The following is a 144179-nucleotide window of genomic DNA, read 5'->3' as shown; positions in this document are numbered from 1 at the left end:
CAAGTCCATGAGTGCATAGAAAAAAAGCGTGAAAAGACATACATCAAAATTGTAACAGTAATTCTTTCAGAGTAAAATGTGGTACTGGGAGATTTTATTATACTGTATGAATTTTACACAATGAAAATGGGTTAAAAATTAAATGAGAGATCCAAAGTAAAAAAAAAGACAACTAGTAAATGGAGCAGCATAAAGGAAAGAGGTCCCTTTAGCCAATAGTTTTCAGAAAATGTTTCACAGATAAAGGGAGTATTTCAAATGAGGCTCCAATTTTGGGTGGTTGTTAGGTGGGCAGATAGATGGAGGAAAGGCATTCCTGGTTAGGATAACAGCAAGACAAAGACAGAGGTGGGACTGCCCAGACCAGCTTAAGAGACGGTGAAGACAGTAGTGTACTGGAAACACTATTTGAGTGGACAGTATAGGACACGAGATTAGGATACTAAACTGATGGTAGATAATGGACGAGGTTGAATATCGGGCTAAAATATTTAGAGTTTTAGTGCCCAAACTCACATATTCCAGGAACTTTATGAAACCTTCGGACTGTCTCCATTACAAAATTAATTCTGAATTCTAATCATATTTTAGATGGTTTCAGCTAAACCATCAGGACTAGTCGCCAAAAAGAAAAGCCCAGCCTGGGCATGTTGCCATTGTAATTCCATAGGCACTGGGGAGCCGTGGAAGGTTCTTGAGCAGTAGAAAAATGTGTTAGGAGTATCTCTCTATGGAAGTAAAGACAGTGCTTTCAAGGAGCATTGTTGTGAGATAAATACAGCTTTGTTTACAGTTTATTTTTCCCTCACACCTGCCACACTGTGAAGGAGGGTTTGGTGTCTCTTTTGTCTGACTCATCACCCACTGATTAGCTCGGGCATGAGGGAGGCAGCTGCAAGTGCTGGGGGAAAGGCACAGACTAGAGCGAGTTCCAGATCCAGTGTGACCTGGACCAACCCAGTCTGAGCTGTTTGATTTGCATTCAAAAGATGAAACAAGATTCTGTTGTTTTAAGATGACAAAACGTCACCAAGTATTCTAGATTCAATGTGAATAAGAAGATATATATATATCTTATAAGGTAGGTGCCCTTATTTTCCAAATTTTTAAAATGGGTAAACAGAAGCACAGAGTATCAAATAACATGCTGGGGGTCACAAAGACTACTTAGGGGCCAAATCCTCATTTGAACCCTGGCAGTCTGACTCCAGGTTCCATGGCCTTAGCCATCATGCTGTGGTGCTGTTTGAATTTTATGCAATGAGGATGTGTTTGTATTTTGAAATCCCCTTATCTTCACCCATATCTATTTTCTTTCCAGGCTAGCTTCTCTTCAGGTCGTGAATCCGGTTCTTTCCAGCTCCTTCAGTACTTTGTCAACTGCTTCTCAGTCTCTCTTTCCAGAGGCTCCTTCCCCTGATACTTGCCCAGATAATCTCCAATCTTAAGAAGCAAAATCATTTACGTGCACTCGAACTCTCCTCCTCTCTCTCCCCTTCTTTCACCATCAGGCTTCTCGGAAGATTAATCTGAATTATTCTTCCTGGACACCTGAGCATCTTGCAGAGTGGTTTCTATCTATTTCAAACCTCTACTGCAGCCACTTTCTTAGAAGCTACCTGAGGCTTTGTAACCACCACCATCCCATGACTTTTTTTGCCCCAGTTTTGCCAACGTCTCTGTTGCATTTTACCCTGTGGACCTTACTTTCCTTGGGATTCTCTGCTCTCTTGAGGGCCACGACATGGCAACCTCTTGCTCACGCTCGTTCCTGTATTCCCACTCTGCTAACCTTGCACTCTGGATCCTCCTGCCCATGAGTAGGTGTTCTCCCCAACAGCCTGTCCTTGGCTCTCTACTCCTCATCGCTGCGCCTGCTTCCCTTGATGATCTCGCCCACACCCACATCTTAAATCATTACCTCCCCTTGCGTCTCTGTTTCTAGTTCCAGCCCCCTCTGACATCTACAGTTGCATTCCCAACCTACTGCTGAACAACTCGATCTGGAGGATCAACATGTTGCAAAGAAAGCCCAGGTGTACCCCCTAGAACTCTCATTTCACATGGGAGGGCCTCACTGTCAGTTGAGGACCTGGGATGAACATCTCTAGGATTAGTGCAATTTTCATTCTGCTTGCAAGAACTATCACTTAAAATGGTGACTCATTGCTCATAGCTCAGTGAATGTAAAAAATTAACAGGGAATATGAAGTGTAAACATGAATCAGATGGAGGAAGAAAGAACAGTTCATATTTTATGTCGGCTGTTTAATGACTAATCAGGACACATTTTCATGTATTGCTGATGTATTCCTTTCCCTGTCAATGGTTTCAAAAGAGCCATCATAATTTACCCTATTCTGTAACTTCTACAATCTCTTAGAATGAAGGTCTCCTGGAATCTCTTCAGATGAAAATGTATTGGGCACCTCTCTTTCAAACAACACATTTGAGACTGTTTTCTCTTCTTTGATTAAGATCATGAAGAACCTTTACTCTGGTGACAAAATTAGAGTTTAGTAGCAAACCAGAAGTAACTAAAAACCTATATCCATTAGAATTGTCCCTTTTAGCACAACCAAAACTATAGAATAGAGAATGGGAAAGAACCCTTTAGGCAAAAGAAACTCATACAAAACAGACAGTAGATTGTTCTCTTTGTGAAGGTCTCCAAGAATGGACACTCCATGTTCTTCCTTGGTAACTCATTCCAGCAATTAAACAACTGTTATGAATCCTCGGAACTAAAAGTAAGAGGTTTAAATTACATGCAGAAATACTTAAATGAGTTTTGGTCTGATGTGCACAGGATCTGTTTCAGAACTATTGAGTCAAGCTGATCCTCTTGGTTTCTCCCTGATAAAGTTCTCATGGATGTGTTGTAAGGAAGCTCTGGGCCTCCTCTATCCCCCAACATTGACCAGGGAGGAAATCATCCTGAGGGCAGTGAGTTATAGGTCCTGCAACACAGTGAGTTCATTAAATGTGTGAGTGAGTGAGTGAGTACACACACAAAAGAGGAGCAGAGGGAAGGCAGAAAGGTGGAAGGAGGGGCTTCTAGAAGAATTCAGATTATCAAGGGCTTGACTGATGGGCATTGGGACGACAGGGATACCTAAGAGGTTAATAAGCAACTGGTTGGAGGCTGTAATCAGTAAACAGTCTGTCTTTCTCAATTGGGCAGGCTCTAATTAACCTTTCGATATTTCCATTCATGGTGTCATTCTTTTGTGGTACAAACCCTCAGAAACTCCTCTCCAGGCCTTCTAGGCCTTCTTCTGCAGTGGAGAGAACCAAAACCACATGTAGTCTGTCTCTTATCACTGCTTACCTAATTTGCATGTGGCTTTTCCCATAAGAAGGGGTCTTTGGCCAGGGAAACCAGGAATGGAGTCCACACAGTGCCTTGAACAAGAACTGTGTCTCTGTTTAGTCAGTGTCTGATCAAGTTCTTGGCTATCCTTGCTTTTGTGGTTAAAAGAGAGTAAATTATTCCACAGATCTGCCTGTTTCCTCTTAATATGTTTCCTCTTAATATGTGTTCAACTCTCTGTTTCTCCCGGTTAACTGTAATCTCTCTCCTGCTTTCTACAGATCCTACCTCTGAGTGAGACTGCCCGCTATGCAATTGCCTTGCCTGTAGTGCATACTTAGCAAGCATTTGTTAAACAAAAGAATGAATAAATGAATGAATGAGTGAAAATCCTAATCCTATCATCAGTCATGTCAGCACCTTCATCTTTTTTCTTAGTAAGAGTCAAATCAATCCTCGTGCTTTGCCAACTTTTCACAGAGAAGGCTTAGATTCGAAATCTCTGTAGACATAATAGATTTTCTGCTTTCTTTCCTTTCTCCATTTCAACATTCAGAAAACTCACACTGGAAGATAACAGGGCCCTTTCTGAGATTCTTCCTGTCTTCCAAAATCTTTTCCAGGGGAACAGAGCTGCACCAGCCTCGGGTGCCCAGAAGGTATCTGTCTTTCACTCCAAGAGGAAGGCAAAGCAGTTTGTTCATCTCAGCCTCCTCACCCCCCAGAGGCCTGGTTTGGCTCTGCATTCACAGACACGTGCCCTCTCTTCCTCAACACATCATGACCTGGAGCACAGGAGAAGGTCATGCAACATAGTCAACAGGTCTAGCCTCAGCTTCCCAATACCCACACACATAAAGTTAAAGGGAAAGCAATGAACAACACTGGTTGGGGGTGTCCTTGGAAACCAACGGCCTCCATGGCTGACCAACAGCCAAGGCTCCACTCGACCTCAGTGGAGGACCTGAACTCTGACCCTTAGCCTATTACTGAGCAGTGGTGTGATCTTGGATAAAAAACTGAACCTCTCTTGTTTCTTCTTCCATGAAATGGACATAAACAAAATTTTGCCACTAAGAACATACAATTTCTGTGAAAATCAAAATGATGTAAAATCATAGCCAGGAGTGAATGAAGTCACAGGGGAATATAGAAGAAAAATGATTTGCCCAAATTTCCAAAGCATTTTTTCAGAGTTGCATCCAAACTAACTCCAGGACTCAACTACTCCATTTGGAGGGTCTCAGACTCCCAACCTCCTCCATCTTTCCATATCTGTGGGTGAAAACTCTGCAAAAACTGTAATGTGCTAGATTTGATGCACTGTTATTATTATATTTATAATACATATAAAGACTGTTCTCAACTCTTGTCCTATAATATCATAGCTGGCTTATATGCTCTTACCTTTCTTCTTTAAAAATAAAAAGGATAAAATGTTATTCTTTTTTAAAAAAGCAAACTTTTATGCTTGTTTATTTTTTAGTAGCAGACCAATAAAATAGCAACAAAAGACCTTTTCTCTGTGGTCATGAAATATATTTCCCTTCTCTCTAGCTCTACCTGTGCACAGATACTATGGTTACAAGAAGACCCTTATCTATTGTAGAATAGAAATTACTGCCCACCTTCTTACCCTAGCCTCCCAAATCCTTCATGGACTTTGGCCAAAGTCCACTGAAAGATGGGCAAAGAGCAGAGATAGAATTCTGGGTGAAAGTTGTGCAGGGTGATCCAAAAGGGGGGAAAAAAGTCTGCCAGCAGTTATGCCTGGGTTTGCACAATTACTAGAATGAGAAAAAATGGAAAGAGGGACAAAACATCTGGGGATGATAAGGCGGAAACAAGCAAACTTGGGAGTTAATAAAAAATACCGTTTTCCAGAAAGGAGCATAGCACTTCAAAACAGATGTTTGGGCTTGAAATTTTCCAGAACAGAACAAATGAGAGGGAAGAAGCAAGACTAAGAACTGGGGCACAGTGGGACCTTCATAAAAGAACCACTGGCCCTCAAAGAGTTAACTGCATTTTGAACATGCTCAGGTCCTTCATCTCTCACTTCCAAATTCTATCCCTTCAAAACACACTTCTTTGCCCATACATCTCCAAATGCACACAGAAGTGTACTTAGTAGCTAACTCCTGAAAACATTCAAAAAAGGCACACCAATGGAAAACGCCAAGCTGAAGGCAAATCTCCTTTGCTCCTGGGTAGGGAGAAGAAGGGAAGAGCCAGGCAGAGCCAATGACATCCTCTGAGACTGAGGCTGAGTTACAAACACAACTGAGGTCCAAGTTAGAGATTCAATCTTAAGAAAAGTGGCTGCTTTTTTCCTGCTCATTTCTCTTATCTACCCTGGGAGTTAGGCGTATGTTGGAGTGTCCCTAGTATCTTCAGGGACACAGAGAGAAACGTGTCCCTGAAGATACTAGAAGGAACATTCAGAGTTTCAACATTAACCTACAGCTGAAGGAGACATTGTTCTTGGCCCTCTGTATCCGGTGTAGGAGGGTACACATTAAAGGGTTTTAGAAGCTCAGAAAAAGACTAAACAAGTCATAATTCACTTTAAGACAATCACAGCTATCGTAGATCTATATTTCTATTCAATTACGCCTTGCATTATGCAGCTGTTGGAAACGCTGTTGACCTGATCATATTTTCTTATATATTACAAGGCAATTCTTTCATGTTCCAATAAACAGGTGACTCTATACCACTGCTGTCCAAGAAATATAATGGAAACCACATGTGGAATTTAAACTTTTCTAGTAGCCACATTTTTAAAAAGGTAAAAAGGAAAAAATTGAAATTAATTTAACAATATGTTGTATGTAATATACTATATCCAAAGTGATTATCATTTCAAAATATAATCAACATAAAAATATTCTTGACATATTTCATTTTATTTTTGCATGAAGCCTTCAACATTTGGTATGCATTGTTCACGTGCAGCACATTTCAATTTGGATTAGTCACATTTCAAGTGCTCAATAGCTGATGTGACCAATGGCTACCATATTGGACAGCAGTCACTGGTTTGACATAGTGATTCTCCTTCTACCCTTTATTTTTGGCAAATTATATCTTAACCTTGTTGAAAGAACTGCCAACAATGTTTCATCAAACATATCATAAAACATAATATGTATCCTCAGTTGAAGGAAAAACAACTTTTACACCACAATTAAAATTTGGTGGAATTCCTGTGAAAGTATCAAAACTATCAGCATGTCCTAACTTACCTGGTGAGAATAACTGATAAGTGAGAGAAAGTGGGGCTGAGAAGGGAAAATATGTTTCTACAAAAAGATCCAACTAATAATTCTCAGAATGTCTCTTCCATAATAAATTGTCAAATCAAAGCACTTTGGAATATCTAGTCCAAACTTCTTAAGTAATAGAGATAAAGAGCCAGGTAAGTTAGTGTTTGATTCAAGGTTACCCAGAAACTAGTGCCAAGGTTTGCCTTAATGATACATATAGTTATATCATTAATTATTTAATATTTAGATATACTTATGTGTTAATTATATATAATTATGCATCTAATATATATTATAATTATATATACAATAGAATATGGTATATTATGTTTGAAATACAAATATATATGTTATATACATTTTAGCCTAATTTACGTAGTATAAAAACCAGCTACAGCTTTAAACGACCTTCATTTAAAATCATCTTATATTTGCATTATTGTGATATTGTAATGTTATTGTTTAGTACATTTGCTGCATAAACACTATTAAGTTTAAACTTTAGAAATGCCCCCATGTTGAAAAAACAACTAAATTAATCTAAATTAACTGTGGAGACAGGTTGAAGGAAAGAGCTTTTGCCTTCTGTCAAAATAACTCACATTTTTGAAGGACAGCCAAGACACTTAAAGAACATGCATTTGCATTCAGCATTTATTGTAACAAACAACAACAGAAAACATAATTTAGAGACACTTCCCTTTATTAATTTGCTTTTCTGAAGTCAGTTGTAAGTATGTTGATTCTCACCCACCCTTTGTTTCTTTCCCCTAGGATGGTGCCTAACCACAATGAGGCCATAATTGGAGAACATAGGAGGATTGACTTGAAAATGTCACAAATGTTGTTAATCAACTCCCATTGACATAAAAGACTCGTTAATTCACTCTGTAGGCAATCAAGTTCACCATGTCTAGGGCATAGTGTAAGGAATGAAACTAAATGGCTGAAAAGGCGAATAAAAGACATTTTTGAATATTTTAATTTTAAAGTGGAATAGCAAAGGATGTAAATCTCAGAGTTAAGAGTTGCCAAAATACACTAGGCCTTTATGTATACTGCATTTCAACTATGGCTCTGAAAAAAATTCTTTGACCACAGAAGAATTTTCATTGTCTAGTAATCTCAATTCCCTGCTAAATCTTCAGTTACGATTTAATCTGTGCAAGTTATAATGAATTTGTTTTAGTGATCCAAAAAAGGGAAATAAAACTGCATTTTCCTTCAATCACTCAGCCCATTTTAAAAGATTATTTTTATAAATGATGTTAAATTGACTTGATTTTCACAGTTGCTTTCAATTAAATCAAAATGACTCTTTCTGGAATGTGCAAAAAATAGAAACGTATAAAAGCAAATCCTTTGAAAAGTGGATAATGTGCTACCCACAACTTCATTAGAAATATTTTTTATTGAGTAATATTTATTAGAATAGCATATCCTTAGCCTTGATCATACATTACCTATAAGTCAAATTTGTGTTGAGAAATTTTTTTTTTTGCCATGGATTATTTCCTTGTATTTCATTTGTCAACTGAGAAAAATTTGAGTACCTCTGTGAGATACCACGTAGATTACCTCTCTATAAAATTTATACCTGGCTAAGGAAGTCATTATTGAATTATGGAAACTCCTTGTCAGAAACTGCTTCTTAAAATATAAAAAGAAAGACAAAATGGAATTTGAAAAGAAATAAGATAATTAAAAAATCTTTACATGGTCTAGAATCATTTGATTGAATGTGCTTTTATTCTCAATATCCTAGACAGTCAATTACCACTTATTGGAGAGCTATAGTTAACAGTTAATGAACATATGTCTTGAATGAGTGGGCTTGAGGAAGAAAGCACAGAAAGGGGGCCACATTTCACATCTGGACAGTTCAGAGCCTGGCTTAACTGAGAGAAGGGAAATACAATAGAAGGTGGGCCTTAAGTGGAAGTTAGAGACTCACAGAAAGAGGAACTTGGAGCCAGAGGCAGGGTAGAAATTCAAGCCCCAGGGATCTTGCATGAATCTGGAGAAGTCTGGGGTTGGAGGGGCTCTAGCTGAATTTTGGAAAGCAGGGGTCTAATGAAAACCCAGTTAGATCTCTTGAAGGTGACTGATTACCAAGTCTGTGTGTGGGTAGGGCTGAAAAGGGGAAGGCCTGTCAGTTTAGCTACAAGAAAAGTCTCTCTTGGCTTTACATTCGTAAAACAATATGGCAGCTCCAGTTTTATCCAAGCAGGGCTCACCTATAATGAATACCTATTAAGCACTTCTTGAATGCAATTGGGAGCCCAAATGAGCAAACCTAAGGGAGGTTGTCACGATTCTAGAGATGGTAATATTTCTAGAGCCACACAAGAACTGTTAAACAGTAACTAAGCAAGAATGTGCCAGTCAAAATCAGTAAAACAATGAACCTCACCCAAACCAGTCAAATCTGCTTATTGACTTGACTTGCTTTTCTTAACCAATTTGTCTTGGGAAGTAACTTTTTTTTTTTTCCCAATCAACCTAATCAGCAGGTATCCATTCACATTCTAATACATTGTATATTTAAAAGAAAGCTAAATCTGAATTGAATCAATAACACATTAATTACTGAAGAAGTCTGATTCTTTCCTCAAGATCTCTAGGAATAATTTTCAAATAAACCAACCACAAAACCCACCACTGCTTTGGTAGTAATTGGCTTCTGAGGATGATATTTTTACTTGACTAGATACCACTAATGAACAATTACAGTACGTTGGTCTTAATGACAGCCTTGACTTGTGGTTGCATTATTGAATGGTCCCAATGGCTGATGACTTTCTCTTGTAACCAGAAGTACCCAATTTCGCAGTCCTGTGACTTTTTAACCGATAATCCACCTTGGAAGAAGGAAGCCATCCTCATCATTGAGAGTTGAAACAAAAAATATTTTTCGTATTGCTATTTCAAGATTACATTGAAAGACAGCTCAGTAATTTGCCACCAAATGACATAACATACTCAATATGCACAATTTTATGGCTAGCTCTAACTTTTGAGGCAGGCTATCATTCAATGAATCTAAAGACAGCTGGTTGTTAAAGAATATGGGGAAGGATTTTATCCTCAACTCTCTATGGACAAAAATGAAATAATCAAGAATAAGGAAAAGATTCTATCTTTGTGATTGCAAAGGAAGAAATGCTAGCTACCAACCTATCTGTGGCATACAAATTATAGAGGGTTTGGGGGTGGTTCCCCAAATTAACAGATCTATTTAACAGCTCTAATTTACTTCATAATCTTCTGGAGTAGGTGATCACCTAGAATCCAGCCAGGCTTTTGAGAAACATTATCTGTAACAACCAAAGCTTGCCCAGGACTTGCCAATTACTGACATACAATTAATATACAATAGGAACATAAACAAAGTAAGGCAAACAAGAACATCAAGGACCTTGTTTTTAATACAAAACCAAATTAGTTTATCTTAATGAGCAATTTATCTCTCTCTCTCTTTCTGTCTCTCCCCCTCTCTCTCTCAAATGCAAGTTCACAGTAGAGTTCACAGAGGCCTTTGGGGTCAAACAGACCTGGGTTTGAATCCCAAATCTATCATTTTCTAGTGATATGTACCTGGGAAAGTTATTTAAATTTACTGAGCCTTAGTTTTTTCATTTAGAAAATTAAGGTAATTATCATCAGGATAATACTAATGGTATTTACTTCTCAAGGTTGTAAGGATTCACTGAGATTAAATGTGGAAGTCTGCTACAAAGAGGATACCCAGCAAGTGCCTTTTCTTCCTCCTTTAAAGACAAGTTAGAATTAACAGCACATTCCTCCTTAATTAGGAAGTCACCATCGAATACTTCCTCTACAAATCACCTAGAGGCAAGGGGAATATCATCTACCTAAGAAGACAAGAAAAACGTATTCATTTAATACATATTTACCTAAAATGTATGCAAAGCCTACATAGCTGCCCTGTCACTGGCAGTCTCTTTTGTCATCTTTATCAACCTTGAGGCCTAATTCAGCAAAATCTTAGCCCCAGATAGCAAACCATCCCAAAAGGACTTAGCAAGCAATGTAGATTTTATTTAAAAATTTGTGAGCAGATGACACAAAATTTTGTGGAGAGGGAAGAGGGTTTTAACTGCAAACTACATGCAAAAAAAAAAAACCTCGATAAAATCCTCTTTGAACCCTTTTATTTACTCTTGTAGCCTGTTTTAGATTCTAGCTACTGGCTGTCCCCTTCCCCAGCAGAACCCATTCTCCAAATCTCTGTTATTGTTCCAAACAATTCAGCTCTGACCCCAAAGTGGTGCACACTCCAAAATAAAGCAAAAAGCTAAGATAGTTTACCAGGCCAAAGCTCTCTGGAAGTCCCTTAAGCAACTATCTGTGGTTATCTCAACATGCCACTGGAAGTGAGGTTGTCACTCCAAATGTAAATGATTATCTAATTATTTACATAACAAAAGCAAACACTTCTAGCTTGGGGGTTGGGGGGAGAAATTCTCCACTAAGAAAAAAAAATTAGACTTTCTCTGTATCTTTACTTTTACCATACACAAGGCACCATAGCAAGCGCCATGGAAGATATGAGCTTGTACAAGAAATAGAATGTGGGAGATGTATTAATGATCTATTTATGATCTTCCCTATGATAGGAAAGCAGAAAGTTCTGGAATTCCTTACAGAATATTATTATGGGTAAGGGCCTTTGGAAAGAGATTAAAATATCAAAGTAAATATGTTTTGGGTTGGAATGTACTGATTTGACATTAGTGAATCAAATATTCACTAATCTTTGAACCAATCTTGGCGCTGGTTGATGAGAAGAGAACTGGCCATAAAAATGTTCCAAATTACTAGTATTTGCCTCCCTGACAATGTTAAGCAGTTGATCTGAAAATCTGGGTCCAACCCAATAGACCAGAGAGGTACAGCCTGTCTTCTAATAATCAGGAGGAGAGTGTACTAGAAAAGACTGAAGTAGCACCTGCCTCATGATTTCAGGAATCATATTATGAAATTCTTCCAACTCTGAGTTGAGGCCTTCTAGTTGGTGGCCAATTGGAAACCACTGGGAGCTAATAAAGAGGGAAGTGAAGTGATGCAATCGGATTTTTTGTGAAGATTACTTTGACATCTCTCCACAGAATAGCTTAGAAGTAGGAGAGAAAGAAAGCAGGTCAGCCAAATGTGAGGGTCTAGATTGAGTGGTGTGGGAGAAAGAATGGGTGCACAAATGGTGAGAACTGCTTCGAACAAGGTTTCAAAAAACTTCTGACTGATCAGCTATAAAAGGAGTGAAAAAGAGAAGAGTCAAATATGACTGATTTGATCTCAAGTTATTGAGATCATAGTAATACCATTAACAGAAATGGGGAATTTGAGAGGCCAATCTAATTTGGGGTTAGGCAAAATTAGTCAAGAAAGATTTAATGCACCCCAATCACTGGACAAGTTGCCAGGGATTCAGCAACAAGAAAACTCAACATGATTCCTATCCTCATGGATCTCACAGATGGGGGGAAAACCAATGTCATATAAATAACTACAAATAGTTAACATTAACAACAGGTGAAATAAATTTTGCAGAGTTGCCAAAAAATGGAACTTGTGTTATAGCATCGGATTTAGAAATGTCTAAGCTACCTTTTATTTTTAAATAACTACAGAGAGGAGAAAAAGGTACAGGCAGCTTTCAAACCTCAGAAACCATTTTATATTCATAGCAGCATTATTCATGAAAGCGAAAAAGTAGAAGTAACACAATGACATCAGCTGATGAATGGATAAATAAAATGTGGTACAGTGAAACATTATTCTATCATAAAAAATGAATGAAGAGGCCAGGTGCGGTGGCTCAGGCCTGTAATTCCAGCACTTTGGGAGGTCGAAGTGAGTGGATCACCTGAGGTCAGGAGTTCAAGACCAGGCTGGCCAACATAGTGAAACCCCTTCTCTACTAAAAATACAAAAAATTAGCTGGGTGTGGTGGTGTGCGCCTGTAATCCCAGCTACTCGGGTGGCTGAGGCAGGATAATTGCTTGAACCCAGGAGGTGGAGGTTGCAGTGAGCTGAGATTGTGCCACTGCACTTCAGCCTGGGCAACAGGAGCAAAACTCTATCTCAAAAAAAAAAAAAAGAATGAAGTACCAATTTATGATATAGCATGTATGAATCTTGAGAACATCATGTTATGTGAAAGAGATCAGTTATAGAGCACCACATACGGTATGATTCCATTTACATGAAACGCCCATAGTAAACAAGTCCATCAAGACAGAAAGCCAATTAGGGCTGGGTATGGGGAGATTTTGTGTTGGGGAGTGAGAGCTAAGAGATGTAGGGTTTCTTTTGTAGATAATGAAGATGTTCTAAAGTTGATTGTGGTGATGGGTGCACAACTCTGTGGATATACTCAAAGAGATTGAATTGTACACTTTAAATGATTGAATTGTACAGCATGTGAATTATATCACAATAGAATTTTTTTTAATCACTTGTGTGGCAGAATATAGAGGTAGGCTATGGAAGAGAAAATATTTTTAAAACCTAAGGGAGTTCGTTTTTTAAATTCAGTTACGGCTAAAGTGATTAACAACAAGTACAATTCATGAACAGTCATTCTCTTCTATACTAGCCATGATTTATGGCTTTCTACAGTTACCGCAGTTTAAATGTCAGATGGTTAAACACAAGTTCTAGCTCAAAGTTGTATAATAACTTTGGATGCTAGAGAGTAGAGCATATCACAGTTGGTCATACTCAGGACTTTTGCTTAATCACTGAGCCACCTAAACAAGGCTCTTGGTTTAGTTCACTAAGTTGTAATTCAGTTTCCCTATCAGCATTTTATAGCAAAATTTCTGAAATGCAAAATATTTTTAGTTCCGATTGATGTGCTTCATAATTTCCCTTTAATCAGAATTGATTTCCTTCTTATAGGGGTACTAATTTTTATGTCACATTTTTATTTCTCGAAAAGGGATTTTAATTTTTTTTTTCTTCCCACCAGGTGTTAAGAGATCCTACAATGGGAATCTAATCTAGTCAGGGTGGTCAGGGAGTGCTTCCATGAAGAAGGGACATATACAGTGGGATCTGTAGGCATCCGACAGGCAAAGAGAAGAGGAGGAAGAACCTCAGACAGAGGGAAGAGCATGTGCAAGGGCACTGGGACAGAAGAAGCCACAGCCATGTTCAAGGATGTAGATGTATTAGAGGGGATGAACTACCCAAGTAGCATTACCTGGAGGTTGGTTTTGGGTGCTATGATAGAGGTCAGGAGAAAGAAGACTCTTGAGTTGTCATCAAAATAGAAGTGCCCACAGAAGAAAGAGAGCAAGAAGTAAGAACTGAGACTGGGGAGATGCTTACAAGTAGAACAAAAGCTGGAGAAGAGGAGTTGATGCATAACCTCTTGGGCAGGTAGAAGGGAAACCAAGTGAGTACAAAGTTACAGCAGTAAAAGAGGAGAGATGGACAGAGTGATCAGCTGTGTTAAATGATAGAGATATTAATGAAGGGGAATGAAGATCAGAAAAGGATCAGAATTTGTCAATAAAAACTCAAGAGACTTCCAAGTTTTTAATAATTGTCTAACTCTCCCTCCCCACATGAAGACACTGGGAAAGTAGCTGAGAATCAAAAACACAACACTGGTCTCAGGTTGTCCTAAAGGGACCAGCAGGATCAAATTGTAATGAACTTGACATGTTTCCCCCATAAAGTGAGTTTTTATAGTGATATATGCTCTAGTGGATAGCAATGCAGGGGAAAATAAGTAAAAAGAAAATGTATCTTTTGCAGGCATATCCCAAAAAAGCTCAAAGAGTTATTTTGGAAGACTAAATCAGGTTTTCCTTTAGCATTTTTATTAGACTCAAATGAAAACAAAGGCTAATTTAGAAGCCAAGTATTGATTTTCCCATTTATTAATATTATGTCTTACAATGAGTTTTAACACTGAAACTCATCTAATATTAAACAGAAATGGTTGAATTACTTGTTGATTTTCAACACAGTTTTTCCCCTGTGTTCCTCCATGCATTTATTTGTCCTTGTATCAACAATTACTTGAGCTTTACCATATGTAAAGGGGAATGCTTTACTTCTCTTTGGAAACATAGCCCTCCCTGTTGCATACAGTATTTCCACAACACACAGTCTTCTGATTCAGAGGAAGTGACATGATGGCCTATATTTCAACAGTTCTTTTACAGTGAACTAACAACTTTGTAGATGACACCATAACATTAGGCTTTGAAACTTATGCGAGGGTGAGGATCAAGGAAAACGGAGATCTTTTCGAGATATTTATAATACTCTCAAAGGAGAGATCATTTGGATGTCATATTAGTTTCCTGTTGCTGCTGTTGTAAAGGCTGCCAATAAATTACCACAAAGTTAATAGCTTACAACAACACAATTCATTACCTTAACAGTTCAGGAGGCCGCAGTCCCAAATCAGTTCACTGGACTAAAATCAGGGTGGAGCCAGGGTTGGCAGAGCTGATTCCTTCTAAATCCTTTTGGGGAGAGCCCATTTCCTTGGCTTTTCTGGATTCTGGAGTCTGCCTGCATTCCTTGGCTTGTGAGACCGTCTTTTCATCACTCCAGCTTCCATCATCCCATTTCCTGTATGTTCCTTTGACCTTCTTGCCTCCCTTACATAAGGACCCTTGTGATTAAATTTAGTGCCCATCCAAGTAATGTAAGATAATCTCCCCATGTCAAGATCCTTATTCACATCTGCAAGTCCCTTTTGACATACAAGGTAACATTCACAGGTTCCAGAAATTAGGACATGGATGTCTTGGAGGTGGGGGGCAGTCAGCCTACCACAGGTGCCATCCTTGCCTGGGATCTCCCTTCTCTGAGAAGTAACTTTCCATCCACAAAAGGAATAGGAACCTGCTGCCATGTTTGTACCATACCTGTTGGCCAGAGTAAATCAGGGGTGAGCACTTCTCCAACAGATCTGTATTTAGGAAACAGATGCTAGCAAGACCCTGGTGGCATTGCCCAGATCCACCACAGAAAGACTCAAAGCTGGGCTGGGATTTCAGCTGTGCCTCATGGTGCCTTTTGAATGCAAGTGTTAACAAGCTGTCTACCACTAAGCTGTAAACACTAAAAAGGATGGAGCAGTTTAATCCATATTTCAATCTCAAGGCTTATTTGTCTTGTTTATAAAGTTTAAAGACAATTAGAAAAGTTTTGCCAACCATTAAAACTTGCCAATCATTTCTTCTTGTCACTCACCATATCATAAATGGTTATGAAGAAAACCCAATGAGGAAATTCAAAGTCAAGATTAATGTCCCATTTATTTGTATAAGTAAACTCAGTCATTCATTTATCAGCTCCCACTAAATTGCATTAACTGTGTCTCCAGATTATAAATCATTCTTATTAAACCAGAGGCATTTCAGTGGTGAAGCTGGGCACTCTAGGCAGGGAGATAACTCACCCCAAATGCTCCTAAATGGAAAGGCCTGCATCTCCTTGATTCTAAATCAAGGTTAAGATTCCTCATTGCTTCTCCTTCACCAAAAGTATTTCATTTTACATCAGTGAAGCCACAATGATAAGAATTACTAATTTCTTTATTTTAAATTCTTAAATGTATTTCTACTCCCCCACTGCCCTCCACCCCCCACCAGAAGTTTAACCAAAGACAAAAGTGCCCCCTTCTGAACCACAGTTAGATCTTTTTTGTTTTTTAAAGACCAAGAGTTTCTTGGCTCACTGAGGCTCTCATGATGTGTGGCATAGGACAAAAAGGTGCTGCGCTTTCTACAAAGATCTTAACTGTAATGGCTGAGCCCTAAAACCGCATTCTAAATTATCCATTGTCCTTTGTATGCAGCCACTGTGCCCCATCATATCAGATAACTGCAGCTAACATTCTGTGGGCAAACATGGCCCCTTTCATTCCATCCAGCAGTGAATAATTCATATAGCAAGTTTTACCCTGGGCAAAATACACTGACATCAGGAGGCATTAAACTAGAGTCATTCAAGGAACAAAATGGTTATTCATGCTTTCAATGTGAACCACTAAATCTTGCCAGTTAAGTTAATGAATGAATTAACTCAATTCATCAGACATATCACACAAGTCCATAAAAACACAGTTGCACGAGCAAGCTTCTTACTTGGAGTATTCTTACCTGACAGCGGAAATGCCAGTCATTGTGTCAAGCAAGTCTAAACTTGGTTGGGTGAAAGAGGGGTTGTAGGAGAATCACTGCTTCACTTGACAGCCCCCTTAAAAGAAAATGGTTTCCATTCAAGATTTTTGTTTCATCTTGTTCTTAAACCCCCCTCCTTCTCTTATTTAACCACCCACCCAAAGCCAAAAGAATGGCTCAAAGCAATTGGCTTCTCTCTATAGCAACTAATCTTTGCCTACTGATGATGGGCTTGAATATATTTGACATTTGTTGCCTAATGCTGGCTACACATTCGCTGTTTGCTTTTTAAAAGAAGGATACAAATAGTGGCTACACATGCCTTTTGGAAATTATTTTCCAAAATCAAATGAACAGCACGTTTGGAGACTCCTGAAATAGTGCTCTCCTTTGGACTCCAGTCTCAGCACTGGCTCTAGATAAGAAGGGTCTCCCACAGAACCCTTACTTAGCCAAAACCTTCCTCCCACATGGGTCTCCAAGGAGAGTCAAAAAATTCTCCAAAAGTTGGAGAAAGAAAAGGGAGGTTTCCAAACCACACAAACGTACACATTTTCCAACCAACTTCTTCCAAGCAGCTGACCCTGCCTTTCTCCTCAAGGAAGGAAAGAGACCCTGGGCTTCATTTTTTGAGCACCTGCAGTTGGACTTTCATTGTGAAAGCCATATTGTTGTATTTGAGGTTTCCAATCAGAATGGAGAAATCTGGGGAAAAGAGCGAAGATGACAAACCAAACACACGTAAGAGGGAAGCAATCAATACAATCCAGGCTGAAATGTCCAAACCGCCTTTATGAAGATGTTTTGTAGCATCACCGTATTCCTATTTCTGTGATTCCTTCTCCCAAATGTGTGGATCCCAGGTAAATGTTAAATTCTTGTGAGAAGTTGATTTTAGACTTTTAGCATTTAACAAATGAGAATATTTGAGGAGATGAGATATACACAAGTGGGAAGAGGAAGGACGAGCACTTTATACATGTTAGTTCATTGAAGCTCACCTCTCAGTCCACTTTCTTAAGATACATATTTTTTCAATGAGATCCAGAGAGTTTAAAGAACATGCTCAGCTAATAAGCAGTGAAGCTGAGATTTGATTCCTAGGACTTCAAAGTCTGTTCTCTTTCATCTGCCCTCCACTGCTGGAAGATTATGATGCAATAATTCTCTCTAGGAAAGAAGAAAAGAATTAAATCCTAAGCGATGTATTTAAGTATTCAAGGTTTGCGCCAAACCTACCTTTCCAAACACATCCCTTGCTCTTTTTGTTGATAAAAGCTTCTCTAGCCAGCCGGGTCTTTCACTGTGCTGTGAATCAGCCAGCTATCACTCAAAGGCACTTATAATCTAGTTAAGGAAATATATATGCACAGTGAGAATAAATAAAAGAAGGAGTGACCAAATTTCTTTTTTCAGAAAGTGCTGATTTTCACAATAAACCAGTTTTTTTCTCATTGTAAACCTCAAAGACTTTCAGTAAAACAATTAACATGCATGGAGGCATTTGTTCTTGTATGGCTCAATAGACATACCAAGGCCAAAATTTATTGCCTAATACTTTTCAGACAGCTTTCACTCCTCTCCTATCTGTCTCTTCCACGCATTTATCCAGTGCTGAAACAAGAGGACAGGGGAAATGGGATGCCCCATTTATTTCATTTTAGGTGGATAAATGATTTTTTTTTTTTTTTTTTTTTTTTAGATGGAGTCTCGCACTGTCACCCAGGCTGGAGTGCAACGGCACAATCTCGGCTCACTGCAACCTCCACCTCCCAGGTTCAAGACATTCTCCTGCCTTGGTCTCCCAAGTAGCTGGGATTACAGGTGCCCGCCACCATGCCCAACTAATTTTTTGTATTTTCAGTAAATACGGGGTTTCACAATGTTGGCCAGGCTGGTCTTGAACGCCTGACCTCGTGATCCACCCTCCTCGGCCTCCCAAATGATTTTAACATTGACTTAACCTTGCCCTCTATACAAAGTTAGTGAAGTTTAAGGGAAGAATAGTAGCTATAAAGATATTGAGAGACTTGGTAAAACTTCTTTATTGACTATGAATTACATGATGGTATTGTATCAAAGTTAAGTAGCTGATTTTGAGGATGATACTGTGGATAGATAAGAGAATGTCCTAATTCTTAGAAAATTCACCCTGAAGTATTGGAGTAAAAGGGGAATGATATCTCCAACTTAGTCTCAAGTGGTTCAGAGAAAAAGAATATGAGAGAGAAAAGGAGAAAGTGGCAGTGGGAGGGAGAAAGAAAGAGGGAGATGGAGGGAGAACCAGAAAGCAAATATGGCAAAATATACACAGTGGATGAATCAGAGGAAAGAAAATTCCTCATGTGTCCTTTTTCTAATGTTTCTCTAAATTTCAAGTTACATTAAAGTAAAAAGTTGCAAATAAAAGTGTTCACGGAATTAGTTTCAGGATCTCCTGGGGAAAATGTAACTGACAATTTGGGAGGGAAATAGCTTTAGAGAAATCCCAGGCAAACCCCTTCGGTTTAGAGATGGGGAAGCTGAGGCCCAGAGCTGGGTCAGTGCCTGGATGAAGAGCTGTCAGAGGCACAGAGCAGCAGCGTCAAGCTCACAGACTCCTGAGGGGTATCCTTCAACCGTGCTGCCTGTTTTTCTCATGCACTTTTTCTGGACTAGTTTAAATCCCCTTTGATTACCTTCTCTGACTTTCTCAACTTCCCTCAAATCATTTTTATACACTTCTCCAAAAGCGTATTCCCTGCATGGCACACTAATTCTGCAGGATTTTAATAGATTTAATAGATGTTATATAAAGAAGTCTGTGCCCAAATAAGCTTGGGAAATATAGGGTCAAACAAGGTAAAACATTTCTGTAGTGGAGGACTTCTCAGGGCCTTTACGATGCTAATGTGCACATTGCAGGAGAGGAGGGCGAGTGTAATATGCAGCATTTTCCAAATATATTTGGACAAGGGAGCCTCTTTTTTTGTGGAGTCTCAGGGGCTACACATTCCAACACATTTTAGAAAATGGGTAGAGCAGCCAATAAGTCATGACTAAATGCTCCATGACAGATGTCACATGTCGTTTCTTTCATTCAGCATCATGAAACTCCAATGTTTCCTGCACTGTTGCGACTTCTTACATGGTGCTGCTAAAACAGGGACAGTTTATAGGGCTAAGTCCTAATTCTTACTTTGAATTGACAAACTACATCTTTGAACAAATCAGCAAATCCCTTTGAGTCTGTTTCTTCATCTGTGAAAGAGAGGTGGTATCCAGGAACAGAAAACCAAACACCGCATGTTCTCACTCATCAGTGGGAGTTGAACAATGAAATCACATGGACACAGGGAGGGGAACATCACATACCGGGGCCTCTCAGGGGTTGGGGGCAAGGGGAGGGAGAGCATTAGGAAAATAGCTAATGCATGTGGAGCTTAAAACCTAGATGACGGGTTGATACATGCAGCAAACCACCATGGCACACATATACCTATGTAACAAACCTGCATGTTCTGCACATGTATCCCAGAACTTAAAATAAAACAAAAAAGAAAGAGAAGTGGTATCTGTATTACAGAGTGCTTTGTGGGTAATGAATGTGATTTGTGGAAGTTCTTCATACTCTATAAGTGGACCACTGCTTAAATGTAAATGTAGCATATGACTTGTAGCACTAAAGGTGGGGAGCTCACTGAAAAAAAAAATCAAGTAAAATACCATTGCAAACTGTGGAGGACTATAAAGAAGGTGGTTTACATAACAGTAATCTGGCAGAAGGGGTTTAGGGAGAATTATGTGTGCAATTCCAGACTTGGTAACAACTACGTTTGCAAGTCTATTTGAAAAGCAAAGAATGGGATAAGAATTGGCAGATGCTCTGAATTAAGATACAAATGGAGAATTACAAGTATTGAATTTGATTTATTATTCATTGACAAGAAGGACTGATGCAAGGCTTCTGTCAACATTTCAAATAATATATATATACACACACACACACACATATATATGTATATGTATATATATATATATATATATATATATATATATATATAGAAAGAGAGAGAGAGAGAGAGAGAGACACTTACTATTGCCCAGGCTGGAGTGCAGTGTCATGATCATGGCTCACTACATCTTCAACCTCCTTGGATTAAACAATCCCCCCACCTCAGCCTCCCAAGTAGCTGGGGCTAAGGCATGTGCCACCACACCAGGCTAATTTGTTGTTGTTGTTGTTTAGAAATGGGGTCTCCGTTTGTTGCCCAGTCTGGTCTCAAATTCCTGGGCTCAAGTGATCCTCCCATCTCACTTGAGCATTGGGATTACAAGTGTGAGCTCCTGCACCCAGCTTTGATGTTTTCACTAAAAAGCCTCAATTTCCTAAAAGGCAGCCAGCTCTTTACCTAGGGCAGAGGAGCTTTCCTTGCATTTAGCCCATATTGGAAGAATTGTAGTCACTTCAATTACCCAGCACATGTCCTCACCTGCATTAAGCCCCATATTCAGCCAAAGACACCACGGCAGTGTTTCCTAGGTCCCACCACAGCCATAATTTCTTATCAACATACCTCCCAATACATAAGCTAGTTCTGCTGTGGTTTTCTTAATGTTCCATGGTTGCAAAACATCTCACCAATCTCAAAATTATTTTACATAAATTATTAACGTATCCCTCTTCTCAACTGTACTTTGAGGTGGACTTGACTGATACTGCTATTCCCATTGTAGAGAGGAGGACACGAAGGCTTGGGATGGTAAGTGCAGTCTTTCCCTAAATGGAGGTCACAGTGCTGAGATGAGGCTCCTCTGACTCCTGGTCCCACACCCCTGCCTGCCTCTAACTCTGTGCCAGCGTTTTGCCCACAGGTCAGAGGCAGGATTGATAAGAGGGCTAGTCCCTCATTTTAGTGAAAAAGGTGGTGATTTCTCCAGTAGCCCTCAGTGTTTCCCTACATATCTCTCTACTTGGGCATTTCAATGCTAAAAACTGTACCATTGAAGACTCTTCCTGTCTGATTCCTTTCCTTGAAGTCCTATCTTACCTAGCAAAATCTTTTGGAAGGCCACACCTGAAACAGACCTACAAGAAGGTGAGAGGAGAAAGGCATTGGCAAAGACACTCTCGGTAGGGCCTAAGAACAAACCAGAACTCTGGGAGTGGAGGAAGAGAAAGCTAGGCTGAATAAGGAGGGAAGGGAGTGGCTTGGACCACTTCGGCCTTCTTCCCCGTGGTCAAAAAGAAGTCCATGCGAAGGCTCCCATGTGCGTGTGCACTGGATGAATTTGGCTGGAGCCACTTCTCTAAGGTGCTGCTGCTCCGGGGTCCAGGAAGTATCTGCTTGCACATGTGAATTCCAGAGAGAATGGGAGGCTTTCATGAAAGCTCAGAATCCTGCAGAACGCAGAAGGCCACAAGCCCAGTAAAGGAAGTGGTGGAAACAATTAAGAAATCTAAGCAGAAACGGTTGCTAGAGAGAGGGCCACAACTGTTCTTTCGACCACATCCGATATTTGCTTCAAATTGTTATGCAGGACAGTAATTGTCTCCTGGGAGGGCAAGAGGCAAACTAGGCTGGGCTGGCCTTTAATAGGTTTCAACAGCAAAGCACCCTCAGAAATAGTGCATATTGTGAAACCAGAATTTTCTCCTTTTCCAGTGGATCTCTCCCAACTCTCCTCCTTTAATTAAAGAAACGTGGCTTCCCAAGAAACAAATACCTCTTTTCACAAAGCATTAAGTATGGATTAAGGGGGAAGAAAAAAAAAAAGAGAATTCTGTGTTGAGGACGGCAGCGTTCAATAAACCATTCATGCAGAGGCTGTGATATGTAGATAATTCTGTGTTTATAATTGTCGATACTACTTGGTGATTCCTGGCATCAGCTGGCTGACATGACAAAATCATGCCCTTGCGGTCCATGGCTAGCCTGGAATTAGAATGCACTCACCTAGAGCCAGTCTGGAGAGAACCTTTGTTTTCCTGAGTCCTAGTTTCTCACCAATCCGGTTTGCTACCTGCACCAACCTGTGCAAGTTTGTTCACAATGCATTTTCTTCTGCCATCTGGTGGATTTCAAGTGAATTTGCAGCAGGAGCTAAAATACAGTCTCATTTGTTAATTTGTTTCATTTCAGAATTCACTGCAGAGTACCTTGATGACACCTCTAAAAGCTTATTTTCTTGCTCTTTTCTAATCGATTTTTCATACACCTATTTTAACTTTTTCAAAATTATTTGTATTTTTGAATCAGTAAATCAAGCATCTGGCATAAAATTCAAAAGGCACATAGGTTGAAAATAAGTCTGCCTAAGCTACCCACTTTCTGTTCTAAGAGGTAACCACCCTTTATTTACATTATTCCAGGAAAGTACATCACACATGTATGTCTTTAACAAATATTAGCATGTTCTACACATTGGTTTGTTTGGCTTTTTTGTTTTTCACTTAACATATCTTGGAGAACTTTCCATATCAGTGTATAACACTGCTTCATTGTTTTAGACAGCTGTGTAATGCTTACTTGCATGTTGTAATATATATTATTCAACCAGGCCCTTTTCTATAGGTGATTAGTTTTTAATCTCTTGCTATTCAAAATAGTTCTGCATACAAAAGGAGCAGGATTAAAAAACAAAAACAAACAACAACAACAAAATACTGCAATAAATACCCATATATATATAGTTACCACTCCAATGCAGGTATATCTGTAGGAAAAGTCCTGGAAGTGGAATTTCTAAATCAATGAGCATTAGAGGCCCTTTAATTGTAACTAGGCATTCTCAAATCACTCTTCCAAGAGGCAGTAACAGCTTATACTTCCATTGGCAAAGTATGAGCATGCCTGTTGTCCTAGATGCTAGCCAAAGGTGTTAGCAAACTTTTTGATCTTTTCCCATATGGTGAGTGAAAAACAATATTACATTATAGTTTTACAATTTTTTTTATTTGTAGCGAGACTGAGAATCAATTCATACATTTTAAAACATTTATATTTTCTTTTACCTGCTCATTTATTTTCTTTTGCCATTTTTTTATTGAGTTGTTGATTTGCTTATTTATTTGTAGGAGGTCTTGTATATTAATAAAGTTACTCCTCAGTTATATCAGTTGAAAATATTTCCCAATCTGTCATTTACATTTTCTCTTTCTTTAGAATATTTTCTGTTTCCATGAAGACATGTCTTTTTATTTGATTATCAAACTTGTCTATCCACTGAATATTAGAGTAAGTTTGTACAATTTAAATATATTTTAAAACTATTAGTATTTTTATTAGGATTGCAGTATGTGTCTAGATTAATGGATAATTATCATCTGTATAACGCGGAATCTTCTTGTTCAGGGATGCAGCATGTTTTCCACTTGTTAAGGTGGTCTTTTATGGCCTCTAATAGTGCTGTAAAGTTTTCCCTATGTAAGTTTTATACTTTTGTGTGTGCTATTTTTTTCCCAGGTATTTTATCTCTTTTATTGTTATTATAAAAGAGATCTTTTTGCCATTAAATGTTCCAATGAGGTTTCAGATATAAAAAGACTACTGATTTCTGTATATCAATATTGTGCCTAAAAACTTAACTGCATGCTCTTAGTGTTTTAAAATTTTTCAGATTGGGCATGGTGGCTCACACCTGTAATCCAACACTTTGGAAGGATCACTTGAGCCCAGGAATTTGCTTGAGCCCAAGAGTTTGAGACCAGCCTGGGCAACATGATAAGTACCCATCTCTACTGAAAAAATAAAATTAGCTTGCCATGGTGGTATACACCTGTAATCTCAGCTACTTGGGAGGCTCACTTCAGCCCAGGAGTTCCAGACTGCAGTGAGCTATGATTGCTTCACTGCATTCCAGCCTGGGCATTGGTTGATTGTCTTGGGTTTTTCAGGTAAACAATCATATTGTCTGCAAATAATAATGTTATGCTGGCTTTGGACTTATACTGATATAGACATTATAGATATATCTTACTATGTTAAGGAATTTTTCACTTACTTTTATTTTATTGTGGTGTTTAAAATCAGGAATTGATATGATCATCAACTATCAATTCTTAGCTTCAGCTTACTGGACCTATCAGCAGCACGTGGCACTGATATTCTGGAATATACTCTCCTCATTTGGTCTCCAGGTCACCACTTCCCTTGGTTTTCATCGTCTCTCATTAATCATCCCCTCTTAATTTCATATCCTAGCTCCCTCTTGTGTTCCTATGTCTCAGTGTTTAAGACTCTGGAGTTTATTCTTTAAAATTCTTATTTCTCTGATGATTTCATCCTAGTCTCAGGGGCCTTACATGACCATCACCAATGACTCGCACATTGAAATCCCACCCCAGACCTGCCTCCTGAACTCCAGATTCCTACATCCAGCACCACCACTTGATGTGTCATGGATATCTCAAAATGAACACACCCAAAACTGAGCTCTTGGTCTTGGCCTCCAGACCACCTGCAGCCCTTCCTGCCTCACTGATGCACTCTATTCTTTCAGGTGCCCAGGCCCTAAGCCCTGGAGATATCTTTGATTCCCTTTTTCTTCTAACATTGTTCAATACACTGGGAAATACTGTTGGTTTCACCTTCAAATATATCGCAGAATCTGACTGCTTCCCACCATCTCCTCTTCTACTGCCCTTGCCCAAACCTCTATCATCACTTCCCTGGATTGCTGCGACAGTTTCCCAGTGGGTCTTCCTTTTCCCACCCTTGGCCATTCAACAGCCTATTCTCAACACAGCAGCTAGAGATTCACTAAAACATAAGCAGGTCACATTGGCTCCTCTTCCCAGAGCTTTGCAGGGCTTCTGTATTCACTCAGAATAAAACCAAAGAACGCACAAGGGCCCATAAAGCCCTATGCAATCACCTCACTTTAATAGCCCCTTACCTTCCTGACCTCAGACTTCATCTCTTATTTCTCACCCCATGCTCACTCCACTCCAGCTGCTCTGGCCCCTTGCTGCACCTTGAACATGCCGTACATGCTCCCTTCTAGGGCACTCGCACTGACACTCTTTCTGCCTAGAAAAGACTGTTCAAAATACGGAAGTCTGAATCTCTTACCTCCTCCACATCTGCCCAGATCTTATCACCTCAACGAGGCCTGTTCTGAAGCCCTTTCTAAAAATTGTACCCTACATACCCACCTCACTCGAAAACTTCCAGTGCCCCTTCCTTGTCTCCGTTTTTCCATAATACTTGTCATACCCTATTCTATCATTCAATTATATATTATGCTTATCATTTTTATCTGTTTCTTCCAAATGGAATGTAAACTCCATGAGTACGAGGATCATGGCTTGTTTATTTACAAATTTTAATACTTAAAACAGTGCTTGACATAGAATAGGCACCTAGTATTTGTTGAATGAATAAATGTATGATCGGTAGGCTCTTCTTCATGGTTTATTTTGTCCAAGACATTATTCAAGATGTCTTGCATCCCTGACCCTGATGGTCTAGGTCATTCCCAGTGCAGCCTCTTTCCTTGCAGGGCCCTTGGAATACTGAGCCCCAGCCATGCCTTCTCAATCTTAGATTGCTCAAGCTCCACCCCCCACCAGGCCACTGTGTTCAACAGACTGTGGACACAGTCTCCCAGGGAAGCCCCTCTTGTCCAATTTGAGATAAGAGTGCCCATCTCGCTGTGCCCCAAATGATGGAGGCAGGAGAGCTTCATCTTCCAAAGCAATTCTTTCTCTAATTTCCAAGATCACTCTTGACATCTCCCTCTTCATTTAAAGACTAGAGTTGTGGCCAGGTGCTGTGGCTCACACCCGTAATCCTAGCACTTTGGGAGGCCAAGGTGGGTGGATCACCTGTAGGTCAGGAGTTTGAGGCCAGTGTGGCTAACATGGTGAAACCCCATCTCTACTAAGAATACAAAAAAAAAAAAAAAAAAATAGCTGGGTGTGATAGTGGGCACCTGTAATCCCAGCTACTCAGCAGGCTTAGGCAGGAGAATCGCTTGAACCCGGGAGGCAGAGGTTGCAGTGAGCCGAGATGGTGCCACTGCACTCCGGCCTGGGCAAGAGAATGAGATTCTGTCTCAAAAAAAATAAATAAATAAATAAAAAAGACTAGAGTTGTGGTCAGTTAGGAGCAATTAAGGAGTAAACTTCAGACCACACCTTTGTAAGTCCTGCAACACTAGCCTTGTATCTCTTTTAAAAATACAAGAGCACTTATGTCTCTTGACTTGGGATACCAGTATAAACTGCAACAGAAAGAGTCTTACGTTAACATCTTGTCACATATGGTTCCATAAACAACATAGAAAATTGTTTTGTATGTTTGTAACTTACAGTGAATAGTTTCACAGTATATGTTACACTCCACAGTTTGATTTTTCTAAATCAGCATTATGTCTTCAAATGCTATTCATATTGATACACAAAGATCTAGGTTGTTCATTTTAATTGTTGTCTAATATTCCATTGTATACCATAATCTACTTATCCAGTTAATGGATATTTGAGTTATTTTCAATTTTTTATTATTACCAACTACAGTAACATCCTTTTACCCATCCCCTTGGACACCAGTCAAGTAACATATTCAGGATATACACTTAGAATTGAATTTGTTGAGTATGCACACTTCCCATTTTAAGAGCTGTTGCAAAATTATTCTCCAATTTACACTCCCACAAGCAAATTACTAGAATTCCCTTTTCTTTGTTGAATATTCACATCTTTGCCAACAACGGCTATGATCACAATTCTTAATTTTTACCAAATTTCTGAGTGTAAAATAGCATCTCACTGTTTACGATTGAATTTTCCTGATTACCAGTAAGGCTAAGCATCATTTTGTATTTTTTAATTGAAATTTTAATTGAGATAATTATAGATTCATATGCAGTTATAAAAAATAATACAGCAAGAGCTCTTGTTCATTTTGCCTGGTTGCTGCATGGTAATAGTTTGCAAAACTATAATATAAAAATCCACATCCAGCATATTGACATTTATGCATCAACCAGTCATACTCAGATTTCTGCAGTTGTACCTATACTCACTCATTTGTGTGTGTGCTAGTTTTTTTAAATTTGATTATTAAAATTTCCTTTCCTAAGTATTGACTGCTTATATCTTTTGATGTTTTTCTTTTAGATTTCTTTGTCTTTTTAATTGACATATATATTCTACATGATAATCTTTAGTTTGGGTTTATATGTCACAAATACAGCATCTCTGTTCTTTTTATTGTCACTTATATTTGAATTTTGTTATTGTGATGTTTTAAAAATTGGAGTAATCAAATTTAATAATTTATTCTGTTTTGAAACAAGCTTTTGCTATCTTGTTCAAGAAAGCATTGTTTACTGTGAGATCACAGTGCTCTCTAATATTTTCTTCTAATGCTTTTTAGGGTTTTCTTACATTATAGTTTTACATTATGGTTTTCTTACACTATGGTTTTATAACATTTATGGTTATATATATATATAAATACCTGAGGACTGGACGCAGTGGCTTACGCCTGTAATCCCAGCACTTTGGGAGGCTGAGGAGGGCTGATCACTTGAGGTCAGGAGTTTGAGACCAGCCTGGCCAACATGGTGAAACCCCATCTCTACTAAAAAAAAGTACAAAAATGAGCCAGGTGTGGTGGCGGGCGCCTGTAATCCCAGCTACTCGGGAGGCTGAGGCAGGAGAATCCCTTGAACCTTGGAGGCAGAGGCAGTGAGCTGAGGTTGTACCACTGCACTCCATCCTAGGCGACAGAGTGAGACTCCACCCACCCTCCTGAGACTGGATAATTTATAAAGAAAAGAGGTTTAATTGGCTTGTTGTGGTTCTGCAGGTTCTACTACAAACCAATTAAATGCTGGTATCTGCTCAGCTCCTGGGGAAGCCTCAGGAAACTTCCTACCATAGTGGCAGGCAAAGGGGGAACAAGCATCTCACATGGTGGGAGCAGGAGCGAGACTGGGGTCAGGGAGGTGCTACACATTTTTAACCAGATCTCATGAGAACTCACTTGCTATCATGAGAATAGCACCAAGAGATGGTCCTATACCATTCATGAGAAACACTTCCATGATCCAATCACCTCCCACCAGGCCCCACCTCCAGAACTGGGGATTACAGTTCTACATGAGATTTGGGCAGGGACACAGATCCAAACCATATCACCATCCCTCAGATTTGACATTGACTCCTCTGTTATGCACCTAAAGCCCGTGTACACTTGATATCATTCCTAGGCTCTAGATTCTGATCCGATAATCTGTTTGTCAATCCCTGCACATTACCACCTTGCCTTTATTACTACTGTAGCTTCATAACTAATCTGGATATCACATAGTACAGGTCTTTAATCTTTATTCTCCTTTAAGAATAGTTTTAGCTATTGGCTATTCTTGATTATTTTCTGACTTCTTTATGAATTTTTAAAGTTTTTTAAATAATTTTTCTTTATAATTTTGAAAGTATCATGAAAACTCCATTGACTTCTTATTGACACAGAATTAATTTATAGGCTATAAATCTTCTACTGGGTTCTGCTTTTAGCTCATGTTTTGAAATGCAGTACTGTTTTCATTAGTACTGAATAGTTTTAATTTCCAAATATTTTCCTCCTTAACAATTAAGGGGTTTTTTGTTTGTTTGTTTTTGTTTGATTTTTGAGATGGAGTCTCACTCTGTTGCCCAGGCTGGTGCCATCTCACCTCATTGCAACATCCGCCTCCCGGGTTCAAGCAATTTTCCTGCCTCAGCCTCCTGAGTAGCTGGGATTACCGGCACGCAACACCACACCCGGCTAATTTTTGTATTTTTAGTAGAGAGGGGTTTCACCATGTTGGCCAGGCTGGTCTCAAACACCTGACCTCATGATCCACCCTCTTCAGCCTCCCAAAGTGCTGGGATTACAGGCATGAGCCACCGTGCCTGGCCCAACAATTAAGACTTTTAGACATATGCCCCATCGCCCCAAAGATATGACAGCAGTTATTGTTTTCAATTGTCTTTTTCTTGTAGTTTCTAATTTATTTCACTGTGATTAGATAAGATGGCTCATACAAATAGATCTTTGGAATTTGTTCTACCTCTTCTCCTGCCCTAGTGTGTGATCAGTTTTTATATGTGTTTAATTAGATCTTTAAAAGAATGCAATCTTGGACTCCTGACTACATGGTTCCATGCCTACATCAAGCTTTTAAGTTACGCTATGCAAATCTATACTTTAACTAGTTTATTTTGTCTACTTGATCTACCAGTTTCTGAGAGAAATAGATTAACATCTCTCACCATGATTCTGAATTAGTTTCTCTTTGTGATTCTTTCAAATTTTGTTTTATATATTTTGAGGTCACTAGGTGTATGGAGGCTTATGATTTATATCGTCATGGTAGATTGTCAAACTACTCCTTTGCTTTCAAAGATCCACAGATCCCAGAAAGCATCTGTTTGTTCATGAATCACATAAGTAACAAAATATTCCAAACTGCAGGTGTTAGTATGTGATATGGTTTGGCTCTGTGTCCCCACCCAAATCTCACTTTGAATTGTAATAATCCCCACATGGCATGGGAGGACCCAGTGGCAGGTAATTGAAACATGTGGGTGGGTTTTTCCCATGCTGTTCTCATGATACTGAATAAGTCTCACGAGATCTGATGGTTTTATAAAGGGGAGTTCCCCTGCACATGCTCTCTTGCCTGCCACCATGTAAGACGTGACTTTGCTCCTCTTTTGCCTTCTGTCATGATTGTGAAGCCTCCCCAACCATGTGGAACTGTGAGTCAATTACACCTCTTTCCTTTGTAAGTTACAAAGTCTCAGTTATGTCTTTATTAGCAGCGTGAGAACAGACTAATACAGTATGCAATTAAACTACTCACTTGAGCCATGCTGCATAGTACTGTATGCTCCAAGTTGAGTAGCAATAGAAATGTATTTATTTTTCCTGTACACAAATACAGTATAGAAAGAAGATAACTATATTGTAGATCTTTATCATAAAAATCATTAAAGAGTTCCAAACTTATTTTTTATTGCTTAGCTTAAACATTATTCATTTAACATCAATCATTCTACTGAAAAAAAATGCCAAAGAATACAGTTAATTTAAAGGAAAATATTGTCTTCCACTATCCCCAGCCCACTTTGATCTCATTAGACCCCTCACTGGCCTCCAAATGTCAAGAGCTTCTTGAAGGGTTTGCTTCTTCCTGTATCCAGGTCTTCCTCTATACCTGTATATCATCTGGCAAGACCTGTTTCAAGACCCATTTGTGCCTCAGTATTATCTATGGGAAAGAACTCTGACATCAACTAGTCTTGGAATAAAATTCAACTTCAACACCTAATTGCTACACAACTGTAGAGAGATAAAGAAATAGGGCTAGGTACTTTCTGTGTCTTGGTTTTTACACAGATAAAATGAGGATAAGACTTGCCCCAGAAACTTAATTGAATGATTACATTTTCAAAAATGGAATAGGATACTCCTAGAACTTAGTTATTTCCTCTTTCTTTTCCTTCTTTCAATCTGTTGCCTGGAGAATGTAGTGCACTGTGATTCTTTTCATCTCTGATCTCATATTAACTAGACCACAAAGTCTAGTCCACAACTGGTTTCCCTTTTTTCAAATAAGTGAGTTTTGTTTCCCTAGCTGGACTGAGAAAGCTCCATGAAGACAAGGAATATTTCCTGTGTCTTTTTCTACTTCCTATAGAGCTTAGAACAATATTCAGTGCATAGTAAGAGACTTGGAAAACAGTTGCTTGTTGATAGAAGAAGTAAAATAAAACCTGCCTGATTAATCTTTCTTCTTTTATTTAACTTTTGGTGGAGATTATAAATAACAGAGGAAACCACCAAAATAACAGCAAAGAAAGGAGCCTGGAATATTAGACCCTTTCCCACAGTCAGATTCCTGTACCCAAGTCTTACTAACAAGGAAAGCAATAAATAGGGGAAATATATGCCCATAGCTTCTGATATCGAGTTTTCTAGGAAAAAAGTCAAATTTCTTATTTACTGCTTGACCTTGCAGATAAAAATTTGAATGATTTTTAATGATTTCCTTTCTTCGGAAGGTTCCTGTTGTAACAGGTACAGGTTCTCCAAGTGTAAAAAGGCATTGCAAGCAGTTATCTATGTTTAGCTGTGAACCTCTCTGAATCATCTTTCTGTCCATAGAGATTTGCAGAGATCATGGAATTAGGGGACGCTTCCAGGGGATGTTTGCAAATGAATAATTGAGTGAATAAATTAGTTAGGCACAATTATAAGCCAGAAATCAGAGTTTACACCCATGCAGACTGGGATGTCTCCTTTCAGAGTTGCCTAGTCTAGGAATACGCAACTGAGGTAGGCAGTGGCCTAGCCCCAGGGGAGCTCTGGTAGAGAAAGGAGCTGCTCTAACGTACTTAACCTCTATAACAGAGCAACCTGGTTCCTGCAACAGCTATAACTGGGGTTGCTTTTGATGCTGAGCTGGGCCAAGATTGACCTGTGGCAAAAATGTGAGCAGCAAGAAATCATGTTGTTAGTATTCTACCACCTTCCCTTTTATGGTTCTTTGCCCTTTCTCCACTTCCTGCCTCAGGTTTCCAGCAACTAAGCCACACACCCATCTAAGAATCAGCATTCCATCTGTCCCCTCCAAAAGAAAAGAGAGTGGGCAATGTTAGTACATTAAAGGTAATGAAATAAGATAAGAGGTAGGGAAAGGGGTAGAAGAGAACAGGGAAGAAGAAATGTCATCAACATCTATTTTATCTGGAAAAATGTAGGAGATATTGTGCTGGGCATTTTTAAGACCTGATCTCATTTAAATCTCATTTAATTCCTCCAATAACACCATGGACTCAGTATCATTATGCCCAGAGAAGTTAAGTAAGTTGCAGAAGTCCATACAGTTAGGAACAAAACACAAACCTCAAAATCACGTGTTTAATTCCAAAGTCAAAGTATCTCCATGACATATGACAAGTAAATAGTTCAATTAATTTTCCAAATGATATTAGAGAACTGACGGATACTAGCTTAAAATACAGAGTGGCCATAAGATCTGGCGGCACAGATAAATCATTTCTTACAGATTGAACCTACTTGATTACTTCTTCTGGGGTATGCTAATGATGCAGGTTTCTTCATTGAAAATCAGAGACACAAATAAGGCAATATGTCACATACACATGTATGGAGAATGATGAAATACTGCATCAATGAAATGCATTACTTGCAATTCTGCACAGCACATTGAGCTATGTATTTTTACCAAGGGACAACACAATGAGTGTTATCATGTAATGTCATTGAACATATCATGTATTTTTTATATCAATTATCCATTTATCTTGTAAAATTACCTGTGTTTCTGGACTTCATGGCTATCTTGTATAATCCAGGAATCAAGAGGTAATAATACCTTGAGCTCAAAGGAATAATTGAACGATTTTCAAGCAATATGAGAGAGAAGTAGGAGAGATATTTTGGGGGTAGCAAGAACTTCTAAAATCACAGTACACAAGTGACCTGTTCTCCTCCATTTGGTTCTGGGCCACTTTTCACCTTGTGCTACTGAAATGGTCTGACTATATTGCCATGTCATGCTGAATCTCCAAAGTTATCTACAGGAAAAGGACCTTAGAAATCAATGAGTCCCTGGCTGAGCACAGTGGCTCATGCCTGTAATCCCAGCACTTTGAGAGGGCAAGGCAGTTCTATCACCTGAGGTCAGGAGTTCGAGACCAGCCTGGCCAACATGGTGAAACCCCCGTCTCTACTAAAAATACAAAACTTAGCAGGGCATGGTGGCACACGCCTGTGGTCCCTGCTACTTGGGGGGCTATGGCAGGAGAATCACTTGAACTCAGGAGTTGGAGGTGCAGTAAGCTGAGACCGCGCCACTGCACTCCAACCTGGGTGACAGAGTGAGACTGTGTCTCAAAAAACAAAAAATAAAAAAGAAAAGATATCAGTGAGTTCCTTATCCAAAGTCCCAAAATCCAAGCTCATCAAAGAATAATCAGCCCTGCACTCTTGTTATTGACCACTGTGGTACCTGAGGTACCGTACTTGGATCACACACCCCTCTCTCTGCCACCACTCCTTCAGCTTAATATTATATGAAATAGAAAATGGCAAAGACTGGCGAAAATGGGAATGAAGGTTTGTTCCTCTTTTCTTAATTAAGCTGTGGTCCTTAGCACAAGTCTATAACATCGATCTTATCGAATCTCAATAAATGCTTACAACTCATCACTACTAAGAATCTAATTAGACATTTATTGCTTATGTAATTCTGAATTAATGGCATAGTAACAAGATTTATATCTCATATATCTGTTACACCTCAGCACTCTCCATTTTAATAATCAATTGATATTTCATTAACATACATTAACTATCCTATTAAAACTAAATTAAATGCTATTCTGATTTTATTTTATTAAATAAATGCTGGCAACACTAATGAGGTGCAGGCCATTTAAATCATGACAGGACCGCCAAATTTGCACCCCTCTGTTAAGTGAAGTAATTTCACAGTGAAAAAAATGAGCAGATGTGTTTCTCAAGCTGACAATTTCATAAATACTTCAAATGAAGTCATGATGGATTTTCAACCAACATCTCAAAAGACTAAGAGAAACTCTCAGATTCATTTTGAATAAGGCTGTGCTAAATATGCCTTAAAGAAAAAAATACCTCACCCTCATCTCATATTGTAAGGTCACTAAATCTGAGAAGAGCAAGATAGGGTTGCTTCATGAAAGAATTTCAGTATTCTGGCAAAAATACTTCTGAAACAAACTAAACTGGACTTCCTCAAACAGTTGAGTGTTTTGCTTTCGGTGCAGTACCAGATTTTGTTTCACCAAGGGAATGGAACTTAATAAATAAATTACTCAATAACTATTTTTTATTTAACAACTGAATAGCTGCCATGTCCCAAGCCAAATAGAACATGATTCTATCTCATAGGGACAAATATTCTGAAGCCTCTTCCACTTGCTATGATGGGTTATATGAGAAACTCAAAGCATGAGGGGTCGGCTGTGCCCTTAGGAAGTCTGCAGTCTTGTTAGGGAGGACCTGGAGCTCATCCATCAGGAGTCTGAACACACTCCTGGTGAATAAAGTCACCAAGTAGCCCAAGTTTCTTGTAAAGTTCCTGGCGTGTAAAACATGCTTAATAAATATTTGTTGAATGAATGAAAGCTTCTCTGGCACAATTAACTTGTGATTCTCTTGATCCAAGTCCTCATCCAGAATCACATCATTCTAAGTTCATTTTTCCACAATCGCAGACTCCTAGTCATAAAAGCCAAAAGGAAAGTTAGTAGAGTTGCAGTGGTATCTAGGTGCCAGCAACAATAGTCAAAAAAAGAAGTGGTTTCAACCATTGGTCCTGGCAAACAACTGTACTGGCAACTCTTCACTTATGTGCTGCCAAATTATGATAGACATGAGGAGCGTCTTTTTCTACAACTGAGAAGTCACACCATTCCAACAATGTCTGTAATTGAGATCATGTGCTGAGTGGGCAGTTCAGGTAAGGAATTATACATCCTGATTTGAATAGAACAGTCTCTGTTTTTATCCATTTCCTGAAGTAATTATTAATAGCACCAACTCTCAAGAGCGTCCTGGTTCAGATGATAAGTTATATAATCACCATGAGTACAGAATAAAGCCTGATGAGCCAGAGGTATGGGGCAAGATTTCTATTTAAGAAAGTAGTTTACACACACCACTTTTTTATCTTCCTACCTTTGTCAGCTATGTTCATCTTTCCATATGGTTAATGTTTTTAGTGCTCCAATTCTACAGTATAACTGTAGTTGTCTTCTGTGCTTTTTCTATATGTTGACTCTAAAATTAAGAGTAATTATGACAGATTATGTTCCTAATTATAAAATGTTCTGGTTTTCTTCTATGTGGGAGGAATATGGATATGTCTTTGAACAACACCGTTCTACTAAAATTCAGCCTCATGGCAAGGATCAAATCAAGGAGTTTCTGCAGGCCATTTATTGGAACTTTTCAACCTAGTAAGACAGCATTCGGTAAATCCCTTTAATTGGACAGAATGATCAGGGAGAAGAGATTGAGGGTGTTGGTCTCCTTGGAAAGTCTGATAGATGCAAGGTACTAGCAATTAAACATGTCTAGAGAGGCATATTTCAAAACAGAATAGAAATTCTTTGACAAGAATCAAGTAGATATGAAGTTAAGTTTTTTAAAGCATTGTACTACCAATAGAACTACTAGCCGAAATTTTAAAACATTGTTTAAGACTTAAAAAATGACACTTGTGGCGGGGCATGGTGGCTCACGCCTGTAATCCCAGCACTTTGGGAAGCCGAGGCGGGCAGATCACGAGGTCAGGAGATCGAGACCATCCTGGCTAACACGGTGAAACCCTGTCTCTACTAAAAATACAAAAAAATTACCCGGGCATGGTGGCGGGTGCCTGTAGTCCCAGCCACTCGGGAGGCTGAGGCAGGAGAATGGGGTGAACTCAGGAGGCAGAGCTTGCAGTGAGTGGAGATAGTGCCACTGCACTCCAGCCTGGGTGACAGAGACTCCATCTCAAAAAAACAAACAAACAACAAACAAAAAAATGACACTTGCTTCTTCCCCATCCTTCCTGCTTGAGCTGAAGCAGGAGGAAAAAGTTCTCTAGACCCCAAGGAGATCATGTTCTTTTTTTTTTTTTTGAGAGGCAGAGTCTTGCTCTGTCGCCCAGGCTGGAGTGCAGTGACACGATCTCAGCTCACTGCAACCTCCGCCTCCTGGGTTCAAGCAATTCTCCTGCCTCAGCCTCCAGAGTAGCTGGGATTACAGGCGCCCACCACCATGCCCAGCTAATTTTTGTATTTTTAGTAGAGATGGGGTTTCACTGTGTTAGCCAGGATGGTCTTGATCTCCTGACGCCATGATCCGGCCACCTCAGCCCCCCAAAGTGCTGGGATTACAGGTGTGAGCCACCACGCCCAGCCAGATCATGTTCTATAATTCTTTCTTGAGGTGTAGCCAAAGATGACAATGTAAAAGTAAGACTTCCCATAGGATAGAGCAAAGGGCTAAGGAAAGAAAATGTCTGGGAGCTATGCCCAGGGAATAGAACCATGTCCTAATCAAGGAATCCTTCCCTCTCTGAGATAATATCCTCCTAGGGGGATTTCAGAATCAATAGAGACTGGTGGCAGTCGTGAGTCCCCTTTCACCTTTCCAAATGGGCATGTTTATTATGGTCATTGTCCCTGTGCCATCACTGTATATTGGGTATGTGAGAGGCAGATGGCTTCTCCTTTTCTTTCTGAAGATTCGGATCAAGAAAAGCTGTATCTACACCTGATAAAGAGACTATCTCCTATCACCTGAAGATACTGGCCTTTTCCTTAGCAGTAAAGGTGAAGTCCAAATTACTGTTTAGGACTTCTGGTTGTCTTTCTTGGAGAACGGGTGAGTGTGTTCAGCTTGTGGGAAAAGGAGGATGTGAATAGCTGAATACCAGAAAGGTGGACTGTGAGAGTTTGTATTACCGTTCACCAAATATTTTTGTTTCTATCTCTGTGGTTCCATCTGTTGTAAGATTATAAACACACACCCCACATTGAATTCAAGAGTAGCCATGTGACGTGCCTTGGCCAATGAAATGTGGGTGAAAGTGATGTTTGCTATTCCTGGACAGAAGTGTTAAGGGACATGGGTCACCATGTCTGTTTTCTCTGCCATGAGATTGACAACACTCAAGTGAAAGCCTGGGCCCCCAGATGAGGATAACATACATCTTGGCTTCAGCTGACCTGTAATGGGTATTTAGTGTGAGGAAGAAATCAACTTTTGATGTTGGAAGCCACTAAAACTTGAGGTCATATGCAGCATAACCTAGTTCATTCTGATGGTCACAGCAATAAACAGTGCTAATAATATTAAGATAATGTAAAGATGATTCACCATAATGCCAAATAATGTGCCTGGACTGATAAAGAAGGAGATATAATCCCACATATCTAAAGGATAAAGCACTAAACACTCAGTGACACAAAATCTTTATACATTTGTTTGCTTCATAGTTGAACTGATTTTCTTATCTAGCATTTAGTTTTTCCTGGGCTTTCTAGTTGCCTTTCTTTTTTTCCTCTGGAGAAGTTTAGGATTATTGTTTTATCTTCAGTGTTCCAAAATTTCACCAGGATACCTCTAAGATGTCAGTCTCTTTTCATTTATTTAAGTTAGTGTTCTCTTTCCCTACTGCTTCATCTCAAAAATCTACCCTAGCCTCATTCATTATTTAGCTCTCCCCACCTCATATACCTACTTGCAATTTTCTTAGAATTATATTCAGTCCTTTCTCTTCATTAGATTATGGGCCACTGTGCAGGGACTGAGTCTGGCTCCACTTTTTAATCCCCCCCCCATGCCAGGCATGGTACCTGGCACAGAAAATGAACTCAATAACAAGATGCTGAATTTTTTACTTCCTGTATGCTTCCTGGTGACAAAAATAATTAATCACAATATAGTAAATCTAATTTTAAGATACAACTATTTTTTATCTCTCAGTAATATATGATGGACATTGCCCACTAATAAGACAGAACAGGAAACATGAATGGGTTCCAGTGTAAAAATGCCCTAACAGCATGAAACAGTAAAATGGTATTTTTCTGCTTTCTGAAGTTCAAACAGTGATGAGAGACAGCATTCATGACACAGAACAAGGCTGCTTCGATTATAAAAACAATTCAGATCAAGCTCTTAGAACAGTTTGATGTCTAATTTGACTTCCTTAACCATTTGACTTATGCATTTCACCTTTTTCTCTAGAACTTCTATGGTAGAAGAATTAGAGAAACCTATCTTGAAGTTCCTAACACAAGCTCTTAGTCTTAACAGCTTCTTCGGCATCATGTGGCAGAACAATCTTTTCCTCTAGCTATATGTAACCTTAACTATGACCTTAGTTAGGACGTCACATAGTGAGCAATACATGTACGGTAAATTTCAGAGCTACACGGAAGTTTCTCATCCCTCCAAAATATCTAATTGTTGGCTGATATCCCAAATAAGCCTTCACTTCTTTAACTCAGAACTTTAAAAATAAAACTTTTTTTTTAATACCTGGGAGGAAAGATCAGTTAGAATCCCAACTGTGGCACACCTTTCCTCCCAAATCAGGCTCTGTAGAAACTCTGTCAAACTTAGATGGTTCTGAGGAACAGTTTGAAAACCACTGCAAAGCTCAAGTCTATATAACCCTAGAGATACTTGCATAAAAATAACTAAATTATTTGGAGGTCCTTTTCTAAGAGAAGATTTTTCTCCTGCATGAGGAAAAAGCACAGTAGGTGTAGGTCCCTGGGCCATAGAAACCCTTCCCCACCCCACTCCACCCCACAAAAAAATAGACATAGAACAGGAAAACCCAAGGTTTTTTAATATGTCTCTCCTAACTTCTCAGACAGTAAACCTTGACCTTGGCTCCCTCCAGAGTATCCTCATATGCAGGAGCTTCAATAAGATCCATCTGTGTTTTAAGAGGGGCTTCATAAATACAAATCAAATTGAAGTTTTAGGCAGCCAAGAGTCTGCTAACTTTCTAGAAAATTCCAGTCCAGCCCCCACACTACCCAGATGCCTGCACCTGATTGGCTTTTTAGATAATTGATCACAGCTGGTGGCTTAATTGGGCCTGCCTCAGAAAAACCAGCTTCTTCTCGAACCAAGGCTTCCTCCTGCCATGGTGCCCTCGGGGCCAGTGAAATCACTGGGAGGAAATGTGACTCCCACTTTTCCATTTGAAGAACTTGGGGCATTTCCTAGATGGGGCTCTATGCCAGGGATCTGGTTGCAGCTTGGTGAGCTTGAGAAAAGAGTGCAAGCCTCCTCTCTTCTACTCTGACCTGAGAGAGCCTTGTAGTCTCTCAAAGTTTTGTAATTTGCTTTCAAGGTAGCATGAGATGGTATGTCTTTCTTTAATTCCAGTTCATAGTGAACAGTCACAATTATACAGTATCTTTAAATGTCTTTTTAATTTTATTTTACTTAGAGACAGGGCCTCCCTGTGTTGCCCAGTGCAGTGTTCATTTGTAGGCACAATCATGATGCACTTCAGCCTTGAACTCCTGGGCTCAAACAATCCTCCCACCAGAGCACCCGAGTAGATGGGACTATAGGTGCATGCCACTGCAGACTTTAAAGTGTCTTTCTATTGTATTTGAGTCATCCCAATTACAAGGCTTCTGTCCCCCAGTCCCATTTGATAGACCACTTGTCCATTGTGAGGAATTAAGTGATAATGACAAACTTGTAACCCTCCATTGTTGAAATAGGGGAAAGGAGCTGGCCATGGCCTGAAGAAAGGCCATGTCTTGCCAGAGTGGCCATGGGAACCTCATGAGGGACAAGAGAGCAGGCTGGAGAGCTCCAACTGTGCCAAGATGCACTCTTTTCAGGACATAGCCCAAGAGGCATTGTCCAAAAGGAAACCGCTTACTTGAGGATAATAAAGTAAAGAAGTAGGGTTGGAAATTGAGACAGTTAATGGAAAAGTTGGTCAAATTAGCAGGGCAATATCCAGAGAAATTAAGCATGTCAGAAACATACAATCAGAGACAAGACCAGGTGAACTGGAGCTACTCCACTGTGAACTCCAGAAGGCCCCATTCTCCTTGATGGTTAGTTATGTCAACTTAGGAGAAAACGTTTAGTTTTGGACTTCTCTGTGATTCCTATAGGATGGGCAAATAAAGACTGCCATCAAGAAGCTGAATATGCATATCTGAAGCTCAGAAGAGATCTGAGGTGGACAATGAGATTGAAGAATCTTTGGCCTATTGGCTATAGTTGAGACCATGAACACTGACGAGATTACCTAGGAAGTGTGAACAGCTGGGTAAAGAAGATTGAATGGTGGTTTCTTCAGAGGAACTGGAGAGAAAAATAGGCTCTCACAAAAATAGTCTCTCTCTCTCTGTCATTCTTTCTAACACACACACACACACACACACACGAAATGGCAAAGAGTATTACTTTCCATGACAATTTATCTGAGGCCAGAGGTACACACTGAGGCAAAACAAAACAAAAATAATTTACCAGAATAAACAAGTAAAAAAATTTAAATTTTCAGCAACTCCATCCAGAAATCAAAAGGCAAACTAAGTGTGGTAGAGACACCTGTTGCCAACCTACTGCTGTTTTTCTAGGCTAGGAGAGTCCTGATTTTGTGTGCCTTGCTCTGGATGGCCATATCTTTCATGGAAGATGGCCCCAGCCATGATCATGGGGTTCTTATTGCACATCCAATAATTGGTTAAGCATGGACATGTGGTCTAATTCTAGCCAATGAAACATGAGAAAACTTCTGGCAATTTCTGGGAACACTCTACTTGTTCTTTCAAAGGGACTGGTGGTGGTGGGGGTACTCCCTTTTCTAACTCTCTCTCTCTCAATGTTAATATGTCTATGTGTGACTCCTGGAACAGTGACAGACATTCTTGACCCTGAGGAGAGAAGACTGAGGACAAAAGCCAACATGCTGAGGTGCCCATCCCTCAAACTTTGGTGTTCTAAAGAAAGAAGGAATCTTCATCCTTGGTGCTGTCAACCAGCCACTGAATTACCGACCCTGATACCAACCTCTGGAGTTCTTGTTACAGTAAATAATGAACATCTTTATTATTTGAGCTCCTCTTTGTTTGGTTTTCTTCAACTTGCTGCCAGAAAAGCATTCTAATTGATACACTAATAAACCCACAGTGGGACAATTTATAGGTGATTAGTAATACATCTAACACAGCATTTACTATGTGCCAGGCATGGTTCTAAGAGCTTTAGCCCACTTAATCCTTATAACAACTATAAAAAGAAGATACTATTTGTTTTCTTCATTTCCCAGATGAAGAACTTCATTATAGAGAGGTGGAAGTACTTGTTCAATATCATGTAACTAACTAGTAGTAGAACTAGTATTACAAACACAGGCAGTCTGGCCCCCAAATCGAAACTCATAATCAGGATACTAGACGCTTCTCAGATTAACAAACAGGAGCTAGGTTACTCCTATTCAAAGTCAATTAGTAGGCAACTATAAGAACAGCAAAGGAGAAGTCAGATCAACAAAGTTTTTACTTCCTGTCTGATGACTTTCTTTCCACTTCATCTCCTCAACTTTGCCCAGGTTCTTTACGGTCTCCTTGCCCTGCCCCCAAGAAAAATATTCTCTCAGGTTCCAATCGACCCACAAAGGTGTAAATGACTAAATAACAAGAGTGTTTGGATTTTACCAGGAATTGGAGCCTTAAACCTAGCTTGAATTTTATGCATCCATCATGATATGGCCATCCAGAGCAGGGCACACAAAATCAGGACTCTCCTAGCCTAGAAAAACAGCAGTAGGTCGGCAACAGGTGTCTCTACCACACTTAGTTTGCCTTTTGATTTCTGGATGGAGTTGCTGAAATTTAAGTTTTCTTACTTGTTTATAATCTACCCAGAAAACAGTTCTGTAAAGTCACATTTATGGAGAGCTGAGATTACACAGAATGAATGAATGGTCTCTTTCCCCAAGGGGCGTATGTCCGATGAAACGAAATAAAGACCTAAACTGGAGATGATCATGAAACTAAGAATATAAGATACAGGTCACAGTGGTTGAATCTTGGAAGGGAGCTTGGAGGGGTGGGGTAGAGTGCACTAGGGAACCAGCTGAGAAGACTCTGTTTTCACCCTAAGTCTGTTTTTGTGCTATTCTATACTTGGAATTTTCCCCATATCCATATTAGGATTCCCCATTCACCAACAATTAGGAAAGACTAAAGTTCAATAAAATGTGATAAATCTCTTCTAGAAATGTAGGCAGAATGCTTTGAGAGTACAAAAAAAGTAAAATAGGCAAGGAAAGTATATTAGCTTGCTAGGGCTGCCATCGTCACAAAGCACCATACACCAAATGGCTTAAACAACAGAAATGTATTGTCTCACAGTTCTTTAATCTAGAAGTCTAAGATTAAGGTGTCCACTGAGCCAAGATCACTCTAAAAGCACTAGGGAAGCCTCTGTCACGGGCCCTTCTCCTCACTCTGCAATCATCAGGTGTTCCTTGGCTTGTATATAATGACATCTCTTCACATTATCTTCCCTCTATGCGTTGCATGTGTTCAAATTTCCCCCTTTTTAAGAACAGCTGTGACATTGGGTTAAGGTCTACTCTAATGACCTCATTTTAAATGGATTAGCTCTGTAAAGACGCCATCTGCATACTCAGGGTTAGGACCTTGACATAGGAATTGGGAGTGGGTCACAATTCAACTGATTACAGAAAGATATGGAACGCTTTCTGGAGATTTATTCCATTGACACAGTATTGACAGGGGGCCATTGTGAGGCTTCTTTTCTTAGAACAACAAATTTTCTCAGGCACTTGTGATAAGCAACTCCTCGACATTTTAACACAGTGGGATGACACCACATGGACTCAGCTTGAAGGGCACAACTTGGAAAACGGTAAATGTAATCTATGACAGGTGCATGTTAAATCAGGGAGCCTGATAGCTAAGTAGCAGGCTGTGTATTGTGCTGTGCACCCCAGCTCTGGCTCACTTCTCCCATGTAACTACACCATCAGAAAAGGCAAATTGTTGAAGCTTGAACACTTACAGGCAATTTCCATTCTTATGCTACTGATCATTGCATTTGTGGAAACATAAGGAGTCCCTGATGGCTGATTCAACATGTAACAATTTTTAGAATTTTACTTTATAAACAAATAATGTATCCTGCTGAATAGAGTGCTGCCTCTTGCGGACAAGGTAATATAAAAATCATGTTCAAGTTATGTTTACAATAAAAATTCAAAATAATGTTTTCTTTCTAGATGACATTATGAGTGTGACTTGTAGGCTGGAATGTTAAAAAAATGCAGGAAATTAGGGAACAATCATGCAGATTTTTTTGTACGTCCATGCCAAGAATATAAGCAATGGTGGGTATACGGTATAGGTAGCCAGGATTTTGCAATAGTAAGCCATATAATCATAAATTAATATGAATATCAACAATTTAAAATTTTTAAAATAGCAGTTACTATCACATACTTCCTTTCGCTATTCCAAGTATGGATGCCAGAAAATATAAGAAATACAAGTCAATCAGTCAAGAAGTCCCTCAGTTTTTGTTTTCAATAGATTGATCCGTTTCATAAGAATTAAGTAAATGATGCCATTTCAAATCATTATGGGAAAGATAGAGTACCTTTTTTTTTTTTTTTTGGAGACAGAGTCTTGCTCTGTCACCCAGGCTGGAATGCAGTGGCACAATCTCAGCTCACTGTAAGCTCCGCCTCCCGGGTTCACACCATTCTTCTGCCTCAGCCTCCTGAGTAGCTGGGACTACAGGCGCCTACCACCACACCTGGCCAATTTTTTGTATTTTTAGTAGAGATGGGGTTTCACCAAGTTAGCCAGGATGATCTCGATCTCCAGATCTCGTGATCTGTCCACCTCAGCCTCCCAAAGTGCTGGGCTTACAGGAGTGAGCCACCGCGCCCGGCCTAGATTACCTATTTGATCCTTACCTCAAACTGTAAATTAAATACCAGACATATTTACCAGAGGTTTTAAACATTTTTAAAGTAAAAAAAAAAATGCATGAACAATCCAAGTTTATGAAGGAAACTGATGAAGGTATATAAGAGGTTAAAACTCTTACATGTTAATGAAATTATAAAAATTAAATGGCAAATAATGAACTAGGAAAAAGTTTTTTGCAACACATTAAAAAACAGTACATTAAAAGGATGAACACTCCAACAGAAAAAATAATCAAAATAAACGAAAGGCAACACACACACAAAAGCTAATTTTACTAATAAGTATATATTGATATTTTTAAAGTTTGACTCAACACTGAACAAGCAAATACAAAGTAAGATACATTTTTATACAAAATTAGTATCTAAACATAGCAAACCCCAGCACTGTCATAGCACGGAAAGTCTGTATAAACTGCTAACAACCTTTCTGTGGGTCAATTTGGCAATCAAAAGTTATTATATCTGAGATTTGTATCTAACCTAAATTTATCCAGAAAGAAAGCATCAAGGACATAGGCTGTAGCAGATGTTATCAGTGTCCCTCCTTATCCTGTGTATGCATGCAATGTAGTTTCCAACTGCCAGCACTGGCAACTTCTGCCGGGGATCCTTTCTGGATAAGGAAGTGTGTTAAATCACAAATTAGGCTGGCTGGAAGTCAAAGGGTTAACAGCCCTGGAAGCAGTCCTCAACCAATGATAGAAGCTAAGGATTCCTCACCCTCAATGGGGACAACTGTGAGTTCAGAACAGACTCCCAGGGGTGATAGTGGAATGAGGCCTCAATTGCCCATGGTGGCATTAAGAAATCCTTGCTCATCAACAAATCCTCCACAGACTTCCTTCCTTTCTCTTTCTTACTTACCTTACTGATGTTTCCTGGATCACTCCCAAATAAGCTATTCAAATCCTTCTATCTAGGTCAATATTCAGAAGAAACTAACCAAAGTTATAGGCAAACATTTATCTAAAAGGATGTTCATCACACTGTTATTTGTACTACTAGAAATTGGAACTATCATATATTAATAATAGCAATTGTTTCATCAATATTATGATACAATATCTACACTTTAAAAGACAATAGAAGAATATTTAACGTCTTGAGAAGGCAAGTGATATTACATAATGGTTAAGAGACAGGTTTTGAAATGTGATATCATTTCAAGTTCTGGATTCACCAGTTGCTACCTCTATGATTTCCGACAGTTAATTAGCCTCACTAAGTGTCAGTTTCCTCACATGTAAAATGAGGGTGACAATAGTATCTCACAGGGTTACTGTAAATATTAAGTGAGATAGTTCCTATAAAGTGCTTAGCCTAGTTCCTGGCACATAGTAATAATATTTATCATCACCATTATTATTAATATTATATAATAAAGTACAAGTTTACAAAACAATATGTAGTATCATTTTAACACACACACATACATGTATAATGAGACTTCAAAAAGTTCACGGAAAAAGGGAATTAAAAGATAAATTAAAAATATAAACTTTATTGCTCAATACCAGCTCCATCAAGTTCAAGGCACTTTTGTAAGTCATGGTACCAGCCATTCAGTCCATCGCTAAAAAACTGAGGATATTTAACTGTGTCAATGCAGTCTTTTTTTACATTACTAACTGAAGTAAAATGGGTGCCCTTTACAGATTTTTTAAGATTATTAAAGAATAACAATTCAGAAGAAGCCAAATGAGGACTGTAAGGTGAATACATTGTGATTTCTCATCAAAATTCTCACAAAATTGCCTTGTTTGATGAGAGGAATGAGTAGAAACATTGTCATGGTGGAGAGGGACTCTGGTGAAGCTTTCCTAGGCATTTTTCTGCTAAAGCTTTGTTTGACTAAAGTGCTCAAAACAGTCTATAATAAGCAGATGTTATCATTTTTGGCTCTCCCGAAAGTCAACAGCAAAATGCCTTGAGCATCCCACAAAACTGTTGCCATGACCTCTGCTCTTGACTGGTCCACTTTTGCTGTGAATGGGTCCCTTCCACCTCTTGGTAGCCATTGCTTTGATTGTGCTTTGTCTTCAGAATCATACTGGTAAGGCTATGTTTCATCTTCTTTTATAATTCTTCAAAGAAGTGTTTCAGGATCTTGATCCCACTTGTTTACAATTCCCATTGAAAGGTCTGCCCTTTCTACAGTTGATCTGAGCACAATGGTTTTGGCACCCATTAAGTGGAAAGTGTTCTCAACTTTAATTTTTTCAGTCAGAATGTGTAAGCTGAACTGAGATGTCTATGGTGTTGGCTATTGTTTCTGCTGTTAATCATCAGTCCTCTTCAATTAGGGCACAAACAAGATAAATTTTTTCCTCACAAATTGATGTGGATGGTCTGCCACTGAAGGCTTCATCTTCAACATCATCTCATCCTTCTTAAAATAAGTTATCCATTTGTAAACTGCTAATCGGGGGGGGCGGGCATTGTCCTCATAAACTTTTCATAAAGCATCAATGATTTCACCATTCTTCAACCCCAGCTTCACCCTAAATTTGATGTTTGTTCTTGTTTCAATTTTAGCAGAATTCATGTTGCTCTGATAGGGGCTCCTTACAAACTTATGTCTAAGCTTTCTCAGTGCCTCAAACTAGATCCTGTTTCAGCCATGTTATAACAAGTTAGTATGAGTTTATTTTGGTGCAAAAAATTGAAATTCGTGCATAGTTTTTTCATAATATGCATTTTCCATGAACATTTTGATGTCCCTTCATATATATTCATAATACATACATACATATATAAACTCTCACACATGTATATTTATGGAAGTATAGAAACATAGGAAATATGTGCAAAGTTATTATAGTATATGACTGTATACTAAGGTGGTGGATATTTTTTCTTTGTGCTTTTTTATATTTTCCTAATTTTTAGAATAATTACTTTTGTAGTCATATGACAAAAGCTATTTTTAACGAATTTTATAAATAATCTTAAAGCGACTCATAAAGGTACATTACCTGAATTTCTTCACATAAAGATGTGCAACTTTTGGCCCAGGGCTAGCCAATTCTTGTTGATGAAGTCAAGGAAAATATCACTATTTAGCAAAATTCATCTTTTTGAGAATAATGGGTATATTCTGCTCCTGAGCTTATGTTGTTGATGATGGGTCTCAGTGTGAATTAAATAGAACATTTTGTCACAGAGCCATGCAAATGCAAACACTGCCCAAAAATTGAGCAGCTGAGTGCCACAGTTACAATAGATACTTGATCATTCAGGAACTTTCCTTATTTAAGCATCAAAAGCAAGCAAAGAGGCTTGAAGCATGATTCATAGCATCCAAATGAGTGAATTGCCTCTGAAAGGGTGACTTCATTGTTTCAGACAGTTCTGCACTTCTTCAAAGTTTCTGATTCCATTAAGTCCAGGCCAGGTCACAATGGAATATAAATCCAACTTGGATTTGTCATCATCCTTCAACCCATATGTGTACTATGAATATTATATACCTGTACACTCTTGAACAAATGAGCAATGCTCTCATTCAGTGTGCTCAGATGAATATGTGTCTGCCAAAAAAGACAGTCTTGCATCTCTGAGGGGTCTAACAGATTGTTTCTCTCAAGATGCTCATTAATTCCCAGAAGTCTTTGATCTGAATTTGATAAAGACCTCCAACAACTTTCTGCTACTCAGCCCTCTAACTGGATAAAATAATCAAATCTTCTCAGCCAGTTTTCACTTCTTCCAAATTATCTATAAACTGTCAAAGATCAAGGGTATCAGAACAAAAAAAATCTACAATTTTGACCACTTTTAGCATTGAATCATGCAGGGAACTAATCTGAAAGCTTTACAGTATGAATTCTGACAAATCACGCAACAAAAGAAGAAAACACCTAATATCTCTTTGGATTTTTTAAAAAATTAAAAATTTAACATTTTATTCCAGTTGCCTTGCCTAATGGCAAATGAAATCTGCCCTTTTTTCAGGTTTAAAGCAAATTTCTTAGGTTATTTTACTTGCAAATGGTTAATGTATGCTGAATTTTGTTAAGAAATGTTTTTCTCATTAAAGGTCTCAGCCAGACAAAACTCCATCTCTACAAAAAATACAAAAATTAGCCAGGTGTGGTGGCATGCACCTGTGGCCCCAGCTACTCAGGGGGCTGAGACAAGAGAATCACTTGAGCCTGGCATGTCGAAGTTATAGTGAGCCATGATCATACCACTACACTCCAGCCTGGGCAACAGAGTGAGACCCTGTCCCAAAAAATAAAAACAGTCTCAGCCAGGTCAGACCCTTATAAGGTTAGCCTTTCAGGTAACCTGTTGAGTGCTCTGGTTAGGCAAAAGTTTTAGCAAATGTTGGTGATTAAGAAAAAAAAAGTAAACTATAGTATATACTGAGTGTAATACAAAGGCTAGAGCGATAGATGAAGAAGAAGAAGCTAGAGACCTTGTGCCAAATGCACCATTGTCACAGAATGCTTAGGGTGTCATTCCACCAGCCAGGAACCTCTATGGCCGGCAGTGCCTCTGCTTGGGTTTTGCTCACTCCTGCTGGGCTTGTCTCACCCACACAGCCCAACAGGCTGTGCTCGGCCCATGCTACCGGCCCAGATCCCACACTTGCTAAGGGCAAGCCAGGCGCAGAGTGGCAGGGGGTGTGTGAATGCGTGAGCAGGGGCAGGGTCTGGCTGCTGTGCACAGCCAAGCACACCAGCTGCTGTAGCAGGGTGGGCAGCTCCAGATGCCAGCACAGGCACTGGCTTCATGGGAGGCTGTATGCCCCAAGTGACTGCCACTGCAGGCACCAGGGTCTGGACGGACAAGGGGAATGCAGTGGCACCTGAAAGCTTGGAGATGCCAGGAACTACAGAACCCCAAAGAGGGTGTTACAGTATGTCACAGCTCAGGCTCAGGAAGCCCCAAGTTCTGGGCTTCCAGAAGGGCTACAACTCTTCTCTCCTTCTTGTCGCCCACAGTGCAGCGAGTGGGGTGTGCACAGAGTAGGGGACATGTTTCAGCCTATTTGTGTTACAGCTGTGTTAGTCCCACTGCCCTACTCAGGCCCACAGCTCTTGGACTGGCCTGTCCCCACTGCTTCTTCCCATCCCATGGGGCAGCTGCTGGGTGTAAGTGAAGCATGGGAGGGCTGTAGTGTTACAACAGCTCTGGCTCAGGGAATCCTGGGGTCTGGGCCCCAAGAAGGGTTGCAATGCTTCACTTCCACAGTCTGGGAGTGTGTCACTGCCTGCAGCTCAGTGAGCCCAGCCAGGAACATGTTACAGCTCCTTTCACTCCCATCGTTCAGTGGGTCCTGAGTTCTCATCCCACATCCAGGAAGAATGAGGTTATGTGGATAACTGGAGGGTGAGCAAGGCAGAGAGGAGCTTTACTGAGCTGCAGAACAGCTCTCAGGAGACCCAAAGTGGGTAGCCTCTATCCACAGGCAGGTTGTCCCAGTGAGTGTCTGAGTCTGGCTGAGTCTGGGGTTTTTATGGGCTCAAAATGGAGGAAGTGCATGCTGATTGGTCCATGGGAAGCCATGGGTGGGCCTGAAAAAAGCACCATGAGTTATCACTCTGGCTCATGGACTCCACCTGGAACTAGCAGCCCAGCCTCCGGAGCATTCCTGGTTTGAAGGTAGGTTTTCACTAGCGACACACCCCTTCCCACCTAGGAACCTGTCTGCCCCCCACCACCATGAAAATGCCATCCACAGAGCCCAGGCTGTCCACACTAAGGGGCACCTGCAGGCCTGCACCAAGCCACGCTAAGTACCCCAGCCTCCCTCTCACACTTGTCAGTGCCCAAAGTCTGGAGGAAGCTGAGGCAGTTGGGGGAGAGGGGACTGGTATATCAGTGCTGCTCCAAGCATGCGTAACCTGACCAGGTTGTGACAGCACCCAGGCTCAGCTACAACTTTGCTCTGCACTGAAGTGGGCTCCGGGAGCAGGACAAGGCCAGGGAACAGGAGCAGGCACTTCCAAGCCTGCAGGGGTAGGGGGCTTCCTGGGATGCTGAGAGCAAAGGGATGCCTGGGGCTGGAGCTGGAGCTGGGTGGCTGGGCAGCTGCATCTGCACCTGGGAGCACAGGCTCCCATCCCACCAACTTGGTAGGGTGCAGGGCTCCTGTTGGCATCACTTGCTCCCGGCCCCTGCCAGCGCTGTAGAGTGCACAGCCCTGGCTGCACCTCCCTCGCTACAGCTGGCATCCTTGTAGTGGCCACTCCAGATGGGCCACTGCCACCATCACCATCACATAGATTATATGACGCTGACAATTAACAATTTCTCTTATGACTTCAACTATTGTGTCCCTAACACGAGGATCCATAAAGTGATAATCCTCCTATACCCCCAGCTCTGAAATTATTATTCTTTGCCAGGAAATAAAAAATCTGGAGTTTGTAGAAGAAAATGGGGAAAGGAATACATCTGTCAAACACCAGTGAAAGAAAGGAGGAATAAAGCTAAAATGGATTGATGTGACTGCTTCTATGTGCAGATTCTGTTAAAGGCATTGCCTCACAATCCTTACACCAACCTCAACAGACAGAGCAACCATCCATTCATTCAACAACTATTTACTGAACATCTGCTATGAGTAAGGCTGTGTACAAGGAGCTTGGGATACCACAGTAAGCAAAAGAAACACTCCTTGTCCCTCAAACTTAAATTCCAACAATAGAGTCAAATTACAGAGAAAATGATTTAGTTACAATTCTCTCACGTGTTGTGAAGAAATAGGATGGGGTGTTTTGAGAGGAAGACCATGCAGTGGAGGGCTAACATATATGGGAGATCATAGCAGGAAAATTTTTGGAGAAAAATCATATTTACAATGAGCTAGTAAGCATGAATAAGAATTAGCAAGGCAGGAAGAATGAATTGCACAGGAACTTGACACAGAAAAGAATATGGTGAGTCCCAAAGTCATTATAATTCTCACCCCACAGGCAAAGCTTACACATACATTTATCTTTTAAGTTATTTACTCATCCAGGCTCTCATTGCTCAAGACTGGGTGGTGAGGCTCAATATTAGGCCTATTGGAGTTGAAAGACTTTTTTTTTAATTGATAATATCTACCTAGCTCCATTTTGATGACTACACCTACACCCTGCTTGTGTCAGTGTTTTAAAGTGATCCCAAAATGCACACAGTTTGAGTCTCTCATCCGTTGGAAGGTGACCTGTTGGTTGGTAGTAGATCATTGGATGCAACCTTGAAAAAGCTACCCAGAGTTGAGCAAGTCCTTCTACTAGAAATCCCACAGCAGGAAGGGCTAGAGAAGAGCTGGAAAAGGGGCTTTCTCTTCTTTATTCCTAGAAAGATGGATTGAGCAAGTGTTCCTGCATTTTGCAAAGCCCAAAGGGATACTGGCCATTATGATTACACTGTGGAAAATATCACCATTATGACTTATTTACCATCTTTAAAGTTTCTAGTTACTGTGTAACAACACTTCTAACCAACTCTCAAGGCACTGAGTTGATTATAGTTATTATTAAGCTGAAAGTTAAGAAATTGCTCACAAGAAATCTGCATCCTGTCATGTACCAAAGCTGCACATATTTGTCCCGGCTCTTTTTCTGAGTGCAGATAAACGTGTCCCATGTCAGGGAGCTTTTCAACATTTCAATGGCTTAGTGGGGTGCTGTTTTGAGCCCAGAGGGCAATTACTAAAACTTAAGGTAAGTGGGGAGGGGAACAGAAAACGTGATTGCCAGCCCAAACAAGTGAGGTCCAGGGGACGGCTTAAGTTGTGCATTAAGTATAATCTTTTGGCTTTGACAAGAAGGTGAGGTGACCAGTAATTAGCCATTCAACTTGAACCCTAAGCACCACTACTTGGATGGGAAGTAGGCGGCTGCCCCGCCCACAGTTTCTAGCAGTTGAGAGCTTTGCACGCAGGAGCTCATCTTGAGCCTAATAAAGTGATTTTTAAGAGTGAAGCGGTTTGTTGGTTTGTTTTTCAATGTGTGCACTTTGATGTTTGTTTTGTTTAACCCTCAAAAGTATTGGCAAGGATAGATCAGGGCACTAGCTAAAAGACCCACAACAAGGCCTTGGAAAAACAGACACCGAACTACTGGTATAGTTCAACCTTTACGGCTTCCCACTGCTGACATGAGCTCACCTTTCAGAAATGTACTGTCATGGGACATAGCCATCCCAAGCTGGCAGAGATAGATCTCTTGTAGCTGTCAGCAAATCCTTCCCATTAGCAAGGCATTCAACATTTGAAATAGGTGTAAATCTCAGTCTATAAATTCATGTGTTCAAGAAAGAGATAAAATTTTTACATTTCCTTACATCAAATTAAATTTGGATTCTGAGTAACCAGCCCACCAAGCTGGCAGGAAATTTAATCCAGCCATGCTTGGGCTGCTCTCACACCCCCACGCACCAGGATTCTGCAAAAGTCTGGGTCTTACAGAGTACAGGGTCTTATGCAATGTTGAGGGAAGACTACTCCAGTATTTTGTCATCTGTCTACACTGGTTAGTGCCGAAATAGCAATTGTCGCAGTCTACATGGCCCACTTAGATCTCATCTCTGCTATTTCAGGCCACATGTGGGATGCCAGGGATCTCTAGGAGGTGAGAAAACCCACCCTTAGGGTCTAGCCTCCCTTGGAGTACACACAGCCTCCTCCCTTCTGAGGGGTACACTTATGGAGTGATTCCTGGGTCCCACAGCTCACAGGAGCAACAGAGCAGTCTCTTCTTCTCCAGCCTAGAGAAGCTTTCTCTAGGCTTTCTCCTTTCTTGCCTTAAGCAAGGAAGAATAAGTCTGACGACTTATTTGATATGAAGAGAAAGTGTAAAACATAAGGAGAGCAAACACAATTGAGTTCACCACAGTCAGCCTCCTCTGTGTGTGTGTGTGTGTGTGTGAGGGGAGGTAGTGGCTGAAACATCTAATTGGTTATCAGGTGAGAATCTCATGTACTCAAAACTACCCCTGTATACATGGTTGGGTGGTGGAGGTCCAGCCCTGTACAAAGTACTCCGATGCACGCCCGAGTCTGAGAATCACTGAGTTAAACCAAAGGAAGGAACAATAACCAAAAAAAACTATTTGCAAACGTCTAAAATCCCTAGTAGTAAAAAAAGGATGGGGAGAGAATTCCAAAGTATTCCTGTTTGCCCACAGAATTTACAACATTCTGATTTAATATAAAGCCTCTATATTTTTAATATAAGTTGATAGGTTTGCTTATTGTCGAAAGGATTAAAGGAGAGAATGCAGATATTTTAGGCAGGGATTAAATTCTAATTTAATTTTTTTGTAAGATTTTTTTCCCTTTTGTGTTCTTTAGCTTCACTATGTATGAATTTATTATTTTCTCTTTAATCCTATTTGCTACTTGTGGAGCACATTGAAGTCCGCGATTGTCATTCTTCAATTCTGGAAAATTCTACAGCAAGCTGTGAATTTAATCAGGACTGATGTGACCTTACTAAGTTGTCCTTATTGAGCAGCTACATCCAAGGTCTTGTATTTATTGGAATGGGAGGGGGATGGATGGATACACTGTGTGCCAAAAGGGAAAAGCACTGTGTGGAACACTGTCAGGAAAGCCCAGGCAGGGCATCCACCCAAGCCCCCATCTGAAGAGCAGGGATGGAGTTTCCCCATCTGTGTCATAACTATGCTCACAGGCCTTTCCCTGTTCAGACAAGATTTTACTCAGGAGCTCAACCTGTGAAACAGCTGCTCTGGTTGAAGCTCTCCTCCTCCCCCTCCAACTGGGGGCAGTCCTGGAAAAATCACAGGAGACTCAGCCAGCTCTACCAGCTCCTCCAGCGCTAGGCTCTTGGCCCACGTGTGATAGAACGCCCTGCGAAAGCTGATTAAACTGCCCTTTAAAGAATCCCGTCTCCCACAGTGGAGATGTGTACTTGTCTTTAAGGCCTGCTCACTCATATTTCTGGGAGGATCAGCCCTAGAAGATTCTGTCAGTTATGGAAATATGATTGTGCGTTTGAGAGGAAGCCTGGGTCTCTCTCTGGGGTGGAGAAGTTGAGTCTGAATGTAGAGGCAGAGGCAAGCCTTTGTAGGACGGAGAAGATCTACAGACAACAACATGAATTGTTTGAATTTTTAATATGAAATTGAAGATCTTTCTGCGGGGGCACACCCCTCCTCTCACAGGTTCCAACACTCCCGATTGCTTCACACCTGGACAGATTCACATATATATGGGGCTTGTCTGGCCCCTATGGGCATCTGAGTTTGTGGACCCCTGGCCTATATGTAAAGCCAATGCTGCCCCAGAATTTAGCCAAACCAATGAAGTGAAGAATCCTCCCCATACATTTCCACATTGTCGTTTCAACTCTTGTGTTCCGATATGTACTCCTGTCTCCCAACACCACATCAGAACTAACCTCTATTGTTCCCATTAGCCTGATTGGTATCTCTCTTAGGGCTTAGAGCAATCTGTCTTATATTACCATTTTGTATACAGTAGTCCCCACTTATCTGAGGTTTTGCTTTTCTAGGTTTCAGTTACCCATGGTCAACCATGGCCCAAAAATAGATGAATACAGTACAATAAGGTATTTTAAGAGAGAGAGAGAGACCACGCTGACATAACTTTTATTACACTATATTGTTGTAATTGTTCTATTTTATTATTAGCCATTGTTGTTAATCTCTTTCTGTGCCTAATTTATAAACTAAACTTTATCACAGATATGTATTTATAAGAAAAAACATGTAAGAGTTCAGTACTATCCACAGCTTCAGGCATCCACTGCGGGTCTTGAATGTATCCCTAGCACATAAAAGAGGGACTGAAGTATTACTCATTAAAATATATCTCTGCAGGGTCTTGGACAAGTACTCAACAATTATTTTTTGACTTATTCTCAGTTTGGATCAGCTCTGACTGCCACAATGTACAGAAGAACCGTAACCATCGTTACAGCCTCCATGCCATCACCACCTACCTCCCAGTGATATGGCCCCTCTCAAGAGCTGTTTGGAGGTAGAGAAGAGAATAAGACCAGTGGCAAATCACTCAAATCTGGTACTATTCAGTTAAAAGGAACATCATATATAGGGAGAAAAGCTACAGAATATAATGGATCCTCATTTTAAAGGAAGAAATAGACTTTCCTCCTTGCTAATGATGGCTTGGGAGGAGGAGAATGTGAAAATGTATGTTTTCATACAGAAACCAATGGCCTGCTGCACCCCTTCCAGTCTCTCTCATATGGACTCAGATGGGCTGCTGGTTATTGTAACCAGGCCCAACCCACCCACCCAGGTGGTGGCTTTACCTCCAATTCCAGGTCATTTTGGCACACCAGGCGAGCTTCGCCAGCACCTTTCCAGCTCTGAAAGGAAAAGAAGGGTACTGCCATCATGAGTGGAGCTAGTGTGTAGACTGAATAAGTCACAGCAAGACTACAAGCAGCACCATGTTCCATTTATTTAAATAAAGAGAGCTGACATATTTTCCCAGGCTAGAAACAGAAATTGCATTAATGTGCTAATTGCAATCAGGACTATATCACTTTGCCTTTTTATTCCATTCAAATTTTTGTTACCCTATATTAAAAATCATACACCACTCTTCATTTCCCTAAATATTTTAATTGGTATATTTTAGTCTGGATGTGTGTACATTCTCTGTTCCCTCCCATCTGGGTGTAATTTTCCATCGTCTCCCCCTGATGATCTGCATTTTCTCCTTCAAGTCCCTCCTGTAAACCCACTTCTGTGGATCTTGCTTTCACATTATGCCATTAAAAGATCCAGCTGGAAGGAAGTGCCTCTGAATGGAGTCCAAGAGAAGAAACAAAGAAGATGGAAACCAGATGCCATTGCAGTCATCCCCATGTGAGTCATGGTTTTCTCCTGGAAAGTGTCTATCTCAATGCTGTGCATCTTTTCAATTTGAAGCCCACTAGACAGAAGCTCTCCCTCCATCTATGTGTGTTTTAGCCATCCTCAGTAGAACCATATATTTTGAATACTATTGGCATACAGTAAATGTATACATAGTACTAACAGTAACAAATAAATATTTACTAGTTAGGTTTTAGGTCCAACATAAGATAGTCATTTCTTTCATGGGTCATTTACTCACTCTTATTCCAGGCCCGTTCTTCACCAGCTACTCTCAGAATTTGAAGTGAATGCTCTAGTTTGATAAGGGTGTATGGTTTAGGATTGTTCAGTATTAAAAACAAATAACAACAAAAAACCAAAACATAGATAAAGCCAGTGCTGACCTCCAGAGGTTAGAATCAACATACCTTTTCTTGTTTTTAAGTACAACTTAAACTGTTTTCTGTGTAACAGATCGTAACATCTCTGAAGTTTATTCATTCAGGTAGGAAAAAAAAAGGCCAAAAACTCAGCTAATATTATTAAAAAATAATAATAAAGTGAGAGGAAGATCCCTGTTCTCCCCAAGTGGTTTTAAGAAACAGCTTTCAAAACTCTTCTAGATGGGTATTCAATTAAGCCAGTAGCAAAAATGTAACTGGCAAAATCTAATGTTGTTTAAAAAAAAACGCATGTGCATGCACCCACATACACACACATTTATATACCCACACAATATTATATATATATGTGTGTGTGTGTGTGTGTGTGTGTGTGTGTGTGTGTGTGTTCAAGATGGTGGACTGGATGCTTGCATTTATCTACACTCCTTTTCAAAATTCTGCTGAAGAGTCAGTTAAGGAAATAAATTCATAACCATGCTGAAGACAAAAAAGGAAACCATCAGCAGACATTTTGGTACTTTTCTGGAAGAAGGAAACCATCAGCAGACATTTTGATACTTTTCTGGAAGATGGAAATACAGTGAATAGTATGGATAGATGAAAGACAGCAGAAAAAGCAGCACCCCAGATATACTCAGGAGGAGGCTGCAGAAAGGGTGGAACGTTCTTTCCAAAGAAGCCTTGGGGAATCTTCACGCTGGACATGAGCAGATTCAGAACTCAGGGATGGAAGGAGGAGCAAAAACTAAGTGATTAACGGAAGGTTGTCCAGAGAATGGCTGCACCATTTGACTTTTGTCATCTTTCTCCTTTTTTCCCATGCATACAGATGGAGCAGTGAGAGGGGATTCAGAAACCTTCGTCCCCTCCCCAAGATCTGATCTATTAAGAAAGTAAGATGTCTCCCCAGGAGAGCTAAGGCTTGTTGTATGGGATTTGGCATTCCACAGTGAAGCCCTCTGTTTCTGGTGTTTTGAGGTGAAAAAGAAAGTCATTTGCATGATTCTCTGTACTTGTATCCTAAAGGGAAGCTTGTGGTTAACACATCCCACCCATGTACACAGCCAGCCACCAACCTCAGACGTGCTTACTGAGGAGACACACCTACTCAGTGGCAGGGAGCTGCACCTGACACCCAGCCACCATTGTTAATTACCTAGTCCTTCATTCATAAATATAAACAAATAGCATGAATGATCAAGCTGACAGAGTGGAAATGAGGAATGAAAGAGAACTGTTATGCATGTGGTGTCAAAAGATACTATCTAACACCAAAGATTCACGAAATAAAAGTGTAAGTCTGTTGTTTAAAGTTATAATTGTCACTGTGGTTTGCCATCTCACATCCATTTCCCCTATATGTAGCTAGCAGAACCCTGACCTTCATTTGAAGTAAGCCTTCCTTCTCCACTCTTAGCTCACATGCTTTGGCAAATGTGAATGTAATTCTACACCCATGATGGAATACGGGACCTAGGTCTAGGCTAAAGTGTACAACCTATGCCCTTGGCCACATCACTTGTTTTGAAATGAGCAAGCCAACCCTATCTGCTTAAGTGGTATAGAAAATTATTGTTCAGAAATATTCTCTGCCTCCTTCTCACTCCCATGGGAGGAGAGTACTTCTCCATTCGGTTGATTTGGGGTACAGTCATGTGACTGTCTTTGGCTAATGAGATGTTAGCAGACATGACACAGCATAGGTTACACATGTTTGTGCAGCTGGTCTTGCACTCTTGTGCCTCTGTTATCACCATAAGAATATTCTTGGGATGGGTCACTGATCCCAGGAAAGAAGATAAGAGACATATGGAACAGGGCTGAGCTACACTAGCCCAGAAGCGTAAGCAAGATCAGCAGAGCTGTCCATAAAAGCCCAGCCTAAATTAGCTGACCCCCAGCTGACCTCAGAAGTGTGAGCAGCTCCTACCAAGATCAGCAGAACCCCCAACAAGCCCAATCTAGATCATCTGACCTCAGTCAACCCACACATACACGTTAAGTAAATGCTTATTGTTGTAATCACTGAGTTTGTGTGTGTGTGTGTGTGTGTGCGTGTGTGCGTGTGCGTGCGCATATATGTTTTAACTGAGCATCATTGTGGCCACAGCTAAATAGCATTACAAGAAAGACAGATGCTTACTTTCCTGCTAGTCTAGAATCTAAGAGGATATGAAACCAGAGCTACAGCTGTGGTCACCACATAGACCTTGAAGATGAAGCGTGCAGACTGAGGACAGCAGAGCTGAAATCAAGTCCCGCTCACATTGAGCTCTCAATTTAGCCTGGTCTAATGCAAGTTCTGCCTCTGATCTTGTTTATAGGAGCCAGTAAATTCCTTTTGTATTGCTGAAATCAGATGGATTTGGCTTTTTCTATCCCACTTGCAATCAGAAAAATCTTAACTAATACCAAAGTATATAGGTAACCAATGGTAGAAATAAATTCATAAAAATGAGAAGAGAGGGGTGTGGGAGTGGTGTACACAAAATAATTCCTCATCTTACATGGCATGGACAACATAATGTTCAATTCAGTAAATCAAGAAATATAAATATAGGCATGTTTTACAGAGATGATCATGGGAAAGGACTGAAATAAGAAATAAAGGTGGTTTTACTGGGACAGAGAATATGACCAAGGGATGAGGTGTTCATTTTTTTTTTTATCTTATGGAGATCTGTGCTGTCCCATGGGTGGCCACTAGCAGCAGTTGGTCATTTAAATTTAAATTAATTAAAATTTAAAATGCAATCTCTTGTTCACAGTAGCAGCATTAGTTGTGCTCAACAGCTAGCTACATGTGGCTAGTGGCTACTGTACTAGATTGAACAGATATTGAATCCGTCCATCACCATCACCGCAGCAAGTTTAGTTGGACAACGCTGTAGTGGAGTGTCAGGAGTCACTGTGTAAAGTCAATGAATCAAACAACAGAAGTTTAAATACATCATTCAAAATTGCCCCATCACGATTTCATGGTACAGGCCCTGGAGAAAAACAGCTTAGTTTCATTTCAAATCCCAGCTCTGATACTTACGAGTTACTGAACCTTGGGTAAGTCACATTGATCTTTCTGTACTTCAATTCACTTATCGGTAAAATAGCAGAATACATGCAGACCTTTCTCACAAGGTTGCTGTGAGAATTAAATAACCAAATATATGTAAGTTCTTATATTTTATGCCTAGCATGTGGTAAACATTCAATATTTATTTTTTATTTTCTATCCTTCTCTAAGTTAATTTTATTTTACCATATGCACATAGTTTAAATCTCATGTATATATGAGATTTATAAATCAGTATTTAAATATAATATTTAATTTTTACCTCTCATATACCATATATGTACATATACATATATCTCAGCTCCAGTTCATGGGATTATAGATGCTTTCATTTTCTTCTTTGTACATTTCTATAGTTTCCAAATTTCTGTATTGAGCACGTATTATCTTTATTATCAGAAAAAAAGTTTTTACTTTTAAAGATACCAACATATTTTGAGATCAACAATGTTCTACATCTGGATCATTTGCTTTTGCTGATTTAGTCCACAGGGGCCCATTACATAATGTGTTGTTAGCCAACTGGGGCTTCATGACCTCTTTCTTGGGCTATTACAAAATCCTCCTGGCTGGTCCCCTTCCCTGTCCAGCTCTCTCCCGGCCTCCTTGTGCTGTCCCCACAGTGCTGCCAGAGTGATCCTTCCACAGCACAACATTTATAACACTCCCCTGCTTAAAACCTGTCAGTGTTTTTCTGTCCTTTACAAGTTAACTGCCCAGTCCAAGGCATGCCCCACCAAAGCCTTCCTATTCTAACCTTGCCTGCCTTTCCAGTCTTTTAACCTCCCACCAAATGTATCCAAGTCTCCACCCACAAGCCACAAGGAAGAACATTCTTCTACCCCTTCTCCATTTCCAGTTGGAAGTCCTGTTTATCCCACAAGATGTGCCTAACTTTGCACTAATCTCCAAAAGCAGAGCTCAGAGCTCCCACTCCAATCAGTACCACTGTCTCATAGCCTGTTCTACTGAACAGCAATTATTTGTTTACATTCCAGACTCACCCTCAAGTATGTGCTCCTTGAGGGTGTGGCATCTTTGCCTTCCTGTGTCCAGCCCAGAGATTGACACCAAATAGTGCTTAATAAATGGTTGTTGCACAGATTCAGGAAGAAATCGTTTTAATTAAAACAATAAATGTTCACTGAAGAAAATTAGAAAGTCTAGATAAATCAGAAGCAAAAAAAAAAAAAAAATGTGAAGCACATGTAACCCCACCTCTCAGTAACATCAACATCTTGGTATATGTCCACAAGCTAGATTAGAGGTTCTCAAGCTTTCTCAGTTCATGGCACTCTCACTGTTTCAGTAAATTTGTCTAGCATTTTAGACCAAAATAAATTATGCTTATTATGTAGTTTAGTCCAAACACCTTAATGGTAGTATGTAGTTCCCGGTGTCCAAAGGTGTCACTGTGTTTCCCTAGAAATTTTAGAATATACTGGGATGGGTGTTGCTGTGAATTCACCACAGTGCCCCAGGATGCCTTGGCACACAGGTTGGGAATTACTGGTCTAGACCTTCTAAAAGGATCTTCTAAAATACAATACATTGTCATATTGTACAGACTTTTGTTAACCTATGATTTCTATTTAATAAGAAGTAATATATGACTTTCCTGCTTGGTAACTGCTTATCTACCAATAGCTAATATTTGATGAGTACCTGGTAAGTTCCCTATGAGGAAGGTGTAATGCTACATCATTATCTTCATGAAGGAGCTGAGACACTGAGTTGTACATGAACAGCAAGGTATACGTTTAAAAGGGAAAAAATGAAAAAAGAAACTGAGGCACCGACAATTTAATAAACTTTACCAGCATCTAACAAGTAGTAAGTTCAAGTTCACAATCAGGCTGCAAACCCAAGAAATCAAGTCTTAGAATCCATACTCTTTTAACCTTCACAGCATCATTTAAGTGGGGTGTGAGGCTACAATAGTGTTCTATGGTAAAGATGTATTATAACTTAAACCGTATCCCAAATATTAGACATTTAAATTGTTTCCAGATTTTCACTATTTTCAACAATCTTGAAATGAATATCTTTATGGCTACATACTTTCATGTTTATTTCCTTGGAGAAAAAAAATCTATAGATTTTCTTTGTCAAAGAGTACAGTTTCTCAAAGAACTAAGAACAGAACTACCATTTGATCCAGCAATCCCACCACTGGGTATCTACCCAAAGGAAAAGAAATCAACATATTAAAAAAGATACCTACACCCACATATTTATTGCAGCACTATTCACAATAGCAAAGATATGGAATTAATCTAAGTGTCCATCCATCAACAGATGATTAGATAAGGAAAATGTGGTACATATGCACAATGAAATACCATGCAGCAATTAAAAAGAATGAAATCACTCTTTTGCAGCAGCATGAATGGAACTGGAGGCCATTATCTTAAGTGAAACAACTCAGAAACAGAAAGACAAATACGGCCTGTTCTCTCTTATAAGTGGGAACTAAATAATGTGTCCACGTGGACATAGAGTGGGGAATGATAGGCACTGGAGACTCATAAGGGTGAGAGAGTGAAAGGGATGTGGATGGTGAGAAATTACTTAATGGGCACAATGTGCGTTATTTGGTGATGGATACCCTAAAAGCCCTGACTTCACCACTACAAAATCTATCGATGTAATAAAATTAAATTTGTACCTCATCGATTTATTTAAAATTTTTTTTAAAGATGTACAAACTCCAAGCTTTTTAGTACGTGTCTTCCAGCTATTCTACCAAATAGGTTGGATAAATTTCTATTTCATTATTTGTTTTTTCTAATTCAGTGTTTCACAAACACTGAATATTTTTATTATTTAAAAAAATGTTACCAATAAATCTCCCTAAGTCGGGAAGATACACTTACATTTTACAAACCTTTCCACAGCAAAGAATATATTTATGGAACAGTGAAGGTGGCAGTAGGAAGGATTCAAGGGACCTTGGGCCTGCCCAGTCCTTCTGTGACTATAGGAGAATAATTTAATATCTTCATTTCTACTTGTCTACTAACATGACCAGTGCCTTTCAAACTTTTTACAGAAATAGCCCGAAGATACAAGAGAATAAAAACTTATTCCTAGAGTTAGGACCCTGGGATGTATTGATCCAAAGAGACTCATTGCAGGCATGCAGTTTTTCCTCCTCTCAGATTCAGGCCAAAACTGCCTTCTTCTCCATAAGATGTTTGTGTTTTTAATATAGTAACATGAGTTTTGTTTTTTCATTTTTATCAAATAGAATTGTTGCTCCAGGGAGATAGATGTGCAATAACTTAATATGTAGCTTCAAGGACCCCAAGAGACTGCTGTGTACTCCACTTTGAGAAACAAGGAATTCTCTTCAAGATTCTTTCAACCTTGGTCAGTGTAAGATTCTAGAGAACACGATCTGTTCTCCAGTTAACCATAAAATGTGCGGTCATTATTCTGGGGGTGATTAATTTTCCTAGAGGGGTCAGCATTTTTCTTTCCCATCAATTTCCTTGATTCCTGATACAGAAATGGCCTTTCCTCTCTGTTCTGACCATGCCTGGCCATCACTGGAGAGGCTGACAATTTAGATCCACATCCTAGAGTCACTAATAATAATAGTATTTCCATCTTCATCCTGAAATCAACACCCAGCTTTCTTAATTAACTTCCTTCTGCTCTAAATTTGTTTCATGGCACAGGTAATGTGATGCAGCAATGAAGAAACACTGTTCTTGGCATAGAAAGACCTAAGTTAAACTCCTAGATAGACCTTCAGGAATCACAACTTCCCCGAAATTCAGTTTCTGCACTGGTAATATAGGAATAGTAATGGTTCTTATCCTGTTTCTCTGACAAGTATGTGGTGAAGATCCTACAAACAAACCTTGGGGGTTATGGGTAAGTATTATTTTTATTATTTAATATCCATCCTCAATTCAGAAGCAGGAAAAAATTCCTTGTCACATTGCCCATGACAATCCTCCAGTTCGGAATGTCAGCGGTTGGGAAGCATGCTCCGGCTCTGAGGAGGCTGTGGCGTCAGCTGGGTGCTGCTGTGGAGCTGCCTGTACAGGTCTGCACCAGACACAGGGGAAGCCCTTTTGGAAACAATGATGGACATTGTTGAGCTGGGTGGGGCCAGAGAGTGAATGTTGGGTAACCACCAGTGAACTGTAGCCAAGCCCCTGCATGGCAAGAAAAGCTCTTTCTCCTGGGATTTGACTTTCTGATGAAGAAGTCACAACTAAGCTAAAATATTTTAAACTTTCAAGGCATCTAAGTCCCAAAGCTCTCCAGAGGCAGGTGGTGAATGCCTCAATGGGTCTTGAATAGGAACTGGAACCTCTGCACCAGTTTCTGCTTTTTTGCTGCCAGCAGCCCTAACCCTCACCCTCCACAGAACAAGTCACACCAGGGAAGAGTGAGAGCCAAGCTTTTTCTCGCTGCCAAGCCATGAAGACCCTTGAGGCCACGTCAGAGAAGCCATGAAGGAGCAGCTCAAATTGAGCAACTTGAACAACGAAACAAGCACAGGCAGGCACCACAAGCAAAACAAGGGCAAAGATTACAGAAGGATGGAAAATGGAGCTCCCAAAGCAGTCACAGAAAAAAGGAGCATCAAGATTCATATCAGAAAAAGTGGGAAATAAAAGGACCACAGGCAAAAGAAGTGACCAAACTCCTCCCTACATCTCACACGCACGAGTTTGCTCACAACTCAGCCTTCCTCATTCTGTAGCCATTGTTTTTCTGCTGTTTCCTGCACGTAGTTTCGTTTGGGCCATGTGTGGATGAATTTATAGGTCTAAACGCCAGGCAGTGAGAAGATATTCCCAGTTGCAAAAAACAACAAGCAAATATACAGATTGTGCTCTTGTTCAAAAACGGTTGGTTTCAGAAAAGATAACTCTTGTCTTAACTATATGTGATGAATATAGAAAAAATAAACTTTATGTCAGGGGAATAGGTTCATTTCTTAAAGGAGAGGAAGTCTCAGATATTAATTTCATTTACCAAACACAATATCCAGGATGTGTTAATCTAAGCACAAAACACACACTTTTAAATTATTCTTCACAGATTGGTTTCTTGCTGTCTTTACTTACATGCATATGCCATATCAGCTGGTCACCTGTTTCTAGTTTTTTCGTTGTTATTCAGTTGTTTGTTTGGGGTGTTTTTGTCTGTCTTGGTTGTTTTGTTTCTCTGCTTTTTCCCTCTCCTAACTTTATTTGGAGAAGAATAAAGCAGCAGAAAGGAATAGGGGTTAGCGGCACGCCTCTGGAGTTTCTGGCCCTGTTCTACTTCACAGTGCATAACTTGCTGAGCTCAGTGTAAAATGAAAATACAGGGCTCCTTGTTCAAAAATTATTAAGAATCTCAAGACAATGATCTCAGAGCATTAAACCAGGTACAGGACCTTCTTTGACAGTTCAGTTCACACAGTAACTGTGTGACTTGGAAAAATCATCCTGAGAAGCCTCAGGCTTCTTATCTTTAAATTTGGGACAATAATAGTACTTATCTCGCAGACTTATGGAATGATTAAATGAAATGACGTTTGTAAAGTGCTTTGCACAGTACTTGGCGCACAGCAAGCACTTAAACATTATTAGCTATTGTTACAAATTACCTGCTTATACGTAATACCAAGAAACTCAAAATCTAAACAAAATGAGGAATTAGGCAATAATTAGGTCATACAAGACAATCACCACTATAGTCTTAAATTATTTTTAATAGAGATGGGGATCTTGCTGTGTTGCCCAGGCTGGTCTTGAGCTCCTGGCTCAAGCAATCCTTCCACCTCAGCCTCCCAAAGTGCTGAGATTGCAGGTGTGAGTTACTGCACCCAGCCTACACTCTTTTCTGTGCTTACATTTGAATTATCTGAACTGGAAATCTTTAACATAAATTACCCAAATAATTACATTAGTCACCTTATTCACTTTGGCAATGAGTAGATCTGGTCAGTCAAGATTTATTGTTCAAATATATAGTACAGTTCAAATGTTCTACAAAAAAAAAAAAAAATGAACCAGGCTAAGACTCGTGCAAAAAAGTTGACCAACTGGGAAGATTTGGAGATTGAGGGACTAATTTGAGGGGAAGGTGCAAAAGAAAAAGATGATTGTGATAATTTTGAGATGATTGTCATTTACTGCCAGTGTGGACAGATCTCAGAATGACAGCCTATATAAAATGCCCATCCTTTACAGAGAAGCTAGAGCTTACGGAAGAATTTTTTTAATTCAAATATTATATTGTAAAATGTTCCAATGATACAGAAAAATATACTCATAACATACCCACCCCATAGCTTTATCAAATCGTAACGATCTTTACATATTTGCTCCAGATTTTAAGATTTGTATTGTAAAATATAAAATACAAACATAGAACCCCAGCAAAATAAGTGCATAGCTTAATATAAGGTGAACACTCTTGTAACCACCATTAGGTCAAGAAACAGAACTTGGACACCCACACTGGAACCCCTCCATGAGCCCATTCTAATCACAAGCCTTTCCCTTGCCCCCAAAACAACCTCTATTCTGACTTCTATAGAAATCACCAAAGAGAGACTTTTATTTTGGTTTGAGACAAAGAGACAAAAGGAAATCAATATTGGCCATACAATACCAAAATAACACAACTGATAAATGGTATCATAAGCAAGAACCAAAAATCTAACAGTAGAAATTTCTCTTGGGCAATAAAGACTTCCTTTACTCCCCCTCAGATAATTGAAAGCTTTCCTCTCTTTTCCCTTCTCTCACACATGGATTCCACATTTTCCACACTGGATCCATTTTGGCATTTTGCAACCTATTTCACCACTAACAGTGAAAACACACTGCCTCTGTTTCTGTAATTATTTAGCTAAAGCCACAAAAACTGGATAATGTTCAAAGTTGGAAATAATAATTAATAAGTCCATTAGGGTCCTGCTTCTAATATTAATGACTATACTTTTAATATTGAGGTTATTCTGTCATATTTTTGCTTTTGCTTTTATTTAAGTTGGAGATTATGCTTTGAGTAAAGTTGCTAGTATCTGTGCAAAATTGTTTATTTCATATATATGATGGATCCATAGCTAGGACCTAGGTAAGACCAATGCTTTCATCTTACCAGATCCATAGTCTCCTGGATTTGAAAGGAATCTTAGACTTTTGTAAGCCCTCTCCACTTGGTAGATACCTATAATAGACACCGTATCTGCAATAGACACATAATGCATTAATTAGAATTAAAGGGGACAGTTTATGTGTTAGGATTCTGGGTGCAAGTAAAAAAAAAAACTCCAAATCATTTCAGCAAATATGGGAATTTACAGGCACATTTAACAAACTGAAAAATAAAGGGCCAAAGTGACTGCAATACTTTCAACATTATTTTTATCTCTCAGCTCTTCCTCCACATTGGTATGTCAGCTCTCTTATCCCTAGCTGGCTTTCAGAATCTGAAGGCTGGAGTCATAGCTGTCCCCCACTCTAGGCTCACATTTTTGAGCCTCACATTCCTGGTGGGAAAGGGACTGTCTCCACCCCTGATGAAAATAAATCCTGAGTGTGTACAACTGCCAAAACTCTGCAAATATACCCTTAAGATATGTGCATTTCATTGTATGTAATTTTTATAGCAAAAAGAAAGCCCACTGTAAACAAATACTGAATCCTACTTAATGAACACAAGCTGAAACATTTATGGAGATGTGTATAATATTTGCAATCCACTTTTAAATGCAACAAAAAGAAATTGAATTAATAGCTGGTGAGATGGATAGATATGAGATAAAGCAAATGTAATAAAATGTTAATGGCTACTGGTAGAGTTTGGGTGGCGGGTGTTCACGATACAGTTCTTTCAACTTTGTGATGTTTGAAAATTTTCATAATAAAGGGTTGGGGGCAGGAATTAATCCCAAGGAAAGATTGTACTTTAACTAGCTTGGGTCCCTTACCCAGTGCTGAACCAATGTGAGGGTTAAGACACTGACTGCTCAGCTTCCATCAGTTGCCTGCCATGAAACCATCCACCATGGCCTGCAAGGTATTGTCACATAGCTCTTGTTCAGGACACATGTTAGAGGAGGGAGCAGAAAGAAAAGAGCTTCCAGGGAAGCGTGATTCCCCCCAAAGAAAGGGGTAAAGCACAGACAAGTACTGGAGCCCACCATCAGGAGGTGGGCAGCCACCCCACGTGACTCTTTGACCGTCTTCAGAACAACAGGGTGAATGGTAGGTTCTAACTGAGTCCTGCACTATGACGAGGTCCCTCCTTGCCATTCTCAAATCAAAATTAGCAATGGAATCCGAATTTTCTCAGCCAGTGACTTTTAAATACATTCCACAAGGGGTTGGAGGAAATAACAGAATATGCCAGAGTGTGAGTGACCAATATTTCAGAGTGAAGACATACTTCTTTACAGATGGGCTAGCTTTCGACCATTTGCTAGATCCTGGCTTAAGAGTGAAGCAGTTTATGTCACTTAGCATCTCACTCCTGTGAAGCCCAGATTCCACAATAAAAAACAAACAAACAATATATACATATTTTTTAGTTTAGTAGATTAGGTAGCTCGTATGTAACGGGGAGGTTAATCTCTTCCTCCCTGCCAAGAGAGGACTTAAGCACTTGTTCTTCAGTACAATTATGTATTAATGTATGTATTTTTGTACTCAATTATTAAAAGGGCCAAATTTCTTTCTCTCTGACTCTCTCTTGCTATCCAACTTTTGGATATTGGCTTTTATCAGGAATTTTAATAGTCAGCATTAGGAGATAATACACCCTTGCCTACAAAATTCAAAACACATTTGCATAGTTTTTAATTGACAGGAACATGAGGTCAGGTTTGCTAAATGAAGCCGGGTGTCCTCAAATTGGCTGAGAAAGGGTGTACGTCAGCCAAGGCCATCTCAGCCTTTTGTCTTTTCCCACTTGATTTAGGAGCATCCTAGATGCTCCTGCATTCTTTCCTCCACTACCGCCTCCCACACATCAAAACTAGTAACTCAAGCCACTCCTGACAGTCCCAAGCCAGAGCAGGGAAAGAGCAGTTTCAGGACCAGCCAGCCGTTTCACCCAGGGTGGCAAAATCCCAGAATTCTACAAAACGACCAGCAACTACAGAGTCAACCACACAGGCTTTTTTGAATGGATTTTTTTCCCCCAAAATTTTATAGCCATTCATTTCTTCAATATCTGCAGCAGTAGTTTTCAAATTATATTATGATAATGAAAAAAATTCCTGGAAGCTCTGTATCTGAAACTGTTGCTGTTTCCTTGTGCCTAGCTCTCCAAAGTTATAAATATAAATGTAAGGAGCAATAATGATAACATCAGCTAGCATGTATCCAGAACTTATGATACACCACACACAATGCTATTCCCCTTACATACAGTAGCTCATTTAATATTCTCAACTACTTAATGATGCGGTTTCTATTAATATTTCCATTTTACACATGAACAAATTGGGGCACACAGAAGTTGAACAATCTGCCCCAAGTCACACGGTTAGGAAGTGGCAGAACTCCGGTTCAAAGTCAGAGATGGTGCTTTCACTACTATGCTATGAAATTGAAGAAATTCTAAAGGGAATTGTCTTCCCAAGATCACACAGGAGCAGGGACTGGAAACCTGAATTCGCTGCTTGGAACTCTGGGTCCTTTTCTGGCACAGTACAAATAGAACTGTAGGACTCCTGAGAACTTTCTCATAAAGAAGGGAAGGAGAGCCATCCCAGAGTGCAGTGACTTGGGTTTTCCAACCTTACACTTACAGAATTTGGCTAAAGGTCACAAATTGTGTCTATGTGAGTGGGAACTGCTCAAAAAAGACCAGTAGATTTGGCCAAATCAGCTCAACCCAATCTATAAAGGTATCCGATGAGACAAGACCAGAGTTCCTGGGTTTATGGTGCCTAAGACTACAGTCAATAGAAGATGCTGGATCTCTACCTTGTTCCAATTGTTTACACATATGGGGACCCTACCATGGTCTGACTGAGGCCATTGAAGAAAAAGAACAATAAGATGAGCAAAACGAATATCAGATTTCCATTTTGCATCAGTGGTTCTCAACTTAGAATCTCAATATGATTCTTTTTTGTAGTGAAAACTTTCAAACATACACAAAAATAGAGACAATGGTGTAACAAATCCCACGTAACCAGCACCTAACTTGAACAATGATCACCACCTTGCCCTCTTGCTCAGATCTTTTTAAAAATAGAAACTGTAAAACCTCACTCTAGAAAAGTGCCATTCAATAGGTGGGGTCTCAGAATCTGCATCTTTTTCAAAGCTCTGCATGCAAGTCTGATGAGCGACCTGGTTGGGGCTGCCTCACCCCATTCTTAGAACTGGGACTGCATCTGCCTGAAAGAGGTAAAAAGACTTCCCTGGAGTTGATGGCATGGCATTACATGATTTACAAGAAGAGATTCAAACATTCAGAGGTTTAACTGCCAGGGCCCATGCAGGAAAGAATTCATTCCAGGTGATTTGAATGAAGAAGACGTAAGGACAGAGGAGAGGGCAGGTTAAGGAAAAGTTAGGGTGGTTGATGCATCCAGAGACTAGCAACAATAGGAGGCTATTACCAGCCTCCTAGGGCCATTACCAGCCCTGGGGCCCAGGGCCCAGGGCCAAGACAGTTGCTACAGTCTACTGAAAACTAGAACCATAGATAAGGGGCTAATTGGCAGAAGCTGTAATTTGAAGTATTTGAGTGCAGCTACTTCTAGAGACACTACAGAAGCAGAGGGCTCAGAAGTTATACACTGACCTCTCTTCCCACTCTCCTGTCTCCTACCAGGGCCTCTCAATGGCCAAACTCAACTGGAAACCAGCCAGCACACCAGGAGATGTATCTGCAGGGATCAGCCTCCCAGGGCACAGAGAAGAGAATCTGGGGAGCAGAACAAGATGGGAAATGGGGGCAGAAAATAATCAGCAGGGGAATAAGTCAGTACTTCCTGCCCCTGGAGTGAGAGGAAATGGCTGATGTTTCCTGGAGTCAGTCTGACACTTCTCAGCCCTAGAAGATGCCAAGTCTAAGAGCAGAGGGATTGCCTAATCTTTGACAATATCAGTCCAAAACCCTTGTCATGGATGGCATTGAGAATGCTTTGGTGGAACAGATGAATGTACCCCTTTCCTCACAGTCAAGCTGTACTCCATGGGGGCAAAAGTTCAAGACTGTAATCATTGCCTATTTAAGTTGTCACAGTGGAGAGGCCCGGCTTAATTTTTTTTTAAGTTAACATTATTTACTGGTCACAGGGACATTAGTTCTCAGTGAAACGCAGTTAAAGGCGATTACCTCCTCATTGCCACTTATTCTCAATTTACCAACTAAAAGGACAATGTAGGGGTTCTGATCACAGAAGTTTTATGGAGCCCATTTTCCCCTTGAAATCTTGAACTCTATTATTTGCCAGTTGTTTAAAAGCTAGCATTTCAGTTTCAAAGCTACAATCACATTTATTTTCTGGTTAAAAAGCAGGAGAAGAAAAACAACTCCCCAGGTTGAAGTTAATGTTTTTAACTCCTTCTCCCCAAGAGACATATACATATGCAAGCTTGCACCTCTAGGCTCTGGAAACATGATAAGCCACGTAACTGCGTGGAATCAGGGAACTGTAATGACTAGAGCATCTAAACACAAGGCAGAGGAGCCCAAAAAGGAAGGTAAAATTCTAAGCAGTCTCCTTTGAAAGGGTCACTGACCAACTGGGGCATACACAAAAGAAGGAGTGATCAGAGTGACAACAGACATTGAGGGTCTCTATTTGTCTCCAATTTTCTGAAGGAATGGAATAACTAATTCTACGCTTTCAAAGGGCAGAACTAGAACCAATCATTACAGGAAAATCCCTTTAACCCCAGAAGGAAGAAGCTGATAACTGATTTATTCACTGCTTCAGTGCTGTACTCTGTGCTTGACTTATAAAGGGCACTCAATGTTTGCCAAATGAAAGGTCATCACGGGCACTGGTCAGTGGTGAAAACTGCCACTATAGCTAGAGAGCTATGTGTCACTAAACAGAATGTCCGGCGATTCAGAATTTGAAGCCCGGTTGAGCCCTTGCAGGGAGAACTGTCGAGTGCATCCCTGTATGCGATGGACAATTGAATCTGTGCTGTTTCTGGGGTTGATCAATTCTAAATCTAATGGTGCTTAAGTGGACCAGAACTTGGTCAGGAGTGGAGGATAAGGAAGTTATCAGGGCAAGTCCGTCCTCATTCCTGGGGACAATCAGAAGTGGAAGGTAAATCTCAGAAATTCCCCCCATGTTGGGGATAAAGCCAGCCTCTCAGATTAGAAAAATAAAAAGCCAATGTGAGGACTCCCTGAGAAGACATCTGAATATTTTCCCTTGTTGGAAAAGAGGAACCAGGAGTTGAGTCCACCATAGCCTGTGTGGAGGAGTAGGATTTCAAGAGACAGGGCGAAAGGTGTTTCTGCTAGGTGCAGGCACAGGAAGAAGGCCAGAAGGATTATTTAGAAGTTGACCTTTAAGCAGCCAAATGACATCCATCCCTCCAAACTTCTAAAGGTAACAAGCAAGAAAATGAAGCCATCGTTTCAGCACCAGCAATTGTAACGTAAGCCTGTGAGTATCTCCCTCCACCCCACCCACCACCAAGTGAACACCTTTAAATATCCTCGATTTTGCATACAGTTAATTAAAGAATGTAGTTTGATTGCTCATCTCATCTGTTCTATAGTTGTGAGTCAATGTATGGAATTTACACTCTGGCTTTGATTCATCTCTGAGCATTCAATTTAGCAGGGAAATTTTCCTTCTCTCTTTCGACTTGGGCTCCTGGCTCTTTAAATTCTATCCTTATTGCCAGGCTGTTGTCATGGAGAAAAATAAGTAGCTCTTCGGAAAGCTTTGAGTTGCTGTTCCTTGCTATTTAAAGATCCCCCAGTAAAACGAAAAGTACACTCTGTTTCCATATAAGGCTCTGCCACTCCAAGGCAAGAGTGTCACTGGGGTTTGGTTCCGCGTGCTTATGGCAGTGTAAGACATGTCCCAGGCATCTGGGGATCACGTTTGCTAAGCATGTCTACCCAGCTTGGGAAGGCAAAAGAAAATCAGAAATCAAGACTCTGCAATCTGAAATCTTTGATTGACGGGGCTCCGGAATCATTATGAGCTGAGGCAAACGAGACAAGCCAAATCTTATAATCACCATCTAGTCTGCCTCCCACCTGAAGTATTTGCTGTTATGTGGCCTTACTAAATTGCTATAATCCATTTCCCTGCCACCTCCTAGTGAAATATCCAGTATCTCAAACTTTCTTCGATTCAATTCACAAGCATATATTAGACATGTAAAATAGGTCCAGTTATCTGCTGGACATTGTAGGGATTCCCAAAATATAGAGCAAGCTTCCAATTAAAGTAAGGTTGGAGAGATAAGACAACACAGATGAAATGCCAAGTGATATAGAATATGTGATTCCCAACTTTTGCTGATGACTGCACACAGCCACGGAGCTATATTACCAGGCCCTTGCATCTGATTTACTCACCCAGAGACTCTAGAAGCGGGGGCCCCAAGAATCAGTAAGGTTCTGCCCTGTGTGGACGACTGAGGTCTGTATGACTTCTAATAAGGACATGTCTCTGAGCCTCAATTTTCTTATCTGTGAAATAAAGAAAATGGTCTAGATGGCCTCTGGGTTCTTCTTTCTCTAGCATTCTAGGATTTTGCTATTTAAAGAACTAATATGTATGGTATAGATAAAATCAATGCAAAAAGTCAAAGAAGGCTTCATGAACAATGTGGGACCTGGGAGCAAAAAGAAACTGCCAATGGGCGTAGAATGGTTCTAAGTATGGACTTTAGAATCAGACATCCTTAGATTTGACTCTCAAGCTCTGCAACATATTGGCTGTATGACCTTAGCCAAGCAATTTAACCTCACAGGTTATTCATTTCTTATCTATAAAATGGGGATAATAATAATATCTGCTTCTTGGACTTTTTATGAGGATTCAACCAAACAACGTAGATAAAGCACAAAGAATATTCATAATAATCATCAATTATGCATAAGTGAATATTTAAATAATTGGTCTTCTTAGTTATCAAGGAAAATATTTTGCCCACTTGAAGATGGCCTTTTCTCCTTTGTGAAGGAAATATTTGCCTCATCACATAAAAACATCAGATTTTAAAGGAATGACTTTAGAGATCAGATCATGTATTCATTCTGTTATTTACTAAATATCTAATATGTAGGAAGGACTTTGCCAGGCACTGAGGCAGTAATTCACAAGTGATTCCTGGGTGTACTTTCAGACATTTTGTTTCTGTAGTTTTCAGGTAGGGACCAGGAATCGGATTTCAGCAAAGCTCCAGTTGATTCTGAATAATGAGATGACACTTTTACAAACACTACTATAGAGATACACAATTAATAAGGCAGTATTTTCATTTCAAGGAACTTATAATTCTCTATCTCTTATCTGTCAATTTGCTAAATGCATTTTGCTGCTTCTTTCTTCCCTTCTCTCTCCCCCTACTTATTCACCCATTGTCTGTAAAACTCTGTAGAAGGCACAGTGCTGGTAGACATAAAGATGGAAGAAAAACCTCTGCCCTCTAAAAGTATATTTTTATGCAAAGAAGGAAACAACAGACATTGCAGTCTGCTTGAGGGTGGAGGTTGGGAGGAGGGAGAGGAGCAGAAAAGATAACTATTAGGTACTAGGCTTAATACCTGGGTGATAAAAATAATATGTAGAACAACCCCCATCCCGTGACCCAGTGACACGTTTACCTATGTAACAAACCTTCACATGTACCCCTGAACCTAAAATAAAAGTTTAAAAAAAAGAGAAAGAAATAAGAAGAAGAGATACAAAAATAAATAAGTAAATAAAAGTATGCGTTCATAAAGCTCATAATTATTAGCATTTGCACGGCAAAGTGAGCCTAAGGTATCCTCTGACATACGTGCATTTTGTATAACAGACTCCACAGGCAAAGTTCCTTATTCCAATTAAGCAGTCTCTTAGATAAGCATATGAGACTAATTTCAAGAAGTCCATTTTGTGCGGGAGAAAGTCCGGAGAGGACAAAGGAAAAACATGCAGATTGCACATGTTTATTTAGCCACCACTCTGTCTCAAGCACTGGGCCAGGTTCTAAGAAGTATCAAAATTAAAAGTGAGATGATATTTTTGAGGGATTTTAATATTTAGATTGTATCAGTTAGGATATGTTTGGCTCTCAGTAACAGTATACCAAATTAATAGTGGCATAAACAATAAAGACATTAAATTAAATAATAGAAGATATAAGAAGCTGGAGGATGGTCATTTCAGAGCTGATTTACCAGCTCCACGTTGTCAAGGTCACTGGATTGACATCTTCAAGAGTCCCTTGGGTTTCCCATTTTGTTCACAAGATAATTTTGCAGATCCAGACATTAAATCCTTTATAACCTCATGCAAAGTCAGGGCAAAGGAAGAGCCGCAGCTATTAGAGGGCTTGCACATATGCTTTCCCCTCTTTGTTATAAAGAATATGTCTTTCTCAGAAGATACCAGTGTATTTCCCCTATGCTTCATTGGCTAAACCGAGCTACACGTCCCATCCCTAGCTGCAAGGGAATCTGGGAAAGGGAGGCATCGTTAGGTAGTGAGTCAACATTTTTTTTTTGCTAGAGTTGAAATAATCATAAAATTCTAAGTAAAGATTAATCAATTGCTCAATCACGTGAGTGCTTCTGGAATAAACACAATGAAGGAATACACATGGCATGAGGAAAATGTAAAGAGAGAGAGGAAGACAGAGAGAGATTGAGAAGAGAAAGAAAAGACCCATTATTAGTTGAAAGATGAGAAGAATTTAAATTGGTAAAGATGAAGGAACTTTCAAATAAGGGAGAAAAACTAAGAAAGCAGGAAATGGAATTAAAATATCTATAATGACCAGAAACCATAAGTGTAGTATCAACAGCAGCAAGGTGATAGTCTTACCAATATTTATATCATCATTACAATAATTTTATTTTCCATGCTAAATGACCTTAAATGAGCACTATTTTCTATTTGAAATGTGTTTGTGTGTGTGCATGTGGGTGTATTTCTCAAGAAGCACTCTAGCTAATTAGACAAAATGCTTGCAAGTTAGTGAGGCTGTAATGCAGAAAGAATAGAGACCAGGCAAATTCTTTCTGTTTGATGCCTACCTTAATAAAGCTTTCTAAGTACCTGTGAGAAGCATACTGAGGAAGGATACTGGTGCTAGATACCATTCATCAGCTATTCCAAGCTTCAAAGGCACCAAAATGCTGAGTTATGAGGATTTTGCCAGAATCTATTCAAGTGGAAATCACCCGGAGTAAGGCACAGTGTGCCTCTGAATCTTCTGCTTACATAAGAGAATAGCAAAGGCCTTAGATAAGGGAGTGACTTGATCTAATGTTATATTTCTTCCTTAATGCCAGTTATTCTGTATCTGCCCCTCATATTTTTTTCCTTTATCTATCTTGTTAACACTCAAAATTACTTTATGTATGTGTCTGTTTACCTGGTTTTTGTAATCTTTCCCCTTTCAATAAAAACTCCATGTGGCTGGGCGTGGGAGCTCATTCCTGTAATCCCAGCACTTTGGGAGGCCGAGGCGGGTGTATCACTTGAGGCCAGGAGTTTGAGACCAGCCTGGGCAACATGGCCAAACCTCGTCTCTACTAAAAATACAAAAATTAGCCTGGCATGGTGGCTGCGCCTGTAATCCCAGCTACCAGGGAGGCTGAGGCATGATAATCGCTTGAGCCTGGGAGGCGGAGGTTGCAGTGAGCTGAGATCAAGCCATTGCACTCCAGCCTGGGTGATGGAGTGAGACTCTGTCTCAAAAACAAAAACAAAAACAAAACCAAGACAATCCTGTATGAGAACAGATATCATATTCTTGTTCTCCATTGTATCTTCAGTCCTTGTCACAGGACCTGTGGTCTCTCAATATTTATGAAATGAATGCATGAGTGAATAAATGCTCCTATCTGTTAACTAATTTCCCACACACAGTTACTTGAAATCTACAAAGCTGTCCAGCACCAACTGTTATTCCAACAGGCTCATGCTATGCATCACGACAGAAAAATGATGTTGGATGTAGAGCATATTCAGCAAATAAAACTCATCAAACCAAATCTCACCAGGCGACCAATAAAAGAAAGATTAATACATACATAATCAAACCTGTGGTTTGTCTTACTTTAAAGTATGTGGATACATTATCAGCTGTCACCCCCTAGTGGTAGAGAATATAATTATCAGGGCTGCTTGTTTCTGGTCAAAGGAAGGAAAGAAGCCAGGGTATTTGCAGAAAAGTGCATTTGCTACCAATCTCACAACCTTTAAATTGCATATACTACTCACACACACACGTACGTATATGTGTGAATTTAGAAGGAAAAAGCTTTATGAGTTACACCTTACTCTGATGATCTGGCTGTTTGTTAACTGCCTGGAAAACATAACATGAGATGTAAATAACTTGCTAAAAACTCGCTTTAAACTTTGTCTGCTTCCGTCATTACAATTCCTTATGAAATCCCTTCCTGAGAAAGAATTAAAATAGCTGTTTATTCTCAAAGCCTCTTAGAGAAGAATATTGATTTCCTATTTAAAATTTGACATTTACTCTCTGACGTGCGTAGAATTTCCAGAAAGCAAGGAAACCATGACGAAGTTACCCTAAAGCTTGATATAGATCAACTTTTTTAGATAAATTTCAGAAAACTACATTTTTTAAAGACAAAAAAAGTTAAATTCAGCCAAACTGCTACTTACAAATCATTAGTTGCAAAACAGCCAGTTGCTTAACTGAATTCAACCACATACATTTCCCTGCCTCCACCCAATCCTATTTTCCAAAACACCCACGGACACATATATTTGTATCTATGGGTATAGATTGTGGAAGACTTTAAAATAAACCATCCAAAATGATCTCTGATTCTGAAATCACTGGAAACAGAGAATACATTTCTCATACATACATTTAAATGTGGTATTTGACTCTCCCTCTTAGCTAGAGAGAGTTTATGTGGAGTTTATAAGAAAGTTTATAGTCAGAAGTCCATCTGCTTATAGGTCTTGTTTGAAATGCTTGGTGTGTGTGTGCTAGCAACATATTTTGGAGCACTCGTTGTTTACTGTGCATTGAGCTAGGCATTTAACCCTCCTAACCAACTTACGGTATAAACAGTGCTATCATAACCATCTTACAGACGAGCCTGCTCAGGCATATTAAATTCCTGGCACAAGGTTACCAGCTACGGGACTAGATCTTACTAGATCCCAATTGGTTGTCCTTCCAGCATTGGCTTTTTCAGTTAATTGGGTCTGCTCAACAAGAAGCAGGAACTTAGTAAGTGCAATGACGTTGGTCATGAAGGGTGCTGGCAAGATTCAAAAGGCTTCAGGAAATATTTATTTCTTAGTGAATAAAAATTTCTTGGTGAAAATCTTCCTGCCTTAATGAAATAATGAACCTAATTAACAACTAAGGTCTTGTAAAGCATCAAAATTATCCTTTTTAGCATTATATTTTTATGCGCTAGTACAGAAAATCTGGATATGTTCTATAATTTTCTTGTGTAACTAAATCTCAATTGTTATTTATTTTTTTTGCCAGTGGCTTTTTTTCTCCTAAATATAAAGAATTATTCCCTGTACCTTCTTTTAACTTCCCCAAAATAATCACTTAGTTTAATTAAGGGTTTTAGTTACTTTAGTACCAGTTAACCAACTTTTTACCCTATTTAATTTATATGGCTGTTGGAACTTTCCTATTGGCTAGAAGAAAATTCCCATGGTGTGGAAAATTGCTTGCTTGCCTGATGGGATTGCCAGTTACACGCTAATTATAGTATCTTCTATAATACATTAGGTGGTGGTGGCTCCTTTATATATATATAAGTGAACCTCACAAAGGTGTTCAGACCAGTGCATCAGTAAGGCTGAATAAGAAAGAAAAGTAACAGTCTTAGAGTATTACGGTATTACAAAAAAAACCAAATACCCATGAAGTAAAAATTTTGAAGAGTCTCAGGTGTGAAATCCTACATTCCAAGCATTAAGTAAAAAAGACAAAATATCACAGAACTGTCAGAATGGGTAGCCTTCTTTTGCACCAATGCTGAAATATCATTTTTTATACAACTAGTCTTTTGCTAGATATTTCAGATAATGACATCAAATTTGAGTAGGCTATTTATCCACTTTGCCTATGGGGAACAGACTGGTTTTTAAAAGAAATGAGTTTGTTTTCTTGTTATGGAAGAATTTAGGCATTGCCAGAAGTCTGGATGGAAACGTAGCTGTAAATATCCATGGTAAAAATAATATGCATGGTAGCTAAAAGAATGGATGGGAATTGGGATTGATTTTTCATTTCTGATTATCAAGCCATTATAGATCTCCCTTGATTGGGAACAAGCCATTTTTCCATAGTCTTTCTCAGATGATATTAAAAGTCTATGGTATCTTGCTATTATTGGCCAAGTGTTATCCTTTAATCTCCTGAAAATGGGCTACTAACATTCTGCAGCATTTAGGGTGGAGAGTTCCAGATCTCTAACCTTTTTCATCACTTATACCAGAGCTAGTGCTGAATACAAAATGACTCAGATAAATACAGCTCAGGCATGTGTGAGGCAAAAAATGAAACCTTCTTCTTGGGAGTATTATTCAGAAGGTTAAGTTGATCAGAAAAAAATTGACCTCCAAATGCTAGACCTGGGCGCTGGTCTTGCCATTTCCTTGGTCAGTCCTTTATCCTCCCTGGACCTCAATTATTTCACCCACCAATGCAGAGACACATGCTCATCTGTGAGTGAAAAAGATCACGTCTAAATAGTCCTTCCCAAATCTCAGCAAGACCTATAAACTAAGATCTTTCTTAGTATGTCATTAGCCAATCATTCTTTAAGTTGGTTTCTCTGTTTAGTTTCCATAATACCCCTTTCCACCCTCTGAAATGGTCTTATTTATTTGTCGGATTTTATTGTCTATCTCTGCTTCTGGAATTCAAGCTCCACGGATTCAGGAACCCATCTTGTTCATTGCTGTATCCAGAGGGTCTGAAACAGCGTCTGATGCACGGGAGGATTCAAGAAGTAATGTTGACGACATGAATAAATAAGTTTCCTCAATAAATAATACTGAATACTAAAAGAAGAAATGTATGATTGATGAGTTTTCACTCTTCTGAATAAGGTTATTCTAATGTCCCTTGTTAGCAGATGACTTTGTGAGAAGAGATTAAAACAGCTTAAGGAGGCTGCCCAGAGCTTGTACTCTGCAATGACAACACTAATTTTGTTCTGATTTCCAGTATACTTCCTTGCTTAGGGGAGAAATGTCCTATTTCACTGTCCTTCCGAGGCAGGCTTTCCTACTTCAAGTGGGGCCGGTTCCGTGCAGTCTTCCGAGTAGGTATAGTCATTGACTGCTTTCAGTTGCTTTCCCTGCTAGTCTCAGTCCCACCAACTTCTAATTATATTAATATGCCAGAGAGAAAATGCAAGAAGGCTCTTCATTCTAGGATGAATGAATTGTTCAGACCCTTTCTAAGGGGAAGTATCAATTTAGAGCAGGGACAACACACAGCCCTTGAGCACCTGAGGTTAAGTATACCCACAAACGTTCATAAGCATTGTGATTGAGTTGCACATTAGCCCCACCAATACCTCTCCACCCATCAGTTGATTTGTTTTTCATTGGATTCTTGTTTCTCCAATTTACAGGGAGAAAAAAAAAATAAGGTTTGGTGTGTTGAAGCATCATTGAGCAATCTTAGACCTGAAACATATCTTACTGATTATCTAATTCAATGTTTCCCAAACTTGTCTGAACAAAAAAATCACCCAAGGTGCTGGTTAAAATATCAATTCTCAGGCGTCACCCTGCTGATTCGGATTCAACAGGTTTGGGTGAGGCCAAGTGCATTCGGATTTTTTTAACAAGTGCCCCAGGTGATCCTTGTGTTCAAGCAGGTTTAGGAAACACCAACACACACATTTTCATTTACCAGCGGAAGAAACTAAGTCTGAGAAAGCCCTGAAAGTACATCTGGGTCACACAGCTCACTAAGAATCTTCAGTTCCTGGACCTGGATTCTTTCCCTTGTACCAGCCTGCCTCCACTAAATCTCCATCCCACTAAAAAACTATAAAAATACACACGAGGAAACTAAGCACCCCCAAAACGCCTTAACTTCCTCTGTATTTCCAAGTGAAAATGTTAGCTGACTTATTTCAATATTTCCTTGTTGTGAAAACTTTTTTTTAACTCCAATCATAATGTGTGTTTGGCCTGGATTGGTGTCCAGGCTTTAAAGGCAAGCGCTACAGATGCCATCTCAGGATGCTCTCTCGACCTGACTTGGAGCTCTGTGGAGTTGACCTTCTGCTTCTTAAATCCAAATCTGGATCGTCATCAAGTATCACTTGGTTTATCTGGTGAGTAAAGAATCCAGCGAGGTAGGTGTTCAGAGCTGCCTTTTCATCATCAGGAACTAAAAGCAATTACTAATCTGTTTTCACTAATGCAGTCCATCTGTGCATGAGCAATTTGTGTGGTTTTCCTAAGAAGGACATCATATTCTCTGTTTTTTTAAATGCTTAATACTTGCAATCAGAGAGACAGAAATATCCAGCCAGCCCCAATTCTTATAAAACAGAGCTGAAAGCAGGTGATTCAGCTGACTTTAGATGACTCAGCCCGCCTTGATGGCCAAAGTTGGTGAGTCATTTGTCTACTGTCTGAGAGAATTCATTTCAGGAACCCAAATTTCAGGGGCCTCCAAAAGCTCATTAAACTGTTTAGTAACTCATTAGTTCTATTGGAGTTATTGTAGTAGCCTTTCCTTTACCTCAGTTTTTATTCCTGTTCAAACAAATCCAAGTCAAACTTCATATCAAGCAGTAGGTTCTACAAGGAACAGTCCACGAACTAGGATGAATTTGAAGTTGCTTTTGGTTTGATTTCCCTGATAATCTGAGTTTTTAGGGAAAACCCAAAGTGTGGAGTGGTTTTGCTGTGGACAAATCCTTAAGTTTGTTAAATCTCTGATAAATGAAAAGTGAGGAGGAGTTCATGTCTAATTTGGGTTTACTGGGAAAGATCTCCATGTACATTTTAGGGCTTACAAGAGAATATTCTGGGGACTGAAACTTTTCCATATTATTTGAGATAAAGAAGTGGTCTTCTATCCTGATTTTCATCAATCTTACCGGCATATTTGGAAATCTTTTAGGGCCTGATACTTATCGTAATTGGCTCTTGCAAAATTACCCATCTTCTGTCATTATAATAATGGTAATACTTGCTATCATTTGTTGTGCATTTACATTTTACCCAGCATTAGGCTAAACTGAAAATATGGAGGTATTAGTATACTCACAATGGTCTTAAAAGGCAGTGGTCTTTTAAAAGATTTCAAGGTATTGTTTAAGTAAGGGGCTTAGAAAAAGAACCCAGGAAATGTCAATGGTCAATCCATCTGTGCTAGGTTTGTAAATACTAAGGTACCCATTTCAGTGAAATTCTTCCTGGAAATCAGACTCCAAGACAGAAAAACAGAAGTCCCTCAAACTATAGGAGCAGCCCTGACCTGCTGTCATTCCTAAGGTTGCTTCCTGCTATGGAAGATTGAATTCAGGGTTGAATTAACGAAGTATTGGCTCAAATTACTTCTGAAGCACATGAGTAAAATGTCTGGGACCGGCCGGGTGCGGTGGCTCACGCTTGTAATCCCAGCACTTTGGGAGGCCGAGGCGGGCGGATCACGAGGTCAGGAGATCGAGACCACGGTGAAACCCCGTCTCTACTAAAAATACAAAAAATTAGCCGGGCGTGGTGGCGGGTGCCTGTAGTCCCAGCTAGTCAGAGAGGCTGAGGCAGGAGAATGGCGTGAACCCGGGAGGCAGAGCTTGCAGTGAGCCGAGATTGCACCACTGCACTCCAGCCTGGGCGACAGAGCGAGACTCCGTCTCAAAAAAAAAAAAAAAAATGTCTGGGACCAAATGATGGAGACAATATGGGAAACATGAAACTGCTCTCCTAAAACATCTTATTTGCCCCTCAGCTCCCAGCAATGCTAATCTGGACAAAGGCTGTACCCCTCACCTCCAGAGCCCATGTTCACAGGGCCATGGCTTGCAGGTTTAACCTGCATCCACTCATGAACAATACTGCTGGAAGTCTCAAGTGGCAGACAAATCACAGTAAACCAGACTAAAAAATAGCTTAAACATCTTCCAACACTTTATTTTTACAGATGTGAAAGCTGGGATCCCAAAAAGTGATTTGCCCACGCTCACAGTATGTTTTTGTGACCAGCTATAAGTTACCTCAGGTCTCTCATTCTTCTTTCAATACCAAACCCTGCCTTTGTCAGTTTTGGATCTCAGTATCACTATTGGAGTTTCTGTTTGCATTGGGTACTTTAAAAAAAAAAGGCAAACAAACAAACAAACAAACAAAAAACCCCAAATGCTGTTTAAACCTTTCTAGCAAAAATGGCAGACTGGAGAACTTATCAGATGGCTCTTTTTAGGAAATCCTTCTTAAAATAATACCCATTCTTATCCCATTCTTATATCCAGAAGCTCATCCTCTGTCTTGCTTTGTCTTTATCAACGAAAGATTATTTTGTTGTGCAAACCCTTTTGCCTACAGGCTCATCATAAACATTCACTCCCATAAATATACTGAGATCTGCATCGTGGTATTGGCTTGAACCATCAAAAATAGGGTAGACCCATCAGTAGGAGACTGGTCAAAAAAGATGCATTAGACTATGCATTAGACTATTAATAGCATTAGACTATTAACAGCATAGACTATGCTGCTGTTAAAAAAATAAGGGGAAAGATCTCTACTTATTGATATAAGCACACGTTCAGGATATGATGTGAAGCGAAACAAGAACAGGATGCATGTATGTAGGATGACTCTGTGTGAGTTTGTTAAATGTTTATATATATATACACATATCTTCGTTTCTGCATAGACAATTCTGGAAGGACTCTCAAGAGAAGTACTGTTTTTACTATTAGCATTATTACTTGATAAGAATTTCTTAAGTAGGAAGAAAGAGCAGCGGGGAGAAAGCCACTGTGTTTCTCTACTTCTAGGGCTGTTGGCCAAAATTAATAGATTTGACCTATTTGTAAAAAGAAGTTAGTCCTCCCAGGCAGGGCTGCTGGAACTACAACCAGGGAAATGTGATAGAGACAGATGGTGAAGCATTTGACTTTTACCAACTGCTTTGGTTTTCCCCTTTGGCTAAACACATTAAGAGCCATTTGAAAGGGAAACACTATAATTATACCATGCATGACAGACAAAAACAGCCGCAATATGATAGTATTAAATTCTTAATCCTTATTACAACCTCCTTGAAGACGGGTGTGACGGCCACTCATTCAGGAATACACCTAAAGACACACCTTATTTGTCATATTTACATCTTGTTTGTCAGGTACCTTATGTTTGGTGTTCAGCAGAAAGAAAAATAACAAAAGAAATTCCACCCAGCAAGTTATCCAGGTTAGCTAAGCATTTGCATGGGCCGGAAACATAGCCAACGTCTCTTTCGTCTCTTTCTCCTTCCTGTTTTGGCAGCTTGCATTTTGATGATGGGTGCGGAATGATTGTTTATAAAAGTTGTCACCAAAATACCATTTCCTGTTTTCTCCAGGGTTGGACTTTTACGGCAGATTAAGTTTAAAACCTCACAAGGGTCCATTTCATTCTATTTTTATTATGTTATTAAACTTCAGATAAGGAAGGCTTTCACCCTCCTCTTTTTAGGAAGATGGGAATCTCATAGAAATTCAATGTGATAGAACCTTTTCCAAAAGCAATTTTAGGTCTATAAAATAAGAACCTTTAAAAATGTCTTTACTTTTTGATCTAACAACTTTGTATCTGTAATTACATCCTAAGCAAATAACCAAAGAGTTAGATTTAGGTACAAGGATGTTCTTCAAATTCTTATTATTATAGTGAAATCATGCTTATGTTAAATTATTAATTGGATCAATTATAGTACATTCATATGACAGACCAGTACAATGTTATTAACAATGTTAATGACAAGATTCATATAAACCCTGCATATAGAATATCATTCTAATTTTATTATTTATATGTTAACTGTCACTGTTTCTGGTATTTGGGATAATTTTATGCTAGGATTGAATCTGAATACGTTTCTTTGGTGAGTAACGCTAGTGCAAGAAGATCTGAGCTTTAACTTTTCACCACTTCCAATTGTGACTCCTAGTGGTAGGCAAAACATCTAGCTTCAGTCTGTCTTAGTTTCTGATGGGCAAAGGAAAGATAATAACCCAATACCTATCAGGAGGAAAAAAGCTAATTTCTCCCCTTATTAAATAATACGTTTCAATTACTGAAATTGCCCAAGAAGTTAGAATAAATAATGTTGGATGGTACTATGTTCCCAATAAATTGAACTGTGGAAAACTAAGATAAGTAAGGATATCCATCCCCAACAACAACAACAACAACAACAACAACACACACACACACACACCATCTCTCTCAACAATTGGAAACGCAGTCTACTCCTCCTGCCCCCAATCCCACATAACAGTTAAGTACGTTTATTCATCTTCTAGTCTATGTTCAAGGTCAAAATCTAGTTCTGCTTAGAGTTAAGCATTGTGTAAAGGTTTTCGCAATTCTGAAGGAAGTTTATTGCAAACAACCTCTTTAAATGGCAGCTATACTTATAATAATTCTGTTTCTTAATATAACTAAAACCACTTTGAGATCCTCAAGGCCAGGTGCTAAACAGCAATCAGTGACTACTTAGTCAACACCAACAATATGTGAAACAGAACATCTCTGAGAGGTCAAGGCTGAGATTAGGACACACACTATTAGACATGCATAAGATGCAACAATGACAACCATTCCCACTTCTTTCTCTGTGCATCCCTGGTTTAAATGGAGGCTGGGAAGCTCGCTTGCAGAACTAAAACCCTGTCCATAACTAAGGTTGGCACACATTGGCTTATCTAGTTGGAGGTAGAAGCCAAAGGCACAAGGAGATGAAGAACTCAGAGGTGTGCTAGAGCCAGCTCCCATCAACTAGCAAGGGCCTACTGAGTGCCTCTCATCCCAACTCTGTTCAGTGACTGCACACTGATAGCCTGAAATTGACCACAGTGTAAGCATTTATCCCAAGAAAAGCAGTAAATGCTATAAATCAGGCTACATCACCCCCAACTTCTCCCCACTCCCAAGCCAGCTGTTAAATATTTACTAGCATACCACTGGGAGAGTCCCTGAAAGAGAACATGTCTAGGGAAGGAGTCTAGAGTGACGAGCCACGTTCAGTGCCAAGGGAGAATTTTACTCAGTATGGGGTTGCTACTTGAATGAGTTTCACCCCCACCAACCCTAGATGCCCCCCTCCAACCCTAGATGCCACAGTGTGCCCTAGAAGGAGCTCCTCTATGGACCTGTATTAGTCCATTCTCATGCTGCTGTAAAGAACTGCCTGAGACTGGGTAATTTTTAAAGAAAAGAGGTTTAATTGACTCACAGTTCCACAGGGCTAGGGAGGCCTCAGGAAACTTACAATCATGGCTGAAGGGGAAGCAAACACATCCTTCTTCACATGGCAGCAGGACAGAGAAGAATGAGAGCCAAGTGAAGGGGGAGGCCCCTTATAAAACCATCAGATCTTGTGAGAGCTCACTGACTGTCACAAGAATAGCATGGGGGAAATGACCCCTGTGATTCAATTTCATCCCACCAGGTCCCTCCCACAACATGTGGAGATTATGGGAACTACAATTCAAGATGAGATTTGGGTGGAGACACAGCCAAACTATATCAAGGCCTCTCTAATGTTGGGCTGGAAAGATAGGGCATGAGGTCCAGCATGTGTTTTGAGTACACATCTACATCCCAGAAGTCTTTTAAAAATCTAATATTTCCAACCTCACAATAGTACTCTAAGGTAAATATCATAATATTTGTGTCCTGACAAGCAGGGAATTAATCACATAGGATCAACACCATAGCAGGCAAGGTGAAAAATGATATAATGACTGGTTCTCTAACTAAACCTGCGGTTGAGGCTACAAAGTTCCTACGCCACTCTTGGTTTTCCATCATATTGGCTTCTGTGTTGTTCAAATAAAGTGAATATGGAATTTTCCTCTGTGTCCAAGTTTCCCATGGCTAATTTCTTGGCGACTCAGAACACTTCTGCAAGAGGCAAGCAGTTGTGATCTATAGCACTGGCACTTACTGCAACAACAGAAACAAAGAAGATCCCCAGTGCAGGAGTTGCCTTCTAGCACCTACAAGCGTGATAACACAGAGGCATAGCAGCCATTTCCCTCCTCATTTCATAGACCCAAGACATTAGCAACATAGGAGGTGATTAGCAGGCCAACATTCCTCCAGGATAACACGGTGAAGCAATGCAAGTACACAAAGTACCAAGCAGATGTAAAAGAGAAATGACCAAGTGTTAAGGGATATGTTTGGCAAAAGATTTTCTTTCTAGAACAGCATACACAGAACTACCGTATTGCTTATATTTTTCCTTTCTGCATAAGTCACGCATCCCTAAACAACAGGGATACATTCCAAGAAATGCATCTTTAGGGGATTTTGTTGTTGTGCTAACAAAACAGAGTGTACTCACACACACCTAGCTGGCATAGCCTGCTACATTCCTAGGGTATGTGATATAGCCTATTGCTCCTATGCTACAAGCCTGTACAGCATGTTACTGTACTGGATACTGTAGGTGACTGTAACACAATGCTAAGTATTTATGTGTCTAAACATACAAAAGGTACAGTAAAAATATGGTATCATAATCTCATGGGACCGCCATCATAGGTGAGGTCCACTGTTGACCAAAATATCATGTGTCATGTGACTGTAGAAGGAGTACACTTTAAAACAACGATAAATAGTATAGAAAAAGCATAAGCCAGTAACATAGTCATTTATTCACTATCACCACAAACATGTGAGTAATGTGTTGTGCTAGGATGTTAGGACAGCTACAACTTCACTAAGCGATAGGAATTTTTATATTCCCTTATAACCTTATGGGACAATTTTCATATATGTGGTCCATTATTGACAGAAAGGTCATGACTGTTATTATGATGTTTTGACATTTTACAAACATTGCTGGCTGGAGAGAAGACTCTGCCCCTCCCAGGGCTAGCCCATTCTTAGAGCTGGCAAAGTGCTCTCAGTGGGTTGCTCACCATTGATGTGCAAACTAATCATCTAGAGCCACACTTCTATCTGGCCAGTACACCCCAGAAGGTGACATTCCTCTACCTTAATCATCCCAGGGCCAGGTATCAGGCAACAAAGGACCATCCCTATAGCTTAAAGCCCCATGAAATGATTCAAACTCGCCAATCCTAAACTGTTTGTCCTGCCCAGCCTTGCCTTTCTCGCAGAAACCCCAGTAAAAGCTCTAGCCTTGCTTCCTCTTGCTCCTGTCTTCTACTTCTTGACCAGAACCTGGTGTTCCTCAAATGACTTTGAGTGATGTGGCGTGCCTCCTATTTTGAAGGCCTGTGAGTATAATAAACTTTGTTTCCAGAGCCTCTCCTGTAGCTGCACCATCATATTAAGGAAACAGAACAACTATAAAGGAACAAAGCTCCGCGTATATTTAGGATTCTGGAACTTGGGCTATGCATATCTAGCAGGGTAGCCTGCAGGGAGGTTTGACTGGATCATGGAAGACCTAGACAACTTTGGTGAGGGACAGACCACAGAGGCTTCTGGACAGGGGAGTGGCAGGTGCAGAGCTATGATTCAGATTAGTTTCAGCTATGTTTCAGATTAGCATGGCACTGATCAAAGCTGTAGGTAGGGGAACCAAAGAAGTTATTTCAGTCATCCAGATGAGTCAACCGAAAGGAAGAAAGAGGAGTCAAGGATTAGAAAGACAGTGACATCATCAGTCTAGTAGGCGAACCACACAATCAGGTGTGGGGACAAAGATGAAGAGTTTGGTTCTGGAGTTCTAAAAATAAAACCGCTAGTATAGGCTTTAACATATAGGGAGGGATTAAAACATTTTGACTGATTATTGACAAGTTTGTCAATCATTACTAAGTCAAAATGGTTGTTTGGACTTGCATTTCTTTAATTATGATCAACTTGAGCATCTTATTATTTATTCATTTATTCATTCAGCAAATATTTATCAAATTCCTACTATATGCCAGGTATGAGTCTAAGTGTGAAGGCTATAGCAGTCAGCACCATATTCCCTGCCTTCATAGACCTTGTCTTCTAATGGTGATAAATGAACAATAACCAGATAAATAAGAAAATATATGGTACATCCGACGGTGATACGTTCTATGAAGAAAAGTAAAGCAAGGAAAGGAAATGGGGAATGCTGAGTGTGCAGTGTGAACTAGGGAAGGCCTCCTGAGAAAGTGACATTGACCCAAAGGCTTCACAGGTCAGCCTGAGAGCCAAAAGAAAATCTGGGGAAGGGACAGTTTAGGCAGAGGGAATGGTAATCACACAGGTCCTTGGCTGGACCATATCTGGCCCCCTCTTTTCAAGTAATTATTGGGAATCTGTAGTTGTTACTCTGTGAACTGTTTGTTCATATGCACATTTGCTCTTAGCTTGCATGTCATTTCTTATTGATTAGGAATCCTTCACATGTTGAAGAAATCATCCCTTGCCTAGCATATATATTACAAATGTTTTCCTCAGCTTACCATTGTGTTTTTATTTTGTTTATATTGAGATTATGTATTTTTATATATGTCATATATTTAATCATAATTGCTATACAGAAGCATTACATTTTAGGTAATAAAATTTATCAACCTTTTCTTAATGGCTTCTAGACTCTGTGTCTCATCTAGGAAGGTTATCCCCACTCCATGAATGAAGAAAATTTATTCTTTTTTTCTTCTTTTAATTTTATGAACTTAAACATAACATTTAAAATGTTAATACATCTGGAGTTTATTTTGGTGTAATCAACAAAGTCAGTTTACTGTTTGAAAAACAAGGTACTCTTGAAATGAAAAACTTCTAAGACCCAAAAGATGGGTTTCTAAAGGTGACAGAGCAGGGAGGTTGTGTGGAAATTGGCTGAAGAAGACCCTGCTGAAGCCTGCATTCTCAGATGCCACCAGCCATTCTCTAGCCTCATTTCCCAAAGTGCTTCTGCGGCACTCTGGTTCCACAAGATGATTACAGGTATCCAGCAAAAACGTTTTCCATCTTGAAATAAGTTTCAGAAACCTGGGATAACCGTGTAGTAACTCTAGGACGATTGAGATTCTTTAATACGTCAATGGCATTCTAAGTCCCCAACTGGGCTGCTGCAGGCCATGTAACATTTGTCTCATAAAGCATCTTGGCTACCAGTATTCTATATTTGGAGCAGTAGTTCCAAGACTTTGGTTATATCAGAAATATCTAGAGAGATTTTTATAACACATACTGCTGAATCCCATTCCTGATCAATGGAATCCAAATCAGTGAAGACGGCATGCAAGAATTTTTAAAACTCTCATTGACAGGTGTTTTGTGATCATTGGTCCAAAATAGCCTCTGTTTAAAATGTTTCCACCAGAGAACTAGGCCTATAGAAAATTATCAAATGACTATTTTCTCGATTATCCCAAGGATGAGACATAGCTAGTATCACTCCAGATGCATAGGAGGGAAGTTAATTCATTGCATATAATAGATTCCTGAGAGCATCATGCTTCAATTCTCTCCTAAAACCCTGGTTGAGAAGAGCTGGACATGGTGCTGATGCCTGCAAAAAGGTGTAGTTTCCTGGACCTTACCACCTCTTCATCTCCTATCACTTACAAAAAGAACATTAAGTGTTAAATTTGATAGCAAGGGGGCAGTAATGGGATCAAAATCAAACTAAGCTTCATTGGACAAGCATACTCACTCATGGGCTTCTCAAATTAATAGAGTTCTCAGAAATTTGGTCTGATCAATCATTTTTTGTTCTTTCCGCAGATAATATTTGCTATAATCTGTTATAAAAGTTCATTAACAACACAGTTATCTCTAATAAGATCTAATTTTTTTCTTTATCCTAACCTCGTGCCCTTATCTTGTTTACAATTATTTCCTTCCATCAGTGTCTCAAAAGAAAGTATAATATACTTCAGACTCCATAAACTTCATTGTGTTGTGCAAAACTATGTACATTCAGTTTTGAAAATAGGATTGATTTTAATAATCTGAATAATCTAATATGTAATCATAGTGCCAAATATCATGCTTATTATTATAATTATTTCTCTCTCTAAATCAATTCATTTGTAAGCTCAAAGCATGCATTTTATTATGTCCTAATTGGATTCAGAGAGCTGTGATCTCCTTGTAACCCTAATCCCTATTATAAAATGGAAAAATCATCATTAAATTTTATTTGCATGCTCCTTTTGGGTAGTGTCACCTACGCTACCCTCATGGCAAGGATTTTCTATTAAAATATCTTTTTGAACTAAGAATTCTAGTCAGTTAGAACAGCCAAGATGAGCACATCTCACATCCTAGAGTTAGTATAAAAATTTAACACTTTCCTTCCTGACTATCAAAACTAATATTCTGAAAAAACTGGAATGATTGAAAGTACCCAAATCATTCCTGGTTATCAGAACTAATATTCTGTCCAAGTCTGAATTGCTGAAATTCCCAAGGTATATTCTGAAAAGCACTAATCCTGTGAAATACTCTATGAAGTAGGAGTCTTGGAGTCAAATAAGCTTGAGAAATGCTGAAATTCAAAATATATCTTAGTATACTAACTCCTTTAGAACTCCTGGAGTTGTTTTTTTTTTTAAGTTTCTATTAAAAATGTTGTATAGACCAGGAATTCTTTTCAAGTATCTTATTTAGTGACATGCTACAGAACACAGTTTGGAAATTGTTAAGAAAGACTAACATTTATGGAGTATCTATTATATAAGTTAGTTGCCACTATAAATTCATTTAACATTATAGTAAGTCTCCCCCTAGCTGGTGCCAACACATTGTGTGAAACCATCCATGAAAGAGGCCCAAATATTTCCTTCCTCAGACAACTCATTAGGGATATTCCTTAGGAGACCAGAGGTGTGAGTTGAGAACAAGTTGGCAAGACAGCAAAAGTAGGTGCCAAGGGAGTCTGTGCCAGGTACTCACACAACTTAGTTTCATCTTCAACATCAACTTCCTTTTGATCTCATATGCAGTTTTCTTTTCTTGTGGTCATGGATTACTCTACAAACACCCAATTGTAAGGTTTGGTGGATGAGATAACACCTAACTCATGATGGGCTACTTAGGTGGTACGGCATTCAGTCTCTACTAGGGCCCAGTAGAGAATTAAGAACTATTTCCAAACTGAAGAAATGATTATTTTCGGAATAGAGCATGGCCGCGCTCTAAAGTCCTAGGCATCTGCACTGTTTCTCCTACTGGGGTTTCTCACAGCTCCATTTGTACAGCACCTCTAGCTGCCATAGACATGTCGAGCAACATTGGGTCTGCTTGGTCATTAGGCCTAAATAGTAGAGTGGTTTTCACAGCAGTCCAGACCAGCTGCAGTGCCTCTTTTAGTCTAGGTCCGTTCAAAACTGGCAAATTTACTGGTTATCATCTGGTAAATGAGTCAGAGCAGTACACTCCAATGTGGGGTATGTTGCCTTTAACAACCAAAGAAGTTCACAAAATATTGTGCCTTCTTAATGATGAGGGTGTAAGGTATAGCAACTTATATTCTCTTTCTTATGAGATATCACATTTCCCAGTCTACCCAACCCTAGAAGTTTCATCAAGGTGAACAAGATGACATGCCTTGAATTTTCATGGGGTGTTTCTCTCACCTCTGGCATGCATGCAGTTATGAAGGCATCTAAAATACTAGTTCCTTCCTACTCACATAGCCCACTCAGCATGAGTCATCCATATCATGGACCAACATGCTGCCCTGTAGAATGGTGATACTTGGTTTCTCTGGACTAGATTATTGCTGAAGACCAGAATACTAACATAACTCTGAACTAAGACAATGAAGGTATACGGCAGTACCTTGCAGATAAAAGGAAACTGCTTCTGATATTTTTTTGCTATTCAGAATAGAAGGGTAAAACATTATCCAAATCAATAGCTGAGTATCAGCTATTGATCCAGCAAAGAGTTCACATCTGTAACAACTATAGTTGTAATAATCTACTGTCATTATTCCAGATTCATCTGTATTCCGCATAGAGCAAACAGATGAGTTAATGTTGACCTGAAAGAAATCAATGGCTCTACAGCTTTCAAGATTTTGATGGTGACACTGATCTTTGCAATTACTTCAGGGATGTAGTATTAATTATTGTTTACTATTTGGAGAAAGAAATCCCAAGGACTTCTTGCATATCTCTATCATTAAAGTCTTTACTTCAACAGTGAGCATGCCAATGTCGGGAGGCTGTCAGTACATAATTAAATCTATTTCAACCATGCTTTCAGGGATTAGCACAGTGTGGTTTTGCAGAGTTCCTGGCTTTACATGATATGGACTTGGGTTAACATTTCATTTTATCACCCAAATTCTAAAGCCCCCACTCTAACTAATGGAGTATCGAGGATTTATGGTCCTGAGGAATTTGCATCAGCTCAAGGCTGATGAGAAGTAATCTCTAAAAAGATTGGGTATTTTACTTTATCAACTGTGGATTCACCCTTGTAAATAGCCCCAGATTCTTCTGGTAAAGGCCAGTAACAGATTTGCAGTACATAATTGTGCCAGTGTTGTAATATCTTTCATCAAGTTGACTAGACTCTCCTACATTCACAAGACCTGTTTAATTTGTGAACTAGCTCAGTTCAGAAAATTGGTGATGACAATAAGATTTTGATGACTTAGACATTAACAATCAAATCAAAATAGACAAATACATATTTTTTCCAATATAAGCAATGAGCTACAACTATCAGTTGCCAATGTCTCTAAACCCAAGTAGGCCACATTTCTAACTTTCGAAGTCTGTTTTCCAGACTTCTTCTGGTACAAAATGCTTTATCAGTCAGTGTTCACTTAAAAAAAAAAAAAAACCATCTCTACAAAAATATAAAAAACTAGCCGAGTGTGGTGGCAGGTGCCTCTGGTCTCAGCTACTCAAGAGGCTGAGGTAGGAGGATCACTTGAGCCAGGGAGGTGGAGGTTGCAGTGAGCTGGCATGGTGCCACTGCACTCCAGCCCAGGTGACAGAGTGACAGAGCCTGTCTCAAAAAAAAAAAAGCCTGAAAACAAGAAAAACAGAAACCATTCTAGAAGCGATTAGGTGCATACAAAACCAATGGTCATCCCTTTATTTTCAAAGGTCATCCCTTTATTTTCAAGGTCACTGCCAACTTGCAATCAATCAAAGTATTTCTTCTGTAGTCCAGGCCAAGAACTTAGAGCCTGCCAGAGACAGTAAAGCTTGCTAAGTATTCTATTTACTTTCCTTTATTTCTTAGCTTCTTCGCAGTTATGTGGGCCAATTAAAATGTGAAAAAATATGTGAATCATTTCTGAGTTAAGACAGAGAAAATCCTATATGCAATTCTCTTGTCTCTTTCTGTGACATAGTTATCTACAAGAATACAAACTTAAATTTAAGCTTAAGTCTGGGTGTTACAAAGATGGTGGAAGCTCCATCAAACTGAACAATAACAAAAAAAATTGAATCACTGGTTCAAAGAAAACAAAGTCCTAAATGTTTTTACAAGCATGTTCTAACAAATATTTATTACGAGTTAATTTCAAATTTGCACAAACTGTTTCAGAAATAGTAAATTCTAGTCTAACTTTGATATCCAAATAAGACAATGTCAATACAAAAAAGGAAAATTGTAGGCCAATTAATTTCAACCTAAATGCAATAATGTATATAAAAGTAATATGTAATGACCAAGTATGATTTATTCCAAGAACTCAGGTTTATTTAATGTTATAAAATAAATTAACATAATCTACTACATTAAGATTTTAAAGGAGAAATATAAAACAAAATCTCATTCAATAAAGGAGAAAACATCTCTTAAAATTTATATATTTTTGTGATATATCTTAGCAAACCAGGAATTGATAGGAACTATAATAACCTAAAAAGTGTACACACCAAAAACTTACAGTAATGATCATACTCAATGATAAAACATTAATTAATATATGAGGATATTTCCATGACCTTGGGTAGGGAATAAAACAAAAAAGCACTAAGCATAAAGGAAAAAACTATTGATGAACTTGACTACCTTAACATTCTGACCTTTTGTTCATCCAAAAACAACAATAAATAATACAAGAAAAACCCTACTCCCCACTTTGATCCATGTATTCAACTTTCAAAACTGTTTGCTATTGCTACAAATAGCTATAAATTAACTGAACAATGTCACATCAGACACTAAAATCCACGCTCAATAGCTTAACAATGTGCACCCAATCATTAATCAGTGTTATCTCTGTTAACCCATGAGAATTCCTGACAAACGACTTTGTATAAGCCCACCCCGTCTTTTTTTTTTTTTTCTTTTAAAAACCTGCTTGTAACAAAAGCCAAATGGAGCTCATATTCAAGGTTACTTGGATCTAAGTCTTCCAGATAGCTGTCCTCACTTTGGCTCAAATAAACTCTTTAAATTATATGTTTTGCCTCAGCCTCCCTCTTCCTTTTAGATTGATAAATATCATTATGTGCAGTTTTTACATATGCAAATAGCTCAGAGAAGTTAAATAACTTGTCTAAGTTTGGAAACATAGTAAAATTAATCCAACTGTATAGCCTCCAAATCAAAGCCAGTACATAGTACCATCTTTAAGAGTACCATGGTCTGGAGATTGGCCATGTAACATATGTTACACTATCTTCAGGAGTAGACTGTATCAAAGCAGAATGCACACATTTACTTTCAGATTTCCTTTCATTAGATATATTGACCACATTGTTTGAGGAAAGCAACCTTGAATTCAATGTTGATATTGGCAATAAATTTCCAGAGTATAATGTTCTTCAGACGTGTATAATATTAGTAAAATTGTTGGCTATTTGCTTAAGGTTGTTTCTATTGCCTGTCTGAGCTTGTGCTGAAAGAGTTCGGAATAAGTCATCACAAAATTATACCACATTGGCATAAGGATTATTTTGAGCTAAAGGCAATTGAGACTCGACAGATGCAGGAAGAGCTCTCTACTCTTCTAGGCTTTATCTGCCTAAAAGCAAGGTGTGGATTGCCCTTTGAGGAAGATGCCCCTTTATACTAGGGAGAGAAGAGCTACTATTCTTACTGAAGACAGAGCCAATACCAAGATGAATATGCTTAAACAGACTTTAATAAAAATAGCCCTTATCTTCCATTACTTCGCCCACATGTTTTCATACTGCCTAATCACTTGAAGCCTGATTTTTTTATTATGGAAAATTTATTATAAACATCTAATTGACTTTTTCTAGAATCATTTCAAAGTTAATTTCCCTAAAGCTATAACAGAGAGGAGACATCGTTATGCTGTCTCAGGCACCCCTTCTGATTGGTTGCTGCACTTCACTTCTTTTTTTGAAAAGAAGTCATTTTAAAGATAGATTATGTGGCACCTGGCTCCAGAAACTCCATTCTGGTTTGGTCGTTTCACACAATGGCCTCCTATAAACTTTGTTTAAAAACTCCAAACCTGTTTTTATCCATTAGAAGGGTAAATAAGTCCCTGCGTCTAACTTACTCAATTCTAACCAGCCTATTTTTTGTGAACCCCAAACCATATAAATATTGACAAAATATATGTGCTTTTTCCTGTCAAAAAAAGAAACATTGACCAGAGTTGAGATTTTCGTTTTGATGTTCAAATATCAATACTATAAGATAGACCACTTAAAATTATTCCTGATAGCAAATATATTAGATTCTATTTTTTAGTCCTTTAGTTGTTTGTGCATTTTTGTCATTATTTTTCTATATTTTCAATTTTTATACATTTAAATCGTTTATTACATCCAAAATGAAAATCATAAAACAAGGTAATTCAAAGTCTTAGTTCCATTATTGTCCCCTCCTTCCTGTTCTCTCACTCTCTTTAGAATTAACTATTTTTATTAGGTTTTAGTTTATCACTTCATTGCTTCCTTATGTAAACAAATATGTATTTATTTTTTCATATATATCCCTTTCCTTTTCACACAAAAAGTCAGTCTTTTTAAGAAAAGCAAATCTGTTACTTGCTGTCAAGGAGCTTGAAGTTTGAGAAAATTAAGAGACTCAGGCTGTATTCCGTGCTACTCTCTAGGTGATTCCTGGAATGTCACTCTATTAAACATGTTTTAGTTTCCCCAAGTATTAAAAAAAAGACAGGAGATTAAAGATCTCTAAGTTCTGTTCATTTCTAAGGCAAAAATAAAACACCACAATTTGAGCTGTGGATGTTGAATCACATCTAGCTTAAGGTGGAGAAAGAGATCGGAGGAATATTAGCAAGTGTCCCAATGTTTTTATTTAGATGAGCTGATTTTCATTTCTTCTCATTTTCTATGCCAACCCTTTAGAGGTAAAGCCTGCAGGACTGAACTGTAGCTGAACCAAACATGGCATTAGCAAATTGATGAGAATGGACATTTTGTTCATTTTTATAGCAGGCTCTATTTATGAAAGACTATTAAAGGTTTTATCCGCTGGGATCATTACCGGTATTTTAACAAATGACTGCTAGGGCACAAAGTACTAAAGTAGACTACTCCAAACACTTCAGACAAGATGCACAGTAATAATCAGCATTAGGCTGATGCAGGAGCAAACGTTATAATGACGCAAAATAAGGAGAAAGAATCACATGTTTAGTTCAAGTACATTCAAGTCGTTGAGGACAAATGTTGGAAATTTTTAGGAACAACACAAGTGGTCATTGGTAAACAAAGTAAGTACACTTCCTGAGGTTATTTCTCTTGAAAAGGAATATATATTTTAATATTATTTCCAGTAAGTCTTACGCTAACAAAATAGCTCTATTAGACCTCAAATAATCTGAAATTCTCTGGGTTACTGAATTACTGAGAAACATGTCTTCAAGGGCCCTTTAATTAGTTTGGAGAAGTACATTAAATTATAGTAATACAGGTTGAGCATCCCAAATCCAAAACACTAAAATCTGAAATACTCCAAAATCTAAAACTTCTTGAGTGCCAACATGACACTCAAATGAAATGCTCACCGGAGTATTTTGGATTTCAAATTTTCTGACTAGGGATGCCCAACTAATAAGTATAATGCAAATATTCCAAAATGTAAAAACAAACAAAAACAAACAAACAAACAAAAAACAACAAAATACAAAACACTTCTAGTCCCAAGCATTTCTGAAAAGGGAGGCTCAACCTGTAACTTCATGTGCTACAATTATGTGTCTGCTCAACTCTCTCCGCCCCAGTAAGATTCAACATGAATAGAAAAAGTTATTTTGAGCTGCAAAGGATCCATGACCTTTCAAACATCTTTAATCCATCCATTTTTTTCTCATTTTCTGTCATCAAGACATTCAAAAAATAGGCTATCCATTCGAGATATCAGACATTTGGTTTTGAGATTCAGTATTAGGAAAACATAGGAACATTTCATATGAAAAGCGTTCTTCAGAGAATGAATACCTAGAGAAAGTACTTCCCTTTCTTTTGTTAGGAGAACATTAACTTGGGTACAAATCACTCTTTTACCAGGTTATTTCTTGCATTTGGCTTTCTTTGTGTTCAGCTTATGCTGAGTTTTAGTTTCATAGTTGGTTTTTTTTTCTGGTAATATTTTATTTGACCAGGTAGAAGCCTAAGACATTTGACCTGTGTAACGACCTGTGCTGAGGGAGGAATCAAGAGATTTGCACAGCTCAGAGCTGAGGGCAATCTAAGAAATAGAATGCAAGGTGAAATCAAAATGAAAAACCAGGGAAATTATGTGATTGAAGTGTCAATCCAAGAAGCAAGATAGGAACATCCAGTTCTGAGTAGAAGGGGAATAATTTGTGGCTGACCAATGCCTCCTTCAAGAAAACTATAAACACTGAATAAAATATAGATTAACTCTCAAAAACATCAGATAGCTATTGAACCAAAGAGGACAAGAATGGCTAATTTTCTAAACAGGAGAGAACCTCAGAAAGGTGAGTCGGTAATAGGCAGTCACTTTTTCCTAAGGGCATTTGCAAATTTTAACAAATTGGCAATTTAAGACTTTCCCAGACTGCTGTTGAAACTAAATACCAGCAAAGATTTTAGTGGTCTTGAGGGTCTGTAGAGAATTGAAGACGAGGAGCCTCAAACACACAACCCCTCAAGACCTTTGCCAATTTCAGAAGATGTGAGGGCAGGAGATTGAAAAGTTAAACAGAAAACATATGAAACACAAAGTAGCATGCTTTTCATGTACTTATGGTACTAGAGAAATAAGAGTAAATTTTAGAACTTACAAGCTAAGCCCAAAACCTGAAAATCAGAAGAGTTTTTTACTGTTTCATAATGCTAATGAGATCAAGATTAGATTCTTCCAGAGAGAGAGAGCCCAATGAACACACCAAGCATTCAGCTGAAAACCCTAAGAAACAATATCTTAATAACAGAACCAAATCAGAGGTAGACTGAGTCTTACCAAAACTAAACATCAGCCTCAACTCAGTTCAAACCCTCATTACTTTAAATAATCAGTCTTAATTTTGTTTGCCCAGTAGTGGAAAGGGTGAACACACTGGGGAGAAAGAAAAAGTCATTTGGAGCCTATATAATTTTATTTTTTTTTGAGATGGAGTCTTGCTCTGTCGCCCAGGCTGGAGTGCAGTGGCGCAATCTCGGCTCACTGCAAGCTCCGCCTCCCAGGTTCACGCCATTCTCCTGCCTCAGCCTCTCCGAGTAGCTGGGACTACAGGCGCCCGCCACCACGCCCGGCTAATTTTTTGTATTTTTTTAGTGGAGACGGGGTTTCACTGTGGTCTCGATCTCCTGACCTCATGATCCGCCCGCCTCGGCCTCCCAAAGTGCTGGGATTACAAGCGTGAGCCACCGCGCCCGGCCTGGAGCCTATATAATTTTTACCTGCAGTGATCAGCATTTGGTTAAACAAAAAATGCTAGACATGCTGAGAGTCAGGACTATGTTACTGAAAACCAAGAGAAAAAAAAGCATGCAATAGAAATAGAGCCACAGGTAACCTAGATATTGGGATTAGCAAAGACTTTTACTGTAATTAATATGTTCAAAAAAATAAGGAAAGTACTTTTTAAAATGAGGAATTTCTCAGAGAACCGTAATCTCTAAAAACAAATCAGATGAAAATTTTAGATTTTAAAAATGTAACATCTGAAATTATGAGTTTGACAGGGATTAGACACAGAAGACAGGATTAATGAACCAGAAGAATGGTCAATAGAAAATATTCAAACTGAAGCGCAGAAAGAATAGGAACGGAAAATATAGAAAAAGCACCAGAAACGTGGAACACAGTGAAAAGGCATAGCATACATATAGTCTGTATCCCAAAAGGACAGGAAAGAATGAGGCAGAAGAAATATTTGAAACTATAATAGCCACAGATTCAAGAAGCAACCATAAGCAATATGAATACAAATAAAATCACACTTAAACACATCATAATAAAATGACTGAAAGCCAAAGGCAAGACAAGGAGGAGAATTTGGGTGTGTAGCAAAAGGTTAGAAACTAGGGAAATGCCATATGAACAGAAAAAAAGAAGATGCATTAACCGGATGATCCACCAGGTAGTACAATTGGCAGAGTATTTCAGAAATGGAGCTGAAAACTTGTAAGAATAAAGCTCCAGATAGATGGCCAGACACAGTGGCTCACACTTGCCAGCACTTTGGGAGGCCAAAGTGGGAAGATTGCTAAAGCCTAAGAGTTTGAGACCAGTCTGGGCAACATAGTGTCTCTATAAAAATTAAAACAAAATTAAAAAAAAAAACGAATTAGTCAGATGTGGTGGTATGCCTGTGGTCCTAGCTACATGGGAGGCTGAGGTGGGAGGATCCTCTGAGCCCAGGAGGTTGAGGCTGCAGTGAGCTCTGATTGCACCACTGCATTCCAGCCTGAGTGACAGAAAGAGATTCTGTTTAAGAAAAAAAAAAAGAACTAGATAGGATAATTTTGAGCTTCATTTACAGTTCACTTGTGCTAAGAAGCCTAAAAACAATGATTAAAATGCTAAGCAATTTTTGCACTAATTAGAGTCACAAAGCATTTCTTCTCTATTGTATCCAATAAACTAATATATATAATTTATTGGCTGAGAAACACTGTAAGTTTTAGGAAGTGTTTGCTTCTTGCTGGTAATCCTGAATCTATGAGGACTACTACCTGTGACTCTCTCAGTCAGGAGCCCAGCCTTTGAAAAACTGAACCAAAGAAAGGAAGATCTAGTGAGTATATGAGTATCATCTACAGGCATATCTCTGTTTCACGTTGTTTACAAGAATGATTCAGAAGTTTTGATAGAGGATGGTGAAGAGAGGGCCAATATTTATATATTGGATGGCTCTTCCTCATATTTCTGGTTAAAAACCTCTGCTTCTCTTGGTGAATGCAAAGGAACCATCCAAAAATCCTATTAAGTTGCAGATTCCAATTCAATAGATCTAGGGTGGGACCTGGGATTCCTCATTTCTAACAAACTTCCAAGTGATGCTGGATACTGCTGGACTACAGACCATTTTTATTTTTATTTTTTATTTATTTTATTTTTTTATTTTATTATTACACTTTAGGTTTTACGGTACATGTGCACAATGTGCAGGTTTGTTACATATGTATCCATGTGCCATGTTGGTTTGCTGCACCCATTAGCTCGTCATTTAGCATTAGGTATATCTCCTAATGCTGTCCCTCCCCCCTCCCCCCACCCCACAACAGTCCCCGGAGTGTGATGTTCCCCTTCCTGTGTCCGTGAGTTCTCATTGTTCAATTCCCGCCTATGAGTGAGAACACGCGGTGTTTGGTTTTTTGTCCTTGCGATAGTTTACTGAGAATGATGGTTTCCAGTTTCATCCATGTCCCTACAAAGGACATGAACTCATCATTTTTTGTGGCTGCATAGTATTCCATGGTGTATATGTGCCACATTTTCTTAATCCAGTCTATCGTTGCTGGACATTCGGGTTGGTTCCAACTCTTTGCTATTGTGAATAGTGCCGCAATAAACATACGTGTGCATGTGTCTTTATAGCAGCATGATTTATAGTCCTTTGGGTATATACCCAGTAATGGGATGGCTGGGTCAAATGGTATTTCTAGTTCTAGATCCCTGAGGAATCGCCACACTGACTTCCACAATGGTTGAACTAGTTTACAGTCCCACCAACAGTGTAAAAGTGTTCCTATTTCTCCACATCCTCTCCAGCACCTGTTGTTTCCTGACTTTTGAATGATGGCCATTCTAACTGGTGTGAGATGGTATCTCATTGTGGTTTTGATTTGCATTTCTCTGATGGCCAGTGATGATGAGCATTTTTGCATGTGTTTTTTGGCTGCATAAATGTCTTCTTTTGAGAAGTGTCTGTTCATGTCCTTCACCTACTTTTTGAGGGGGTTGTTTGTTTTTTTCTTGTAAATTTGTATGAGTTCATTGTAGATTCTGGATATTAGCCCTTTGTCAGATGAGTAGGTTGCAAAAATTTTCTCCCATTTTGTAGGTTGCCTGTTCACTCTGATGGTAGTTTCTTTTGCTGTGCAGAAGCTCTTGAGTTTAATTAGATCCCATTTGTCAATTTTGGCTTTTGTTGCCATTGCTTTTGGTGTTTTAGACATGAAGTCCTTGCCCATGCCTATGTACTGAATGGTATAGTCTAGCTTTTCTTCTAGGGTTTTTATGGTTTTAGGTCTAACATGTAAGTCTTTAATCCATCTTGAATTAACTTTTGTATAAGGTGTAAGGAAGGGATCCAGTTTCAGCTTTCTACATATGGCTAGCCAGTTTTCCCAGCACCATTTATTAAATAGGGAATCCTTTCCCCATTTCTTGTTTTTGTCAGGTTTGTCAAAGATCAGATAGTTGTAGATATGCGGCATTATTTCTGAGGGCTCTGTTCTGTTCCATTGATCTATGTCTCTGTTGTGGTACCAGTACCATGCTGTTTTGGTTACTGTAGCCTTGTAGTATAGTTTGAAGTCAGGTAGCGTGATGCCTCCAGCTTTGTTCTTTTGGCTTAGGATTGACTTGGCGATGCGGGCTCTTTTTTGGTTCCATATGAACTTTAAAGTAGTTTTTTCCAATTCTGTGAAGAAAGTCATTGGTAGCTCGATGGGGATGGCACTGAATCTATAAATTACCTTGGCCGTATGGCCATTTCACGATACAGACCATTTTTAAAAGTGAGGTGTTAGGTACACCCTAAATCATCTAAAATTTGACCACTCTGGCGGACAATTGTGAATTGCCTTAAGACAGAGGGTCAAAAGTTTTCCTGAGAAGACAGAGGGGTGCTCAGTGATTGTACTTTTGAAGTGTTTACTGTAGTATTATTCTGAACAGTAACTACTGTGTTTGCAGAAGATGTTAATGCATGTTCCCTTAGAAGAAACAGTTCCATGGTCAAATAAGTTTAGGGAGCATTTGCATACTTTTTTTCTCCTCTAAAAGATTCACAATGCACATTTTCATTGTTGTAATGCTGAACCGTCTGCAGTAAGGAAATATGTTTAGCCTGACAATTCCTTTATTTAACTAGTATGAGTCGGAGGAACTAGCGATCCATGGAACACACTTTGGGAAATACCACCATATCATAGAGCAGTAGTTTACAACTTTGGTGTATATCAGAATTAGGTGGAGAGCTAATAGAAAACATCAGATGCCTTTGTATTTTTACTTTTACTAAATTCCAGAGGTAATTGTGATACCCATCAGGGTTTTAGAACCATTGCTATACAGTAATGTCAGAGGAGTTTTTGTTACCACTTGAGGAGGGAGAGTTGCCTATTAGCCAAGCTTCTCTCTTTCCAACTTGCTCTGTCAAAGTCCATGCTATCCCTGGGAGGACCAGCATCAGCTATGAACTGCCTTCATTTAAGGAAGAGCATTCAGATCAGATGGGGCTCAATGGCAATTTTATGGGAATAGCATTGAATCTATAAGTTACTTTTGGTAGTAGGACCATTTTCATGATATTGATTCTTCCTATCCATGAGCATGGAATGTTTTTCCATTTGTTTGTGTCCTCTCTGATTTCCTTTAGCAGTGGTTTGTAGTTCTCCTTTAAGAGGTCCTTCACTTCTCTTGTTAGCTATATTCCCAGGTATTTTATTCTTTTCGTAGCAATTGTGAATGGGAGTTATTCATGAGTTGGCTCTCTGCTTGCCTGTTGTTTGTGTATTGGAATGCTAACAATTTTTGCACATTGATTTAGTATCCTGAGACTTTGCTGAAGTTGCTTATGAGCTTGAGAAGATTTTGGGCTGAGACGATGGGATTTTCTGGATCATGTCATCTGCAAACATAGATAATTTGACTTCCTCTCCCTATTTGAATACCCTTTATTTCTTTCTCTTGCCTGATTGCCCTGGCCAGAACTTCCAATACCATCTTGAATAGGAATAAGAAAGGGCAGCCTTGCCTTGTGCTGGTTTTCAAGGGGAATGCTTCCAGTTTTTATCATCCCATTCAGTATGATATTGGCTGTGGGTTTGTTATATATGGTTCTTGTTATTTTGAGGTGTGTTCCTTCAATATCTAGTTTATTTAGAGTTTTTAACATGAAGGGATGTTGAATTTTATTGAAAGCCTTTTCTGCATCTATTGAGATAATCATGTGGTATTTGTCTTTAGTTCTGCCTATGTAATGAATTACATTTATTGATTTGCATATATTGAACCAACTTGCATCCCAAGGAAGAAGCCAATTTGATAGTAATGGATAAGCTTTTTGATGTGTTGCTGATTTCAGTTTGCCAGTATTTTATTGAGGATTTTTGCATTAATGTTCATCAGGGATACTGGCTCGAAGTTTGCTTTTTTTCTTGTCTTCTGCTAGTTTGAGGGTTTGTTTGGTTTTGGTTCTCTAGTTCTTTTAGTTGTGGTGTTAGGATGTTAATTTGAGATCTTTCTAGCTTTTTGATGTGGCCATTTAGTGCTATAAATTTACCTCTTAACACTACGTTAGCTGCATCCCAGAGATTCTGGTACATTGTCTCTTTGTTCTCATTAGTTTTAAAATTCATATGAAACCTAAAAAGAGCCCAAATAGCCAAGACAATCCTAAGCAAAAAGAATAAAGCTGGAGTCACCATGCTACCCAACTTCAAACTGTACTACATGGCTACGGTAATGAAAACAGCATGGTACTGGTACAAAAACAGACACATAGTCCAATGGAACAGAATAGAGAACTCAGACTAAGACTACTCAGCTACAACCATTGAATCTTCAATAAACCTGACAAAAACAAGCAATGAGGAAAGGATTCCCTATTTAATAAATAGTGCTGGAAGAACTGGCTAGCCACATGCAGAAAATTGAAACTGGATTCCTTCCTTGCACCTTATACAAAAATTAACTCCAGATAGATTAAAGACTTAAATGTAAAACCCAAAACTATAAAAACCCTAGAAGAAAATCTAGGCAATACCATTTAGGACATAGACACAGGCACAGATTTCACGATGAAAACACCAAAAGCAATTGCAACAAAAGCAAAAATTGACATGTGGAATCTGATTAAACTAAAGAGCTTCTGCACAGCAAAATAAACTATCATCAGAGTGAACAGACAACTTACAAAACAGGAGAAAATTTTTGCAATCTATCCCTCTGACAAAGGTCTAACATCCAGAGTCCACAAGGAACTTAAACAAATTTACATAAAAAAAAAAACAAACAATCCCACTAAAAAGTGGGCAAAGGACATGAACAGACACTTCTCAAAAGAAGACATTTATGCAACTGACAAACACATGAAACAAAGTTTAACATCACTGATCATTAGAGAAATGCAAATCAAAACCACAATGATATACCATCTCATGCTAGTCAGAATGGCAATTATTAAAATGTCCAGAAACAACAGATGCTGGCAAGGTTGCAGAGAAAATGGAACACTTTTACACTGTTGGTGGGAGTGTAAATTATTTCAACCATTGTGGAAGACAGTGTGATCATTCCTCAAAGATCTAGAAGCAGAAATACCATTTGACATGAAAATACCAAAGACATGGAATAAACCCAAATGCCCATCAGTGATAAAGAAAATGTGGTACATATATACCATGGAATACTATACAGCCATAAAAAGGAATGTGATAATGTCCTTTACAGGGACATGGATGGAGCTGGAAGCCATTATCCTCATCAAACTAATGCAGGAACAGAAAACCAAACACCACATGTTCTCACAAGTTGGAGCTGAACAATATGAACACATAGACATAGGGTGGGGAACTACACACTCAGGTGCCTATGGGGAGGGAGGGAGAGCACCAGTAAGAATAGCTAATGGATGCTGGGCATAATACCAAGGTGATGGGTTGATCTGTGCAGCAAACCACCATGGCACATGTTTACCTATGTAACAAATCCTGCACATGTACCCTGGAACTTAAAATAAAAGTTGAAGGAAAAAAAAAAAAGAGAGATTCCTGTATACATTCTACATACTGCAGGAATTCCTCAAAGTCTTTTCATTGTAATCTCCTAGTCAACAGGGCTATCCCTTAGCCCTGCTCCAAATCAGAGCTCAAGAGAATTTTCTCTCTAGAACCAATTTATTGGTTCTTTGAACAAGGCTTAGTCAATCAGGATTTTAGTAGTAGTCAGTGAACAAAACCAACGAGGCAGTCCTGTGAGGTAAAAGGAAGGGAAAGACAATAAACAAGTAAACCAATAAATAAGATAATTTCAGATAGTAGTTAGTGCTGTTGAGAAAATACATAGTGCCATGGGACAGAGAATGACTGAGTCAGGGATTCTGTTGAGATTCTGTGGTCCTAAAAGGCTATAAATGCACTAGGGCCAGTCAGGGTAATGTGTACACCATCACAGAGAGGAAATTGGCCCTGATAGTTCAGATGGGATTGGCCCTGATGGTTCAGAAAACTTCACCAGCTACCCCCATATATATCTGGTCATGAGGTAACCTGTATCTCCTGTACCCACTATTGCATGACTGGCTTATACAGGACCCCAAATCAATATTGGTGAATGGTTGGTTGGTTGGATGGATGAATACCTAGTTAACTCTAGTGATTCTGACAAGATCCATCTGGTGAGGCCTTAAATCAGGGCTTGTTTCAGCTATTGAGCCAAACTGATTACTCTGTTTGAGGAACAGCTCCCTCCTATTAGGCATATACAGTACTCTGTATCTGACCCTGAAACACAAGAAGGAAATGGGCTAAGAATACAAAAAAACCCTTTTGTGCCACAGAGTCAGTGACTACTTCATTACAGCCCAACTGGAATGCACTACAGACCGTTAAAAGGAAATGATTCCTCACTTCCCCAAGTACTTGAAGCAGGTGTGGTCTATTCATCAGGGTTCTTAGTTGCAGGCAACAGAGATGGATTCTAGCAATTTGTTAGAAAAGAGTTTATTAGAATGGCATTCTTACATCACATTATCTCTGGGAAGGACAGAGAATGAGATGTGGAGGTGCTAGCCAGGCAGGAACAATGCCAAAATTATGCCATTGAATTGGTCTACTGAAAACACTAGGATTCTGCTGTCAGAACTGTCATTGCCAATGCCTCAGGCAACTGGATGGAGCTGCTGCCTCCACTCTCTTCCATCACCAGACAGGATTTTATACACACCCTACCTCTTTAAGTTAATTCCTTTGGACCAAAGCTTGGGGTGGACATATCTGATAGGCAGAGTTTAAGTCACAGAGTTTCAGGAAAAGCTAGGAAAATGAGTATGTGGCATTTTCAGCTTCTAAGTAGGAGATGGCCCTACTCCATTAGGGAAGAATCTCCCTGTAGACACAAGAAGGGGGTTTGAATTCTGAACAGCCAAAAACAAGAGCAGATGTCAACTACAGCTGGAGTAGAGAAAGTAAGACCAAGAAAAGAAGACCAGAGACACTATCTTGACCCTGCTGGGGAATAAAAGCAGGATGCTAAGAAGCAAAGCAAAGCAATTTCATGAAGGTATGAAACCAATGCATCAAGATATGAGTCCAAGGGCTGTTCTACAATCTAGTCTTGCCAGTAGCTCTGATATTTTGGTCTCTAGGCATTGGGCTTGTGTGTTAATAAGTATTGGTTAAGTCATAACTTGGGAGGGGAATCTTATTTACTAGCCCACATATCCCCAATAGATGCTGTTAGTATTTGTTTTCTGACACTCTCTTTTCTAAGTCTCCATATTTACCCAATAGTCTCAAATAAATAAATATATTAAGTACGGATTCTGTGCCAGGTATTATGCTAAAAACTTTATATGGATATCTTATTTAATCTGCACCATGATCCTGAATACAGAGAGAGACAATGAGGTTCTAATAGATTAAATAAGTGGCTCAAGATAATAAAACTAGTAAGTGGCAGAGCCTGATGTCTTTCTTTAGATATGTTAATACCTATCTGTTTCTATTAGACAGGTTAATATCTTCAAACAGGTTATAGTCAGTTCTTTACCACCATTCAGACTGTTTAATGTAACTTAATGATTTTCTGCTCTAGTTCATTAAACGTTGCCTTTTGTTTTAGTACACAGGGAAGAATCTTGTTTTTCTATTTTCAAGTTCTTGGTTAGAAAGTTATTAGGGGAGAGAGAAGACTTCATGGTTGTCCCCATGTGCTTTCCACATGGCCAAGGCAAGACATCATTCTATCTATTTTCCAGATGAGGAAACTGGACCCACAGTCAAAGCAGATGTAAGTTGTAAAGCAGGATGCCAAGATCAGTGCCCTTTCAACTGCACCATTGTTGAGGAGGGGCAAATAGATTGTGATTTGTGTGCTGACTAGCTGGTATACTCATTTTCTATGGCCGCTGTAACAAATTATCCAAGTTTAGTGGCTTAAACAACACATAGTTATTATCTAAAGGATTCTTCCAAAGTTAAAAGTTGGGGTGGATAGACATTCTGCCTACCACAGCTGGTTAAGCCTGTGTTAGGAAGGATTCTGAGGCTATGTCTGTGTTCATCAGGAAAGATAACCCTGGCCAATTAGCAACGTCTACCATGGATTCAGAAGGAAATGCCATGTATTTTCTATCTTACCATAGATGCAGGCTAAAAGAAGGAGAGTATTAAAATACCTACTGATAAGGCTTTAGGACCAACAGGTTCATATGCCTCCTACACAGTAATAGTTCAATACACTGAGACAGCAGGGTTTGCAGCAGAGAAAGAGTTAAACGATCACAGGGCACCCAGTGAGAAGATGAGAGGAGACCCTCAAATCCATCTCCCTGATTTTTCCTGGGCTGGCGTTTTTAAGGGGATCAGGGGCTTTGAGGGTCAAAAGTCAAAAGTTTTCCTAAGAAGGGTAAAGGGGATGTGGGAACTGCATTCTTTAGTGAGTCAGCTTCTTGTGGGGGTCCTTCAGGCAAGCAGGTGTCACTAGTGTCACTGGTACACAGGACCTGAAGGAATATCTCAAAGGAAAAGCTTAATGTTTTGTAGTGTTTGAGTTGTTATCTATACAGCAGTTCAGGGGAGCTGTAGTCTTACAGCAGGGTCTGCATGATTCTGGGGCAATAGGCCACAAACCACTATGGGGAAGCAGGTCAGAGAGCAAGCTGATCTCATAACAAACACTGACTGTGCTGCCAGCTTGGTTTATTTTTGTTTCTCCCCTCCATGCTTCTCTGATTAATTTTATAAAGTTTGTAGGAATGGCTTCAATAAGAGGAGTGACAGCCAGTTTGTGGGCTCCAGCTCTTCCTGGAAGGACCCTTAGAAGCAGAAGCAGAGTGCTCCAACGCTCTGCCTGGTTCCATACCGTTGTAGTTTTTCTCTTCCTAGAGCTGGAGATACTTGACCCTCTGGCAAGCTGAGCCCCTGCCCAGGTTCCAGGAATGATGCTGTCTCACTGGATCTCCTGGATCCCTACACAGCAGCAGGCCCAGTGCTAGGTGCTAGAGCATCAGGGTAGATACAGTTCTCTCACAATGGGATACAACACTACAGGATAGCTGCAGAACTGAGGGGCTTACCCTTAAAATGGGAGACAGACTGGCCAAGAAATGGATATTCAAGGAAAAATTATGTTACTTCCCAGGGCTCACTTGTCCTGTGCTTTCTACCTCCATGACCACACTCAGACTGCCTAAAATGCTCTGCTCTGATTTGCTAACTCCAATCCTGTTCATTCTGCAAACAATACTTCCTCTTTGATCCTCCCCAGCTGGAAGAAAGTCCATTTTCTCATTGTAGTTTTCTTTTTTAGCATATCTGAGGCCACTGATACCTTATTGAGGACCCACCCTATGCTGGGTACTGCATCTGGCACTGGGGACATACTAGCGATAAAAGGTAAAGACTTGGCCCCTTGTTATGGAAACGACAGGACAGTGGGGAAGGCAGATATGAGTCAAGTCGTCACACCACTAAATATTATAAAGGGGCACCTAGAATCAGTCCTAGAAGGAATAGGTACATGATATTCTGAGAGTTATGAAGCTGCCTTGGGGAAGTGACAATTGATCTCAAATCTGAAGGCTGAACAAAAATTAACTAGATGAAAAAGAAAGAGAGGGCCATTCCAGGCAGAAGACACAACATGTCAGGGAAGCAGTGCGTGGAGAAAGCAGGGTATCTGCAATGCTCTGAAAGGAAGGCAGTGGCTGGAAAGGAGCAAGAGGTCTGGTGCTGGCTGGAGTGGAGAGGCAGGCCAGAGCCAGGGCATGCAGGGCAAATTCAAACCTTTGATCTTCGTCCCAATAACTAACTATGTGTCCACTCCACTTGCCCTTACCCACTCTAAGCTCCTCGGGTATCCCTTACCCTTTAAGAATCTTGGTTCCCTCTATCAGATCTCTGTGTTTAGGACTACATGAGAAGTGTTAGCTATAATTTCAAGCTACAGGCACACTTAAAGATAAAAATAAAGTACATTCCTGAGAATGGGGAAGTGGGGTTCACCCTTGAACAAATAATTAGGGCTTGGAAAGAGGAGAGGTTGAGATATAAAACCATCTTTCTGTTTCTCTATGATATACTCAACCAAAGTGAACAACGCCACTTGTTAGTCAGCAAACAACCAATGTGAAATGTCCACAGATATATGCACTAAAATCTAACAGACTTCAATCTGAGACTTTGAAATTCCTTGGCAAGTTGGGGTCCTCAGCTCTAAGGGGGGGCAGAAGTCTGGAGCTTACAGAGTGGCAACGTCTATAACCCCCACAATGGCTCGCATAGGTGCAACAACCAATCATAAATGTTAAACAGAATTTTAGGACACTGAGAACCTTATGTAATCAACAAAGGCATATAGGATCTTTTTTGGACTTTTGTCAATGAGGAGGCAGAACATGGTGAAGGAGCATTGGCTGAGATGTAGAAGGACAATTTCTTTTTCTCACTCAGGCTCTGTCACAGAGGCGTTCCTGGGCCCTGGAAACCCTTTCAAGCCATCATAAGCCCCACTCTCATTGCAAAATGTGATGTCACCTTCTAAAGTATATTCATAAGAAAGGCAAAAGCTGAAGAATAATCAAAACTACCTGGAAAATGCCTGAAGAAGGCACGATGCTGGAGCCTGACATGACACACACCATCTCAAGTCCAACATTGCCAATTTATCTTCCAGTGCTGGAAAGAACTGCTGTTGATTTAACTGAACACCAGATGAGGTTCCTGGCTTGCATTCAGGAGCCATGTTGTAACAAAAAATGTACCTTCTCTTTAAACACTGAAATCACATTCAGGGAGGTGAGATGCTTCCGTTCCAAGAAGCACATCATGCTGAGGTAATAGTACCAGATGTACATCTCCCATTTCCCCAACTGCTGTTTCTCCACCTGCTAAGAGTAGAAAATTGTACCTCCTCAGCCCTACTTGCTTCAAAGGGATTCTGTAAGGATAAATATGGGTGCGTGTTATCTTTGTAACTTTACAAAGTTTACAAACTTTGCAAAGCCCAAGTCAGTGAAATAAAATCTCCAAAATCAAGTTACCATGTCAACACTGTTTTATGTGACCAACATTTACGTTAATGTAACATCAATATGTATATATAAAACAATAGAATCCCAAGGCTACAAGTATTTTTGGAAGAACCCAGCTCAATTCCCAACCCAATGTAGAATCCCAATCAAAAGTTACTCAGGATTTTGAATTACGCAGGAGTCGGTGTCCCTAACCCTTGCACTGTTCAAGGGTCAACTACAAGGGCAGACTAAGGTCACCTCTCGAATAACTCTCACAGCTCCTAAACAAATGGAGTCCCCTATATTTTCCTAATTTCATGGTTCTTTAAAGAACAATGGCTGAGAAAACGAGTAGCTAAGAGAAAAGTAGTACTCAAAGGAAAGAGTACCTCAGAGACAGGGAGCTCGCTTTTTAACTAGGTGACCTATTCCATTGTGCTTAGAAATTTTTCATTTAGTGATTTGACATCTGCTTCCTCAGACCTTTCTCTCACAGATTTCAGTAATATCTTTTGCAGCCACACAAAATATGTATTTTTCTATGTGATAACACTTCAGATACTTAGGGGCAGCAATCATCTCTCCTCTTCTCACAGGACATTGGTACCAAAGTTCTCATTTACCATCCTAGGCATCTACCTCCACATATGCAAAATGTATCAGTGTCCCCATTACAGGGTGGGAAGGAGAATCTAGCCTGCCTATATGTGAGGTTCCTCTACTGGAAAAACTTTTCCATCCTGGAATAATAGCTGAAAATCTAGAGTAAATTTAACATAGAGCTACAGTTTGAATACTCTTTTCTTAAATGAAAATTTCAGATGTGTTCTGATCCAGAACATGAGCAAAAAAAAAGGAACACAAAAGAAAAAATTTACTTAATTCCACAAAAAGGAATTCAATTTCTAAAGCTCTCCATCATTTAAACATTTGAAATTGCTCTGGGGCTTCTGTTTGGGATCGTGCAGGCATGCTACCCCTGGAATTCACTTCTGAAGGATCCAGATTGAGCAGAATCAAGACACTGGGATTTATGTTTTCTAAAAAACTGAGAAAATCAGGACCGTCACAGCTATTTCTCAAAAACACTATAACCTGGGGAACCCATTAACCTTGACATAACTACAGGTGACTCTTGAATGATACAGGTTTGAACTGAGTGGGTCCAGTTCTCTCCCGATTTCTTCTGCCACCAAAGGTAGCAAGACAAACCCTTCCTCCTCCTCTTCCTCCTCAGCCCACCCAACGTGAAGACAATGAGGATGAAGACCTCTATGATGATCCACTTCCACTTAATGAATATAACTATATCTTCTCTTCCTTATTATTTTCTTACTAACATGTTCTTTTCTCTAGTTTGATTGTAAGAATATGGTAGATAATACATATAACATACAAAATATGTGTTAAGTATGTAATCAGTATGGCTTCTGGTCAACAGTAGGCTATCAGTAGTTAAGTTTTTGAGCAGTCAAAAGTTACTCATGGATTTTGAATTACACAGGAGTCAGTGTCCCTAACCCTTGCACTGTTCAAGGGTCAACTATAAGGGCAGACTAAGGTCACCTCCTGAATAACTTTCACAGCTCCTAAACAAATGGAGTCCCCTAAATTTTCCTGATTTCATGGTTCTTAAAAGAACAACGGCTAATTCCACCAGTCACATACTTCTCTCTGTTGTCTACTCTGATGACTCCCTGGGCTTTGCAATGTCTTGGATGTATAGCATATATAGGCTGAGATATATACTGTGAAATCTGTTTATGAATTGCTAAGAGCTGACAAGTTTAAAAATACAGTGTAGGAAAATTACTCATGGTTGTGGAGGAAGATGGGGAAAAGTGCCAAATGGGCTTTTAATGAAGCTGTCTCAGTGTGAACATATGTAAAAATAACTTTTAGATATAGGCATTATGATGAACAAAAATGATCTAGCTAAGTTAAGAAAACCTATAGGTACACAAGATCCTGGTGATTATATGTACGATGAACAGCTTATTCATGAAGGACTATTTTGTTTCCTGTTAGTGGATCAACATACTTGGCTCCCCAAAAAACACTCCAACTAGACAAAACATATCAACACATTAGTCAGAAATATAGCTTTATTATCATAATATTTCATAATCTAAAAACTTCTTTAATTCTGGAACAGAATATTCCAACTTCTGTACAACTGACTGGCCCTGCAGAATACTGGAAAACAGTGTCTAAGCAACTTGAACCTTGCAGATAAGAATCTGTAACCTACTTTTGGAAAAAGGAAAAAAGCAAGAAAAACAGTTCAAAGGAAGATTTCTTCCCTACGAGACAAATAAAATTAAATCTACTCTCCAGTTTAACCTTGAACATAGTTTCCCAGAAACTTTGGTGATTTCTTCAAAAAAGCAACCGCCTTAACTCTAAGGTCAACTGCCCATGTAGACAAAGAAAATATTTAAAAATAAGACACAAACGGGACATGGTACTTAGCTCAGGCCATGGTGTGTTAAGGGGAGTATGCTTCTGAGTAAGCCATCTCCCATGTTTTGACACTAAATTTATGTCTCTAAGGAGGCACAACATACATAACACATTTCTTTATATAGGGGTCAAAATTTAGTGGGAACTTAAAAAAATTTTTAATATAATAAATAAATCTCAAAATAATTTGTCTTGTGAAATGTAGAGTAGGATGACATTATGGTACTTTCTGAAGATCATGGGGTACCACTGTCAAAGAGAGTTGCCATGCCCTCTAGGTATGTTAGATGAAAATCCAAAATGTCAGTTACTTTAAATAAAACAGAAACAAGTTGTCATTGCACACACATTACGGGACAAAGAGCATGCAATACAACTAACAAGTCATGTTTTTAGTATGTAAAAGGCTAAAGTGCAATCATGGTATAAGCATCAATAATAAATAACTTTAGAGGGGGAAGTTAATTCTCCAAATAAATAATAATTATAACATTACAATTTTTACAATGTTAGCCTAAACAGTGATATTCACAGCAATGTTTTTCCCCACTTGATAGCTGCTTATATATCACATGAATGATCCACCTCCCATAAACCAAAAGTCAAAGTGAAGATTCAAAAATGAACATTTTCATTATGGTAGGTTCAAAATGTTTGTATAATGATAAGTTACACTTTTCAATTGACTGGCATTTTAAGCAACTGCTTTATTTCCTATTTTTAATGCGCTGCTAATTTGATGCTTATTGCAATAACAATCATAATTCTGCCAATGTTAATTACGTTACAGTTTTGATTTTTTAAATAAGAGAATTCAGTTTACATGAACAAACATATATAGTTTAAAAACCACTCACCACAAACACATACTTTCTCCATGAGTATTTAAAAATAAATTATTAATATACTTAACATATATATTTTGTATGTGTTACATATATGTATATATGTATATATTTGTGGACAAAATTATTCCTGTTTTCAGAAGAATGTCAGCACTTGTAAACTCTTCATGAGACCTGATGATATTGCTAAATTTAAGGAAAAAATAACATGGAAATTCATTCTTGAGGAAAATCATACAGCAGGAAATTCTTAACAGCTCTTTGTGGAAACAAAAGCCATTTTAGGGAGGGAAGGAAGGGAAGACAGTGTCAGATTCTGGCTCCTACATGCATCGTTTATTTCAGAAATTACTTTAGAATGCAACATACAGTGAACACTCCAGATACTTGGTTGAAAGATACCTGAAGCCTTAACAGGGCACAGAAGCAGCAGGAGGCAAAGTGAACTACCCAGTGGAAAAGTTAAGCCAGCGAAGAGAAAGTCATGCCCGTAGCAGAGACAGAGAGGGCCACTGACACTGTCCAGGAAGCAGGTCTTAGGAAAGGGCTTGGCGACACCCGCAGTGCTTCCAGGATGGTCACAATGCACCAAGCGTGCAGTCCACTGTCATTCCAACCACCTAGACACCGAGCCCATGCTGGGTGCTAATCAAAAGAGGGTTTTACTGTGCTCCCCAGCCATATCCACAAAAGCAGCTATTAAGACAGAGGCTGGCAGCGTGGTCTGCGGGTGCAGAATACTCAGCCAAAGAAGATGGCAGAGGTGTACCAAAATCTGAATAAACATGCATCTAGGCCACCAAAAAACCTCAATCAAACAAACGAACTGAAAGACACTCTGTCGGAATGAGAACTGAAGTCTGACTGAAAGAGTCCCTTGAGCAACCCAGAAATTGAAATCTTGATTAACCAGAATACTCGGGCAATGGGAATCCTTATTTTGGAGGCTTTCAAATTAGCTGAGGGGAAGGTTATACACAAACACAAATATTTTCATTTTACTGTTATTAACAGAACTTTACACTCCCATTCCTTGCCTCACACTTTGGAGAGCAGTGGGAACAGATGAATATTCTCCCTAGGCCTGACATTTTGTGTGGCCTTGGTCTGAAAATTAATGACCACTGCACAGAAGCCCAGATGCCAAGATTACTGGAGACTGGGCCAGTTACTTTAGAAATTAGAGCTTTAAGATTGATTTAATTTTTTTATTCTTTCTGTAATTTGCAAGCTTCTAAAAGGGGATTATAATAAAATTCTGTTTCACTAAGATTCCCATTTGCTAAGCTCTGGTTAATCGAGGTGCTTGCCTGTGTTATGCCCTTGGCTTTTCCAATGTGTCTTACTATGGAATGTTTCCAGAAAGACATTACTGTTGTTCCCTGGAACAACGTTCCCCAAAGCCCAGCGATGATTGGTCCAGCACCACCCACCCTTTTAGATGATGTTCACAATGGCTGTTGGCTTTTTTTTAGCCATTTTGGGCCTGATGTTGCCTTTGCGGCCAAACCCCAGGAGCTCCCCTTTCTTCGGAGGTCTGCAGAGGTCTCTTGAGGACTCGGCCTGTTCGTGAATGGCCTTGGCAGGCTGCATGCTGGCTCTGTCATCCTTGGCCTTTTTCAGGTGGTTTCTCCCCTTTGGGTGGAAATGGGCCTTGAGATCAGGGTGGTTACACACCGAATGTGGGTGCCCTCGGCTTCTGCAGAGGGTTGGCGGGGAGTGGAGAAGAGATGAACAGAAAGAAAGATTTCTTTAAAACCTTAAAAGAATAACTACTCATGGCACAATCTCTCCTACATGCTACAGTGGTGATAATGCTACCACAAAGACAAATCATAATATGAGTATTTTTCTTCCAAAAATTCCTGTGGTCTCCATGAAATGATCACATGGTACTAAATTCCCAGGGAGATATTACTAGTTCTATTTACAGTGATAAGACTGAGGTACAGAAAATGTTAATGACTACCCAGAATAATACAGATAGTTGGTCTATGGAGAAGATGAGACCAGAACTCATGTCTCTTGACTTGTTAAATGACGACTAGCAGACTCAGACAAATTCACTGCATAGACGTTGTAAAGCATATGACTGCCAGGATGAATTTACATAAACAATGTAGTACATGAACTACATTAATAGTACTATAGAGTTATTATGACCACGCTATACCTTAATAAGAGAAAGTTATACTACATAATACTCTAAAAATATTCCTCCAGTACCATCATAGTGGCATATACTAATAGACTAATAGGATATTAAAAGGTCACATCAACTTTTCACAAAGTTAGGTACGCATGCTGGTCAGTTTTCATTTAAGCCTCTCAAAGCCATTTATAATATAGATATCATATAAAATAGATATGATCTCATATAAAATGCAACAGGAAAACATACAATACAAACATTGTCAAATGGCCCAAGTATAAAAATACATACATACAGGCATTTGGGCTTCCTATTTGAGGAGATGTCTGTAAGCTGAAGGAAAACAAATAAGAAAAAATGTTACTGCATTTGAGGACTGGATTTGGTTTTTAAAATATTTCTTGTACTTTCTAAAAACTGCATTCCCATTAAGGGAGTCAGTGACTGCTACTGGTAGCATGACCTGCAGCACCATCCATTGCATCAGTGAACAAGAACATTTCATGCTCAGCCTTTGCTTGCTTACTCCAGGAGCCTCTGTGGGCACTTGTTCTGAGATTTCTGAGAAGTCTATGTCAGCAGATCTCAAAAATCTCAAACACTCAAAAGAGCCTCCCAGTAGAACAACATTTGAAGAAATATGTTTCCAAATACTGGAATGCCTTTGCATCCTCATAGCTTAGTTCCCACTTATAAGTGAGAACATAAGATACTTGGTTTTCCATTCCTGAGTTACTTCATTTAGAATAATGGCCTCCAGCTCCATCAAAGTTGCTGCAAAGACCACTATTTCATTCCATTTTATGGCTGAGTAGTATCCCATGGTTCACATATACCACATTTTCTTTATCCACTCGTTGGTTGATGGGCACTTAGGCTGATTCCATATTTTTGCAGTTGCAAATTGTGCTGCTATAAACATGTGTGTGCATGTGTCTTTCTCATATAATTTACTTCTTTTCCTTTGGGTAGATACCCAGTAGTGGGATTGCTGGATCGAACAGTAGTTCTACTTTTAGTTATTTAAGAAGTGGGGTGACGGATAAAAGACAACATATTGGTATAATGTACACTGCTCACATGATGGGTGCACCAAAATCTCAGAAATCACCACTAAGGAATTTATTCATGTAACCAAAAACCACCTGTTCCCCCCAAAACCATTGAAATAAGATAAATACATAAAATTTGAAAACCTGAAATGATCCGCCATGATTTCTTGATTGATTCAGGCTATATTTGCAGCTAATCTATAGCTGTGGCCAGTCACAATGTATCAACTAAGGGGAACACTGACATAAAAGGTTTCTTGCCTATCATACATCATTCCTAAAATGGGAGAATACGAAGAACAACCCCACAGCTGTCCCTGAGGCTGTCTATCATTGAGATGATTTCCCACTCCTAATAACTCATGCAATGAAATATCTGCATGCACTTTTGTGGCAGGGCTTGGAATATTCTCATCTGCAGAATAAACTGATAATTATCATTTTGTGATAGAGATGTCACCATCCAGTGTATAGGCAGTGTATTTCCATCCTCCTGATCCTGATCTTCCTCATGTAGTTTTCACTAAAATAAGTAGTGTCACATTAGCAGGCAGACCAACAGAAGAAGAGAAACGACAAATAAAATATGGAGAGGCGGCCACCTTGGTATTTGGGCCAGTGTGGCCAAGACATATGTCCCTGCTGTACTAAAATAATCTGAAAACCCAAGCTCAGCCTAACAGGATCACTGCCTGCATTCTTCTGTCTGCAGCAAGCCACAAAGGAAGTTCCTTTAAAAAAAAAAGGAGGCTTAAGTCATGAGGAGACAAGATAGGATTCTTGTGTTCTGTCTTTTGACACAATCAGAACTCAGTAATATTCTAAGCCTGCTCATGCAGGCTAGGTTCGGCTTCAGATTAGTAAATTGTAATAGAAAAAGGCAACGTTCTCACATGAGGTCCCAAAGATTATGCAACAGACAAAGAAGGTGGGACAGACAAACGCCAGGCTGGTAGCTTCTGGGGAACCGAAGGCACTAGCATCAACTTTCTCTACCCCACCATCACCAATAATTATTTCGCAGCTGGGCTCCTTCAGTGAAATTCAATCAATTTATAAATTGTAAAAATAAACAAGGTTTTTCTTCCTTTAAATCTTTCCTCCTTATTTTTTTTAATTATTAGAGCATAACAAAATGCGTTCACTTTACCGTTTGTATGTATGTAAGTGGCAGTTTAATGATTTGTTGCATACATTTGTATACACACTGCTTTTTGGAATTTTATGCAAAATTGAGAGAGAGAGAGAGAGAGCGAGAGAGAGCAAATACATGTGTGTGTATGCTTCTGTCCCTGAGAAAAAGGCTAACAATGTTATCATATATTCAAAGTGATCTCTGACTTCAAAAATGTTTTTAGAACTCCAACCTTAGTGACTATGACTGTCACTAATGGGCCCTGCTGGGACCTCAAGAAATGAAAGGACTTTACTTTGTCTTACCGAGAGGGAAATGCATGATAAAGATGAGTAAAGATGGGTCATGAAGCTCACACATATAAAGGTACTATAAATTGTGCATGTCTAGATGTCACACGCCAGATCAAATACTGACCACATAACAGGCAGATTAACCTCACAGCAGCCCTAGGAGGTAAGCATCATCATTCCAATTTTACAGATATGGAAGCTAAGGCAGCAGAGTTAAGTAACTGATTTGAAGCCTCAGTGCTTTACCAGTGTTCGGGCTGGGCTTCAAATCCAAGTTAGTAGACTCCAAGCCTGAACAAGCCTTCACTCCGTACTGTCTTCTTAAAAACTATGTGTTCATGTGCATACATATAAGAACAAAGAAGTATGTACACAATAAATTAAGTGGAATCAATAGCTGGACTAGAATTCCTCCAAAGATCCTATAAATGATGAGGTTTGGGGTGGAGGCCGGGGCTTATCATCACAGCCACCACAGAATTTCCTCTGCTCCCCCTGTGAACACAAGAGGCCACTGTTCCTCCTGGCCCCTTTGGCGTCAGGCAGATGGAAAACCTTTTCCCACTTAGCCCGTCTACCTACTTCCATTTTCTCCTAGTCCAATGCTTCTGTCTTCTTTTTGATTAGGGAGAGGAGGATGTTAAGATGAGGATCAAAAGAGCCTTTGATCAAGGTCCCAGGTTGGAAAAATATAAATAGCCTTGTACTAAAAGCCAACCTAAGTACAGGTTTGACTAACTCTTATCCAAAATGCTTGGGACCAGAAGTGCTTCAGATTTAGAATTTCAGAATATTTGCATTCTACTTACCAGTTCAGCAACCCTAATCCAGAAATATGAAAACTGAAATGCTCCAATGAGCATTTCCTTTGAGCATGACCCTGGAGCTTTCAAAATGTTTTGGATTTTGGAGCATTTAGAATGTCAGATTTGGCCTGGTGCAGTGGCTCACGCGTGCAATCCCAGCACTTAGGGAGGCCGACATGGGCAGATCACCTGAAGTCAGGAGTTCAAGACCAGCCTGGCCCATATGGTGAAACCCCCCGTCTCTACTATGTAACCGCCATCCAGGGGGTGAGGCAGAGAATCGTTGAACCGGAAGGCAGAGTTGCAGTGAGCCATGATCACACTTGATCCAGCCTGGCCTCAAAAAAAAAAAAAAAAAAAAAAGAATGTCAGATTTTTGGAATAGGGATGCTCAGCCTGTAATATACATTCACCTATAAAATAAGAAGCCACATCTTTGATATCATCGAACTGCCAAATCTGTGCCCAGGATATCATCAAAGTGCCAAATCTGCCCAGGGTATCTGTGGCTATAGAGACAAAGAATAACTCAGATGCTTTTAACAAAGAAAGTTTTGAATAATATCTTTGGCCCAGCTTAGTGAAGATATAGAGACCCCAGAAACCCACGCTTCTGAAGCCTCAGCCACACCGAGGACAGCTTCTTGCCCCAGTGCACTGCAGAATAAGCCGAAGATTCTGACTCTACTCCCCACTTTCCCCCTCTTGCTTGCACACCTGAGCTCCCTCCTTTAGAACAATGAGGAATACCATCCCCAGCCCGGATCTCACTCTCTCCACTAAGGCTGCACTACAAAAACAGTGTAGATCGGCCGGGCGCGGTGGCTCACGCCTGTAATCCCAGCTCTCAGGGAGGCAAGAGGCGGGAGGATAGCTTGAGCCCAGGAGTTCGAGACCTGCCTGGGCAATATAGCGAGACCCCGTTCTCCCGAAAAAGAAAAAAAAGAAAAAGAAAAAGAAAAAAAAAAAAAAAAACAGTGTAGATCCTCATCTCCCTTCTTATAACCACCTTAGTTCCCTCCCTCTCTTCTCTTCCCTCTCTTTCTCATTACCACCTCTAGAGAGCAGTGAAATTCCTAGATTGATATGTAAGTTGATTCTTTCTAAGGTGGCTTATAGCATTAAAGAATCTTTTGTGCTATGGAAAAATTTCCTTCCCCTCACATTTAGTGCCTTTGCTGAAATAATGTTTTGGTATCTGTATCTTTCCCTCAATTCCCTTGAGCATTTATGTTCTTGTTCACCTGGCTGATTTCTAAAAATATAATATGCTTATTCAGATATTTTATCTTTATGCTCTGAAAAATGGTGCCGAATTAGATACAAAGTGACCTACTATCCCATCTGTCAAAATCACTCACACAACCGCTCAAATGGAAGGTCATGGAACAGCTTGGATAATCTTATTTTAAGTGTTGCATTTATGTCCTGCAGGTTGCTAAATCAGGACTAGCAGTAATTCATTTAACACATATTTACTGGGGTGCAGAACTTACTGGTACTGAGGAAACTGCTCTCAGTGAGGAGGGGGACACAATTACTGATTAAACAAATGAATATAATTTTACATAGTGCTAACTACCACAGCCTGAATATCCCTAACCCAAACACCCAAAATCCGAAAGCTCCAAAACGTGAAACTTTTTGAGAGCCAACATGACCCTCCAAGGAGATACTCACACTGGAGCATTTTGGATTTCTGATTTTGGATTAGGAATGCTGAACCAGTAAGCTGAATGCAAGTATTTCAAACTCTAAAAAAATCTAAAATCTGAAACATTTCTGGTCCCAAGCATTTCAGATAAAGTATACTCAACCTGTATGACAATGAAACACACTGTTATAAGAAAAAATGGTCTACAGGGTCTGCAGACTGTGTCATAATGTGGCTGACTATGGTTCAAAGCAGAGTTTAGAGTACTATACAAGGAAACAAGGGGAAACCACATCTGCCTAATCCTTTCAGAAATCACATACCTCATTCTTGGTCTTCCTAGGGCAACGTATCCTCCCTCCAACCCTCAAATAGTTCCCTCACCACAGCCTGATCATGTCCCACTCATACACAGCTCTCATCTCTAAATTTCTTGCTATATTCTAATTGTACTTTATTTTATTTGAATTAGTCCATTTTTTCTTCGGTATAGCAAGTCCATGAGGGTAGATCATATCATATTTGGAATACAGAAGGTACAAACATAAATATTTATTAATTTCCCACCATCTGTGTATGTATATATGTATGCGTACATTTTTATGCATGTATTTATGTGTGTATATGCATGCATGTACATGTATATGTACATTTGTGTGTGGTGCACACATATACACAGTCATGTACTAAAAAACAACGTTTCAGTCAACGACAGACTGCATATACGAAGGTGGTCCCATAATATTATAATAAAGCTGAAAAGTTCCTATCACCAAGTGACACCATAGCTGTTATAAGGTCGCAGCACAATGAATTACTTGTTTGTGGTGATGCTGGTGTAAACAAATCTACTGTGCTGCCAGTCACATAGAAGTATAGCACACACAATTATGTACAGAGCATAATACTTGATAATGACAATAAACAACTATGCTACTGGTTTGTGTATTTACTACACTATACTTTTTATCTTTCTATTTTAGAGTGTACCTGTTCTATAAAAATAAAATGTTATCTGTAAAACAGCCTCAGGTAGGTCCTTCAGGAAGTATTCCAAAAGAAGGTGTTGTGACCATAGGAGATGACAGCTCAGTACACGTTATAGCCTCTGAAGACCTTCCAGTGGGACAAAATGTGAACAGGAATATTGAGAATCCTGGCTCTGTGTGTATTTGTGTCTTAGATTTTAACCAAAAAAAAAAAGCTTAAAAGCAAAATTAAAAAATGTAAAAACAGAAAAAAAGCTTATTGAATAAAGCACATAAAGAAAATATTATTGTACTTCTCTGGTATAAAAACAAGCACATAGGGCTGGACGCAGTGGCTCACACCTGTAATCCCAGCACTTTGGGAGGCCAAGGCGGGCGGATCACCTGAGGTCAGGAGTTCAAGACCAGCCTGTTCAAAATGGTGAAACCTCATCTCTACTAAAAATACAAAAAATTAGCTGGGCGTGGTGGCAGGTGCCTGTAATCCCAGCTACTCAGGAGGCTGAGGCAGGAGAATCGCTTGAACCTGAGAGGTGGAGGTTGCAGTGAGCTGAGATCACGCCACTGCACTCTAGCCTGGCAACAGAGCAAGACTCCGTCTCAAAAAAAACAAAAACAAAGAAACAAAAAAGCACATAGACCAATGGAACAGAATAGAGAACACAGAAATAAAGCCAAATACTTACAACCAACTGACCTTCGACAAGGCAAACAGAAACATAAAGTGGGGAAAGGCCACCCTATTCAACAAATGGTGCTGGCATAATTGGCAAGCCACATGTAGAAGAATGAAACTGGATCTTCATCTCTCACCTTATACAAAAATCAACTCAAGATGGATCAAGGTCTTAAATCTAAGACCTGAAACCATAAAAATTCTAGAAGATAACATCGGAAAAGCCCTTCTAGACAATGGCTTAGGCAAAGACTTCATGACCAAGAACCCAAAAGCAAATGCGACAAAAACAAAGATAAATAGATGAGACTTAAACTAAAAAGCTTCTGCACAGCAAAAGAAATAATCAGCAGAGTATACAGACAACCCACAGAGTGGGAGAAAATCTTCGCAATCTATACATCTGATAAAGGACTAATATCCAGAATCTACGAGGAACTCAAACAAATTAGCAAGAAAAAAAAATCCCATCAGAAGTAGACTAAGGACGAGAATAGACAATTCTCAAAAGAAGATACACAAATGGCCAACAAACATATGAAAAAATGCTCAACATTACTAATGATCAAGGAAATGCAAATCAAAACCACAATGTGATACCACCTTGCTCCTGCAAGAATGACCATAATAAAAAAAGTTTTTAAATAGATGTTGGCAGAGATGTGGCGAAAAGGGAACACTTTTACACTGCTGGTGGGAATGTAAACTAGTACAACCACTATGGAAAACAGTGTGGAGATTTCTTAAAGAACTAAAAGTAGAACTACCATTTGATCCAGCAATCCCACTACTGGGTATCTACCCAGAGGAAAAGAAGTCATTACATGAAAAAGATAATTGCATACATTTACAGCAGGACAATTTGCAATTGAAAAAATACTGAACCAGCCTAAATGCCCATGCCCATTAATCAATGAATGGATAAAGAAATTGTGGTTTATATATACCATGGAATACCACTCAGCCATAAAAAGGAAAGAAATAATGACATTCTCAGCAACGAGGTTGGAACTGGAGACCATTATTCTAAGTGAAGTAACTCAGGAATGGAAAACCAAACATCGTATGTTCTCACTCATAAGTGGGAGCTAAGCTATGAGAACGCAAAGGCTTAAGAATGATACAATGGACTTTGAGGACTCGGGGGAAGGGGTGGAGGAGGAAAGGGTGGGAAGGGTGTGAGAGATAAAAGACTACAAACTGGGTACAGTGTACACTGCTTGGGTGATGAGTGCACCAAAATCTCAGTAATCACCACTAAAGAACTTATTCATGTAACCAAACACCACCTGTTCCCCCAAACCAATGGAAATCAAAAATTAAAAATAAAAAAATATTTTAAAAAGAAAATATTGTTGTACTTCTATATAATGTTTGTGTTTTAAGCTGTTATTACAAAAGAGTCAAAAGGTTAAAAAAAATTTAAAAGTCTATAAGGTAAAAAAGTTATAGTAAGCTAAGGTTAATTTATTATTGAGAGAAAAGTTTTAAACAAATTTAGTGTTCATAAAGTCTACAGTAGTGTACAGTAATGTCACAGACACTCACTGACTCACCCAGAGCAAATCCAATCCTGCAAGCTCCATTCATGGTAAATGCCCTATACAGCTATACTATTTCTTACCTTTTTTAATATCATATTTTTACTGTACCTTCTCTTCTTCTCTATCTGTTTAGATACATAAATACTTATCATTGTGTTCCAATCACCTACAGTATTCAGTACAGTAATACATTGTACAAGTTTATAGCCTGGGAGTAATAGGCCATATACCATATAGCCTAGACATGTGGTAGGCTATACCATGTAGGTTTGTGTAAATACACTCTATGATGTTCACACAATGACAAAATTGCCCAATCACACATTTCTCAGAATGTGTCACATTGTAAAGCAACACAACTGGATATAATCTTGCATGTACATATCTAACTAGAAGAGCCAAAATGCTACCCAACTTTTGATGACATTATTTGGCATGATGAGAAATAATGACTGGCTATGTTTCTTTAAAAAATGTTCAACTTTCAAGCCAAAAAATAAACTAAGCAAAAGAGGTGAGCAAAAACAATTTTAAAAGAGAGAATGAATGGGCTGCCTTTCTTCCTCCTTGCCTTCCATTGTTTTCTCTCTTTGAGATTCCTCTTGGCTGAGTATCAGAAGATTTCATACATTTCTTAGCTCTGGATGACTTATAATTCTAAATATGAAAGTGTCAATGCTACATTTTAATTTTAGAATTCCTAGCCATCAAAGTCAGGTGATGCTCACATAAGCTAAGAGGCCAAAACAACTTGGAAAGCACTGAATCCAACCCCTTCATTTTACAGAAGAAATATAGGCCCAGGAAGACTAACTATCTTGCCCAGTCAGAAGCAGAGTAAGAATAAACCGGAAGCCAGGCATTTTCAGGCCTTTTCACCTCACATCTGGGCACCATAACCTCATGCCCCAACCCTCTCTTAAGAAGGCAGGATGAAAGAAGATGGCAGAAAGAGGCTCAGATAGTCCCTCCAGCCACAGCTAGTCAAGGCTGGACACTCTCACAGTTTCCCAAGGAGGAGACGGAGAGGGATCAGTGTGGTGTGACTTCCCCCTCAGAAGCATTTCAAGTAGAAGACCACAGACATCCACCCAGAAAATAATAAATATGTTACATGGATGAGACTTCTTTGAATATAATGCCTGAAACCTCACAGATGTAACACACTTCCTTCCAGTCTCTTTTGGTTCTGGAAAGTTCTGGGGCTTATATCACTGAGCTGCGCTAAGGCCAAGTGTACATGATTACAGCAAGCACCATGTAGGATTTCTTCATTTCTTTCTGTCTTTCCTCCCTTCCTCTCTGCTGTTCCTTCTTTTATCCACCTGCCTTTCATTTCATTCGTTCTTCTGGACAATTAGTTTTCTTATCTAATCATGTTGCCTTTTCACCCTGGCTTCCAGAAAGCTCTAAGTAAACTTTTAAATCAACCAATAGCAACCTTGCTAATCTTTTGATCAGCATAAATGTTGCCTATTTTTCTTTTCCTTATAATAGAGCCCATTTGCTGCGGGGGTGGAAGCAGTAAAAAAAAAAAAAAAAAAAAAAAACAAACTTATTTTTAAATCTTCTAGGAAGGAGGTAAGCATAAATAAAGTTCAATAAGTAATGAAAATGTTATAAATAAACCACTTTGGGGTATCCAAAATATTTCCTTGGCTTTGTTGTAGGAAACTGTAGAGAGGGCAAATATGACCACCCACCCCCGCCCCCCACCGACCTAGAGCACGGTTATTTGTACCTCCCTCCGCCCTCCAACGAGACCAAGGGAATCCTGATCAAGCCACTTATGAGAACCTGGATCTTTATCCATATCCAGGGATCTCATCTGGGCTTTAGGCATTTCTTAAACTCCTGAAACTATATGCAAAACTGTATGCAGGAATCTACCCTACAACTATTACCTGTGAATCTTTCTGTCTTTTTGAAAATCTGTATGAAGAATTTTGACCTATAGAGTCTGTTGAACCATGCTTGCCTCCCTATTAAGGAAAAAAATGTGTATGTGGTTTGATCCTACTTTACCGAATTTTGTAAGATTCTCTTGAAGAGCTCCAAAACATGATAATAACTTCTCAGCTACTTGAACATCAAAATTGAAATGAATGATTTCTTTGGATACTTCAAATTCTTCTATTTTACTAATTTAAAAAATATATATTTCTACCAACTCAGCATGGTGTGGAGTGGGAGGGTGAAGAGGGACTGGAAACGGCACATGCAGCATTTACCTTATTTCCAGGCGTCCTGGACTCCCTAGTAACATTTCCACAACACAGGCATGGCCCAGGCAGTGCTCCCAAATGATGTCTAGAGAGTCCCTGCAAGTCACCCAGCTCCCTTTCCTCTGTCCTCAGCCCATTCTCACCAACCACAGGGACCTTACACTTGGTGGCCAGCCCGGGGTGACTCACCACGTGCCCGCTGAGGTCACGGCCAAAACCAGAGGCCTGCTGGCTCTGATAGTACTCGAGCTGCTTCTCTGCCAGTTCTACCCGCTGTAACAGATTCTCAATAAAGTCCTGGAGCCGGGCTTTCCCTTGAACCTCCTTCTCAGCTGCCGCTTCCAGGAAATGGTTGAATGTGACAACTTCTCTGCAAGGCAAAAATGTCAGAACACAAAATGGAAATATGAGGCAAGGAATTCGTTCATTCAACACATATTTATTGAGTGCCTACTATTTGTCAGTTAACATCCTAGGCAGTACTCCATGGCAATGACGAGAGAGGTAGTCACCTCTTAGTGATTACATTTAGAGACTGTATTTTAGTAGAGGAAAAGAGTCACTATAAAACAAACAAATAAATATATGTCATAAGTGCTAAGAAAATTGAAACTGGGTGCAAGGGGACAGTGAGAGAGGAAGAAGAGGAGTGAATAATATTTTTAAAAGCAAAGTTAGAAATGACTTTTTGAATGGGGTGACATTTGAACAGAGACCCGAGGAAGAAGCCATGCAGGTGTTTAGGAAGAGCAAACCAGGGACATGCAGATGGGTCTGAGGTACAGCAAGGGGGTCTCCATGGAGGAGGGAGCCAGATAGGACCTCACAGGTCACTGTGAGACTTCTGGTTTTATTACAAATGAGATGGGAAAACATTGGATGTATTGTTTTTAAGACAAGCTCTGACTTGGATTTTTAAAGTCTGTCGATTGAGAGAGAAAACTCTACAGGGAGAGAAATTATAGGAGCAAGAGGCCAAGCTGAGCACCAAAACAGCACATCAAATGAGTCATCTTGTCCAATAGCATATTTTTTAGCTTAGAACAAAACAGCCCATACAGCTACCATGAGGTCAACCCAAAGACCACTGGGAAAACTATTCTAATGCTGACATAAGAGAAGCAATGCATGGGTTGCCCTCCCCTAAGAAGCTAAGCAAAATACTTCAACTACTCCTTTATCTACATAATTCACAAGTAGATTACAAATCCAGAAAAATTCTAATAACTTTATTACCATCTTATATTTTGCTTTCATTTTTAATGGAAATATGAAAATGGTATTTTTTCTGATTTATAAACAAGCTATTTAAAAAATTCAAATAACCCATTAGAAATATAAAAAAGGAAAGATCACCTAAAACTCCATTATCCTGAGACCACCACCATTATCTTGGTAGCCATCATCATGAACATCACACTCATCCCCAAACACACCCACCCAAGCACACATACACACAGTTTTTCTTCTTTTCCTACCTTGCCCTCAACTCTCAATTCCCCTCTCTCCACACCCTCTTTCCCAGGCCGAGGACCCAGTAATCACCACTATGAATAGGTGTATATTGCCAGATTTCTCTCCACCCTATTGTCTTCACTTAATAAGAAGCCATGAATATCCTTTTAGTCATCACCCTTGTATGTTCTGCCAGTCCCAGTGGAGCTAACGAGTTCCATAATTTTACTATCCGTTGGGTAGTATTTCCTTTACATGTCTCCAAAATCTCTCTCAATCTTCAAGGAATGGCCTCTCACTGTTTTTGCAATGTTCAACTTACACAAGTTTCTAAAGACTCCACTTTCTGTCCTTTCAGGCTCTTTCAATTTTGATTCGTGAATGCTAATTTTTGTTTATCTAACCTCATTCAGTTGTTCTAGACAGTCAATTAAATTCATTGGCTTTTCTGCATCTTCTCAACCTCCACTTGAACTTTATTTTCCACTGAGCTCTGTAATTCTCTTGGGAGTAGAACTTCAGGGAAGTCTGGCTCAGGAAGTCACAGTTTTACATAAGATCTTTGCAAAATAGTTGGTAGTGACTTCCAGCTCTTTTCGTCTGTACTAATAGCCAGTGTGCCACTTTTACAATTAATCATGATTTTTCTCTCACAAATATATTATGGCACACATGGCCATACTGAAACTTTTCTGACACTTCCTATAGAATCACACATCCTTACAAAACTTTGGGAATTACATATTTATAAAAACAGATAACAGGCTGGCTCTAATAGTGATTCACTCAAATAAATGCTAGTGATACCAGCCCCTGTTTTTTCCAGTTTCCCATCGAGGATCAAACATAAACCCTAATTCCATAATAATTCCATCATCTTTCAGTAGCTAAGAAATATCCGCACACAAGAAATAAGAGTCCTTCTGGAAAAGAATTTTTTTCATCATCAAATTTCAAGTTTATTTCCAGATGTTTCCATATTAGCCCTCAATAGAAGATGTGTACTTTTCAAGGTCTTCATTATTCAGGCCATGAACACAAGCCAATTTTTAAGCTCTACCGTCATTCACTTTGATCTGCTTCCTACATGAGCCACAAAGCTTAACTAGCAGCAAACGAGTGGCGGGCCCATGTGAATGCATCCCCAGCCCTTTCGTGGTTCTTGCTTATGGTTTAGGTCCTTTGGGATGGAGTATTCTGGAAACACACCACAGGAAAATGGTTACTACTTCTTATTTCCAACATTAAGGCTTCAATTCATTTGGAGTCTGAGAATCTAAATTTCTACAAGCCTGTTGTAGAGATTTCCTGGGAGATATTTAGGATAACTGAACGATACAACTGTCTCCAAACTGTACTTATAGGGCAAACAACCAAAAGTTAAAAAAAAAGTACCATTTTTAAAAATTCATTTTGGTCAATATTTCCTATATCTTATTATGGAAATGGTTCACATATATTAAAGAAAATATAAAAATTGACCTTTTGGAGGATTCAACTGGGCAGGGACAGAATCAGCTTTTGTTCTCCAGTCTAAGTCCAGCACTCAACACAATTGTGTTTGACACACAATATTGAATAAGTATTTGTTGTAATTAATGTTTATAAAGGACAAGGAAGAAACTAAAAATGACCCAAAATCCCACCACTCAGAACTAACTACTGTCAATATCCAGTATTTTTTCCCTGTCTTTTATCTCTGTGCACATTTACTATTCCAGAGCTCTCATGCTATACAGTCTAGCATATGCGAAGACAGCAATATTTGATGGCTTAATCTCAGGGGATTAGCATCACCAAAGCAAGAGAACAAATTTGAATGCAACACCTTTTATGATTGTGGCTGTATTTTTAAATCACATATTTTGCCACTATTTCTATATGAAACTTTTAAAAATTAATATTAATGCTGATATTAATTTTTAATATTAATTTTAATATGCTCCTGAAATGTTATGCCATGTTATAGAAAAGAAGGATCTTTTTTCTAACTTCTCTCAACCAATTATCTTGTGCCCTGAAGCTGAGAAGTTAATACCCTCTGTATTTGTCAACCAACCTGGCACAAACTGCTAACCTAATTTCAGTTTGTAGATGTATTATATCAACTAGGGTGAAAAAAAAAAACAGTTAAAACAAGATTGATGGTGTACTATGATTTTGTTTTAAAAGACAGGTTAAACACAAGACAAAGACTGGAGAAGTTCATCATACTGAGATAGTGTAGGGTATCTTTGTTAGATGAAAAGGGTATCAAAACCAAGTGACTAATTGTGGAATATCATGTGTGTACATCTCAGATCCACCCTTCATTCATATCCTGTTCAGTCTGGATGAATATCCAGAACCACCTCTTATTTCCTCATAGAATCTTGGGGTTTTTCTGAATGGAAAAGAAAAGGGGTTAAACACATTGCGTTTGTAACCTCTTTCATATTTACACTCCAAACAATAGAATATCCATTCAAAGTGCAAGACAGACCAATAGATTTCGACGTAAGACAGTACAAAATGTTCACTGATATGGTTTCAGATCCCACATTGCAATGACTCTTTAAGAAACTACCAACTGTCACATTTGGCACAGCATCAAAGCAAAATATCCACGATTATCTGAGAAGGCTATTAAAATACCCCTCCATTTCCTACTACATATCTATGGGAGACTAGATTTTCTTCATCTGTTTCAACCAAAACAACAAATTTGCAACAGACTGAATGTGGAACTACCAAAGTCCAGCTGACTTCTATGAAGCCACACATAAACTTTTAAAACAATACCACTCTTTTCACTAAATTATTTTTGGGAAAACAGTTATTTTTCATAAAAATATGTTATTTACATTAGCATATAATGGATACATATAGTGAGAGAGTCAAACAATGAAAGAAGGGAATACTGAAATAAACACGTAATTACAAAGCTAGTTAAATGTGACTAAGAAGAAGAATAATATGATGCTATCGGATAGAACAGTAGAAGACTTGTGTGGTTTTATTTCTGGTTCTCAACCCTGTGACTCAGAATACAGTGTGAAAGCTGGAAGGCCAGATGAGAAGATAAGGGCCAACCTGAGTGAAACTCAATGAGGGTGTGGGTGCAGACCAGTGTTGGGGAAATTTAACTGGTTCTAAGCCACTTCCGGCCCCATCTTCGACTTCTTGTTTATTTAAAAAAAAAAAAAAAAAAGGCCAAATATTATTAAATCTGAGGTTTTAGGCTTCAGTAGAAAATATGCTTATTTAAAGCAATATTTGACACTAAAAAAGAAATACCAGTATAATATAAGAAACTGACCCTGAAGCTCATTATTATGCAGAATGATTTCCAGATCTGGAAATCTGTCAAATTGATAGATATCCAGAAACCAACACAGTAGAAGGTGAGCAATGAGTGAAAAAGCCCTTTCCAGAGAGCCAAACTTTCAGTTAGAAAATATATCCATTCACACGTGTTCATTAATTTACAGGATGACCATATGGTCTGAAAAATAGATAATATTATTTCATTTTTTACAGATGGAATCCTTTCAGTTACTTCTTCTGAGATAGGTTAAAGACAGGTTAATTCAGAAAAATCAAAGATATGCTATCATGTGACCAATACACCCTAGAAGCATGTGCAGAGATTAATGGAAATACGCGTTCACGCACTGTGGTGCTCACTCCAATTTTGCATAGGCATTGAACTATGCATTTTAATGAGTGACAACACGCTGATCCTATCTTCTATTATAATCTACTATCCACAAACCATTTCTTATGTCTATTTTAACTTCTTTCATTTTTGCACTGAGCCACACTTACTTTTGGATATGCTGTTCTCTCTGCCAGGGTCATTCCTCCTCCTCTTCCCAAGCCCCCACAATTAATTATCAATTAACTATTCCTCTAACCTCAGACTCTCTTGCCAGGGAATATTCTCAGTCACATGTCCAGGTGTACATGACATGGCCTACTGTGTTTTCCACAGAAGTTTGTACCCTATTACCATGCACATCACAATGAATCAGTGTGCCATTTCCCCATTTGACCATAAAATCAGTGAGTTCAGGGACCTTGTGTGCTCCTTCACTGTCTGCCGGTACCCCCTGTATCTAACCTGAGCCCAGCACACAATACAGGATTAATACGTTTCTGCCGAATGCATGAAATGTGCAACTATATCTCTACTTGAAAATCATTAACCAACACACAGATCCTTAAGTTTCTTTTTTCCTTTTTCCAGACAAGTACTGGGGCATAAAACGAATGAGTAACCTACGGGTACCTCCTACAGGAGTAGGGGGTGGGATCTAAAACTGCTGCCTCTCTTCTATTCTTAAACACTTTAACATCAGCTTCTCCTCTCAAAGGCAAAGCTCTACCAAGTTATTTAAATTTCATTTTACATGACTGATTTATGAACCTCTTCAGAGGAATATGGAATGGTAAAAATACCTCCGGCTAAAAATAGTCTAGCTATTGATCACAGAGCACCTCAGACAGACCATAATGTCAACCACAAGGCAAATCCCAAAGCAGGAGTCAACCACCTCCAAGCACAGGGAGCTTGGCTGCAAACCCATAGCATGGAGTCAGCTCCTGTACTCTCTTTGCGGCACCACAGGCCTGAATCTGCAACAACTGCACGTCTGGAGGCATGGCCCATCTCTACTCTTGTTGGCCCTTAACTCTAATGAGAAAATCAAACTATTCTCATTGGTTGTAAGTTGACCAATACTATATTCTGAGTCCCAAGGGCCTAGAGCGGGGATGTGATAGGAGGCAGGGGAGTGGAGAAAAGAGAATATGCAGAGATAGAAATCAAAAACTTTCCTGGGTTTCCGAATTTTACCATGTGCCAACCCTGAGAGGGTATGCTTGACACCTAGTTTATTCTATATGAGTTTCTAAATCTGCAAGGAACACAGCCTGAAAAGAGAGGACCCCATTTATATGCACGAACCAACAATGTGGAGCAAACAGACCCTTCTCCACCCCACTGATCTCTATATCCAATGTGATTTTTTCTTGGCCTGCTTCCTAGCTATGAATCAGTCTGGACACTACATTGCCTAGTCACTGCTTTAGCTGATCAAAAAATGGGAATGAATTAAATGGCAAGAGGATTTGGTTCTGCAAAGCAAGTTACCAAATCAGATTTGCCTTTTAAAGGCCAGCATTCCAAGGTCAGCTCTGGATAAAAACCTAAATGGGCATTACCTAGCTCAGACCACCCCCTCTATGTCTCTTTTGTCATATACCCTAATGACCTGTTTAATGTCAAATTTCCCTTCTGGTTTATAAAGTCCATGAAGGCAGGAACTGGACGCATTTGGTTTACCATCCCATGGTCGGAACCTAGATCAGTATCTGCTGCTCAGCAACCACTCGGTAAAGATTTGTCTTCTCCATGGCTTTAGGCTGGGATGAGGCAAATGATGAAGGAAAAAGGGAAACAGATTCTATGTGTCACTGCCTGCAAGGGAGTAGGATGGAAATTAGAGATCGAATCACAAAGAGTCCTCTCATTGTGATCAAAACCTAGCAGTGGCAAAAGCCCTACCCCAATTAAGCAAGGACATCTGAGAGTCAAGTGAAAAGCCCTGGGCTGGGTGTTCTGGAAGCTTAATATCATGACCGCACTGATGATACCACCCTTCCCCTGCCTCCCAACACCTCAGATACCAGCTGACATTTTCTTTAATCACATCAGAAAAATAAATGATGTCACCATGGCAGCCCTCTCAAAATAGCAAAGAATCAAGCCCATCCAAAATGGGCCACATTCAGTATTACATAAGTCTTGACGCTTTGGGGGAAAAAAATCACATTTTCAGGAGTCTGGCTGGCACACAGTGAACTAATGGAAAAAGTACTCAGCAGAGAGACAGGGAAATTGAATTCCAGATTCAGCTTTGCTACTAAATCTCTATCCTTGGGCAAGTCATTCCCCTGCTCTGGGCCTTATTTTCTGCATGGATAAAATGAGTGTGTTATCCTGCAGGAAACAGGGGCAACCTTCTGGTTCTCAAATCAGAAATCACCTGGTCTACTCAGGGGCCATCTCTAGCAGCCCTCCCTGCTGCCCCTTCAAGGTCATTCTCTTCTGGGCATCAATGCAAATTCTGCCTTTCCTCCTCATTTCCTCAGTGTGGCCTCTCCACACATAAAAATCTGTTCTCTAATGTATCACCAACTTGAAACTGTGGCTTTATTGAGGCACTTCTCAAAACTCCCCTTGCATGTTTGTGAGTATCCCTTATTCTTCCTATACAGAACACAAACTCCTTAGGGAAAGACAGCAAGCATTTTATGTTCCCCCCGACACACCTCACACAGCACTGGGCACATTACAGATGTTCAGTCAGGACTTTTCAACCATATTGCAGAAAACTGTATATGTAAATTTTGTATTACTTTTATTACACTCAAATTTTCCAAACCCTACGGGACCAACTCAGCCAGCAAACTAGCTACTAAGTCCATCCTTTCTTGTTAAGGGTTACCTTACCAAGGTTTTCAGGATTGATTTACCTGATTACAGGCAGCACTACCCACTAGCTCTGAATACTCTTCAATAAGTAAATACCTGTTTCACTAGAACTTTTAAAGTTACACTGACTTTGTCAAGACAATGAGCAACTTCTTTCTTGGGTTTGCACTCCAAAACCTACAGATACCTTCTACGGGTTTACAATGAGACTGACCAGTACAAAAGTGCAAAACAGTTGACCCCTGAACAATGCGGGGATTAGGTGAACCAACCTCCTATGCAGTTGAAAATCCAAGTATAACTTTTGACTCTCCAAACACTTAACTCTAATAGCCTACTGCTAACCAGAAGCCTTACCGACAACATAAACAAATGATTAACACAGATTTTGTATGTGACATGTATTACGTATCTGTATTCTTAAAGTAAGCTAGAGAAAAGAAAATGTTATTAAGATAATCATAAGGAAAATATATTTACTTCTCATTAAATGGAACTGGATCATTGTAAAGGAGGAGGAGACAGAGAAGGGTTGGTCTTGCTGTCTCAATGATGGCACAGACAATAAACCTCTGCATTTAAGTGGAACTGCACAGTTCAAACCTAGTCGTTCAAGGGTCAAGTGTATTCTCAATTCAAACAACCTCCTCTGCTATGAGTTTATGTACAACTTCTACAATCTGGCTGATTCAGCCTATAGATGACCTCAGGGCAGAAACAGCCTTTGGGTCTTTTATTTTAACTTGAAAGAAAGGATTTTAAAAGTTGAAGGAAAAAATCCATAAGCAAAAGAAGCTTATGTGAATTTTAAATAATAGATGTTTGCTTTTTTTTAAACCAAATCTACAATCTGTGTTTCAAAGGGTCCCCGGAGTTTAAGTCAGTTGTGAATGAAATGGTTAACAACCTACTTTCTCTCACAAATGGGCCTAGGGAGCTCATGTGGAAGTGTTTGGCAGGGGAGCACAACTCCTGGTATGGTCCTTGGCAAAATAGGGTCTTCCCTTATCTGAAAGGCCAACTCTTTGGTGGAAGGCACAGCTCTCTGAGGTTATGGTTAGGATGGAAGATGCACCCACTGCCCAGCCAGGCAGATGCAGTCAAATCAACCCAGTATTAACAGTGTGACAGGTGGGCAGCTCCCTCTGCATCCCCATTCAGAGGGCAGGGGTGCGGGTGTGGGGAGGCTAGATGCTGCAGACACTGAGGGTGCTGTCCACAGTCTCATTCTTAGACCAAGAGCTCCAGTGTCCTCCCTGGAAACAAGACTCTTTCAGTCCCATTTTATGTACAGAAAGAGTGATTATTTGAGGCCTGAATACAGAAACTGATGGGACTGGCTCAAATGAAAGTTTTTAAAAAATGAAGACTTTGTTTATGTTTAAAAGTTTAAGGCAATTTCACTGCAGTTTTATTTAAAACACTTTCTTTTTTTTTAAATATCATTGCTTTTTTCTACTAGTCCAAAAATGACATACAAAAATCACCTTGTGGCCAGGCACTGTGGCTTACGACTATAATCCCAGCACTTTGGGAGGCCGAGGCCAGTAGATCACCTGAGGTCAGGAGTTCGAGACCAGCCTGGCCAACATGGCAAAACCCCGTCTCCACTAAAAATACAAAAAAATAGCTGGGTGCAGTGGTGGGCGCCTGTAACCCCAGCTACTTCGGAGGCTGAGTCAGGAGAATTGCTTGAACCCGGGAGGCAGTGGTTGCAGTGAGCCAAGATCATGCCATTGCACTCCAGCCTGGGTGACAGAATGAGATTCTGTCTCCAAAAAATAAATAAATAAATAAACCCATAATTTATCCTCAGGTATACTCACAAAAATGGGAACAAACATGTACAAGGATAATAACCAAGGCACTATTTTTAGTACTAGGAAAATGGAATAAAACTATATATTCGTCAATAGCAAACTGGTTAAATGGATCATGATGCATCCATACCATGGAATACTACACAACAGTCAAAAAGAGTAGTATAGTTCTATATTTAGTAAACAAAAGATGCCTGAAGTCTATTATATTAAAAACAAAAACAATTCAACATGCAAGTGGCAGAACAGTATGTGTCACGATTTCCTTTAGAAAAATGGAATCTGTGTGAGAATCTGTGTGTGCACATGGGAAAGGTCTAAAAGGTCATTTACGGAACTTAACAGTGGCTGTCTCTGAAGGATAGGATAGGATGTGCTTGGATTGGAGAGGCTATTTTTATACACATAATTCTGTCCTATTCAAGTTTTTCCTGTTTTAGCATGTCTTAGTTTTTCAATTCGTGCTCAGGTGGCATCCTTGGATTAACCATAACATGTAACTGACCCATGCATAGCCCACTTTTATTTAGTCAGATATTTTTGACAATTAAGCATTCTTGACCCCATCACTCCAGGCAACTACTACCCCAGACCTCATGTTCATTATTACTTGTGTAATTAATAAGTAAAATACAACAAATAAATAAGTTCAAAAAATTAATTTGGTTGTCTTTTAAACTCACTGCTCCTGAATGAAGCAAAAATTTTCAAATTTAATTCTAGGTCTTTCTTTATACATAGATTAACCACATCTGCCCTTTTTTCAAAAGCACAGTGCGGGTCACTCCGGTGGCCATTAACGGGTCTAGACATTAACTTCCCACCAGGAAACACCAGAAACCAAAAGGGAAACATTTTTCATTAGAGATTATTTCCCTAGGAGCAAAGTAAGTCAGAGGCTGATTCAAATCCATCCTAACTACATAATTTAAAAAATGTCTCTCCTGAACAAAAAATGTCTAGGCTTCCCCACAAGATAGAATGTAAGCATTAAAGTGATAGCAAGTAATGATCCCTTTAATCTATGGAGTGTCTCAGGAAGTTTTAATTATTACATTTTAAGAGACAACACAAAATAGAAGAGTGCCAGAGGGCAAAGAACAGATGAAATTAAATCCATCTCTACAATAGAACTCAAATTATTTGGAAACCTGCCTTCTAGGATGTTTTACTCCATCAATTTTAATGTCCTTTGATTCCATGAATTTCTAAACCTCTATTTAAAATGAAATCTGACATTCTGCATTTGGGAAATACACTGACTTGTTATGTATACTTTTTCTAGTTTTCTAGTTTGGCTTAAATCTATACTTACTGATAGGGAAATGCTTCTCTAAGTATGATGATTTCTCAAGAAATAGCTTCTATGATCTATAACTTGTGAAAACCAATCTCAACTCTTTGCAAGTGGGCAAAACTTAATCTGATATACATCATTTTCCAAAAAATCAAGTCTCAAACTTAAATCATGGAAATATAGCAATATCAGAAAGTCTTTCCTCTGGGTTCCTTTATGTCTGTTTCTCCCAAATATAAATTAAATTAAATAGATTCTCAGCTACTAACATTTACTTAACCTGGGCAGATAATACAAAATGGCAAATAAACCAAACTTATTTACACTGGAGGAATGTTTTTGAACTTAAGACAGCATCTTGCATTGACTTCATAATACGGAGATTGTCAAGAAGGAACAGCTCACTTAGCTCACCCTTTCTGCCTTCCCATTCAACTCACCCTTGCACACCATTTGGTGCTAGGAATGGATCCCACCATAGCTAGGCTGTGCTAGTCTTCTCTCTAAAAACATAATCTGTAGTTTACAAATTCCCAGTTGAGAAGGAATTAGATATTTGACTTTAATGTTGCTAGGTTGCAGACCACGCACACAGAGGGTAAATGATATCAAAGCCTTGTGCCTCCTGGTTCAACTATATCAATAAGAAATGCAGTCAAGGCACCTGCAAATAGCAAAAATCAACCTTGCTTAGCATTTGCTTGTAAGGGGATTGGGGTGCTGCTTAAAGCAATGGGGTTAGCATCCCCTGTCAGCAACACTTACTCTTCTTTCCTAAGAAGCTCCTCCTCAGATTCCGTCAGGCGTTGCCTCAGTACGGCTATCATTTCCACGGCCACGTCCACCTGTCTGTTTAGGGCCCGCTCTCGTCTCTGAACTTCCTGCTTTTTCTGAGTCAGCTGCACAAAAGCTGCCCGAACTTCCAACAGTTCCGCAGTTTTCTGGGCCAACTCTTTGGTGAGTTTATCAATTCTCTTCTCAATGGTCCTATCCACAGCCTCAACCATTCGATTGAATTTTTCTCTGACATGTGCCTCGAAAGAAGCTTTGGTATCTGAGGTGGGCAGTCCAGGACCCGACCGTGGCCCATCCAGCGAGTCTGCACGGAGGTCCATGGCAGTGTAGGTCTGCACATAGGACACAGGCCTCTCTGCCACCACCTCAAATGGCTTCCTGTCCTTGGAATGTTCATGTGAAATGCTGTACAAGTTAACATAGCTTGGTTTCTGCTTTACCACGTTGCCACTGCTCTGCAATTTTCCCGGTTTCAGGAGTTCTGAGGAAGTGACTAGGTCTGTGTCTTTGAGGGATGGAAAGAGACTGCATTTTGTCAAGAGGGTTCTTTCTTCGTAGCTGTGACTGAACTCCAGATGGGCCCTCAAGGATGACAAGCTTCTAAATCTGGTATGGTCTCCACACCTCGGGCAGCGGAATGGCAGGCACACAGCAACATTCTCAAAGGACTCCTGCCAGGGATATCTGCTTTCCTCAAAAGCCTTCTGTTGCATTACTCTAAAAGTCCTGGGAGGGGGGAAATAGGTAGTTTACAAGTCGGCTGAAAAACACACTACTAAAATGATTGCTGCTTATCTCCATGAGAGCAGAGGCTTTTTGGTTTCAAGTGACTTTTGCACATAATATTTTATGTTGCAATTAAAACCTACAGCCCATGGGCCAAATCCATCTACATCAATTTCTGCATTATTTACTGCTGCTGTATCAATTTCTGTATTATTTATTGTAAACCACATGGCAGTGGTGAGTAACTGAGACAGAGACTCTATGCTCCTAAAAGCTAAAATATTTACTACCTTTACAGAAAAAGTTTGCCAACTCCTACCTAGAATCAAAAAGGTGGGTAACATTCCCTCTTCACAGATAAGAACACTGAAGCAAGGAAGTAAAGCCATTAATCCAAGGTCAGATGGAAAGTGGTAGATCCAGAAGTGGAATTCAAGTTTCCTCCCCTCCTGAATTTGGCACACTAAATGCAAAACCGTGCCCCATTTTAAGGATACAATCCGAGATGCGTGAACACAAGAACATACGAAAACTCACATGAATTGTCAAAATGGGTCCTAAGACAGCAAGCTCGGGACCTATCCTCAAGTACAGGAAAGATTACTCAAGCTATGCACAGTGGCATTAAGCCTGCAATCAGCTGAAAATTTTTCACCCTGAAATTTTTGCCTTTTTTTCCTTCAGGTATTGCTGTGATGACATAAACCAAAGTGCTAATCGTAACAATAATAGACCCAGGTTTTACTGAAACCTGGAGACCCGATGTGTCAAATGCCATTTGGCATAAGTGGGGCCATGGCCAAGATTTTTATTATAATAGAGTGTTCTGGAAGGATTTGTCTTGTCTCAGATGCTATTTTATATGACAACCTCTAGGGATGGTCAAGTGTGAACCAGGTAGGTATCAGCATACTCTCTTAATAACAGGAAGTTCTGGTTTCCTTGCAGGAATGTATTATCTTCACCCTAGCAACAGATGACTGTTGGCAACCCAGTTCTGCAAGCAGTGCATATCTTCTATTCCTCCATGAAAGGTTTCTACTTAAATGTAACAAGCATTGGACCCGAAATGAGGGAGCCCAGCTGGGGTCTTTGGGTGAAAAGTGTCCTCAACCACTTCAAAAGCAGAGGTGCAAATGGTCCCCAGGTAGCGAGGCAGGCAAGGCTTCTAGGTGAAGCCCCCGGCCCCCAGAAAGGGGAACCTCTTCCTGTGATGGGTACACCGGGGTGTTTAACCACTGGTTTTCTGGGAACGAGATGCAAACCCTGGCTCAGCACAGGGCCAAAGACAGTGGCAAGAGGTAAGGAAAGGGGAAGTCAGGATTCTAGGGGGGCAATGGGAAAAGGGTGGCATTTTGGACTGGGAAATGGGTAATCACACACTTCAGAGCACGCAGGCTTTTATGGGCCCAGAGGAAACCCCAGTCCACGGGGCTGATGGAAGAGCCCTAAGTGACTCTGCCAGAGAAGGGCAGGCTGGCAATGACCCTGCCCCGGGGTCCCAGCTCTCCCCGCCCCCGCTCCGCTGCGTGCCAGCCCACGGGTGCCAGAGTGGATTCGTGTGCACACGAGTTCCTGCTGGTAGGGTCCGGGAAGCCGGCCCTCCCAACTCCCCGCCATGCTGCGGGCTCGGGGACCCCCTCCCCAGCCCCGGCCACCCCGGCCGGTCCCCTCCGCCTAGCCGCGGGCGCAGATGGCCGGCGGCCGAATCTTACCCGACTTGTTGCTGCTGCTGCAGCCGCCGCCGCCGGTGCTGATGCTGCGGGAGCGAAGCGGTTTTCAGCAGAGCCGTAAATCAGACTGAGCCGGGCCGGCTCCCACTCCCCGCCGCACCTCCGCGCCGGGACCGGCGGCGTCCAGGGCGGAGCGAGGCGCGGCTAGCCAGCGGGGGCGGCGCTCGCGGGCCCCGGGGGCACCGCGCCGTGGGTGCGGGGGTTCCGGAACGCCGCGGCCCAGGGCTGCCACCTCCGCGGGGAACACCCTTGCTCTGCCCAGCTGGCGGGAGCATCATCTGCCCCCCCGCCACCCAGCCGGGAGCCCGATCCGACTCAGGATTACACTGACATCACTGCGAGAGATGCTGGGATCATTCCCCGGGGGAGGGAAGGAAAGACGCGTGTCAGCCTCGCAGGCGCGGCGCTTTCTGCAGGCCCTGGCAAGGTTTTTTGCACTTAGTTTGGGGGGAGCGGGAGAGTGTGGATGAGGATGCAGCATAGCTGGGCATCTTCTTTGAAAATCTGCCCATTGGCAGGTCCGGGTATTTAATTAGGACCTCTTCATCCCAAGCAGCAGGGCGAGAATGTCCCAAAATAACTAACCCAGAGAGTACACTCCAGCCTTCCAAGCCAAGTGTCCTGAGGCTACGTTAACAGGCAGAACTAAATCTAGTAAAGTGCAGGGATTATGAACAAACAGTTAAAGCAACAACATCCCTCACCTACACCCCCATTTCTGAGGAGGACGCCCCTTTCCCTGGAGAAAAGATTTGTCCTCCTAAAGAGGGGATGTCCTGAAGAGAAGACGGCAAATCATTCCTTCTGAAGGACTCTGATGTCTCAGCTTGCTGGGCTTTTGCTTTTCTCTTTTTTTTTTTTTTTTTTTTTAACCTGTTTTGGTTTACCCCTACTGTGACTCCTGAAATGTGAAACCAAGGTAAAAGTTACTGTTGGGTTACCTTGTTCAAAGAAGAGATTCTGTTCATCTGTAGATAGTTAATGCATCCTCTTGACTCCTCGGGGTGTCTTTTCTCAAGGCTTACTGTTACTCATTTCAACACCTGATTTTATTTTAACCGTAAGGAACTCTATCTTAGTTGAGATTTTGTTTTGTTTTTGACAAATGAAAACAAATGAAGTGCTTTGTTTTTCACAAATGAATTATCACATCAAATGCAATGAAGATCCCAAGCTCTGGCATGAGACTTGATTCAAATCCTGGTTCTAGGGCCTAGGTCAAGTAAGTAGACTTTTCTGTTCCTTCAATTCTTAATCTATGAAATGAAGATAATCAGGACCTACCTCTTAATATAGCGGTGGATCGAATGCGCTGATGGTGATGGAGGTAAAAACGCTGCCTGACCGGGACACACACTGATAAAGTCAGCTGTTGTCGTTGTTGCTACTTCATTTGTAATTATTATTAATTCCATAAAAAAGGGGCCTACACTACTTTAAAAAGCAGGAAGGAGAAGAGGAATTAATATGTACTAACTTCTACGTAAATGGAGATAGGCTATTGTGCTGGGGTGTGTTTGCTTTTAAAATATTATATTTCATTGAAGTTACTTTTTGACTCGCTCTCGAGACTATTCCAAGAATCAATTTATTTAGTACAAAATTTTAAAGTCTGAAAGGTACACTCATTGGAGTGCCAAGTTATCTCGGTCATCTTGGGAGGCGCCTGCAGGTTAACCTCTCACACCCGCTGCCTTCGTGGCAAAACACAACAAAAGCATGCTCTGGAGAGGAAAAGGTTTCCGGTTCAGACTCCTCCCTTACTTTTTTTTTTTTTTTTTTTTTTTTGAGACGGAGTCTCACTCTGTCTCCCAGGCTGGAGTGCAATGGTGCGGTCTCAGCTCACTGCAACCTCTGCCTCCTGGGTTCAAGCGATTCTTCTGCCTCAGCCTCCCTAGTAGCTGGGATTACAGGTGCCTGCCACCACCCAACCAATTTTTGTATTTTCAGTAGAGATGGGGTTTTGCCGAGTTGGCCAGGCTGGTCTTGAACTCCTGACCTCAGGTGATCTACTGGCCTCGGCCTCCCAGAGTGCTGGGATCACAGGTGTGAGCTACCGCGCCCGGCCAGCTCCTCCCATTTCTTAGACAGCTGCTACTTCTTTTTTGGTCCTAAGTTCCTCTCCTGTTAAATGAGAGGATGGAGATTTTCAAAGTCCTTTTCTCACCCTAAAAATATAAAATATTATCAAATAATTATGGAGAGGTTATTCTGTGCAGAGCCTAAAGCTGAGTATTGTGGGAAATTCAACTTTGGTCAACAGGCATTTAGGACGTTAAGT

The 144179-nt window shown here is 39.6% G+C and overlaps 1 protein-coding gene across 2 annotated transcripts; it reads right to left on the bottom strand.

The window, feature by feature from the left end:
* Nucleotides 1–34613: 34613 nt before the first annotated feature.
* On the bottom strand, nt 34614–142623 carry ZNF365 (zinc finger protein 365). 2 transcript variants are annotated; one of them, XM_032138159.2, is made up of 5 exons: nt 141881–142623; nt 139410–140165; nt 127784–127964; nt 55580–55636; nt 34614–35023 (listed from the first exon to the last, which is right to left on the bottom strand). In XM_032138159.2, exons 2-5 carry the CDS (start codon nt 140150–140152, stop codon nt 35000–35002), a joined length of 1005 nt encoding a protein of 334 aa, XP_031994050.1. In that variant the 5' UTR covers nt 140153–140165; nt 141881–142623; the 3' UTR covers nt 34614–34999. The 2 variants fall into 2 exon arrangements, with proteins under 2 accessions (XP_031994050.1, XP_031994041.1); XM_032138150.2 differs by lacking the exons at nt 34614–35023; nt 55580–55636 and adding exons at nt 113822–116767; nt 117516–117553 and having other exon boundaries at nt 141881–142619.
* Between the last annotated feature and the right edge of the window lie 1556 nt (nt 142624–144179).

Source organism: Hylobates moloch, unplaced genomic scaffold, assembly GCF_009828535.3.
Source record: "Hylobates moloch isolate HMO894 unplaced genomic scaffold, HMol_V3 SCAFFOLD_3, whole genome shotgun sequence".
NCBI classification, from domain to species: domain Eukaryota; kingdom Metazoa; phylum Chordata; class Mammalia; order Primates; family Hylobatidae; genus Hylobates; species Hylobates moloch.
Note: the sequence above shows the minus strand (reverse complement) of the source record. Positions and strands in the feature narration are given on the sequence as shown.

Bases quoted from the DNA above. Each gene is read 5' to 3' on its own strand.
- ZNF365 (XM_032138150.2), bottom strand. From the start codon at position 140,152: ATGCAACAGAAGGCTTTTGAGGAAAGCAGATATCCCTGGCAGGAGTCC. The intron at 127,965-139,409 runs GTAAGTGTTGCT...TTTGCCTTGCAG, and splicing joins GAGCTTCTTAGGAAAGAAGA to AGAAGTTGTCACATTCAACC. The intron at 116,768-117,515 runs GTATGTATGTAT...AACCCTCTGCAG, and splicing joins AATAGGAAGCCCAAATGCCT to AAGCCGAGGGCACCCACATT.